Source organism: Pan paniscus, chromosome 18, assembly GCF_029289425.2.
Source record: "Pan paniscus chromosome 18, NHGRI_mPanPan1-v2.0_pri, whole genome shotgun sequence".
Lineage (NCBI taxonomy): Eukaryota > Metazoa > Chordata > Mammalia > Primates > Hominidae > Pan > Pan paniscus.
This window is the reverse complement of record NC_073267.2, coordinates 32,089,714-32,230,018: the sequence shown is the minus strand read 5'-3', so window position 1 is coordinate 32,230,018 and position 140,305 is coordinate 32,089,714. Positions and strand designations below refer to the sequence as shown.

At 49.5% G+C, this 140,305-nt stretch overlaps 5 protein-coding genes and 1 pseudogene across 26 annotated transcripts; 1 reads left to right on the top strand and 5 right to left on the bottom strand.

The window, feature by feature from the left end:
* Window positions 1-2,832: 2,832 nt before the first annotated feature.
* On the bottom strand, window positions 2,833-18,676 carry LOC129394201 (nuclear pore complex-interacting protein family member B15-like; the record flags this gene model as incomplete). The annotated part of the gene is made up of 7 exons (XM_063597533.1): window positions 2,833-4,481; window positions 5,832-5,867; window positions 5,977-6,037; window positions 10,155-10,299; window positions 10,463-10,562; window positions 14,185-14,367; window positions 18,659-18,676. Coding segments are annotated over 7 exons (1,803 nt in total), but the record flags the coding sequence as incomplete, so codon positions are not given.
* A 47,572-nt stretch (window positions 18,677-66,248) lies between these two features.
* LAT (linker for activation of T cells) lies at window positions 66,249-71,328 on the bottom strand. Of its 4 annotated transcripts, none has more exons than XM_008961649.4 (12): window positions 71,196-71,328; window positions 70,961-70,988; window positions 70,813-70,847; window positions 70,485-70,566; window positions 70,255-70,319; window positions 70,132-70,161; window positions 69,987-70,044; window positions 69,808-69,902; window positions 67,115-67,177; window positions 66,865-66,930; window positions 66,685-66,771; window positions 66,249-66,515 (listed from the first exon to the last, which is right to left on the bottom strand). In XM_008961649.4, exons 1-11 carry the CDS (start codon window positions 71,293-71,295, stop codon window positions 66,692-66,694), a joined length of 702 nt encoding a protein of 233 aa, XP_008959897.1. In that variant the 5' UTR covers window positions 71,296-71,328; the 3' UTR covers window positions 66,249-66,515; window positions 66,685-66,691. The 4 variants fall into 4 exon arrangements, with proteins under 4 accessions (XP_008959897.1, XP_008959900.1, XP_057155998.1 ...); XM_008961652.4 differs by having other exon boundaries at window positions 70,255-70,316; XM_057300015.2 differs by having other exon boundaries at window positions 69,987-70,161.
* A 246-nt stretch (window positions 71,329-71,574) lies between these two features.
* Window positions 71,575-82,610, bottom strand: SPNS1 (SPNS lysolipid transporter 1, lysophospholipid). Of its 10 annotated transcripts, none has more exons than XM_055099769.3 (13): window positions 81,855-81,947; window positions 81,327-81,618; window positions 81,162-81,227; window positions 78,676-78,812; window positions 77,415-77,566; window positions 77,250-77,316; window positions 75,097-75,242; window positions 74,654-74,809; window positions 74,166-74,355; window positions 73,790-73,855; window positions 73,422-73,520; window positions 72,755-72,926; window positions 72,169-72,507 (listed from the first exon to the last, which is right to left on the bottom strand). In XM_055099769.3, the coding sequence occupies exons 1-13, from the start codon at window positions 81,936-81,938 to the stop codon at window positions 72,413-72,415; spliced, it is 1,722 nt and encodes a 573-aa protein (XP_054955744.1). In that variant the 5' UTR covers window positions 81,939-81,947; the 3' UTR covers window positions 72,169-72,412. The 10 variants fall into 10 exon arrangements, with proteins under 10 accessions (XP_063453544.1, XP_063453543.1, XP_063453545.1 ...); XM_055099770.2 differs by having other exon boundaries at window positions 81,327-81,531; window positions 81,855-81,938; XM_063597474.1 differs by lacking the exons at window positions 72,755-72,926; window positions 81,855-81,947 and adding an exon at window positions 82,540-82,610 and having other exon boundaries at window positions 71,575-72,507.
* A 7,021-nt stretch (window positions 82,611-89,631) lies between these two features.
* NFATC2IP (nuclear factor of activated T cells 2 interacting protein) lies at window positions 89,632-105,743 on the bottom strand. Its single transcript, XM_003804597.7, has 8 exons — window positions 105,281-105,743; window positions 104,474-104,546; window positions 101,993-102,110; window positions 100,631-100,711; window positions 100,352-100,538; window positions 97,830-97,974; window positions 97,591-97,700; window positions 89,632-93,010 (listed from the first exon to the last, which is right to left on the bottom strand). The coding sequence occupies exons 1-8, from the start codon at window positions 105,665-105,667 to the stop codon at window positions 92,852-92,854; spliced, it is 1,260 nt and encodes a 419-aa protein (XP_003804645.1). The 5' UTR covers window positions 105,668-105,743; the 3' UTR covers window positions 89,632-92,851.
* A 269-nt stretch (window positions 105,744-106,012) lies between these two features.
* On the top strand, window positions 106,013-126,851 carry LOC117978918 (battenin-like). Of its 10 annotated transcripts, XR_010110247.1 has the most exons (15): window positions 106,015-106,033; window positions 114,726-114,822; window positions 115,450-115,521; window positions 116,410-116,489; window positions 116,610-116,695; window positions 117,501-117,573; window positions 117,661-117,804; window positions 120,025-120,137; window positions 121,468-121,514; window positions 121,595-121,663; window positions 121,758-121,813; window positions 121,942-122,035; window positions 126,253-126,393; window positions 126,495-126,666; window positions 126,771-126,851. XR_010110247.1 is itself a non-coding variant. In XM_063597535.1 (14 exons), the coding sequence occupies exons 2-14, from the start codon at window positions 114,763-114,765 to the stop codon at window positions 126,612-126,614; spliced, it is 1,134 nt and encodes a 377-aa protein (XP_063453605.1). In that variant the 5' UTR covers window positions 106,015-106,033; window positions 114,726-114,762; the 3' UTR covers window positions 126,615-126,851. The 10 variants fall into 10 exon arrangements, 8 of the variants coding, with proteins under 8 accessions (XP_063453605.1, XP_034808219.1, XP_063453606.1 ...); XR_010110248.1 differs by lacking the exons at window positions 126,495-126,666; window positions 126,771-126,851 and adding an exon at window positions 124,351-124,472 and having other exon boundaries at window positions 106,013-106,033; window positions 126,253-126,381; XM_063597535.1 differs by having other exon boundaries at window positions 121,779-121,813; window positions 126,495-126,851.
* Window positions 126,852-130,761: 3,910 nt separating this feature from the next.
* LOC117978919 (hsp90 co-chaperone Cdc37-like) lies at window positions 130,762-134,597 on the bottom strand (annotated as a pseudogene).
* Window positions 134,598-140,305: the final 5,708 nt, after the last annotated feature.

Here is a 140,305-nt window from a genome sequence, read left to right as displayed (position 1 = left end):
TACAGATGGGGCCCTGAGGCTCAAAAGGGCACGCCACTCACCCATTTCCACCAAGCTATAGTTAGTTAGCAGAGGGCAGAATTCGGCCGCCTCTCCCCTAGCTTGAACGCTGTGATTGACACAGAGGGTTTTTGTTGTCGTTGCTGTTGTTTGTTCCTTTTTCTTATTTTTGAGACAGGGTCTTTCTCTGTCATCCCAGCTGGAGTGCAGTGGTGCGATGTCAGCTCACTGCAAACTCTGCCTCCAAGATGCAAATGATTCTCGTGCCTCAGCCTCCCAAGTAGCTGGAATTACAGGTGTGCACTACCACGCCCAGCTGTTTTTTGTAGAGATGGGGTTAGTAGAGATTTGTTTAATAGAGACGGGGTTTCACCATGGTCTCTACTAAACCCTGTCTCTACTAAAAATACAAAAATCACCCAGGCGTGGTGGCACATGCCTGTAGTCCCAGCTACTCAAGAGGCTGAGGCAGGAGAATCACTTGAACCTGGGAGGTGGAGGTTGCAGTGACCCAAAATCATGCACTCTAGCCTGGGGTCTCGCTTTTGCCCACGTTAGAGTGCAGTGGCACAATCATAGTGGCTCACTGCAGCCTAAAACTCCTGGGCTGAAGGGAATCCTCCCACCTCAGCCTCCCAAGTAGCTAGGACTATAGGCATGTGCCATCCTGGCGAGTTAATTTTTTGTGTGTTTTTATTGTCTCGAGACAGAGTCTTGCTCTGTTGCTCAGGCTGGACTGCAATGGCATGATCTTGGCTCACCGCAACCTCCACCTCCTGGGTTCAAGCAATTCTCCTACCTCAGCCTCCCGAGTAGCTGGGATTACAGGTGCGTGCCACCATGCCTGGCTAATTTTGTATGTTTAGTAGAGACAGGGTTTCTCCATGTTGGTCAGGCTGCTCTCGAACTCCTGACCTCGTGATCCACCTGCCTCGGCCTCTCAAAGTGTTGGGATTACAGGAATGAGCCACTGAGCCTGGCCTGGTGAGCTAATTTTTAAATTTGTTATAGAGACAAGAGTCTCTCTTATGTTGCCCAGGCTGGTCTCGACCCCCTGGCCTCAAGTGATCCTCCCACCTCAGCCTCCCAAAGTGCTGGGATTACAGATGGGTGTCACCGCACCTGGCCACTGAGGAGGATTTCATTATAAACCTGCCCTGAAGGGAGGGAATCCAATTTTACAAGAGGGTGTAGCCTGGTGAGGCCTGGATGACCTCCGGAGGCAGGGGCTTGTGCCTGGGCTGAGGCCTAAGGGACAATGGGCAGACATGAAGTTGCCCCAGGCAGAGGGTACAGTGTGGGCAAAGTCAGGAAGTGGCAGGGCTTGGATCACTCCAGGAAGAGAGAGGAGTCATGTGTCACAGAAGCTCAAGACCCAGAGAGTGAGGCAGGCAGGCAGGGACCAAGCTTGGGCACAGCCAGGAAGGCAGGACAGGGCATGGTGGGGCCAATGGAATCATTATCCAAGTCGGGGATTTTCAGGGAAACAGCTTAGATAAGGCCAGGCATACAGTAGCTCCCACCTGTAATCCCAGCATTTGGGGAGGCTGAGGTAGGAGGACTGCTTGAGCCTGGGAGTTCGAGACCAGCCTAGGCAACATAGTGAGACCCCCATATCCACAAAAAATTTAAAAAAGGAGTTTGTGTTCCTGTAGTAGCATACTTGGGAGGTTGAGGTGGCAGTATCACTTGAGCCCAGGAGTTCAAGGCTAAAGTGAGCTGATTGAGCCATTGCACTCCAGCCTGAGCAACAGAGAGATACACTGTCTCAAAGGAAATACAAATTAAAAAACCAGCCGGGCATGCTGGCGTGTGCCTGTAGTCTCAGCTACTCAGGACACTGAAGTAGGAGGATCGCTTGAGCCCAGGAGTTCAAGGCTGCCGTGAGCTATGATTGTGCCTCTGCAGTCCAGCCTGGGTGACAGAGAAAGACCCTGTCTCTTAAAAAAAAAACAAAAAAAACTTAGATAAGAGGATGCTGTGCCTCCCTGGGGGTCTTCAGTCACCCATGGTCCTGGCAAGAGAGGAGGGCCAGGAGAGAGCTTCACCCACCTGCTGTCCTGCCCATGTGACATCCGCAGGTGCTGCCATGGCCACGACTGTTGTTACACTCGAGCTGAGGAGGCCGGCTGCAGCCCCAAGACAGAGCGCTACTCCTGGCAATGCGTCAATCAGAGCGTCCTGTGCGGTGAGTCCCCAGCACCACTATGCCACCCACCCCGAGTATCCCCTGGGCATCCTGGCATAGCCAGATGACTTCCGTGCCCCTGTTGCAATAACCACTGCTTCCAAGTCTCTATAGAACACCCCTTGGGTATATCTAATGTAAGTGATATTTATTTTATTTATTTTTTGAGTCAGAGTCTCGCTCTGTCACCCAGGCTAGAGTGTGCTGATGTGATCTTGGCTCACTACAACCTCTGCCTCCTGGGTTCAAGCGATTCTCATGCCTCAGCCTCCCAAGTGGCTGGGACTACAGGCATGCACCATCACGCCCAGCTAATTTTTGTATGTTTTTCAGTAGAGGTGGGGTTTCACCAAGTTGCCCGGGCTGGTCTCAAACTCCCCACCTCAAGTGCTCTGCCCGCCTTGGCCTCCCAAAGTGCTGGGATTACAGGCATGAGTCGTGGTGTCTGGCCCTAATGTGAGTGATCTTTAACAATGAGGACTTGAAAAAGAAAACCCTGAAGAAACCTAATTCTTTGATGTCTGGATGACAAGGAAGAAGATAGAAATGGCATCAGATAATAAACAGTGTAAATGTTTATCAGAAAGAGGCTGGTGGTCGGGACAAGTAGGAGGATCGCTTGAGTCCAGGAGTGCATCTCTACAAAAAAGTTAAAGGATTTTTTAACATTGGCCAGGTGTGGTGGCACACATCTGTGATCCCAGCTACTTGGGAGGCTGAGGCAGGAGGATTGCTTGAAGCCCAGGAGGTTGAGGCTGCAGTGAGCTGTGATCGAGCCACTGCACTCCTGCCTGGGTGACAGAGCAAAACCCAGTCTCAAAAAAAATAATAATAATAATAATAATATTTTACATAACCAACCACTTCTAAAGATTAAAAAAAAACCCCCACAATTAATTAAAAACCTCAGGTCCCTCAGGCAATCATACCAGATACTGAAACAAAGCAATAACATAAGGACTGCAGTATTTATTTTATTTTTATATTATTTATTTATTCTTTGTTAGTTTGTTTTTGGAGTGTGGGTTTTGTTTTATTTTTTGATTTTTTTCTTTTTTTCGACCCACGGATTTATTCTTATTGCCCAGGCTTGAGTGCAATGGCGTGTTCTCAGCTTACTCAACCTCCGCCTCTTGGGTTTGGGTAATTGTGTCTCGGCCTCCCTCTGCCTCTTGAGCTTGGGCGATTGTTCCACCTCATCCGCCCTCCGCCTCTTGGGTTTGGGTAATTGTGTCTCGGCCTCCCTCTGCCTCTTGGGCTTGGGCGATTGTTCCACCTCATCCGCCCTCCGCCTCTTGGGTTTTGGTGATTGTTCCACCTCATCCACCCTCCACCTCTTGGGTTTGGGTGGTTTTTCCGCCTCAGCCTCCTGAGTAGCTAAGGGAGGAGTCTTCAGATTATCATCCACTGAGGGTGGAAGAGGAGAGGGTGGAAGAGGAGCAAGGAGACACTCCTTCAGATTATCATCCACTGAGGGTGGAAGAGGAGAGGGTGGAAGAGGAGCAAGGAGACACTCCTTCAGATTGTCATCCACTGAGGGTGGAAGAGGAGCAAGGAGACACTCCTTCAGATTATCATCCACTGAGGGTGGAAGAGGAGCAAGGAGACACTCCTTCAGATTATCATCCACTGAGGGTGGAAGAGGAGAGGGTGGAAGAGGAGCAAGGAGACACTCCTTCAGATTATCATCCACTGAGGGTGGAAGAGGAGAGGGTGGAAGAGGAGCAAGGAGACATTCCTTCAGATTATCATCCACTGAGGGTGGAAGAGGAGTAAGGAGACACTCCTTCAGATTATCATCCACTGAGGGTGGAAGAGGAGAGGGTGGAAGAGGAGCAAGGAGACACTCCTTCAGATTATCATCCACTGAGGGTGGAAGAGGAGCAAGGAGACACTCCTTCAGATTATCATCCACTGAGGGTGGAAGAGGAGAGGGTGGAAGAGGGATAAGGAGACACTCCTTCAGATTATCATCCACTGAGGGTGGAAGAGGAGAGGGTGGAAGAGGGATAAGGAGACACTCGTTCAGATTATCATCCACTGAGGGTGGAAGAGGAGAGTGTGGAAGAGGAGCAAGAGGACACTCCTTGATATTATCATCCACTGAGGGTGGAAGGGGACGAAGGAGACATTCGGGAGGTGTCTTGAGGCTCAGGGAGTTATCCGTTATAGAACGTTGTTGAGTTGGAGGAGGTGGCTGGCGGCCCATCCTGTTTTTTAAAGTTTCAGCTGTGAGGTAGGGCCAGTAGGGCAATCCTGAAGAATGACGATGCTCCGCTGCCGCCATTCTGACCTGTAGGGCCGAAGAAGGGAATGTTTTCACACATATTCATTTGATGGACAAAATTACTGCCACCAACACGGTCTGCACCTTCTGTTGCTGGTGATAGATTTTTGCACCTTTCCATCCTCCAGGTTTCAAAATAGCAGTATCAGTGTCATAATATCACCCTTCCACTGAGTACTGCTGACAGCTGGGGGGTAAAGAAAAGTCATTGGGACACACTGTTGTCTCCACATGCCACTGTGTCTGTCTGCAAATGTAGGCAGGCTGGGGTCCTGCCCCAGGGAAGACAGAGTCATAACAGAGTAATAAAGAAGCATGTTTGAGACACAGGAGTGTCTATGTCTATCCTCATTCCTCCCTCACAGCCATCACCAGAGCATGTTTCTTGCACCAGGTCAACAGACAGTAAGAGAGGAATGAAAAGCCCATTGTCCACACATGTTGCAGCTTCTTTTTGGAGAATGTTTTCCAGGCCTTTTATGTTCTGTCTCTGATTCTCAGAACTCTGCAAGGTCAGTGTGACCACCCTGCTCCAAATCTAAGAAAACAGAGGTTTCCAGAGGAAGGAGAAATTGTGCCCAGGGTCACACAGCTTGCAAGAGGCAGAGTGGAAGTTGATTCCAGCTCTGCCTGCAGGACCCTCTCATTTCCCCTCTGTTTCCCTTCTTGACAAAGGATCTTCTTCACTCTGGAGGTGCCACCCATGAGAACAAAGAGCTCTGGAGAGATGTGGATTCCTGAAGAGCTGCAGGGGAACTGGGAGAGGGTTTTCTGACAGAACAATCTTACCTCAAGAAGTCAGTTAGGCATGGCTGTAATATTTCTTTTCACTCCCAGGTAATACCAAATTGTAAGTGCACTAGGACATAAAGAATACTTTTGTCCATGGAAAAATGAGGTGGGAATTCTAAACAAAGCAAGTTTTAAAACTGTGTTTCACTTCAAGTGTACAAGTCCCATCACGTGTAATCATAGGACTCGGCAGCTTTTGAAGGTACAGAGGCCACACAAGAACCAGCTTAGCTGAGCATCATTTAAGGCCTTCATTTGGAATTGTCCCTGTGGGTAATAAGTTACATTCACTCTTCACTAATTTACAGTCAGGGCCCATTTGCTATTACAAATATGGAACCTCTGACACTTTGAATATTAGATCAGGGGCCCCACTGGGTGGGGATGAAGGTGTTTTTGCACAACACGGTTACCAACAGGGATGGGACTGTGATGCTTGTAGGCAGCCTTTCTCTCTGCCATCTCCCTCTGCAGGGCTTGAGCACAGAGCTGTAGGGAGAAAAATGTATCCATGTCCTGACCTGGCAGACTATGTTCAAAAGCAAGGAAAACAAACAAACTTACCCGGTTGCAAAGAGGCTTTCTTGCAGGAGGGGGGATCTGAAAAAGCCAACACATGAGAAATTGAATGTTGAGAGAGTCTAAGAGCCGTGGCATCATCTGCATCAGCACTGAACTATCCTGCAACTGCGGGGAGGAAGCTCCTTACTTTGCATTTGTGGTAGTCCTCTGCCCGCCGCTGCAACTCTTGCGCACGTTGAAACATTTTCCTATGGATTACAATCACTTTCATCAGATAAAGCACCACTTTCACGATGATTTTAAATAATCTGCCATGTTTCTGTTATCCTCACAACTGTACCCTTACACAATCTATCTCTACCTAGAAAACGTATTTCAGATGGCTATAAGAGTACAATCTGAGCCGGTCGCGGTGGCTGATGCCTGTAGTCCCAGCACTCTGGGAGGGCGAGGCGGATGGATCACGAGGTCAGGAGATTGAGACCATCCTGGCTAATAAGGTGAAACCCCATCTCTACTAAAAATACAAAAGATTAGCCGGGCGTGGTGGCAGGCACCTGTAATCCCAGCTACTCGGGAGGCTGAGGCAGGGGAATCACTTGAACCTGGGAGGCGGAGGTTGCAGTGAGCCAAGATCACGTCATTGCACTCCAGCCTGGGTGACACAGCGAGACTCCATCTCAGAAAAACAAAAACAAAAACAAAAACAAAAAAACTGTATGGTCTGATCCAAACTGTTGCTATATTGATTCCTCCTCTTGCTTACTGCCTGCTGACTTCTGAGATGATAGTTTCCTTCCCCATTCTCAGTATATCCCTAATTCATCCTTCATTGAGCATCTTTTATCATAAAGCTGTATTCTCTTTGTATTAATATCCTTACCGTGTTTCACAGGGCAGAAACAGCTGGGCTTATAAACAGGCATAGTCCTTTTGAAGGATGTGGTTGATCCTACAACAACACACTTTCCTAAGGATGACAACAACTCACCCCACCCCTAGAATGGCTGGTATGAACCGAGTTTCCACACAGTCTAGCTGGCAATGGGGTCAGGAGACGTTTTGCTGCTTCACATCTTTTGGTCACTGGTAAATATTAAGGTACTTTGTTTTCTGTTTTGTGAACTCTCTCTCTCTCTCTCTCTCTCTCTCTCTCTCTCTCTCGATATGTCTTCTGACCATTTGTTTCTATTTCTGCATTTACTGGGTCTAAACACTGTACAAAGGTTAAAAACAACACTCCAATGGGCGTTTCCCAAGAGGGTGGGGTTCAGTTTCTGAACTCACTTGTAGGTGTGTATTTCTTTCATATCCAATTTCCCATTTTCCTCTGCCTCTGATACCTGCCTCTCCTTTTCTGCATGCTCACATTCTTTCATGCTTAGTTTCCTCAGATTAGAAGGGAGAGAAATGCACACACATGATCCACCAGCCCGTGTGGGATTCCCTCTGCCCTTCTGGCATCTGAAGGCTGTGATTCAAAGATCCCCCCTGCAACCTTCCCACAAATGAACCAACTGATTCTCACAACCAAAGGGAGAATGGACACCTCCCATTGAGGGACAAAAAAAAGTCACACTCTGGCCTGCTGGCAAGTCACCTGTCATTTCCAGCTCATCTTCATACTTCCATAGTTAGTCCTATTCTTTAGTAAATATAAAGACTATTAAAAGCTTCTATGAGGTGCACTATGTGTGTCTCTGGGGTCAGTCTTGTGCTTGACACAGCGAAAGCTCATTTTAGTTCAGTGTGAAAAACCAGACCTCACCAATTCATCACAACTAACTCCATCGGAAGCAGAGGATTGCTCCTCATCTGACTCCTCCTGTGTGAGCCCTGATTCTCAGTCAGAGGCTGATGCCGGAACTGAGACCATCAGCCATAGAGAGATCGTTCCAGAATATGGTGTCATTAACCCCGCAGTTCACTACTGCACTTTGCCATGATTCAGGACTGGAACTCTTGTCATCGACTTTAAAGATCCTGGTTGAGAGAAAAGGCAATCTGAATGCTGGGCGCATCTATTGAATTAGAAATGATCGGAATGGCTCCTAAGTCGGGTGTTATGTCCTGAAAATAGGTGACAATGGCAAACCATCCACCCTGGTGTTGACTGACTTTAACAAGGTTCAGTTCACAGAGATTGAGGGCAGAAAAAGGAAATGGCCTAAAAAGGGTAAGTTTGCTGTGTTGCCCTCACACCACTTGATTCATGGTCCTGATCCTAAGGATCTCACCTGATACTTGGTTTTATAGGAAGGATGTGTAAAATTCCCAGAACGCTAGGAAACAGGGACAAAAACACTTCAAAGAGAAAGTTCATGAACTTGTTTCTGACCACAGGGCATCCTTCAGCACATGCTGTCTGGAGTGGCCTCCAACAAGGAGTGTGTGGTGAGGTGCTGAGAATGCAATGGGAGCAGGGTCCTGTCCCCACGCTAAAGAAGCTCACAGTTTAATGCAAATGAGAAGCCAGTGAGGACATCACTACTCCTGCTGTGCACTTGGGAACTAGAAACACAAAACCTGACTCTGGAGGGAAGCTAAGGAAGCATTCTACTCTTGAGTTGACATAAGTGCATCTGAAGCTTCTGATCTCCGATGAGAACAATGGGGGACACCAAACAGAATATAAAACTCATGATTGAATACATCAAATTGCTAACATGGCAGTAAACAGACATGAGGTGAAGATGGAGAAGAAGGAAACCCAGGACGAAAGTCAGCCTCGCATTTGGAACCCATTTCCCTGAGTTTCATTGCTGAATTCCAGAAGGAACTACTGAGATGCAAAGAAGCACAGCAGCTTTTGCACACATGCATGGGATTAGATGGAAAACAAGTGGATTGAGGGTCTGCCAATGAAAGCGACCCATACTGAAGTCCACTGGCTCTGGTTGAGACCCAGAAGAGTCATGCATCAGAATAAAGGTGGACAGAAAATACCCTGGCCTTTGTAGGGACTGAGCCTGCACTGACGACCTCAATTGCAGCCTGTATGGAGGACCCCTGACCATCCCCCAGAAGTAGACTCCCATCTCTTCTGCAGCAAGATAACATGCTACTAGGCCTCAATTCATTGCTAAATATTTTTTAACAAGTATCTCACATTTAACAGAAAAAGATCAGTCATATGGCAGCAAAATACAATGTAATATGACCAAAACATGAAAGACTGTGAAAATGAATCTGGAGGTGACCCAAGGATTGAATTCAACAATCCAGGCTGGGTGCGGTGGCTCACACTGGGAGGCTGAGGTAGGCAGATCACCTGAGGTCAGGAGTTCAAGACTAGCCTGGCCAACATGGTGAACCCCTGTCTCTACTAAAAATACAAAAATCTGGCCGGGCACGGTGGCTCACGCCTGTAATCCCAGCACATTGGGAGGCCGAGGTGTGCGGATCATGATGTCAGGAGTTCTAGACCAGCTTGGCCAATATGGTGAAACCCCGCCTCTACTAAAAATACAAAAATTATCCGGGCATGGTGGCATATGCCTGTAGTCCCAGCTACTCAAGAGGCTGAGGGATAAGAATCGCTTGAACCTGGGAGGTGGAGGTTGCAGTGAGCCAAGATCATGCCACTGCACTCTAGCCTGGGTGACAGAGTGAGACTCTGTCTCAAAAAAAAAAAAAAAAAAAAAAAAAAATTGGCCAAATGTGCTGGCACACACCTGTAATCCAAGCTACTCGGGAAGCTGAGGCAGAATTGCTTCAAACTGGGAGCAGAGGTTGCAGTGAGCCAAGATTGCACCATAGCACTCCAGCCTGGGCGACAGAGCGAGACTCTATCTCAAAATTAAAAAAAAAAAAAAAAAAAGGCTGGCTGTGGTGGCTCACGCCTCTAATCCCAGCACTTTGGGAGGCTGAGGCAGGTGGATTACCTGAGGTCAGAAGTTCGAGACCAGCCTGGACAACATGGTGAAACCCCATCTCTAGTAAAAATACAAAAATTAGCTGGGCGTGGTGGTGGGCACCTGTAATCCCAGCTACTTGGGAGGCTGAGGCAGGAGAATTGCTTGAACCCAAAAGACAGTGAGCTGAGATTGTGCCATTGCACTACAGCCTGGGCAACAACAGCAAAGCTCCATCTCAGGAAAAAAAAAAAAAAAAAAAAAAGACAGAGAAAGGAAAACCAATGCCAGTACTAGCAACTCCTCTTCCCCCGAAAAAATGACAAACAAGAATGTAGGAAGGGAAAGGAATTATACAGCTTAAACTAATGAAGCAGAAAGGACAAACTCAATTTTGAACCCACTGAATTTGCCACAAATATTGTAGAAAATATTCTCAAGGACTTTACAGTTGTCTACTTTGATTGGCACATGGTTCATACAACAGTATTTGTGTCAAGGCACATCTTACTGTTTTCTGGCGGTCTTCCTCTTTCCATTGATTTTGTCATGATGGTTGATTTTCGTTGTCACCTTCCTCTTATGGATTTTCGCTCTAAATTTTCTTTCCACATGTCTCCATGGAGTAATGACGTCTTTCAGGCCAATTTTATTTCCTGGAAAGGAAGAAACTCTTTTCTTTGTGTGCATACAAATGGACCTCAGCCCTTGGTGAGAGTGAGGAGAAGAGAAGGTGAGAAACCTGAGGAAAAGAAGCTGTTCTTTCCCTTTCCAGGGCAAACTCATTTCCACACTATGGGGACTCCAAGAGAGCCATACCTTCCTGTCTACGTCGTTTGGACCTCCAGGCTCTCTGCTGTACATCCGTGGATCCATCATGTCCATTTCGAGACCAGAAGATAGTCTTCAGGAAATACACCTAGGAAATAATAATATAAGAATGACGGCTGGGCACGGTGGCTCATGCGTATAATCCCAGTACTTTGGGAGGCCAAGGCAGGTGGATCACGGGGTCAGGAGTTCAAGACCAGCCTGGCCAAGATGGTGAAACCCCGTCTCTACTAAAAATACAAAAATTAGCTGGGCATGGCAGCGGGCGCCTGTAATCCGAGCTACTCGGGAGGCTGAGGCAGAGAACCGTTTGAAGCTGGGAGGCGGAGGTTGCAGTGAGCCGAGATCACACCACTGCACTCCAGCCTGAGCGACAGAATGAGACTCTGTCACACACACACACACACACACACACACACACACAAGAATGACATGAGGCTGGCACGGTGGCTCACTCCTGTAATCCCAGCACTTTGGGAGGCCGAGGCAGGCGGATCACCTGAGGTCGGGAGTTTGAGACCAGCCTCACCAACATGGAGAAATGCTGTCTCTGCTAAAAATACAAAATTAGCCAGGCATGGTGGTGCATGCCTGTAATCCCAGCTAGTCAGGAGGCTGAGGCAGGAGAATCACGTGAACCCAGCAGGAAAAGGTTGTGGTGAGCTGAGATTGTGCCATTGCACTCCAACCTGGGCAACAAAATTGAAACTCTGTCTCAAAAAAAAAAAAAAAACAGGCCAGGTGCGGTAGCTCACGCCTGTAATCCCAGCACTTTGGGAGGCCGAGGCGGGTGAATCACAAGGTCAAGAGATGGAGACCATCCTGGGCAACATGGTGAAACTCCATCTCTACTAAAAATACAAAAATTAGCTGAGCATGGTGATGCACGCCTGTAGTCCCAGCTACTCGGGAGGCTGAGGCAGGAGAACTGCTTGAACCCAGGAGGCAGAGGTTGCAGTGAGCCAAGATCCCACCACTGCACTCCAGCCTGGTGACAGAGTGAGACTCCGTCTCAAAAAAAAAAAAAAAAAAAATGACATGAATATACTTCACACAACTGAACTGTACACTTCAACATGGTTAGATGGTTACTATCATCTTATAAGTATTTTACCACAGGTTAACATGTTTCACAACTTGAAAAGGAAGTAATTACCTTCAGCTCTCTGAGTTCTAGAATTTGTAACATTTCACCCCCTGCTCCTTCCTGATCTGCACTGGAGCATCTTCCTTCTGTCCCTGCTCTACTCAGAGTTCACTTTCCCTTCCCTCACATCAGCTTCATTGAGGCTGGTTTGAACTTAACGCAAAACATTCTCACTAATGACTGAATTCCCACCAAGATTTCCATATTATCACAGTATGCTTTTAATCTTCTAAGATATTAAATATTTGTTCTCATCATAGCAAAAATGCAATGCAAATCCCATCTCAGATGTGGGTCAGATACCTATGAATCTCCTGAGGTAGTCATTGAAATGACTTTTTTCTTGAGATGGAGTGTCACTCTCAACCATGCTGAAGTGCAGTGGCGCTACCTTGGCTCACGGCAACCTCCACCTCCCAGATTCAAGCGATTCTTGTGCCTTGGCCTCCCAAGTAGCTGGGATTACAGGTGCCTGCTACCATGCCTGCCTACTTTTTGTCTTTTCAGTAGAGATGGGGTTTCACCATGTTGGCCCATCTGGTCTTGAACTCCTGACCTCAAGTGATCCATCTGCCTCAGCCTCCCAAAGTGCTGGGATTACAGGCATGAGCCACCACACCTGGCCTGAAATAATATCTTTCAAATTCTTTGTAGAATTTGTTTTTTCCTGATTTCTGCACATAGGATAAAAAAAAAAAGTCATGTACTAGGATTTCGAGAGAAGCAATGGGTAATCTAAAAAGATGAAAAGAGCAACCACGTCAATCCCACAGCTACTACTAGATTTCATAGGAAAGGTAGCTGGCCCAGTTTGGAGCTAGGAGAAATGTCGAACACATGAAGAAATGACAAGCAAAGAAATGCCATCACGCATGAATGCTTCATGGCACCCATGATGTCCCTGCTTAGGAGGTAATGGTATAGATGACTAGATGACAAGGACAAAGATGAGAGGTGTGAAGTTGTCCAAGTCCAACAGCTCAACTGAACTTTCCTAAATGGAACTGTTAAAAAGTGGTAAATTTAAAAACTTCCCCTGGCTCAAGTGGTGGCTCACGCTTGTAATCCCAGCACTTTGGGAGGCTGAGGCGGGTGGATCATTTGAGGTTGGGTTTTGAGACTAGCCTGGCCAACATGGTAAAACCCCGACTCTACTAAAAATACAAAAATTAGCTGGGCATGGTGGTGGGCACCTGTAATCCCAGCTACTTGAGAGGCTGAGGCAGGGGAATCGCTTGAAGCCAGGAGGTGGAGGTTGCAGTGAGCCGAGATCACACCATTATACTCCAGCCTGGGCAACAGAGGGAGACTCGTCTCGGGGCTGAGAAAAGAAAAAAAAAAAAAAAAAAAAAAAAGCTTCCTCCAATTTATACCGAAAATTCTCTGTTCAGGACTAAGTGGCATAGAGAATGTTAAATGTGCCTAGATATCTTCATAACTCATATATTTTCTGTTTTCTACATATCTTGAAAGGCAGTGCCAAATGACGTGTAATTATCTAGGTGGTGAAACTGAAACATACTTCCTCTTCCCTTGAATATAAAAAAGCATTGTGGTATTAGTACTTTTATCTTGGATCATTGTTCAGAAGGAGGTTCAGCCCCCAGACAACCACATTTTTACTGTCATGAATGGCAAGACAAAATGTAGAGCTCAACTTACCCAAAGGAAAAAAGGCTCAAAAGACAAATTATGGCACAACTTAGCAGCCAAATTCTTACCAAGTACAGACTTTTGACATACTGATCTCTCTCCAGTTGCAAGTGGGAACATGCACTTTGAATGATGTCATTCAAAATTACCCTGCCCAGACACACTTTTCATCGATTCTCTTGGAGGGCAGTTCTAAGAGATTCTCTGGGGCTTTCTCTGCATCATGAGACGCAGTGCAGTTCTGCCCTTCACCTTCCGGCAGTTTGTCACCTCGTCCCTATGACCTCAAAGGAACTTTGTCTCAGGCCAATTGTTTGTTCCTTGGGCTCTTTCATTTCCCCTAAAAATCATTTGCTGCCCCTCTAAATGGCCTACATCTCCATCTATCTCCCTCTCCCCTCACAAGAGGGTGCTCTTTAAGCATCAACCATCCGGCCCTTCTAGCAATCTCATTTTTCAGCTGGTTCCCATGTTTATGCCTGTTCTATGTTTTTCTTTTCCTGTTAAGCTGTCTGTTGTCAGCTCATTTCTGCAGTGAATCTTCAGAGAGGAGATTGGAAGCTTTCCTTCCACCCACATGATAGAACTATAAAGCAGAAGAGTTTAGAAAGAATTTCCTATTTAAGTGACGAAACCTCATACTCCATTTGTGATAAATAGCACAAAGGTTAAAAAAACTTATTTTTGACCAAAAGCTCTGTTGACATTCTATTAAACAAACACCGACCTATTTAATTTTCATAATGTAAATGGCAGACATTTTCATAATTCTTATGCTAATAAATCATTTCCCTGATTGTTTGGGTAAAACCACATATTCATAATGAAGTCCAGAAATGTGAATTGTTTTATATAATTTATTCTTATTTGTGATTACAAGTATACCTCTACAGAAAGTTAGTATACTCACACAAAGGTAACTTGTGCAGAAGAGAATGGTAAATGTGTAAGGTCTCAGAAACCCAATAACGATAATTATCAAATTATCCAATTTTTGTGGAGATGGGGTTTTGCCATGTTGGCCAGGGTGGTCTCGAACTCCTCCACAAAAGTCAGTCTCACGATGACGATAGACAGCCAGAGTGTTGATAACCTGGAATAATAATAATTGAAATAATGAAAAGGTCAATGACACCGACAATATTTCACTCAGAAAGAATCATCCTTAGAAACCGTCAACCTCCTCCAAAAGGTAACCACATCCCTCAGATATCACCGTGGGATTCCACTGCTACAAAAAAGAACAGAAGTTACAAGTCTCATGTTTTTCAGATGGCTGGTAGTGTTTTTAGGCATCGCAAATGTGGGGTGCTGTCTTTCTTGGTATAAAGCAGGGATATCCAATCTTTTGACTTCCCTGCCTATATTAAAAGAAGCAAAGTTGTCTTGAGCCACACATAACATACACTAACACTAACAATAGCTGATGATCTAAACAAAAAATTCTTTTTTTTTTTTTTTTTAGAGACAGAGTTCCGCTCCACTCAGTCGCCCAGGCTGGAGTGCAGTGGTGCAATCTCGGCTCACTGCAACCTCCAGCTCCTGGGCTCAAGCCATTCTCCTCCCTCAGCCTCCCGAGTAGCTGAGATTACAGGTCTCTGCCACCATGCCCGACTAATTTTTGTATTTTTAGTAGAGATGAGGTTTCACCATGTTGGCCAGTCTGGCCTTGAACTCCTGACAGGCGATCTGCCTGCCTCGGCCTCCCAAAGTGCTGGGATTACAGGTGTGAGCCACCGTGCCCAGCCATTTGTTTTTGTTTTTGTTTTTGTTTTGGTGTTTTGTTTTTGAGATGGGGTCTCACTCTGTCACCCAGGCTGGAGTGCAGTGGCGTGCTCTCGGCTCACTGCAACCTCTGCCTCTCAGGTTCAAGTGATTCTCCTGCCTCAGCCTCCTGAGTAGCTGGGAGTACAGGTGCCTGACAATGCACTCAGCAAATTTTTGTATTTTTTGTGGAGATGGGGTTTTGCCATGTTGGCCAGGGTGGTCTCGAACTCCTGACCTCAGGTAATCTGCCCGCCTCAGCCTCCCAAAGTGCTGGGATTACAGGCATGAGCCACTGTACCTGGCCAAAATCTCCTAATGTTTTAAGAAAGTTTACAAATTTGTGTTGAACTGCATTCAAAACTGTCCTGGGCCACATGCAGCCCGTCACTCATGGCTAAGACAAGCTAAGTATAAAGTAAGTATCTTTTCTTTTTGTTTGGAGACAAAGTCTTGCTCTGTCACCCAGGCTAGATTGCAGTGGCATGATCTCAGCTCACTGCAACCTCCGCCTCCCGGGTTCAAGCGATTCTCCTGCCTCAGCTACTGAGTAACTGGGATTACAGGCGCCTGCCACCGCACTCAGCTAATTTTTGTATTTTTAGTACAAACAGGGTTTCACCATCTTGGCCAGGCTGGTCTCCAACTCCTGACCTCATGATCCACCTGCCTCGGCCTCCCAAAGTGCTGGGAATACAGGTGTGAGCCACTGCACCTGGCCAGTAGTTATCTTTTCTTTAAAGTTATTTACTTGTTTTTTAAATTGATGTATAACATTGGATGCATTTGTTATATATCACATGGTAAAAGAATCCCTCTAAATAATACTTCTCTCTTGGATTATATGAATCTTTGTCATTTAAAGCTCAGCATAAGTAAAAAAAAAAAAAAACACAATGAAGAGATTACTTCATTCACAAATAAGTATCAAATTTTAGTGCTTAAAAATTAACAAGGTGGGCCGGGCGTGGTGGCTCACGCCTGCAATCCCAGCACTTTGGGAAGCCGAGGTGGGTGGACCACGAGATCAGGAGATTGAGACCATCCTAGCTAACACGGTGAAACCCATCTCTACTAAAATTACAAAAAATTAGCAGGGCATGGTGGAACGCGCCTAGAGTTCCAGCTACTTGGGAGGCTGAGGCAGAAGAATCACTTGAACCTGGGAGGCAGAGGTTGCAGTGAGCCGAGATCACACCACTGCACTTCAGCCTGGGTGACAGAGTGAGACCGTCTCAAAAAAAAATTACCAAGGCGGAGATCATGAAAATGGCATGAATAGTGTGGGATTTCTCTAAGATTGTTGATATTAATTCCATTAGACTCTTATGTGAGTGAAGATGAAGACTTCCTCTGAGTAAGTTCAGACAGCTTGTGATAACATTTCTACATCGATTCCTCAGGATTTAACTATATATTCTTGAAAACATCTCAATTTTAAATGTTTCTTTCAAGATGGTGAATTAAACAGAGATAGCCCTTCATCAGGTTGAACTGAGCATATGCTGAGTCTGAAATGGAAATGATGGAGTTAGAGAACCATACAACAATGGTAATGATTTCAGAAACATGGTGTTGAGCAGAACAAAGCAGACACAAAAGAGTACCTATGGCATGGCATGCATCTGTAGACGCGAAATTCCAGAATAAGCAAGCTAACCTATGATAAGAAAGAGACTGGCTGGGAAGAGTGAGAGTTCACTTTCTGGGGTGACATAATAGTGTAGATCTTGGCTGGGCACGGTGGTTCACGCCTGTAATCCCAACGCTTTGGGAGGCTGAGGCGGGCGGATCACCTGAGGTCGGGAGTTCAAAACCAGCCTGACCAACATGGAGAAACCCTATCTCTACTAAAAATACAAAATTAGCTGGGAGTGGTGGCACATGTCTGTAATCCCAGCCACTCGGGAGGCTGAGGCAGGAGAATCGCTCGAACCTGGGAAGCAGAGGTTGCGGTGAGCTGATATTGCCCCATTGCACTCCAGCCTGGGCAACAAGGGAGGAACTGTCTCAAAAAAATAAATGAATAAATAAAATAATGTAGATCTTGAAAGGGGGTTGGTTTATGCTGGTGTATGTACTTTCCAAAGTTAGTAAACTTACACTTAAGGTTATATATTTTGACCAGTCGTGGTGGCTCACGCCTGTAATCCCAGCACTGGGAGGCCGAGGCAGGCAGATCACGAGGTCAAGAGATGGAGACCATCCTGGCGAACATGGTGAAACCCCGTCTCTACTAAAAATACAAAAATTAGCCAGGCGTGGTCGTTTACTAAAAATACAAAAATTACACAGGCGTTGTAATCTGAGCTACTCAGGAGGCTGAGGCAGGACAATTGCTTGAACCCCGGAAGCAGAGGTTGCAGTGAGCCGAGATCTTGCCACTGCACTCCAGCCTGGGTGACAGAGTGAGACTCTGTCTAAAAAAAAAAAAAGTCATCAAACCAGATGACACAAATCAAATGACATTTCACTTTGTTTTGGTCCATTTTGTTTGTTAGAGACAAGAGTGCAGCGGGGCCATCTCGGCTCACTGCAACGTCCAGCTCCTGGGCCCAAGCGATCCTCCCACCTCAGCCTCTCCAGTAACTGGGATAACAGGTACGCACCACCAGGCCCAACTAATCTCTTTTTTGGAATTTTTTGTAGAGATGGGGTTTCGCTATGATGCCCTGGCTACTCTTCAACTCCTGGACTCGAGTGATCTGCCCACACCTCGGCCCCCTAAAGTGCTGGGATTACAGGCCTGAGCTGTGTAATTTCATGCCGCGTGACACAGCCCAGTAAAAAGGAAGAAACCCCGCGGGTCCAGCGTCTACTCACAGGGGTGGGATGATGGCTGATAAATCCCAGCAGGAGCCAAAAGAGGAGCCAAAAGCGCAGCCGCATGTCCTGGTCCTTTCAGGGCGCCCTGAGGTGGCCAGGACAGAGGTGGAGGTGGCTTAGGGCAGGGGGGAGGGAAGGGGACGGGGACCAGGGCCGGATCTGAGTTGGGGAGGGGGAGGGGAGGGGGAGGGGAAGGGGAGGGGAAGGGGGGAAGTAAGGGAAGGGAAAGGAGGAGAAGGGGGCTGTTGGGCACCTGGAGGAGGTGGAGGAGGAGGACGAGGAGAAGAAGAAAGGGGTCTGGGAAAGGATCCGGTTCAAATTAAGTTCTCAAGCACTGGTGGAAGGTTTAGCTACAGGTCACGGAGAAGATCAGGGAAGCAACAGAACACGCGGGGCAAGGGAGCGTGAGGCTTAGGAGCAATTAGAGGGAGACAAAAAGGTTCTGCTATCCACCAAACCTTCTTCGGTCTGGGCCCTCCCTTGGCAACCCTGGGGCTTTATACTCCCTCTCCACCAATCCCTGATGACCCCGGTGGTGCCTCACAATGGACAACGCCAAGTAGCGCCCGCATCATTCCAATGACCCCTCCCCCATCTCAGTCTCCCACTCTCCTCCCAAAGACAGGTCCTCTCTGGAACCTTCACAAACCTGATTTCTGGTCCTCCCCAACCAGCTCCCTGTCCCTGCTTCTGGGCGCTCCTTCCTTCCTGAGCTCCCAGGGTTCCTCAAGGTCACTTTTGGCGACAAAACATAAAAAATAAATGATGGCAGGATGGCAGGAAGAACCTCATACCCAAGCAGGGTGCCAGGTTTTACAGCCTCTGCTCAGCCATTCATATCCTAAGCAACAAAACATCAGCAGGATGCGGAAGGTCCCGATAGTAAACCATCTCCATCACATCCATGTAGCCATCCGTCCATCAACCTGTATCTCAGGAACAAATGTAGATACATTCATTTTAAGCATGCATGGTACATTTATAAAAATTAACCTGACTTATTTTGTTCCAGCAAATCTCAATATATTTGAGAGGAATCAAATCACACAGCATGTTTCTGATCATATAACTGTGCTAGAAGTCAATGATTAAAAGCTAATTCAAAATTATTATTTGCTTGGAAATTCAAAGTGCCCTTATAAGACATAAACATAAGAATCCAAAATGAAACAAGATTGCCTTTCAACTCAGTGATAAGATCATAACATGGCAATAAAATGTCTCCCTCTGGCCTGGGAATTCCTCTTTGTGCCACAAGGTTGTGTGATCACAAATCACCCCTAACCCACCTAGACATTTTAACATCCGAAACCGAGTGATGATGTCCTTATCTATAATCATCTTTGTGCCACAATGTTGTGTGATCTCAAATCACCCCTAACCCACCTAGACATTTTAACATCCGAAACCGAGTGATGATGTCCGTATCTATATCATCTTACTGCCTGTGTGTGTGGACTTTAAATTCTGAACCCAAATGAGGGGGAGAAAACCAAGTTGACTTTCATGATTGACCTCTCAGGGATGTCCAAGGAATCTGTGCATTTCAAGAAACAAAGTTCATCAGCTTCTCTCCTAAGGTATTTGCCCACAATACCCAGAGGGCTTGGCAGCATCATGTGTGATGGGTGGGGAGCTCCAAGCAGGTGGGCAGGACCCAGGGGTCTGGTGACCCGGACAGACCCCCACTGTCCATCACCTTTCCTGGCCCTGTCCTCAGCTAAACTTCCCACAGGCCTTCTGCCCGATTGATCACACAGAGTGTGCCCAAACTCACTCAGGCCTCTGGCAGCTGAAAACCACTGCTTTAAATCCCTTTACCATTTACTATGACATAAGGTTATTGTAAACAGGAAATATTCTATTGATGCTACAAATGGAAAGCCAATGCCTTTACCATAAATAGAAAAACAACCCTAAGAAACAAGCAAAACAAAAACAAAACAGGGGCTGGGTGTGGTGGCTCACGCCTGTAATCCCAGCACTTTGGGAGGCCGAGGTGGGCGCATCACAAGGTCAGGAGTTCCAGACCAGCCTGGCCAATATGGTGAAACCCTGTCTCTAATAAAATACAAAAATTAGCCGGGTGTGGTGGTGGGCGCCTTAGTCCCACCTACTTGGGAGGCTGAGGCAGGAGAATAGTTTGAACCCGGGAGGCAGAGTCTGCAGTGAGCCGAGATTGCACCACTGCACTCCAGCCTAGGTGACAGAGCGAGACTCTGTCTCAAAAACAGCAACAACTACAAACAAACAAAAAACAGGGTTAACAAAACTATGGAATTCAATTCTATTTATATGCTGCAGCCATGTTCTGGCCCTAGATTTGGCTGGGCATGGTGGCTCACGCCTGTAATCCCAGCACTTTGGGAGGCTGAGGCAGGCGGATCACGAGGTTAGGAGTTCAAGACCAGCCTGACCAACATGGTGAAACCCCGTCTCTACTAAAAACACAAAAATTAGCCAGACATGGTGGCACACGCCTGTAATCCCAGCTACTCAGGAGGCTGAGGCAGGACAATCCCTTGGACCCGGGAGGCGGAGGTTGCAGTGAGCCGAGATCGTACCATTGCACTCCAGCCTGGGTGACAGAATGGAATGAGATTCTGTCTCAAAAAAAAAAAAAAAAAAAAAAAAGAAGCCCTAGATTTCAGTTGTGTTGGTTGTAAAAGGAGAGACCAAGTAAGTGGGGGTTGAAGTCAGATTAGACCAAAAGTGAATGGCAGAGAGTACTATAATGTCCATGAAGGGTTGCTAGAGTCACCGTGATCATAGCCCAAGCAGAGACAGGGAAAGGAAGATGTGAGCAGCTTTTGGGGCCTCAAACATTGGAGGTTATTCGTGCAGCCCAGGAAAGGCTCCCCAAAGCCAGGATCAACCTCCCTTGCAGGCGGTCCCTCATGGAGGCATGGCCAGGCACCTTAGATTTGAGATCAGCTGTGTTGCTGCTGACCAGCTGTGTGACCCTGGGCTGGTTTCCTTGCATACAATGGGAGTGCCAGTGGCTGCATGCATGCAAAGACCGTCTGAGGATAGGAGGAAGCAATCTGTTGAGCACCCGTGTACCTGAGTGTCATCACCTCCCAAGGACATCCTTCGTTCCAGAGCTGGCACCTTGGAAGGCCCTTGGTCACTAAATGCAGTGATGATGGTAACAGCAGTAAATCATCATTTACGGCTGATGAGGGAAGGCCAGGGGGTAGGGCTCCTAGGTCCTGGATAAGAATGAGGGTCTGGGCACTTCTGGGGACAGCTGAGTGGTAGGACTCCTGGGTCTCCAGGGGGCAGGTCCATCTTCAGTGGCATTGGGCCTAGGCTGGGATGCTGAGTTATCCACTGGAGCATCAGCAGTACAGGCAGGCACAGAGGCAGTGGATCCATCGGAGGTGGCAGGTGTAGGATCGTCTGGTGAGCAAGTAGAGTCACCAAGCCTGGCTGACCACTACCCCCACTACCCCCACTATCCCCACAGATGATGCCCTGTCCCTTGCCTCATGCTCCGGCAGGGTACAGGCTCACACCTGGGGCCTCACGGAGCATCTCTCTAAGACCTCTGTGTCCTGGTCATTGAATGGGCACTTGAGTCACCCAGGGCCATTGGAACAAAGAGGAAGAATCAGGCCCCACGATGTTTGGGGCCTATTATTATTTATCAAAAAAAATAATAATAAATACGTAATGACTGAAAGCATCCTAAATTTGATGAAAAACTAAACTACCCATCCAAAAATCTTAGCAAATATTATTATGACATGTAAACTCAACTCAGAGCTAAGCTATATAATAAATTATTATTACCTTTCCTTTCTGCACAATTTTTGTTTTCCATGGGTTAGTCATTTTCGTTTTTTTCATTTGCTTAGCATATTCGATGTGCTTATTAACTCAACCCAAATCTCTCCATCAGTTGTTTATATCATTTCTCAAGATGTTCACTTAGATTAAGTGGTTTGTGAATTTCATTTTCTTGGAAAAAAATCTCTGCTGGTGCCTCCTGCCATGCTCCAATATGAACGCACTCCTGCCCAGGCCTTCTGCACGGTGTCATCGCGGGGTCTTTCTCATCTCATCCTTTCCCCAAGGAGACCCTTCCCCTCTTTTTTTTTTTTTTTTCCTCTTTTTTGAGACAGAGTCTCAATCTGTCATCCAGGCTAGAGTGCAGTGGGGCAGTCTCGGCTCATTGCCACCTCCACCTCGCGGGTTCAAGCGATTCTTCTTCCTCAACCTCCCGAGTAGCTGGGCTCACAGGTGTGTGCCACCATGCCCGGCTAATTTTTGTATTTTTAGTAGAGATGGGGTTACACCACGTGGGCCAGGCTGGTCCCAAGCCCCTGACTTCAGGTGATCCGCCTACCTTGGCCTCCCAAAGTGCTGGGATTACAGGCGTGAGCCACCCCGCCCCACCTCCCTTCCCGTCTTCCATATGTTGAATCTCCTGTTCCTAGATGCCATTATGTTCCTCTTACTTGGCTTGTTTTCTTGTTTTGGTCGAGTGCATTCTCCTATAGTTACCCAGTTAAAGAATGCATCAGAAGTAACTTTTGGCTGCTCTGCCTATGGAGCAGCCATTCTTTTATTTCTTTACTTTCTTAATAACCTTGCTTTCAAAAAAAAAAAAAAAAAAAAACACCTGTCATCGAAGCACTTTGGGAGGCCAAGGCAGGCAGATCACTTGAGGTCAGGAGTTCAAGACCAGACTGGTCAGCATGGTAAGACCCTGTCTCTATTAAAAATACAAAAATTAGCCAGGTGTGGTGGCACACACCTGTATTCCCAGCTACTCAGGAGGCTGAGGCAGAAGAATCGCTTGAACCTGGGAGGCAGAGGTTGCAGTGAACCAAGATCATGCCACTGCACTTTAGCCTGGGTGGCAGGGTGAGACTCCATCTCTATAAATAAATAAATAAATAAATAAATAAATAAATAAATAAATAAATAAATAAATAAATGGAGTATCTTCTGAGACCTTGCAAAAAAAATTTTTTTTGTTGAATCTTATCAGACTCATTTCTAAAATGCCCACTGGGGTTTGCATTTTCACCAGCAATATATGACTATGCTTCCCCTGAAACTCCATTAGCTCTTTAATTTTTGCTTACCTGATGGGTATAAAGTGCTACCTCATTGGTCCTTCAATTTGTGTTTCCCTGGTTACTAATGAGGCTGAACATTTTTTGCTTATTTATTTGCTATTTAAATTTGCTCCTCTGTGAATTGCCTGCGCTTCCTCCTCTTGGCCGTTTTTCTTTCATACTGTTTGTCTTTTTGCTGACAGTCTGCAAGGCCTGTCTATGCACCACAGATACAGGCTGTTCATTTGCCATATTGGCAAATCCAAGTCACCCTTTAACTTTGCTTAGAATATTTTCCCATAATTTTTTCCTCCAATTTTAACAAAGATTCATCTAAAAGATTCTTGGTGACTTCTGGGCTTCTTTTATTGGTTTAAAAATTTCCCGGCTGGGCATGGTGGCTCACGCCAGTAATCCCAGCACTCTGGGAGGCCGAGGTGGGCAGACTGCCTGAGGTCAGGAGTTCAAGACCAGCCTGGCCAACATGGCAAAACCCCGTCTCTACTAAAGATACAAAAATTAGCCAGGCATGGTGGTACATGCCTGTAATCCCAGCTACTCGGGAGGCTGAGGCCAGAGAAGCACTTGAACCCAGGAGGTAGAGGTTGCAGCAAGCCAAGATCACACCACTGCACTCCAGCCTGGGCAACAGGGTAAGACTCTGTCTCAAAAACAAAAATAACAAATATTTTCCACAATTTCCACATTATATATATATATAGTTTCCTAAATTTTCTTCTGAGAATTTTTTTTTTAAGACAGAGTCTCGCTCTCATGCCCAGGCCGGAGTGCAGTGGTGCAGTCTCGGCTCACTGCAGCCTCCACCTCCCAGGATCAAGTGATTCTCCTGCCTCAGACTCCCTAGTAGATTACAGGAGCCCGCCACCATGTCTGGCTACTTTTTGTATTTTTAGCAGAGACAGGATTTCACCATGTTGTCCAGGCTGGTCTCGAATTCCTGACCTCAGGTGATCCACCCTCCTTAGCTTCCCAAAGTGCTGGGATTACAGGTGTGAGCTACTACGCCCAGCAAATCTCCCATTTTCTTATGTTAGCCTCTAACTCTTTGTCCTTGACATGTTTTTCTTCATAGAGGCCCTGCACCTTCCCTCTTCAAAGCATCCCCTAAGCAATATGTGAATGAAATAGGTTCCTTTTTCTACTTCTAGCCAATGAATTCTTACAATATCAAATTATCTCTTTTCAGTCAGGTGCAGTGGCTCATGCCTGTAATCGCAGCACTTTGGGAGGCCGAGGCGGACAGATAACTTGAGGTCAGGAGTTTGAGACCAGCCTGGCCAACACGGTGAAACCTCATCTCTACTAAAAATACAAAAATTAGCCAGCCGTGGTGGCGCATGCCTGTAATCCCAGCTACTTGGGAAGCTGAGGCAGGAGAATCACTTGAACCTAGGAGGTGGAGGCTGCAATGAAACAAAATTGCACCACTGCACTCCAGCCTGGGGGACAGAGTGAGACTCCATCTCAACACACACACACACATACACAGACACACACACAAATTCTCTCTTTTATTTCAGTAGTATTTCTTTTTGTTCTTGTTCTGGCATATGTAATAGAGCCTCCAAAACACCATTTTGTTGTGATTTTAAAGGAAATGGCTTTAGTATTTAGAGTGATTTTTTTCTGTTAAGTTTTAGCAAAGAAACTTCATGATATTTAGGTAGTTTATGTTTTTATTTTTATTTTATTTTAAGACAGGATCTTGCTCTGTCACCCAGGCTGGAGTGGTACAGTGGCACAATCACAGCTTGCTGCAGCCCCAACCACCCAGGCTCAAGTGATCCTCCCACCTCAGCCTCCCGAGTAGCTGAGACCACAGGCATGCACCACCTGCCAAGCTAATTTTTTTTTTTTGTAGTGACAGAGACTCATTATGTTGCCCAGGCTGGTCTCAAACTCTTGGGCTCAAACGATCATCCCAAAATGCTGGGATTACAGGCATGAGCTGCCTCACCCAGGCTTGGTAGTTAATTTTTATTCCCTTTTTTGAGTTTTTGGGGTTTTGTTTTTCTTTTAATTTAATTTAATTTAATTTTTTTGAGACAGAGTCTCGTTCTGTCGCCCAGGCTGGAGTGCAGTAGCGCTATCTTGGCTCACTGCAAGCTCCACCTCCTGGGTTCACACCGTTCTCCTGCCTCAGCCTCCCGAGTAGCTGGGACTACAGGCACCCGCCACCACGCCCAGCTAATTTTTTGCATTTTTAGTAGAGACGGGGTTTCACTGTGCTAGCCAGATTGAGGTCTCAATCTCCTGACCTCGTGATCCACCCGCCTTGGACTCCCAAAGTGCTGGGATTACAGGCATGAGCCACTGCGGCTGGCCTTGTTTTTCTTTTTTTAGAAAAAGCTGTTGAATTTTCCAGCTGACTTCTCAACACCAATTGATGTGATCACATTGTACTTTCCCTATGCAATTATATTGATCAATTACCGTACTTGATCATTCCTGAAGTAAACTGCTCAAGATATGTTACTCTTTGGATATATAATTGTATTTTATTAACATTTTATTTAGAATTTTTACACCCAAATAACTAATCTTCAACCTCCTCTTCTTGGCTTGTTTTTGGTTTTTTTGTTCTTGTTGTAATTTGCTTGTTGGTTTACTATGTTTGTGAGATTTTCCTTTTTTTTTTTTTTTTGAGAGGGAGTCTCACTGTCACCCAGGCTGGAGTGCAATGGCGTGATCTTGGCTCACTGCAACCTCCACCTCCTGGGTTCAAACGATTCTCCTGCCTCAGCCTCCTGAATAGCAAGTAGCTGCGATTACAGGCACCTGCCACCATGCCCGGCTAATTTTTGTATTTTTAGTAGAGACAGGGTTTTACCATGTTGGCCAGGCTGGTCTCGAACTCCTGACCTCGGGTGATCCATCCTCCTCGGCCTTCCACAGGCTAGGATTACAAGCATGAGCCACTGTGCCCGGCCTACTATGTTTATGAGATTTTTCTAGGAAGGTCATGCTGCCTTCATAAAAAAAATCCAATAGTTTCTATCTTTTTCTATAACCTAGAATAGTTTAGCTAACATTGGAATTCCCATTATTCGTTTCACTTTATCTGATGATCCGCTGGACTCATCTTTGAAACCGTCAGGGGTTGGTGCCTTTACAAACAATTTTGTGCACACAAAATGGCATGTAACATACATGTAAGTTAGGAGGCACAGAATGAAGACCCCAGAGCCGAGTTAAGGTACGTTTATAACTTACTCATAGTGTCACCAAGGTTCAGCTTGGCTAAAAGGGCAAGGAGGAGGGGACACCCACCACCTCTTCTTAACAGCTGTCTTCTGGTGTCAGCACTCAGGAGTAGGCCAGACATTGTCACCATATGTTACCTGCGAGGAGGTGAGACCCTGAAGAGCAATTGGTAATTTTCTCTGCTTTTCTCTTTTATTCTTCTTTGTAATAAAAACATGCTCACATTTAAACTCCTGCCATTTTATTGACTGGATTTGAAGCTGTGTGGGCAGGAGAGAGATGGACTCTGGGGGATGGAGAGGGACGGACAAGGGTTTGAAGCCCAGCTTTGCCCCCAGAGTGGCCCTGGGTGACTTGGACACCTGCAGGGAGCTGGCTTTCTCAGCAGTAAAATAGGTTTGTGTGGGGTTCAAATAAGCCCAGGGCCAGGTGCAGTGGCCCACATCTGTAATCCCCTCCCTTGGGAGGCCGAGGTGTGTGGATCACTTGAGGTCAGGAGTTTGAGACCAGCCTGACCAACATGGTGAAACCCTGTCTCTACTGAAAATATAAAAATAAGCCAGGCATGATGGTAGGCACCTGTAATCCCAGATACTCAGGAGGCTGAGGCAGGAGAATCACTTTAATCTGGGGGGTGGAGATTGCAGTGAGCTGAGATTGCACCATTCCACTCCAGCCTGGGCAACATAGCAAGACTCCACCCTAAAAATATATAATAAAATAAATAAATAAGCCCAAGGCCCCAGAGCAGATATTCCATAAATGTGTTTCCTCCTTGGCCCTTCTCACCACCCCTAACAGAGAAGGGCTGCATTTCGTTGTTGGGTAATGTGGAGCCAGTGCAGGTTCTTGAGGAGGGGAGTGGCCAAGAGCCAATAAAGCACAATAGGATGGACTCAGTGCTGGGATGTGGATGTGAGATGAACCTGATGCTACAGACGGGCAAACTGAGGCACAGAGAAGGGAAGTTGCTTGCCCAAGGTCACAAAGCTAACAGGGCTGGAACTGGAACCCAGATCTTTCTGACTCCAGGCCTCCCAGTCACAGAGTCTATCCCTCCGCCCCCAGAATCTGGGAGACACCACCAGCCCTCCACAGCCCACTGCACCACCAACTTCTTGGGAGGGATGCGCGTCACCCCTGTGTCCTGGCACCTTCCGTACCTGCCCCCGCATGAGTCACCCACCAGAGCAGAGTGAAAACCCACCTCCCTGGGGGAGGCCTCCATGTGAGTGCATTTCAGGTTCCCGTCTTAGTCACCACTTCTGTTGGTTCCCACCCCTCCCCCGGCTGCCGGGAGCTGCCTGCGACACCCCCAGTAGGCTCAGACCCAAGTGTGTGGCGGGGCTGGGCCCTAGGGAAGGGCCGAGGCCTGATCCCAAGGTGTTGCAGGGTGGCCGGGGGGTAACTAGCCCTGCAACTGCCACGGGCTCCCCTCCCCTTAAGGAAAGCAGAGAACTTGCTGACGGTCGCTGTCTCAGTGCTAATAAGAGCTGACACCACAGATACTTACTTCCAGGCCCTGCACTAAGCCCTCTGCATCTGCTAAGAAATCTGATCCTCACAAAAGCCCAGGAGCTGCTCTTGTCTGTTTTGTAGATGGGGCAACTGAGACTCAGAGAGGGAGAGTGACTTGCCCGAGGTCACAGAGCCAGCAAAGGACAGGGCAGGTGGCAAACTCAGGCAGCCTGTGCAGACTCGTCATGCAATCCTGCCCCTCCATGACTGGTGCTCCTGCCTCAACGCTGTCCCAAGGGCCAGGCAAGGTGGGGTCCTGCCCTGGGTCTTTTTTTTTTTTTTAAGATGGGTTCTTGCTGTGTGACCCAGGCTGGAGTGCAATGGTGCCTTCATGGCTTCCCTGCAGCCTCGGACTCCTGCCTGCCCTGAGTCCTGTCCTGCCCCCTCCGCCCAGCCCAGCCAGAGCCCCTGAGAATGGTAAGCAGGGACCACCCTCTGAGGAAGGAGTGGGTGGGCACCAGCTCTGCCCACCACCGAGGAGCCTAGACCAGGCACTGCACCAGCTCCAGCCCCACAACTACCTGCAACCCCTCCAGGGTGCCAGGCTGGTCACCTCCCGGACTTTATCGGCAGTTCCTTCTGCTTAGGACACCTTCCCCTTCTCTCAACTACCCCTTCTGTACTACTCCAGGGGGCAGTGTCACCTCCTCCAGGAAGTCCTCTGGGATGTGCCCCTATAGACCTACACTTAGAGCTCCCAGGTGTGAATCCCAAGTTTGCCATTTGCTTGCTGTGACCATAGGCAAATGACTGAACTTGTCTGAGCCTCTGTTTACTCATCTTCAAAATGAGGCCAGTGATATCTCAGGGGGTTGCTGTGAGGATGAAGAAAGAGCAGGGCAATGTGCTTATAACATGGCCTAGCCCATAGTAAACGCTCAGTAAACTCGGCTCTTTATACCATTGATCACGTTGGATCGTAATTGTTAGTGTCCATCCAGCATCTCATTTCCATGCTTGTCCTCAGAGCCCAGCCACAGGGCCTGCCCCAGAGACCATCTCAATATACATCCTATTCATTGAATGAAAGACCTGGGGCTGAGTTCATGCCTATAATCCCAGCTCTTTGGGAGGCTGAGGTGGGAGGATCCTTTGAAACCAGAAGTTCAAGACCAGCCTGGGCAACAGAGCAAGACCCCCATCTCTACAAAAGCTTTAAAAATGAGCCGAGCGTGTTGCCACACACTTGTGGTCCCAGCCTACTAAGGAGGCTGAAGCAGGAGGATGGCTTGAGCCTAGGAGCTTGAGGCTACAGTGAGCCATGATCGTGCCACTGCCCTCCAGCCTGGGTGACAGAGCAAGACTCCATCTCAAACAAACAAACACACAAACAAAAACTCCCGTGCTGATCAGTAGTGTGATTGCACCTGTGAATAGCAACTGCACTCCAGCCTGGGCAGCATAGCAAGAACTTGTCTCTAAAAAATAATTTTTTGCTGGGCACAGTGGCTCACGCCTGTAATCCCAGCACTTTGGGAGGCTGAGGTGGGCGGATCACAAGATCAGGAGTTCGAGACCAGCCTGGCCGATATGGTGAAACCGCATCTCTACTAAAAATACAAAAAAATTAGCCAAGCCTAGTGGAGCGTGCCTGTAATCTCAGCTACTCGGGAGGCTGAGGCAGGAGAATTGCTTGAAGCCGGGAGGCGGAGGTTGCAGTGAGCCAAGATCATGCCACTGCACTCCAGCCTGGGCCACAGAGCGAGACTCCATCTAAATAATAATAATAATAATAATGATAATAATAATAATAATTTTTTAATGAAAATAAAAGGGCCAGGCGCAGTAGCTCACACTTATAATTTTAGCACTTTGGGAGTCTGAGAAAGGAGGATCACTTGAGCCCAGGAGTTCAAGACGAGCCTTGGCAAGAAAGTGAGACCCCATCTCTGCAAAACAATTTTTAAAATTAGCCAGGTGGACCAGGCGCAGTGCCTCACGCCTGTAATCCTAGCACTTTGGGAGGCCAAGGCAGGCAGATCTGAGGTCAGGAGATTGAGACCATCCTTGCTAACACGGTGAGACCCCGTCCCTATTAAAAATACAGAAAATTAGCTGGGCGCGGTAGCACACACTTGTAGTCCCAGCTACTCAGGAGGCTGAGACAGGAGAATCACTTGAACCCAGGAGGCAGGGGTTGCAGTGAGCCGAAATCATGCCACTGCACTCCAGCCTGGGCAAGAGAACGAGATTCTGTCTCAAAAAAAAAAAAAAAAAATTAGCCAGGTGTGGTGGCGCATGCCTGTAGTCCTAGCTACGCAGGAGGCTTAGGCAGGTGGATCACTTGAGCCCAACAGTTCAAGACAGCAGTGAGCCATGATCACACCACTGCGCTCCAGCCTGGGTGACGAAGTAAGACTGTGTCTCTTAAAAACAAATTTGAAAATAAAGGAAAAAAATAAATAAAGTGATATTTATAAAGCAGTTAAGACAGGGCAGGCCACAGTTAATGCTGGAGAAGTGTTGGGTAAATAGGAAAAAGTGACTGTGACCCCTTCGAGTGCCAGCACTTCTTTCCACGTTCAAGCAGCTCTCACCTCCCGCTGCCAGTGACTTCAGAGTCTGCATTACAAGCAGCACTTCTCTGGGTGCCTGCCCTGGGTGTTCAGGTCCTCCTCAATGCCCTGCTCATGCCCCAGTGTCCGGGGACTGGGTGTCAGGAGCCATGCCAGGCACTCAACATGGAGCAAATAGGACAGGGCACAGGGTATTGGCGTGGAAGAAAACAGCATAACCCTATTTTATATTTTATTTTATTTTATTTATTTATTTATTTATTTATTTATTTATTTATTTTGAGATGGAGTTTCAATCTTGTTGCCCAGGCTGGAGTGCAGTGGCACAATCTCGGCTCACTGCAACCTCCACCTCCCGGGTTTAAGCGATTCTCCTGCCTCAGCCTCCTGAGTAGCTGGGACTACAGGGGCCCGCCACCACACCCAGCTAATTTTTGTATTTTTAGTACAGACAGGGTTTCACCATGTTGGCCAGGCTGGTCTCAAACTCCTGACCTCAGGTGATCCGCCTGCCTTGGCCTCCCAAAGTGCTGAGATTACAGGCATGAACCACCATGCCAAGGCTTTTCTTTTCTTTTTTGAGATAGGGTCTCCCTCTGTCACCCAGGCTGGAGTTCGGTGATGCTATCATAGTTCACTATAGCCTCCTCAACCTCCTAGGCTCAAGCGATCCTCCCACCTCAGCCCCCCGAGCAGCTGGGACTACAGGTGTGCACCACCACACCCGGCTAATTTCTGTATTTTTTGTAGAGATGGGGTCTCGCTATGCTGCCTAGGCTGGTCTTGAACCCCTGGGCTTAAGTGATCTTCCTGCCTTGACCTTCCAAAGTGCTGAGATTACAGCTGTGAGCTACTGCACCCAGCCCAAGTATAATTTTCTTGACTCCAACCTTCACCACCTCTGACAATATCATTGAGACATATTTGGGTAAATTCAGTCCAAATTGGTGATTTTTTTTTTTTTTTGTTCAGTTGCATTGAAGATTCTAAGTCCCAGCCATTCTCTGAGGACCGCCATGGTGTTCTTTCTTCTGCTTCACTTGCCCCTGGGAGAGCCTCAGCCCCCAGGCCACAGGGTGGGAGCCCGCGAATGTGGCTGGGTGACGGGGGGAGGGGAGAGAGTTTGGACAAAGCTGGGTGGCTGATGGGTTGCTCCCCCCACCTCCCACCTGCAGGAGCACTGCGGTTTCTCTTGCAGCTTGGAGGCTTTCCTCTTCGTTTTTGCTGTTGCTAAGGCTTCTCAAGCCTCCTGCTTGATGCCTGCTTGGGACCAGCCGTCAGCTACAAGGTCACATCCTCCCAGCTACCTTCTGTATCCCTATCAGAGCCTGCAGAAACTCCTGGAGCACTTCTGCACCATACACAGGCCATGCAATACCTCATCAGCACCCTCCGGCCCTGTCTTCCTCAGGCCCCCTGGGTAGGTAAGACAGATAAAACACAGGGCATTCAGTTAAATTTGAATTTCAGATAACCAACAAATAGTGTTTTAGTGACTGGGCACGGTGGCTCATGCCTGTAACCCCAACACTTTGGGAGACCAAGATGGATGATCCCTTGAGGCCAGGTATTCAAGACCGGCCTGGGCAACATAGTGAGACCTCCGTCACCGTCCCTATAAAAATTTAAAAATTAACCGGGTGTGGTGGCGCACATCTGTAGTCCCAGCTACTTGAGGGGCTGAGGCAAGAAAATTGCTAAAGCCCAGGAGGTCAAGGCTGCAATGAGCCATGTTCGTGCCACTTCACTCCAGCCTGGACAACAGAGCAAGACCCCATCTCTAAAATAATAGTAGTAATAATAATAATAATAATAATAATAATAATGTTTTAGTATAAGTATGTCCCAGCAATTGCATCCTGCATTTTTATCTGCCAAATCGGGCTGCCCAACCCATGGAGCTGGATTTGTCTGTAAAGACGCAACCCAGCAACTCCAGTTAGGGAGGAGGATGCCAATCTGCCTCTCCCTCAAATACCCCAAACTCCCCGGGGGCACCCTTCCTCTGTATTTCCTTCCTTTCCATCTACCCCTTCCCCCACCCCACCTTCCTTCCCCCATGGACTGGCCTCATGGAGGGGTAGGGAGGAAAAGTTCCACCTGCCCCCACGACCAGACCCTCCCTCGGGTTCCCTTTCCAGCTCACTACATCTTCCCTCTCGCTAGCAGGAGAAACCTCATTCTCCTGCTTGGCCCCTCCTGGGTCCTCTCTGCCTCACACCTGGCACACAGGCCTTTGAACTGGCAGTTTGGGCCCTCTGTCTCCATACCCAGCTGCTTTTGTGGGGTGGGGACGGTAGGAAACAGAACACATTGTTTGCCATTTTAAATCACTAGCCCCCTGCAAATCTCCACACCAGCCCTCGAGGCACCCATCACCTTCTTTGAGCCCTGTTACAACCTGCCCATTTCACAGAGGACACTGACCCTCAGAAGGGCGAAGGCTTTTGCCCCAGGTCCCACCGCTGGTGAGGGATGGGCTGTGGAGGTCTCTTTCCAAGGCCCCAGGGCTCCCCAGGCAGGCCACCGCCTTCTCAGAGACTTGGGGTCCCTGTAGGCCTGGCAGGGAAAGGCTGAGCTGCTGAGGATCCGGCTGCCTGAACCCAGGACGTCTTTCAATATGCAAGCTGGAGCTGCAGCCGCCTGGTGAAGCCTCATCCCACCTTCAACTAGGGGGGCCTCGTGTGACATTTCCTCTTCGGGGATCAGCCACCGCGGTGCTGGGGTGACAGAAAGGAAGGAAGAAAAGGCCCCATCTCCCCCATGAGAATTCAGAGAGATCTGACAGCTCGAAGTGGCCAGGCTTATGCACACAGGTCTCAAGAACAAGGGAAGCCTCTCTCCGAACCAGTGCCGCCACTCACCAAGTTCCTGGGCAACTCATCTCAGGGCCTCAAGCCCCAATTTCCTCATCCAAAGAATTGGGTCAACAGTCACAGGGCTGAAGGAAGTATTAAAAATGGCCTTACAGCCAGGTGTGATGGCCCACACCTGTAATCCCAGCACTTTGGGAGGCCAGAGCACTAGAACCATTTTAGGCCAGGAGTTCAAGACCAGCCTGGGCAACATAGCAAGACCTCCGTCTCTACAAAAAGAAAAAAAAAAAAGGACCCTAAATAATAAAAATAAATGACTAACATTTATTTAGTGTATATTATATGCCAGACACTGCTATAGGCACTTTGCATAGTACATTAAATTCTTGAATCAGGGCTGGGCATGGTGACTCATGCCTGTAATCCCAGCACTTTGCGAGGCCAAAGGCAGGCGAGTCACTTTAAGCTAGGAGTTTGAGACCAGCTTGACCACCATGGCAAAAAATACAAAAATTAGCCAGGTGTGGTGGCGCATACTGTGGTCCCAGATTCTCAGGAGGCTGAGGCAGGAGAATTGCTTGAACCCAGGAGGTAGATGTTGCAGTGAGCTGAGACTGCACCACTGCACTCCAGCCTGGTTGATAGGGTGAGCAAGACTCTGTCAGGAAAAAAAATTTTACGCAATCTTTCCAACAAGCCTATGAGGTGGGCACTATTATCATTTCTACTTTATTGCTGAAGAAACTGAGGCAGAGGGATGAAGTCACTTGTTAAAGTTCACACGGCCACTGAGTCAGTATTTTAATTTTTTTTTTTTTTTTTTTTTTTTGAGACAGAGTCTTGCTCTGTCACCCAGACTGGAGTGCAGTGGTGCGATCTCGGCTCATTGCAACCTCCGCATCCCGGCTCAAGCAATTCTCATGCCTCAGTTTCCCGAGTAGCTGGGGTTACAGGCACCCACCACCACGCCCGGCTGAGTTTTGTATTTTTAGTAGAGACGGGGTTTCTCCATGTTGGCCAGGCTGATCTTGAACTCCTGCCCGCTAGTGATCTGCCTGCCTCAGCCTCCCAAAGTGCTGGGATTACAGGCATGAGCCACGGAGCCCAGCCCAGTATTCTAATTGTGTTAACTACCGCAGCTTATATATAGAACACATAGCACAGAACTGCTCAATAAATTTGTGGTGCCAACTAAAATGTCCCCATGAATAGACAGCAGTTAGCAGAATAGACCAGCAAATCCAGAAACAGCTCAAGAGAATTTAGCATAGGATAAGGCACTTTTTCAGGTGAGTGGGGAAAATACGGATTATGCAATAAATTGGCTTTGGGACAAAGTTTAGCCATCTGAAAAAAAAATAATAATGCAGATTCATAGTTCACACCTTACACCAGGATAAATTACATTCATGGTTTAAATGAGGCCAGGCATGGTGGCTCACGCCTGTAACCACAGCACTTTAGGAGGCTGAGGCAGGAGGATCGCTTGAGCCCAGGAGTTTGAAACCAGCCTGGGCAACATATCAAGACCCTATGTCTACAAAAAATAATTTAAATTAGCTGAGCATGGTGTCACTGCAGTCCCAGCTACTAGGGAGGCTGAGGTGAGAGGATCACTTGAGCCAGGGAGGTCAAGGCTGCAGTGAGCTATGATAGTGCCACTGCACTCCAACCTGGGTGATAGAACAAGATCCTGTCTCAAAAAAAAAAAAAAAAAGATTTAAACATTAGCAATAAAATAGCAACAATACTAAAATAAACCATGTCAGATTTTTTTTAAAATCTCAGAATGGGAAAACCTAACACAAAACCAATATGTCATAAAACAAAAGATTGATCAACTCGGTCGGACGCAGTGGCTCATGCCTGTAATCCCAGCACTTTGGGAGACCAAGGTGGGCAGATCACCCGAGGTCAGGAGTTCCAGACCAGCCTGGCCAACATGGTGAAACCCCATCTCTACTAAAAATACAAAATTTAGCCAGGCGTGGTGGTGGGTGCTTGTAGTCCCAGCTACTCGGGAGGCTGAGGCAGGAGAATCGCTTGAACCCAGGAGGCAGAAGTTGTAGCGTGCCGAGATCACACCACTGCTGCACTCCAGCCTAGGCAACAGAGCGAAACTCTGTCTCAAAAAAAAAAAGAGATTGATAAACTCAACTCTGTAATAAGAAACGTCTCGTGTCAAAAGCCTTGATGAGTATAAACGATATTAAATGCCAAGTGTCACAGGAAGCTCCACTTTTTGAAGATCCATCAAGCTGCACGCTTCTGATTTCACACTGTGTGGAGCATGTTATACTTCAGAAACATGTTTTTTAAAAAGATCAGTGACAAACGGGAAAAATATAGCTGCTTCTCATGAAATAAGAAAAAGACTACTCAAAAAAATGTCAATGGACATGAACAGATAGATCACAGAAGAGTAAATAGAAACAATGCAAACATATGAAAAGATGCTCCGCTATTTTTCATAATAAAAGAAATGCAAATTAAGACTATAATAAGACTCTAACCTTGGCTGGGTGCGGTGGCTCACGCCTGTAATACCAGCACTTTGGGAGGCCAAGGCAGGCAGATCACCTGACGTCAGGAGTTCAAGACCAGCCTGGCCAACAGGACAAAACCCCATCTCTACTAAAAATACAAAAATTAGCTGGGTGTGGAGGCACACACCTGTAATCCCAGCTACTTGGGAGGCTGAGGCAGGAGAATTGCTTGAACCCAGGAGATGGAGGTTGCAGTGAGCCAAGATCGTGCCACTGCACTCCAGCCTGGGCGACAGAGCAAGACTCTGTTTAAATAAAAAAAGACTCATCTTTACCTAACAGTTTGGCAAAAGATTAAGGAGTTTGATAGCACTCTGAGCTGGCAAGGGTGTGGGGAAACAGCAACTGTGGGCCACCTCTTGTGGGAGTGTCAACTAATCCCTTCCCCCGAAGGGGAATTTGGCAGTATCTAGCAAAATCACACATGCATATTCACTTTGACCAAACGACTCTTCTTCAAGGGATTCATTATACAGAAGTCCTCCCACGCGGGCTAAATGACTTACACATAAGATTATTCATTGCAGCTTCTGGGGGGTAAACTATTAAAACAATCTAAATGTCCATCACGAGGTAGCTATTTAAAGTCCATCCACACAACAGCATAACCATGCAGCTATTAAAAAAGAATGCACTGGGCCGGGCACGGTGGTCCTGCCTGTAATCCCAGCACTTTGGGAGGCCAAGGCGGGCGGATCACGAGGTCAGGAGTTCGAGACCAACCTGTCCAATATGGTGAAATCCCGTCTCTACTAAAAAATACAAAAATTAGCTGGGCATGGTGGCACGTGCCTGTCATCCCAGCTACTTGGGAGGCTGAGGCAAGAAAATCTCTTGAACCTGAGAGGTGGAGATTGCAGTGAGCCAAGATCACTGCCACTGCACTCCAGCCTGGGCAACAGAGTGAGACTCCATCTCAAAAAATAGAAAAAGAATGCACTGGCCGGGTGTGATGTCTAACACCTGTAATCCCAGCACTTTGGAAGGCTGAGGCAGGAGGATGGCTTGAGCTCAGAGGTTCGAGACCAGCCTGAGAAACATGGTGAGACTCCTGCCTCTACAAAAGATACAAAAATTAGCCGGGCATGGTGGCAGGCGCCTGTAATCCCAGCTACTCAAGAAGCTAAGGTGGGAGGATCACCTGAGCCCGCAGTGGAGGTTGTAGTGGGCCAAGATCGTGCCACTGCACTCCAGCCTGGGCAACAGAGTGAAACGGAGTTCGAGACCAGCCTGGCCAACATAGCAAAACCCCATCTCTACTAAAAATACAAAAATTAGCCGGGTGTGGTGGCAGGCACCTGTAATCCCAGTTACTCAGAAGGCTGAGGCAGGAGAATGGTTTGAACCCGGGAGGCAGAGGTTGCAGTGAGCCAAGATTGTGCCAATGCACTCCAGCCTGGGTGACAGAGCAAGACTCTGTCTCAAAAACAAACAAAAACAATGCACAAGGTTGTAAGTTTTAGGGTAATGATGTCAAACAATCTCCAAGATACGGCATTACACGAAAAAGCAAAATACAAACAGTGCGTGGAATTATACCATTTATATAAAAACGAAGTGGGTGCAAATTTGCTTAAACATGCATTTGCTTATAGACGTGTGGAAAATCTTTGGGTAACTGATAAGAATGACTGTGACTTTGGACAGGAACTTGGTGGTTAGGGAACAGGTGGGAGAGAGATTTTTCTGTTAAAATCTTTAGTACCTTTGGAATTTTGAACCACAGGAATATACTGCCTTTTCTTTTTTTTTAGGCTGGTCTCAAACTCCTGGGCTGAAGGGATCCTTCTGCCTTAGCCTACCGAGTAGCTGGGATTACAGAGTACTGCCTATTAAAATATATATATCTCTATATATGTGTGTGTGTGTGTGTGTGTGTGTGTGTGTGTATGTGTGTGTAGCTGGGCACAGTGGCTCATGCCTGTAATCCCAGCACTTTGAGAAGTGGAGCCGGGTGGATAACTTGAGGCCAGGAGTTTGAGACCAGCCTGGTCTCAAACATAGCTAGATCTCATCTCTATAAAAAAAAAAATTTAAAAATCACCTTGTATCTCATAAATGTAAACAATTATGATTTGTCAATCAAAATAATATTAATTAAAAATTTTTTTAATTCTAACTGATATCACACCAAATTAAAAAAAAAATTAAAAAGGCCGGGCACATTGGCTCACACCTGTAATCCCAGCACTTTGGGAAGCTGAGGAGGGTGGATCATCTGAGGTCAGGAGTTCTAGAACAGCCTGGCCAACATGGTAAAACTCTGTCTCTATGAAAACTACAAAAATTAGCCGGGCGTGGTGGCAGGTGCCTTTAATCCCAGATACTCAGGGGGCTGAGGCAGGAGAATCACTTGAACCTGGGAGGCAGAGGTTGCAGCGAGCCGAGATCATGCCATCACACTCCAGCCTGGGGGACAAGAGAGGGACTTTGTGTCAAAAAATAAAAATAAAATAAATAAATAAATAAATAAATCGTAGGCCAGGTGAGGTGGCTCATGCCGGTAACCCCAGCACTTAGGGAGGCCAAGGCTTGTGGATCACTTGAGGTCAGGAGTTTGAGACTAGCCTGGCTAACGTGGTGAAACCCCGTCACTACTAAAAATACAAAAATTAGCCAGGCGTGGTGGCGAGCACCTGTAGTCCCAGGTACTCAGGAGGCTGAGGCAGGAGAATTGCCTGGACCCGGGAGGCGGAGGTTACATTAAGCCAAGATCAAACCACTGCACTCTAGCCTGGGTGACAGGGTGAGACCCTGTCTCAAAAAATAAAAATTAACTTTAAAAAATCTTAAGAAGTAAGAAGACTACTTCCTGATTTCAATATGTGTTACAAAGCTACAGTAATCAAAACAATGTGGTACTTGGCATAAAGACAGAGATATAGACTAATGGAATAGAATAGAGTGCCCGGAAATACATCCTTACATTTATTATTATTATTATTATTTATTTATTTATTTATTTTTTGTTACAAGATCTCACTCTGTTGCCCAGGCTGGCACACAGTGGTATGATTGTAGCTCACTGAAACTTCAAACTCCTGTGATCAAGCTATCCTCCCACCTCAGTCTCCCAAGTACCTGAGACTAGATGTGGGTGTCACCATGTCTGGCTATTTTTTTTTTTTTTTTTTTTTTTGGCAGAGACCTAGTTTCACTACATTGCCCAGGCTGGTCTCAAACTCCTGGCCTCAAAGGATCCTCTCACCTCTGCCTCCCAAAGTGCTGGGATTACAGGCGTGAGGCACCATGCCTGGCCCACCCTCACATTAATGGTTAAATAATCTTTGGCAAGGGTGCCAAGACCATTCAGTGGCAGAAAAAGCAGTATCTTCAAAAAATGGTGTTGGGAAAACTGGCTATTCACATACAAAGTAATGCAGTTAGACCCTTATCATACACCGTACACACACACAAAAAAAATTTTTTGAGACAGAATTTTGCTCTTGTCGCCCAGGCTGGAGTGCGATGGCGCGATCTTGGCTCACCACAACCTCCACCTCCAGGGCTCCAGGATGCTCCTGCCTCAGCCTCCTGAGCAGCTGGGATTACAGGCGCGCACCACCAAGCCTGGCTAATTTTGTATTTTTAGTAGAGACGGGGTTTCTCCATGTTGGTCAGGCCGGTCTCGAACTCCCGACCTCAGGTGATCTGCCCGCCTTGGCCTCCCAAAGTACTGAGATTACAGGCATGAGCCACCATGCCTGGCCATGTACAAAAATTAATTCAAAATTTAAAGACTTAAATATAAGACCTAAAACTATAAAACGCCTAGAAAAAAAATATAGGGAAAAAGCTTCATGTCACTGAACTTGACAATGATTTATTAGATATGACACCAAGAAAGGCACAGGCAGCCAGGCGCGGTGGCTCATGCCTGTATTCCCAGCACTTTAGGAGCCGAGGTGGGCAGATCACTTGAGGTGAGGAGTTCAAGACCAGCCTGGCCAACATGGCAAAACCCTGTCTGTACTAAAAATACAAAAATTAGCTGAGCGTGGTGGCACATGCCTGTAATCCCACATACTCAGGAGGCTGAGGCAGAAGGATCACTTGAACCCAGGAGGTGGAGGTTGCAGTGAGCCAAGATCGTGCCACTGCAATCCAACCTGGGCAACAAGAGTGAAACTCTGTCTCAAAAAAAAAAAAAAAGAAAGAAAGAAAGAAAAGAAAGGCACAGGCAACAATAACATAAAAAAAAGGTAAAATAGGACTACATCAAAATTAAAAACCTCTGTGCATCAGCCGGGCGCGGTGGCTCACGCCTGTAATCCCAGCATTTTGGGAAGCTGAGGCAGGTAGATCACCTGAGGTCAGGAGTTCAAGACCAGCCTGGCCAACATGACAAAACCCTGTCTCTACTAATAAAACAAAAATTAGCCGAGTATGGTGGTGAGAGCCTGTAGTCCCAGCTACTTGGGAGGCTGAGGTAGGAGAATCGCTTGAACCTGGGAGGCGGAGGTTGCAGTGAGCTGAGATCGCACCATTGCACTCCAACCTGGGCAACAAGAGTGAAACTCCATCTCAAAAACAAAACAAAACAAAACAAAACTTCTGTGCATCAAAGGACACAGTCAACCCCGTGAAAAGCAACCTATGGAATGGGAGAAAATATTTGCAAATCATGTATCTGATAACAGGTTAATACCCTAAATATTTTTTTAAAAACTCCTACAACTCAACAACAACAAAACAACCCAACTTAAAAAATGGGCAGGCTGGGCATGGTGCCTCATGCCCATAATGCCAGTACTTAGGGAGGCAGAAGCAGAAGGATTGCTTGAGCCCAGGAGTTTGAGGCCAGCCTGGGCAACGTAGCAAGACTCTAGACTCTAAAAAGATAAATAAAAATAAATTTTTAATGCGCAAAATACTTGAATAGGCATTTCTCCAAAGATGATATACAAATGGCCAACAAATGTATGAAAAGATGCTCAACACCACAAATCCTTAGGAAAATGCAAATCAAACCCACGAGATACCACTCTATACCCACTAGAATGGTTATGATCAAAAAACAGGGCCGGGTGCAGTGACTCACGCCTGTAATCTCAACACTTTGGGAGGCCAAGGCAGGAGGATCACCTGAAGTCAGGAGTTCAAGACCAGCCTGGCCAACATGGTGAAACCCCATCTGTACTAAAAATACCAAAAAAAAAAAAATTAGCTGGGCATGATGGCACATGCCTATAATCTCAGCTACTTGGGAGGCTGAGGCAGGAGAATTGTTTGAACCCGGGAGGCGGAGGTTGCAGTGAGCCGAGATCACATCATTGCACTCCAGTCTGGACAACAGAGTGAGACTCCATCAAAAAAAAAAAAAAAACAGAAAATAACAAGCGTTGGGAAGGATATAGAGAAATTGGAGCTCTTGTTCTCTGTTGGTGGGAATGCGAAATGGTGCAACCTCTATGAAAAATAAGACGGCACTTCCCCAAAATGTTAAAAACAGAACTACCATGTGATCTGGCAATCCCACTTCTGGGTATATATTGAAAAGAATTAAAAGCTAGAATTTTTTTTTTTTTTTTTAACAAAGTCTTGCTCTGTCGCCCAGGCTGGCAGGCTGCAGCTCAGTCTTCCTCCTCCCAGGTTCAAGCGATTCTCCTACCTCAGCCTCCCAAGTAGCTGGGATTATAGGTGCACACCACCACACCCAGCTAATTTTTGTATTTTTGGTAGAGACAGATTTTCACCATGTTGGCCAGGCTGGTCTTGAACTCCTGACCTCAGGTGATCCGCCCACCTTGGCTTCCCAAAGTGCTGGGATTACACGCGTGAGCCACCGTGCCTGGCCTAAAAGCTAGATCTTGAAGACGTAGCTGCACTCCCATGCTCATAGCAGCATTGCTCACAGTAGCCGGGGTGGAAGCAACCCAACTGGCCATTGAAGGATGAGGGGATAAACAAAATATGGTATATCCATATGTCTTAGTCTGTTTTGTACCACTATAACAGAACTCCACAGACAGGGTAATTAATAAGAAAGAGAATTGTATTATTATTATTTTTTAGATGGAGGCCAGCAGATCACTTGGGGGGCAGGGGATGGAGTCTTGCTCTGTCACCCAGGCTGGAGGGCAGTGGTGTGATCTCGGCTCACTGCAACCTCCGCCTCCTGGGTTCAAGCAATTCTCCTGCCTCAGCCTCCTAAGTAGCTGGGATTTCAGCTGCCCACCGTGTTTTCAGTAGAGACAGTGTTTCACCATGTTGTCCAGGCTGGTCTCGAACTCCTGACCTCAAGTGATCTGCTGGCCTCAGGCTCCCAAAGTGCTGGGATTACAGGCATGAGCCACTGTCCCTGGCCAGAAAAAGAAATTGTTAAAAATACACTTCTGGAGCCTGGGAAGTCCAAGCTTGGGGGCCTGCATCTGGCAAGGGCCTTCTTGCTGTGTCAGCCCATGGTGGAAGGCAGAAGGGCAAGAAAGCATTTGCAGGAGACAGCAAGAGAGAGAGCTGAACTTGCTTTTATAACAACCCGCTCTGGCAATAACGACATTAATCCATGCATGAGGGCAGAGTCCTCAGGGCCTAATCACCTTAACAGTCCAGCTGAGACTGGAGAATAGCAGGGGGAATTGGAGGTTGGATAGACGGTGGAATGAGTAGGAGCAGAAGCAGAATAAAGAGGTGGGTGAGCAAGAAGCAGAAGTTGAGCCAAAACAAAAGTGAGATCAAGAAGTAAGGAGCCCTTGGTTGGCAAGATCCAGACCAAACCTGTCCCTTCAGGGATTTGCAAGAGAGAAAAGGTATCCTTAAAAGGACCCCATATGGGCCAGGAGCGATGGCTCACACCTGTAATGCCAGCACTTTGGGAGGCCAAGGTAGGCGGATCACGAGGTCAGGAGTTCAAGACCAGCCTGGCCAACATGGTGAAACCCCGTCTCTACTAAAAATACAGAAATTAGTTGGGTGTGGTGGCGCACGCCTGTAATCCTAGCTACTCGGGAGGCTGAGGCAGGAGAATTGCTTGAACTCAGGAGGTGGAGGTTGCAGTGAGTTGAAATTGCGCCACTGCACTCCTGCCTGGGTGACAGAGCAAGATTCTGTTTCAGGAAAAAAAAACAACAACCACGGACCCCATATGATAATCAGGTCATTAAAGCTCACACATGTGGACTGTATATCGTGCATGTACTTAAAATTATGGGATGGAGGCAACAGACAAGCTCACAGAGGTTGAGAAATAAATTAAACAACCCCACCCATCAATCAAAAGGCAAAAGTCATCTACTTGCTAAAGATTATGCAACTCAGGAAAGAAAACATATTGAAAGACTCAAAATACACCAAGCTGGTGCCGATCTCATTTTGCAGAGGTCAGTCTGCTCTCCCCTCTCTGAGAGTGTGTTACTGTGCTTAGTAAACTTTGGCTTCTTGCTCTGTGTGTCTCCTCTGATTCTTTGTTCATAGCACCAAGAAACTGGGACTTTGGTAAGATGATCTATTTTTTTTTTTTTTTTTTTTTTTAGACAGGGTCTTGCTCTGTGGCCCTGGCTGGAGGGCAGTGGCTCAATGTCAGCTCACTGCAGTCTTGACCTCCTGGGCTCAAGCCATCCTCCCACCTCAGCCTCCCAAGTAGCTGGGACCATAGGCATGTGCCACCACACCTGACTAATTTTTTAATTTTTTGTAGAGACAGGGTCTCTCTATGTTACTCAAGCTGGTCTCAAATTTCTGGGCCCAAGCCATCCTCCCATCTTGGCCTCCCAAATGTTGGGATTACAGGCATGAGCCACTGCGCCCAGTCATTCCACCTCTTAATACCATCACGATGGCAATTAAACATGAGTTTTGGAGGGGACTTTTAATTGTAGCACCGTGCAATGGAATATTATTCAACCTTCAAAAGGAAGGAAATCCTATCGCACGCTATGGCATGGATGAATCTGGAGGACATTATGCTAATGAAATAAGCCAGTCACACACATGCAAAAGCAAGAAACAGAAAGTAGACTGGCAGTTGCCAGGAGTTGTTGTTTAATGGGTAGGGAGTTTTAGTTTTGCAAAGATGAAAAACACTTTTGCAAGATGAAAAAGTTCTAGAGATCTGTTGCACAACGATGTGAATATACTTAACACTACTGAACTGTACACTTACAAATGGTTAAGATGGTAAATGTTATCTTATGTGGTGGGGTTTTTTTTAACCATAGCATCTAAAAAAATTAAACACGTTGGTGAGCAATCAGTTTGCAGTCTCTCCTTTAGACAGTGCTTTCTCTAAGGCTGGGAACGTACCACGTGTTAGGGCTGGAAGGAACTTGTTGTTAAGGGCCTCACGTGTTTGTCTTAAGCTCTTTTTTAATTCATTTGCTCAACATGATTGTCGAACAGCTACTCTGTGCCAAGCTCTTTGCTGGGCCCTGGAGTGACAGAGATGAACAGGGAGCTCACAGTCCCAAGGAGGATAGACAAAAACACCAAATGTATAAAGAGATCAGCGTTATAGCCGGGTGCGGTGGCTCAAGCCTGTAATCCCAGCACTTTGGGAGGCCAAGGCTGGTGGATCACATGAGGACAGGAGTTCAAGACCAGCCTGGCCAACATGGTGAAACCCCATCTCTACTAAAAATACAAAAATTAGCCAGGCATGGTGGCACATGCCTGTAGTCCCAGCTACTTGGGAGGCTAGGGCAGAAGGATTGATTGCTTGAACCCAGGAGGTGGAGGTTGCAGTGAGCCAGTATCATGCCATTGCACTCCAGCCTGGGCAACAGGGCCAGACAGACTCCATCTCAAAAAAAAAAGAGATCAGCATTAGGAAGTCAATTCAATGGGGTAATGGGATGCAGGGGGACTGAGATGGGAACACACACAGTTACATGGGGTGGAGGGTGAAGGCTCCTCCTAGCAGAGGAAACTTCAGCCAGATCCACATGATGGAAGGAGGAGGCCACGTGAGGCCATGGGGGCAGAGGGAACAGCAAGTGCAAAAACCCAGAGGAAGAAAAGAGCCTGGTGGTTTTGGGGTGTCAAGGAAGCAAAAAGGCCCACATGACTGACTCAGGGAGCAAGTGGGGGAGGTGGGTGGTTGAAATACCGCCAGCAGCCCCAATATACATGGAATGGGAAAAAGGCCACCTTTACCAGCATAGACTTGTTTTGCAAATTCAAATGGATCATTATTTTCTATGGAAAAAATAATAAATTATGGCCAGACGTGGTGGCTCACACCTGTAATCCAGCACTTTGGGATGCCAAGGCAGGAGGATCACTTGAGCCCAAGAGGTTGAGGCTGCAGTGAGCCATCATTCACACCACTGCACTCCAGCCTGGGCAACAGAGCAAGACCCCATCTCTAAAAAAAATCGATCAATTAATAAATAATAACAACAAACTGATTTGTCCTAGAGAAAGGCTAGGTCAACAGAAACCCCTCAAAGCCTCATATTTGCCTCGATACATTCAATGTCTGCTGAATCCCTGAATCAGCTTCTTGGAGTGGTTTACAAGCCATGGATTTGATCTGACTCCCCTCACCCCGACGCAGCAGGTGGGTGGGAGGAGCTCCACGCAAGGCTGGTGGAACAGGAGTCAGGCCCAGAGGTAGGGCGAGGAGGCCCAGGAGAAGAGTTCCGTCACCATGGTCCTTAATTACATTGGAGAAGCCTCAATTGTGGTTTCTGGAGGGACCTGTGTCCCACTTCATTTATGGGGAGAACTCTCTCCCCAACCTCCAGGCAGCCTGGACCTGGATGTGGAGCCTGGACTAGGCCAATCACAGGTGCTGGTGAACAGAGAGGAAGGGACAGTTAGGGCCAAGCCAGTGGCCCAACACAGAGCTGGGGTGTCTGGGCAGGGCAACAGTAGTCCCTGCTATGCACAACTGTCCCCCACGTCCCATTGGTTTTCCAGGACGGCTTCCCCACTCCAATGATCCCCTGTGCCTGGCTGGCCCTCATTAATCTCCAGCATTTAACAGCTCTGGTTGGTTTCCGTTGCTTGCCACCAGGAGCTCTGAAGGATGCAGAGGGTCTCTCAGGCTCTGGTGCCTCTGCAGAGCCTGCCACGGCTACTGGGATCCCAGCCCTGCCACCCAGTGGCCTTGCGGTCTCGGACGGGTGATCGACGGTGCTGCCAGGCTGTGATTAAGAGATGGTAGAGCCAGAAAAGAGTTGTCAGCTACCAGTGGGCTTTGTGTTTCCTAAAATTTCATTCTTCTGAATCTACATTCACCATTTGTGGCTTTTACTATATCCATAACTGTCTGTTCCCACTTTATTAATTTTCTACTTTTTTTTTTTTTTTTTTGAAACCGAGTCTTGCTCTATCACCCAGGCTGGAGTGCAGTGGTGAGATCTTGCCTCACTGCAACTTCCGCCTCCCAGGTTCAAGTGATTCTCCCGCCTCAGCCTCCCCAGTACCTGGGACTACCAGTGCATGCCACCACCCCTGGCTAATTTTTGTATTTTTAGTAGAGATGGGGTTTCACCATGTTGACCAGGCTTGTCTCAAACTCCTGATCTCAAGTGATCCGCCCACCTCAGCCTCCCAAAGTGCTGGGATTACAGGTGTGAGCCACCGCGCCTGGCCCCCAGGATTTTTTTATATTTAATTTTTTAGAGTCAGCATCTCTCTCTGTTGCCCAGGCTGGAGTGCAGTGGAGTAAACGTAGCTCACTGCAGCCTCGAACTCCTGGTCTCAAGAAACCCTCCTGCCTCAGCTTTCCAAGTAGCTGGGACTACAGGCTGGAGTCACTACACCCAGCTAATTTAAAAATTTTTTATTTTATTAAGATTTTTTTTTTTTGAGAGGAGTCTTTCTCTGTTGCCCAGGCTGGAGTACAGCGGCATGACCTCAGCTCACTGAAACTTCCACCTCCCAGGTTCAAGAAATTCTCCTGCCTCAGCCTCCCCAGTAGCTGGGATTACAGGTATGTGCCATCACACATGGCTAATTTTTGTATTTTTTAGTAGAGATGAGGTTTCACCATGTTGGCCAGGCTGGTCTCAAACTCCTGGTCTCAAGAGATCCGCCTGCCTCAGCCTCCCAAAGTGCTGGAATTATAGGCATGAGCTACCACATCCGGCCTATTGTTATTTTCATCTTAATTTTTTTTCTTTTTTTTTTTTTGTAGAGACAGAGTCTCACTATATTGCCCAGGATGGTCTAGAACTCCAAGCCTCAAGCAATCTTCCTTCCTCAGCCTCTGAGAGTGCTGGGACTATAGGACTGAGCCACTGCCTGTAATCCCGGCATCTCTCCAGGATTTAAGGTGAATTACCTCTGCTTCTGTTTAAAATGGGCATGCATACAGCCAGCTCAGACTTTGACAATGACCAACCTAATTTGATCAGAGTTCTGTCATTTTGAGGGTTCCTAGCTGTGTGACCTTGGGCAGGTCACTCAACCTTTCTGTGCCTCAGTCTCCCTATCTGTAAAATTGAGTTAGTACGAACTCATAGGGTTGTTGTGAAGATTAAAGACTGTCTCAGAGCAAGTGTCTGTTAAATAAATAAGCCCACCACAGTACAGCTAGAACCACTGAGGTGCTGGGAAGGGAAGGGATGGGCTCAAGAGTCCTTGGAGGACCCCTGATGCCAGGCCAGAGCCTCCCCTCCTCTCAGCCCCTTGCCAGCCCCCACTGGCCTCACCTTCAGACATCTGCTGGAGGGCACTCTCCCTCCGCCCCTTGTTAGCCCAAGCCCCACCTCTGCCCTGGCTGCTGGATTTGCCCCTCACCCCAAGCCCGTGAGGGAGGTGGGTTCACATCTGAGGCCCACAGAGGGTACAGAACCTCCCCCATGCCACTGCCTTTGTATGTCCCAGGGCCAGGAGGAGGGCGCAGTGGATTCTGGGCTCCCACCCCCACCCCCAGCCCCCGCACACCCGCGTTATCTCTCAGCAGCAGCCACTGAGCCTCCCAATATCTCTCTGATCCCCCAAATTTCCGGTTCCCCAAAGACAACTCAGGATGTGGGGAGGGAGGGGCAGGGAGAGGAGGAGGGAGACAGAGAAGAGAGAGATCGCAGCAAGAGACAGTGAGCCACACAGAGACCAGAAGGAGAATCTCCAAGACAGAGACCAAAACTAGGGCAGAGACGCAGAGACAGATGAGAGAGACAGAGCAGTTCCCAAAGAGCGAGAAAGAGAGAGACAGACAGACAGACAGACAGAGGAAGAGCGCTGGAGAGACATGAACAGACTAGAGACAGAGTCAGAGCCAAAGGGGCGCGGTGACCCCGAGACACACAGTGACAAAGACACAGGGAGACAGGGGCAGAAGTGGAGAGACTGAGGGCCAGGTAGACACAAAAGCGGAGATGGAATAGGGAGAGGGGAGGCTTGGGGTGAGAGATGTTGGGGGGACCCGGAAACAGAAAGTAGGTTGGTGAGCTTGAGAGCCAGACGGGTGACGGGGAAACATGCACAGGGGCCTCCCAGGTACACGAGGGGGCGAGGGGGAGGGAGGCAGGGACAGAGACCCCCAGTGTGTAGGTAAGAGGCCAGAGACCCCATCCCTGTCTTTTTCTTTCTTTCTTTTTTTTTTTTTTTGAGATGGAGTCTCGCTCTGTCACCCAGGCTGGAGTGCAATGGCGCGATCTGCGCTCACTGCAACCTCCGCCTCCCAGGTTCAAGTGATTCTCCTGCCTCAGCCTCCTGAGTAGCTGGGATTACTGGTGCCGGCCACCACACCCGGCTAATTTTTGTATTTTTAGTAGAGACAGGGTTTCACCATGTTGGCCAGGCTGGTTTCAAACTCTTGACCTCAAGTGTTCTGCCCACCTCAGCCTCTCAAACTGCTGAGATTACAGGCGTGAGCCACCCACACCCGGCCTCCCTCCCTGTCTTTCTCAGGGATCCAAGGACCTTCCCAGCCCGCTCAGGGCCACAGATACTCCAAGCGTCCACCCATCAGGCTTATATAACCCTTGGCTTAAGCCCAGCCCTGGAGCACCCCCACAGCCCCAGAGCCAGCAGCCCCAGGGAGAATCCCAGCAGTGAGGTGTGCTCAGAAGGGCTGCCACTGCCCACCACGCTCCTTGTTTATGAAAGGGTGATAAGGAGAAGAACTCCCACAAGGGTCACAGTAAGAACCGAGTGTCTCTACAGCAATGGCACCTTGCCCAGCAGATCGTAGGTGCCTGGAGATGGGGCCTTGTTGATGAAGGCTGGTGCTCCCACAGCATCCTGTCTAGATGAGTCAGGATGCTTTCATCTGCAAATGACAGAAACCCAGATGAAGCTGAGCCAAGCCAAAGAAGCGTGCTTATTAACTCCTGCAGCTGAACAGTTCATGGGTGGATCCAGCTTCAGGAACAAGTGGATCCAGGACCTCTGTATTAGAGTTCACTAGTGAGACAGGACTAATAGGATAGATAAATATTTGAAGGGGAATTTATTAGGAGAATTGACTCACACGATAACAAGTGAAGTCCCACAATAGGCCATCTGCAAGCTGAGGAGCTGGGAAGCCAGTCCAAGCCCCAAAACCTCAAAATTAGGGAAGCTGACAGTGCAGCCTTCAGTCTGTGGCTGAAGGCCCAAGAACCCCTGGCAAACTACTGGTGTAAATCCAAGAGTCCAAAAGCTGAAGAACTTGGAGTTCAATATTTGGGGGCAGGAAGCACAGGGGAAAGATGAAGGCCAAAAGACTCAGCAAGTCTGCTCTTTCCAACTTCTTCTGCCTGCTTTTATTTATTTATTTATTTTGAGACAGAGTCTCGCTCTGTCACCCAGGCTGGAGTGCAATGATGCCATCTAGGCTCTGCCTCCCAGGTTCAAGCGATTATCCTGCCTCAGCCTCCCGAGTAGCTGGGATTGCAGGCGCCCACCACCACACCTGGCTGATTTTTGTATTTTTAGTAGAGACCAGGTTTCACCATGTTGGCCAGACTGGTCTCGAACGCCTGACCTCAGGTGATCCCACCCGCCTCGGCCTCCCAAAGTGCTGGGATTGCAGGCATGCACCCAGCCCTGCCTACTTTATCCTAGCCACACTGGCAGCTAATTAGATGGTGCCTACCCAGATTGAGGGTGGGTCTGTCTCTCTCAATCCACTGACTCAAATATTAATCTCCTTTGGCAACACCCTCACAGACACACCCAGGATCAATACTTTGCGTCCTTCGATCCAATCAAGGTGACACTCAATATTAACTATCATAAGTCCACCCCTTGTCAATTTGAACCCATATACATCTCCTGAAATCATACATAATTTTCAAATAAAGACAATAATAGGCTGGGCGCAGTGGCTCAGGCCTGTAATCCCAGCAATTTGGGAGGTTGAGGCGGGCAGATCACCTGAGGTCAGGAGTTCTAGACCAGCTTGGCCAACATGGTGAAATCCCGTCTCTACTAAAAATACAAAAATTTCCTGGGCATGGTGGTGTGTGCCTGTAATCCCAGCCACTTGGGAGGCTGAGGCAAGAGAATGGCTTGAACCCAGAAGGCGGAGGTTGCAGTGAGCCGAGATCACACCACTGCACTCCAGCCTGGGGGATAGAACGAGGCTCTGTCTCCAAAAAAACAAAGTTTATAATTACACCTAACATAATACAGCTATCCTTCATACAACCGGAAGCACACCAATCCTTAACCTAAATGCTATTACGTAAAGTTAACAGCACATAAATGCTGATATGAGGTCAATAAATCTTATGTCACATGATAAAGGAAATAAAATGAAGATATTTTCTTAGTGTGTACATGCACAAACATATTCTCAACAAAATAATGAGGAAATACTCATGACAATTACAGTCCTCGTTTCTGCAACTGGTCATGTGGTCATAGCTGGTATTGATGACTACCTTCTTCTACTACCCATTCTGTATTCCCTTTGTCTTTCACAAGCACCTCAGCAGGTTGCAGTTTTTTTTACCTGGTGGAGTGACCCAAACCTTCATTCCTGAAGGGTCTGGACTATTTGTAGTCCTGCCTGAATTGGGCTATTGTAGTTTCCCACTGAATTTAATCACAGATCATGGTACTATTAAGAGACGCCCTACAGGATCTCCTGTATTCCACGCATACCCTTCCTTACCTCTATTGTGGAGTAGTAGACTGATTTCATCTTGATAGTCCAGTCAATCACCCCAGCCAACATTGTAACTCCCTTCTTCTTAGCATGTTGACTCAAAGGTAGGAGAAGCCTGAAGTGTCCGGGTGGCAATCTTAACTTTCAGTTTAATGGAATCGTTGTGTCTCCTGGTGGCAGTGTTCCTCCCTCTGGAACTAAGACCTCTAGGCCAGCAGAACATAATGTCGTGGGAACAGGAAGCAAAAATTTGCTCGTGGATCACTAGGGTTGATGGTGAGTGGTGCCACTTCCACTTCCACCCCTGGATTCCTGGACTGGTGAATCCTGGCGATGGGAGAAAGAGTACCATGTATTGGATGCTGATTCAGAGCATATGTGGCCTTCTGGAGAAATTTGCCCCAGCCCTGCAAAGTATTGTCACTTAGTTGGCATTGTAATTGTGACTTCAAAGGCCATTCCACCGTTCTGTCAATCCAGCTACTTCAGGATAATGGGGAACATGGTAAGACCAGTGAATCCCATGAGCAGGAGCTCATCGCTGGAATTCTTTAGCCGTAAAGTGAGTGCCTTGGTCTGAGGCAATGCTGTGTGGAATACCATGACGGTGGATGAGGCATTCCATGAGTCCACAGATGGTAGTCTTAGCAGAAGCATCACATGCAGGACAGGCAAACCAATATCCAGAGTAAGTGTCTATTCCAGTGAAGACAAACCTCTGCCTTTTCCATGATGGAAGAACCCCAATATAATCAACCTGCCACCAAGTAGCTGACTGGTCACCCCAAGGAATGGTGCCGATCAAGGGCTCAGTGTTGGTCTCTGCTGCTGGCAAATTGGGCACTGGGCAGTGGCCGTAGCCAGGTCAGTCTTGGGGAGTGGAAGTCCATGTTGCTGAGCCCATGCGTAACCTCCATCCCTGCCACCATGGTCATTTTGTTTATGCGCCTGTTGGGAGATGACAGGGGTGGCTTGGGAAAGACGCTGAGTGGTATCCACAGAACAAGTCATCCTATTCACCTGATTATTAAAATCCTCCTCTGCTAAGCAGGAGGGTTACAAATATCTTCACAGTTTTTGACCCCTCAGAGAGGTCTATCCACATACCTCTTCCTCAAATTTCTTTATTACCAACTTTCTAATCATGCTTCTTCCAAGTCCCTGACCATCCAGTCAAACCACTGGCTACAGCCCATGAATCAGTATATAATTGCACATCTGGCCATTTCTCCTTCCATGAAAAGTGCACAACCACGTGCACTGCTCAAAGTTCTGCCCACTGGGAAGATTTCCCTTCACCGCGGTCCTCCAAGGATGTCCTCGAAAGGGGCTAGAGTGTTGCAGCTCTCCACTTTCGAGTGGTGCCTGCATATCATGCAGAACCATCTGTGAACCAGGCCCTAGTCTTCTCTTCCTCTGTCAACTGATCATAGGGAACTCATGAGGCCATCAGTGCAGGCTGGGGAAGGGAAGGCACGGTGGCAAGAGTGGAGACCATGGGCATTTGAGCCACTTCCTCATGTAACTTACTTGTGCCTTCAGGACCTGCTTGAGCCCGATCACGTAAATCCCACTTCCATTTGATGATACAATGCTGCTGTGCACGACCCATTTTATGGCTAGATGAGTCAGAAAACACCCAGTTCATGACAGGCAGTTCAGGCTGCATAGTGAATTGACGACCCATAGTCAAACATTCAGTTTCCACCAGAGCTCTGTAACAGGCCAAGAGCTGTCTCTCAAAAGGAGAGTAGTTATCTGCAGAAGATGGCGGGGCCTTGCTCCAAAATCCTAGAGGCCTCTGCTGTGATTCACCTATGGGGGCCTGCCAAAGGCTCCAAACAGCATCCCTATCTGCCACTGACACCTCAAGCACCATTGGATCTGCTGGGTCATATGGCCCAAGTGGCAGAGCAGCTTGCACAGCAACCTGGACCTGTTGCAGAGGCTTCTCCTGTTCTGGACCTCATTCAGAACTGGCAGCCTTTCAGGTCACTTGATAAATGGGCCAGAGTAACGCACCCAGATGAAGAATGTGTTGCCTCCAAAATCCAAATAGGCCAACTAGGCATTGCGCCTCTTTCTTGATTGTAGGAGGGGCCAAATGCAGCAACTTATCCTTCACCTTAGAAGGAATATCTCGACAGGCCCCACACCACTGAACCCCTAGACATTTTACTGAGGTAGAAGGTCCGTGAATTTTAGTCAGATTTATTTTCCATCCCCTGGCACACAAATTCTCACCAATAAGTTCAGTGTGTTTGCTACTTCTTGCTCACTAGATCCAATCAATGTAATGTCATCAATATAATGGAGCAGTGTGATATAATGTAGAAGGGAAAAGCGATCAAGGTCTCTCCAAATAAGACTATGACACAAAGCCAGAGAGTTGATAACCCCTGATGTATGACAGTAAAGGTATATTGCTGGCCTTGCCAGCTGAAGGCAAATTGCTTCTGGTGGGCCTTATGGACAGGAATGGGGAAAAAGGCATTTGCCAAATCAATGGCTGCATACCAGGTACCAGGAGATGTGTTAATTTGCTCAAGCAGTGAAACCACATCTGGTACAGCAGCTGCAACTGGAGTGACCACTTGCTTAAGCTTACGATGATCCACTGTCATTCTCCAAGATCCATCTGTCTTCTGCACAGGCCAAATAGGAGAGTTGAACGGGGATGTGGTGGGAATCACCACCCTTGCATCTTTCAAGTCCTTGATGGTGGTACTAATCTCTGCAGTCCCTCCAGGGATGTGATATTGTTTTTGATTTACAGTTTTTCTAGGTAGAGGCAGCTCTAATGGCTTCCCTTTGGCCTTTCTCGCCATAATAGTACTTATCTTACCAGTCAGAGAGCCAGTGTGGTGATTCTGCCAGCTGCTAAGTATGGCAAGTATGCTAAGTATAATGTCTGTGCAAATTATGCATTCTGGCACTGGGGAAATGACCACAGGATGAGTCCAGGGATCCCTGGACCCACTGTATTCAGACCTGAGCTAAAACTCCATTAATTACCTGACCTCCATTAGCCCCTACTTTAACTGCAGGCCCACAGTGATGTTCAGGGACCCCTGGAATCAACATCAGCTCAGAGCCAGTGTCCAGTAGTCCCTGAAAGATCAGTTATCCTGGTAAGAGCTCAGAGGTCTCTCTACGGAAGTGTGGGAGAAAGATTAACGGCATAAATTGTCGGTAGTGTAGTGGGGTCCTTCCTCAAGCGGACACGGCCTCCCCTCATTCAAGGGGTTCTGGGTCTGTAAACTGGCTCAAGTCTGGAAATTGACTGAGGGGCCGTGATTCTCTCTCTGTTTTTTTTTTTTTTTCTGAGACTGAGTCTCGCTCCATATCCCAGGCTGGAGTGCAGTGGTGCAATCTTGGCTCATTGCAACCTCTGCCTCCCGGGGTCAACTGATTCTCATGCCTCAGCCTCCCAAGTAGATGGGATTACAGGCGCCCACCACCATGCCGAGCTAATTTTTGTATTTTTTTGTATAGATGGGGTCTCACTACGTTACCCAGGCTGGTCTCAAACTCCTGGCCTCAGGCGATCCTCCTGTCTCAGCCTCCCAAAGTGCTGTGATTACAGGCGTGAACCATAGCGCCCAGCCTGATTCTGTTTTTATAATTCAAATTAGTCTTTTGTTGACTCGATCTGGAAGTTTTCTGCTTATACAAATTAAATAAATCTGCATTCTCAGGACCGTGGCTTCCTTCCCGTCTTGATGCTGCCCACTCCACACAGCCTTCTCTCTCAGGCGGGCAGCTCCAGGCCGTGTCCTCCGTGCTAAGTGGTCCCCGCAGAAAAAGAGAGACTCATTCCCAAGAGTTCTAGCAAAAGTTCCAGTGCAAAGCAGAAGTTGTTCTGCCTAGAATTTCTCTTTTGGTTTACCTTCTGTTCTCTCCTTTTCCACCAACTTCTATCTAGTAGATAGCCTCCTTCCGTCTACCAAGGTAGGCTACACTTCCATAAGTAACTTTGGAATTGGCTGTGTGACCTTAAGCAAGTAATTTAACCTCTATAAGCCTGAATCATTTTCCACATGATGGGGCTCCTCATACCTTATAGACAAGGATGTTGGGAGACTCAATGAAATAATGAGTGTGAGGCTGGGGACAGTAGCTCACACCTGTAATCCCAGCAGTTTGGGAGGCCAAGGCAGGTGGATGACCTGAGGCAGGAATTCGAGACCAGCCTGGCCAACATGGTGAAACCCTGTCTCTACTAAAAATACAAAAAAATTAGCTGGGTGTGGTGGAGCACACTTGTAGTCCCAGCTACTTGCTTGAACCCGGGAGGCGGAGGTTGCAGTGAGCTGAGATCATGCCACTGCACTCCAGCCTGGGCAACAGAGCGACACTCTGTCTCAAAAAAAAAAAAAAATTAATCTCTCTGAGCCTGTTTCATTTTCCACATAATGGGGCTCCTCACACCTTATAGACAAGGGTGTTGTGAGACTCAATGAAACAATAAGTGTGAGGCTGGGCACGGTAGCTCATGCCTGTAATCCCAGCACTTTGGGAAGCCAAGACAGCAGGCTCGATTGAGGCCAGGAGTTTGAGACCAGCCTGGGCAACATAGTGAGTCCCCATCTCTACAAAAAAAATAAAAAATTAGCTGGGCATTGTGGCACACACCTGTAGTCCAGCTATTTGGGAAGCTGGGGTGGGAGGATTGCTTGAGCCCAGGAGTTCAAGGCTGCAGTGAGCTGTGATCATGCCACTGCACTCCAGCCTGGGTGACAGGGCAAGACGATATATGTATATTTTTGTTTTATTTTATTTATTTTATTTTATTTTATTTTTGAGACAGATCCTCGATCTGTCACCCAGGCTGGAATGCAGAGGCGTGATTTCGGCTCACTGCAACCTCCACCTCCCAGGTTTGGGGATTCTCTTGCCTCAGCCTCCTGAGTAGCTGGAATTACAGGCGTCCGCCACCACACCCAGCTAATTTTTGTATTTTTAGTAGAGATGGGGTCTTATCATGTCTGCCAGGCTTGTCTTGAACTCCTGACCTCAGCTGATCTGCCCACCTCGGCCTCCCAAAGTGCTGGGATTACAGGTGTGAGCCACCACGCCCGGACTGAATTTGTTTTTTCTTTTTTCCTTTTCTTTTCTTTCTTTCTTTCTTTTTTTTTTTTTTTTTTTTTTTGAGACAGTGTATTGCCCTTGTCACCCAGGCTGGAGTGCAGTGGCGCAATCTTGGCTCACTGCAACCTCTGCCTCCCGGGTTCAAGTAATTCTCCTGCCTCAGCCTCCCGAGTAGCTGGGATTACAGGCGCCTGCCGCCACATGCAGCTGATTTTTTTTATTTTTAGTAGAGATGGGGTTACACTATGTTAGCCAGGCTGGTCTCAAATTCCTGACCTCAGATGATACACCCGCCTTGGCCTCCCAAAGTGCTGAGATGACAGGCATGAGCCACCATGCCCGGCCTGAATATTTTTTTTAAATTAGAATCCCTGGGCTCCCAGGGCTTACATCAGCAGCCCAAGATGCCCTGATAGTGGTTGGAATGTGGTGGAAATAAGAGTATCTATGGTTATCATTTAGGAATATTTTTCCACAAGTGACAGAAAATCTGGCTGAAATTGGTCTGGGCACCGAGAGGGACCTTTGATTGCTTCATCAAAGAGAAATGGCTCCTGGTGGGCCGGGCGCGGTGGCTCTCACCTGTAATCCCAGCACTTTGGGAGGCCGAGGTGGGTGGATCACGAGCTCAAGAGTTCGAGACCAGCCTGGCCAATATGGTGAAACCCTATCTCTACTAAAAAAAAAAAAAAATCACAAAAATTAGCCAGGCGTGGTGGCGCACCCCTGTAGTCCCAGCTACTCGGGAGGCTGAGGCAGGAGAATCGATTGAACCTGGGAGGTGGAGGTTGCCATGAGCCAAGAGCACGCCACTGACTCCAGCCTGGGCAACAAGAGTGAAACTCCAACTCAAAAAAATAAAAAATAAAAAATAACTTAAAAAAAAGATTCTGAAGTCAGATAAATTTGGTATCAGAAATACCAGATTAGGCAAAGAGAAATAAAGACATACATCACAGGATTCCTCAATGCTGTTGACTCTGTGAGGGAGTATTATGCCCAGGTGCAGTGGCTCATACCTGTAATCCCAGCACTTTGGGAGGCTGAGGCAGGAAGATTGCTTGAGCCCAGGCATTAAAGACCAGCCTGGGCAACATAGCAAGACCCCATCTGTATAAAAAATTTAAAAATAAATAAATAAAGAATGCTGCTTTTCTCAAACTCTTCTGACCCTGAAGCCTTTCTTGAGAAGCTTCTCACAGGACTCCTGGGCCACACAATGCATTTTGGGAAAAACTGCCCTCAACACCACAGTGAGCCAGAGCTATTGAAGTCACTGTGGCCGCCTTGTTGGCAGCTGCCCTCCTCACCATGTCAGAGCCCCAGCTGCCATCCTCTGCCTTCCTTTGCCTGAGAGCTTGCCCTGGCCACTAGAGCCCACTATGCCCATGTGAGTGGCAGGCCAGAAGTTTGAAGAATTAACACCCCCCACCCAACCCCAGGAGCAGCCCTCAACTAGTGACTTCTGGGAAAGGAAGTATAAATACCCCAGCTCCCTCCTCCAAGCAGGAGGACTCCACACCAGCCCCTGGTGTTCCCTGCAGCCCTGGGCTCTAGTTGCCCACAGTAATATCTGGCTTTATAATGCACTCTTTGTTGATGCCCTTCTATTTCCTGTTTCAGTTCCCCACCCCCTACCAGTGTTTTCTGGGACCACCTCCCAAATAAACCACTCGCACTAGGACCCTCATCTCAAGGTCTGCTTCTGGGAGACTGACAAATCAAGATAGCTGTTACTGCCTAATAATTTTTACCAGCATGCAGATGTCTCCCCAAAGCAATTCCAGAAAAACGCTTCCTCTCTCATCACTAAAGCTACATTTTCTATATAACACCAGAGTTAAAGAAAAATCTATATCTGGACTGCGCACAATGGCTCACACCTGTAATCCCAGCACTTTGGGAAACTGAGGCAAGAGGATCACCTAGCCCAAGAATTCGAGACCAGCCTGTGCAACATAGTGAGCACCCATCTCTATTAAAAACATTTAAAATTATCCAAGTGTGGTGGTGCTCGCCTCTAGTCCCAGCTACTCAGGAGGCTGAGGCGGGGAAATCACTTGAGCTCAGGAGTTCAAGGCTGCAGGAAGCTATGATCTTGCCACTGCACTCCAGCCTGGGTGACAGAGGGGTACCCTGTCTCAAAAAAAAAAAAGAAGAAAGGAAGGGAAGGAGGGAGGGAGGAAGGGAGGGAGAAAGAGAGAAGAAAGGGAGAAAAAAGGCAGAAAGGGAGAAAGGGAAAGGAAAAGGGAAGGGAAGGGAGATCTCTTTCTGCTCTCCAGCTTCCATCTGTAGGGAGTCTCCCCACTGACCACCCCAATGAGCCAAGAAATCCCAGCCCCAGTCCCGGAGATCTCATTGCAGTGGCTGCTCTGTTTGTCCCGCCTGGTTCATTGGCTGATGAAAGCCACATCCCCTGGCTGGGTCCAAGAAACACAGTTGGGAAGCTGCTTAGCACCTCGAAGAAACCCCCACACCCCTCCACCCAGGCAACAACCAGAGTCGCATGGGCCCTCCCCGTGTGGCACAGGCCACCATGCTCCCATGACTCCGCCTCCCAATCATCTCCTGATTCTACCACTCCTCGCCATGGCGCCTGCCTCTTCATTAGCCAGCCCACCACCTTGTCTCACTCAGATTATTCCAGCATGGATTATTCCACAGTCTCCCTGACTGTAGTCTAACTAACCGCCCTTGCGATCCATCCTCCACATGAACCAAGCCAGGGATATTTACTAGACCCAAATCTCATGTTATCCTCGCTCCAAAGCCTCCAGGGCAGCTCATGGGTCTCGGGATAGAGTTTGTTTTTTGGTTTTTGTTTTTTTGGAGACAGAGTCACTCTTTCACCCAGGCTTGGGTACAATGGCACAATCATAGCTCACTGCAGCCTTCAACTCTCAGGCTCAAGAGATCCTCCTGCCTCAGTTTCCCAAAGTGGTGAGATTACAGGCACGAGCCAGTGCCTGGACTAATTTTTTTTTTTTTTTTTTGAGTCTCACTGTGTCACCCAGGCTGGAGTGCAGTGGTGCAATCTCAGGTTCCTCCGCCTCCTTCAAGAGATCCTCCTACCTCAGCCTCCCGAGTAGCTGGGACTACAGGCCCGTGAAACCATGCCCGGTTACTTTTTGTATTTTTAGTAGAGACGGGGTGTCACAGAAAACTGTTCGTACAGAAAATACAAACAATTAAGTGGGCATGATGTTGCACGCCTGTAGTCCCTGCTACTTGGGCTGAGGTGGAAGGGTTGCTTGAGCCTGAGAGGTGGAGGTTGCACTGAGCCGAGATTGTGCCACTGCACTCCAGCCTGGGCCACAGAATGAGACCCTGTCCCAAAATAATAACAATAATAATAATAATAATAACGTGACTGGGCACAGTGGCTTCAGACGGCCAACAGGCCAGGCTGGTCTTGAACTCCTGACCTTTGGTGATCCCCCTGCCTCAGCCTCCCAAAGTGCTGAGATTACAGGTGTGAGTCACTGTGCCTGGCCTAATTTTTTAATTTATTTTTTAAAGAGACAGGGTCTTGCTATGTTGCCCAGGCTGGTCTGGAACTTGTAGCCTCAAGCCATCCTCCCACCTTGTCCTCCACACCTGGCCACAGGATAAAGTTTTTAGGCCTGCTCAGTCCCGTATTCATCCACACTCACCTCTCCATGCTTTCTCGAACCCCATAACATGGGAACTTCTCTCAATTCCTCAAACACACTGCAGGGCCTTTGCGTATGTACTTCCTAAGGCCTGGAATGCCATATGCGACGTATCCGCTTGGCACAAACCAGCTAGTGAGGCCTGGCCTACTGTTCACTGTCTCCTAAAGCTGTTTATGCCCCACCCTTCCACCCCAATTCATTCCCTCCTTGGGCCTTGATCTCACTTGGTTATTATGAAATCATTCAGATCTGCAAACAAGTAAAGAAAACTGTGTCTTGGCCAGGCTAGGTGGCTCACGCCTGTAATCCCAGCACTTTGGGAGGCCAAGGTGGGCGGATCACGAGGTCAGGAGTTTGAGACCAGCCTGGCCAACATGGTGAAACCCCGTCTCTACTACAAATACAAAAATTAGCCGGGTATGGTGGCAGGCGCCTGTAATCCCAGCTACTCGGGAGGCTGAGGCAGGAGAATCGCTTGAACTCGGGAAGCAGAGGGTGCAGTGAGCCGAGACTATGCTACTGCACTCCAGCCTGCGTGACAGAGCGAGACTCCATTTCAAAAAAAAAAAAAGAGAGAGAGAGAAGACTGTGTCTGGCCAGGCACAGTGGCTCACGCCTGGAATCCTGGCACTTTTGGAGGCCAAGGGAGGTGGATTGCTTGAGCTCAGGAGTTCAAGACCAGTCTGGGCAATATGGTGAGACCCCGCTTCTACAGAAAATACAAACAATTAAGTGGGCATGGTGGTGCATGCCTGTAGTCCCTGCTACTTGGGCCAAGGTGGAAGGATCGCTTGAGCCTGAGAGGTGGAGGTTGCAGTGAGCCAAGATTGTGCCACTGCACTCCAGCCTGGGCCACAGAATGAGACCCTGTCTCAAAATAATAATAATAATAATGCTACTGGGCACAGTGGCTTATGCCTGTAATCCCAGCATTTTGGAAGGCTGAAGCCGGCGGATCACTGGAGGCCAGGAGTTCGAGACCAGCATGGCCAACATGGCAAAACCTCATCTCTACTAAAAATGCAAAAATTAACCTGGCATGGTGGTGCACACCTGTGATCCCAGCTACTCAGGAGGCTGAGGCATGAGAATCGTTTGAACCCAGGAGGCAGAGGTTGCAGTGAGCCAAGATCGCACCACTGCACTCCAGCCTGGACGACAGAGTGAGACTCTGTCTCAAAAAAAAAAAAAAGAATAGGACATTGCACATCTCACTGAAGCCTTCTTCAAACTCCTCCCCAGTATCCTGCCTCCGCCTCCACCCAGGGTGACCACTGTCCTGAATTTGGAATTCCTCACTCCTACGCCTGTCTTGATACTTTTTTCTTTTTTTGAGACAGAGTTTTGCTCTTGTTGCCCAGGCTGGAGTGCAATGGCGCCATCTCAGCTCACTGCAACCTCCGCCTCCTGGGTTCAAGCAATTCTCCTGCCTCGGCCTCCTGAGTAGCTGGGATTACAGGCATGCACCACCACGCCTGGCTAATTTTGTATTTTTAGTACAGACGGGGTTTCTCCATGTTGGTCAGGCTGGTCTCGAACTCCCGACCCTAAGTGATCCACCTACCTCAGCCTCCCGAAGTGCTAGGATTACAGGCGTGAGCCACGGCGCCTGGCGCTGTCTTGATACTTTTACATCGATGCACATCCCTGAACAATATACAGCATTTGTACATAGGTTTGGTTTTTTTGTTTTGTTTTGTTTTGAGACAGGTCTCTGTTGCCCAGGCTGCACTGCAGTGGCGTAATCATGTACATGGTTGTGTGTGTGTGTGTATACATACATATATATATATATATGTGTGTGTGTATACATACATATATATATATGTGTGTGTGTATACATACATACATACATATATATATGTGTGTGTGTGTATGTGTGTGTATACACACACACATATATATACAACCCGCCTCGGCCTCCCAAAGTGCTGGGATTACAGGCGTGAGCCACCGTGCCCGGCCACACTGCAACTTCTCTGTCTGCTCTTAAGTGGTGGGTGTCTAAGCTGTCTCCAGCTGCAGTCATTACAATGCTGCCCTGCCGGAGTCTGCTTGTACCTGCCACTTTGGCCCATGTGCTGGAGTTGGTAAAGGTTTATAACCAGGAATTTTTTTTTTTTTTTTTTTTTGAGATGGAGTCTCACCCTGTTGCCCAGGCTGGAGTGCAGTGGTACAATCTTGGCTTACTGCAACCTCCGCCTCCTGGGTTCAACCCTATATATATATATAGGGTTTCACTATGTTGCCCAGACTGGTCTTGAACTTCTGGACTCAAATGATCCTCTCACCTTGGCCTCTCAAAATGCTGGGATTACAGGCGTGAGCCACCACGCCCTGCCTCATGTACATGTTTTTAACTTTACATGCATGACTTGCTTTGCGTGTTTTGTTTGCTGTGTGTGACATCACCACAATCTGTTGGTGCTATCCATCAGTGGTGATGGGCCTGGCTGCAGTTCCTTCTTTTTTTTTTTCCTTTTTTTTTTTTTTTTGAGACAGAGTCTCTATCACCCAGGCTGGAGTGCAGTGGCACAATCTCAGCTCACTGCAACCTTCGCCTCCCAGGTTTAAGCGATTCTTCTGCCTCAGTCACCCAAGTAGCTAGGATTACAGGCGTGCACCATCACGTCCAGCTAATTTTTGTAATTTTAGTAGAGACGGGGTTTTGCCATGTTAGTCAGGCTGGTCTCGAACTCCTGACCTCAGGTGATCCGCCCTCCTCGGCCTCCCAAAGTGCTGGGATTACAGGCGTGAGCCATTGTGCCTGGCCCGCAGTTCCCTCATTTTATCGGCTGCTGAGCAGCTGTCATCTGACTCCACTGCGATTTCTTTCTTTCTTTTTTTTTTTTTTGAGATGGAGTTTCCCTCTTGTCGCCCAGGCTGGAGTGCAAAGGCACAGTCTTGGCTCACTACAACCTCTGCCTCCCAGGTTCAAGCAATTCTCCTGCCTCAGCCTTCTGAGTAGCTGGGACTACAGGCTCTCGCCACCATGCCCAGCTAATTTTTGTATTTTTAGTAGAGACTGGGTTTCACTATGTTGGCCAGGCTGGTCTTGAACTCCTGACCTCAGGTGATCCACCCACCTCGGCCTCCCAAAGGGCTGGGATTACAGGCGTGAGCCACCGTGCCTGGCCACACTGGGACTTCTCTGTCTGCTCTTAAGCGGTGGGTGTCTAAGCTGTCTCCAGCTACAGTCATTACAATGCTGCCCTGACGGAAGTCTGGTTGTACCTGCCACTTTGACTCATGTGCTAGAGTTAACAAAGGTTTATAACCAGGAATTTTTTTTTGAGACAGAGTCTCACCCTGTCACCCAGGCTGGAGTGCAGTGGTGCAATCTTGGCTCACTGCAACCTCCGCCTCCTGGGTTCAAGCAATTCTCCTGCCTCAGCCTCCCGAGTAGCCAGGATTACAGGCACTTGCCACCAAGCCCAGCTAATTTTTGTATTTTTAGTAGAGTCAGGGTTTCACCATGTTGCCCAAACTCCTGACCTCAGGTGATCCGCCCACCTCGGCCTCCCAAAGTGCTGGGATTACAGGTGTGAACCACTGAGCCCGACCTGGAGTTGGTGAAGGTTTATACCCAGGAATTTGTTAGGTAAAGGGAGACACACGGCTTCAGCTTCACCAGATGTTGCTAGATTGGTTACACTAATAGCCCTTGTTGGTCAACTGTTCTTCATCTATCAGCCCAGGCACAAAGGTGCCTCTGCTCATGTCTATTTCTTCCAAAGAAAAGGATTTAACTCCACGTGTTGATGGCCCGACTGTCCAATCCCCTTCCCAGACCCTCCCACCATCTTCTCCACCTGGGCCTCTTCTGAGCTTCCCCATTCAGGGCAGTCAGCACTTTATACAATAATCAGAATGAGGATGGGCATGGTGGCTTACACCTGCAATCCCAACACTTTGAGAGGTCGAGGTGGGTGACCAGCCTGGCCAACATGGTGAAGCCCTGTCTCTACTAAAAATACAAAGATTAGCCGGGCGTGGTGGCGGGCGCCTATAATCCCAGCTACTTGGGAGGCTGAGGCAAGAGAATCACTTGAACCCAGGAGACGGAGGTTGCAGTGAGCCGAGATCGCACCACTGCACTCCAGCCTGGGCGACAAAGCGAGACTCCATCTCAAAAAAAAAAGAAGATTGTTTCTGGTCGGGCACAGCGGCTCACACATGGAATCGAGCACTTTTGGAGGCCAAGACAAGCAGATTGCTTGAGCTCAGGAGTTCGAGACCAGCCTGGGCAACATGGTGAGACTCCGCCTCTACAGAAAATACAATTAGGTGGGCATGGTGGTGCATGCCTGTAGTCCCCGCTGCTTGGGCTGAGGTGGAAGGATCGCTTGAGCCTGAGAGGCGGAAGTTGCTGTGAGCCGAGATTGTGCCACTGCACTTCAGCCTGGGCCACAGAATGAGACTCTGTCTCAAAATAATAATAATAATAATTTCAGCTACTTGGGAGACTGAGGCAGGAGAATCATTTGAACCCAGGAGATGGAGGTTGCAGTGAGCCGAGATTGCGTCACTGCACTCCAGCCTGGGTGACAAGAGCAAAACTCCGTCTCAAGAAAATCATCATCATCATCATCAGAATGAGGAGGCTGCCAGTCAGAGCAGCAGTGACCCGATGGGACCGACAGCCACAGATCTAATCCCAGGTGTACCTCTTCAGCTGTGTGCCCTTGGGCAAGTCACTTCACCTCTCTGAGCCTGTGTTTCCTCTCCTGCATAATGGGGACACTAAACTGTAACTGACAATAGAGGGGTCATGATGACTGCATGTAATGAGCATGGCAATGCAATGGGCGCTCCCTGAGGAGTTGCTATCACACGCATGCACCACTGCACCTGGCTGACCTTGAACAGAGCCGCTGTTATTACCTTTGGAGTCCACAGAGAACCACCACCAACTTCTCATCGCAAAACAACTTTGGCTGTAGTGACAGATACCCCAAGTAAAGCTGGTTGAAGAAAAACTGCCATTTATTGGCCCACGCAACGCTTCAGGTATGTCCAGATCCAGGAGTCTTTTTTTTTTGAGACAGAGTCTTGCTCTGTTGCTCAGGCTGGAATGCAGAGGCGTGATCTCGGCTCACTGCAACCTCCACCTCCCAGGTTCAAGCGATTCTCCTTCCTCAGCCTCCTGAGTAGCTGGGATTACAGGCGCGTGCCACCACGCCTGGCTAATTTTTGTATTTTTAGTAAAGACAAGGTTCGCCATGTTGTCCAGGCTGGTCTTGATCTCCTGACCTCAGGTGATCCACCCGCCTCGGCCTCCCAAATGCTGAGATTACAGGCGGAAGCCACCACACCCGGCCCAGTTCCAGGAATTCTAATGACACCGTTAGGAAGCTGGCTCTGTCCCTCTCTGGGCCACTCTCTCCTCCACGTTGGCTTCATTCCTAGGCAGGCTCTCCAAGTGGTGGCTCCAGGCCTGCATCTGTCCAGCTTAATCACTGCCCCGAACAGATGGAGCTTCTCCTGCCCAGCACTTCCCACCTGGATCCCAGGGCTGCTCCCCACTGGCCCAGGCCGGGTGACATGCCCATACCTGAGCCAATCGTGATGGGCAGGGAAAGGATGGTGACCTTGGCCCAGGTCTGGGTCATGTGTTCAACAATCTCCAGGCCAGATGCGATCATTCACCTTAAATCCCAGGGAGACACTGAGCACAGTGGCTCATGCTTGTGATCCCAGCACTTTGGGAGGCCAAGGCAGGAGGATCACTTGAACTCAGGAGTTCAAGACCAGCCTGGGCAACGCAGTGAGACCTCCATCTCTACAAAAAATAAAACATTAGCCGGGCATGGTGGCATGCGTCTGTAGTCTCAGCTACTCAGGAAGCTGAGCTGGGAGGATCACTTGACCCCAGGAGTTCAAGGCTGCACTGAGGCATGATTGCACTACCACATTGCAGCCCGGGCGACAGAGTGAGACCTCATTTCCAAAAAAGAAAAAACAGGCTGGGCGCAGTGGCTCACACATGTAATCCCAGCGCTTTGGGAGGCCGAGCAGGGTGGGATCACCTGAGGTCAGGAGTGTGAGACCAGCCCGGCCAACATGGTGAAACCCATCTCTACTAAAAATACAAAAATTAGCCAGGTGTGGTAGTGGGGGCCTGTAATCCCAGCTACTCAGGAGGCTGAGGCAGGAGAATTGTTTGAACCCAGGAGGCGGAGGTTGCAGTGAGCCAAGATCACGCCACTGCACTCCAGCCTGGCGACAGAGGGAGACCCCACCTCAAAAAAAGAAAAAAAAAAAGGAAAAAGAAAAAACAAACACACAATCTCTAAAACTACATGGAATGAGATTGGGAAAGGAGTGAATTGCAGAGGAAAGCCAAGGTGAAATTCCCAAAATAAGGGGAAATGGATCCCGGACAAGTAAAGGCAATAGATGCTCAGCACGCCCTTGCTCCTCAGGATGAGGTTCACAGAACAGCAGCATCAGAATCACACAGGAGAGGCTCAGAAATGCAAAGTCTCAGGCCATGTCCTAGGCGAACTGAGTCAGAACCCACCCCACAGCAAAGTCTGCCGGTGAGTCACCTACCCATCAAAGTCTCAAAAGTGCTGTGCTGCATATTAACTTTTTCAGTTACTTAGACAATTTTTTAAGTTCTGTTTTATTGAGAACCACAAAAGGTAAGAACTAAGAGAGTCCTCCCAGGTCATCAGGTCCCATCCCTTGGTCTAAGGATGGCGAAACCATTGTCACAGCCAGCAGCTGCCGTGTTCTGGGACTGTCTCATGGGGCAATGTGTCCTCACCCCCAGCAGTGCCAGCCCAGGTCAGAAGGCTTCATTCAGAAGGGGGGTGTCCCAGCCACTGTCTGCTGTCACTCACAGCACCTGGCTGAGCCCCCATGGAGGATGGAGACCCACAGATACACACACACACACAGAGACATCTCCAAATCTCTGACTCAGACTCACACACAGGCACACACAGACACACGCTCAACACAGACACACGCAGGCCTTTATTCTATTACACAGAGTAGGGCTGGGGCCAGGGCAGGTCATTCTCAGGCTGCGTCAGAAGGTGCAGAGCGTTCGGGGGACACAGGGCGAACCCCAAAGTGATAATAAGTTACGGGGGGATTTCTCAGGCTGTTGTCAGGCTGGAGCAAGGGCAGGACGCCATGTGAGGACCCCAGAGCCACTTCCAGCTGCCCAGCTCAGCCATCCCAGGCAAGCCTGGTTCCAGGACAGACTCGGCCTCCACTGAAACACACCAGGGCAGGGATGGATACGGATCAGGAGGCTGACGGGGGTCAGCAGGTACCCAGAGACAGAGGGACAAGCCAGAGGTAGGGTTGGGCAAGGGGGTCCTGGAGGGAAGGAGTAGAGCCTGTGGGCCCAGGGCAGGGTGGGGACAGGGCAGGCCTCTCACCAGGCCCTCAGTTCAGCTCCTGCAGATTCTCGTAATCTGGAGCCCCCTCTTCCTCCACTTCCTCTGCCTCCTGGGAACTCAGGGCGGCTGTAAGGGAGGGGAGGTTGGTCTCCAGCTTGCAAGCTATCCCCCCAAGCCCAAAGCAGCTACCCCAGCTCCTGCCCCTCCCGCAGAACACACCAGGCTCAGTCTTAGCCGCTCCAGGATGCAGTTCCTGGGACACATTCACATACTCCCGGCTGCCATCTGTGGGGACAGATCAGAAGGAGGGGCAGCCATGCAAAGGGGTCAGGAGGGCGAGAGAGCAAGGGGACGCCCAGACAGAGGGGGCAGAGGGTGTGGGTAGCCCCAGGGTGGGATCTGGTCACACTGAGAGCATGGTGGGGCAGCGGGGTGCAGGGGCAGGCACCGACAAGCACCGGTCACTCACCCAGAGACGCTTCTGCGCTCTCCCCGCTCTCCGGAACGTTCACGTAATCATCAATGGACTCCGCTGTGGAAAAGCCAGGCCCACCTCAGCACTGTGACCAGAGACCCTTGGCCACAGGTTCCCAGAGAACCCCCAACCTCAGCCATGCAGAGCTCCCCAACGGTAGACCCCAGAGGCTTCCCACACAGCCACCCCCATTAGCCCCACAGAATGAAGAGAGGGGACTCCAGGCTGGCAAGGATGGTGTTGGTGATGGTGATGGTGGCCTGGACAAGGGCAAGGGCTGTGGAGAGGGAGGGAGGAGGTCCACTTGACTGGGACTGAGGAGAGCTCACAAAGGGTCAGGCCCCAGCACAGCCCCTAGGCTGGGGAGCAGGGACGTAGTGCGGCTCGGAGCAGTGGGAGTTTGGTGGCGTGTGTGGAGGGGACATGACACACTCGGCCCAGCAGGCACCTCCTCCCCCCGACCCCCATCCCCGCCTGCCCCCTGCCAGCCACTGCCTATGTCTCACTCCCATGTCAGCCCTTCATGGCGCCTGTCACCATCCATGTTATTTGGGGGCTTTTTGTTTGTTTTTGTTTTTCTTGAGACAGGGTCTCGCTCTGTTACCCAGGCTGGAGTGCAGTGGCGCAATCTCGGCTCACCGCAACCTTGACCTCCTGGGCTCAGATGATCTTCCCACCTCAGCTCCTACCAGGCCAGGCTAAATTTTGGAATTTTTGTAGAGATAGGGTCTCCCTATGCTGCCCAGGCTGGTCTTGAACTCCTGGGTTCAAGTGACCCACCTGCCTCAGCCTCCCAAAGTGCTGGGATCACAGGCATCAGCTACCACGCCTGGTTATTTGGTTCTTTTATTTTGTTTATTTATTTATTTTTGAGATGGAGTCTCCCTCTGTCACCTAGAGGGCTGGAGGGCATTGGGGTGATCTTGGCCCACTGCAACCTCTGCCTCCCGGTTCTAGCAATTCTCCTGCCTCAGCCTCCTGAGTAGCTGGGATTACAGGTGCCCGCCACCACGCCCTGCTAATTTTGGTATTTTTAGTAGAGACTGGGTTTCGCCATGTTGGCCAGGTCAGTCTCGAACTCCTGACCTCAGGTGATCCCCCCACCTTGGCCTCCCAAAGTGCTGGGATTACAGGTGTGAGCCACCGTGCCCGGCCTATTTGGTTCTTTTATGTGTTTCTTGTTTGTTTTTGAAGACCGCCCCGGTTCAATCCCAGCTCCAGCACTAACCAACCACATAACCTCAGCCAAGGGACCTTACTTCTCTGTGCCTCCGTTTTCTCCTCTGTAAAATAGGGCCTGTCACACAGCAGTGCTGTTAAACAGATAAACCCTGTATCCCACAAAGGGGACAACTGGAGCACAGGAGGGCGCGGGCAGGCCCAGGAGCCCCAGGGCAGTCAGATTAGTGAGTGAACACATGTCAGACTCTTAGCAAGGCATGCAGGAGGCCCTCGGTGAATCTTAGCTATTTTATCTTTTTTTTTTTTTTAACACAAGGTCTCACTCTGTCACCCAGGCTGGAGTGCAGTGGCATGATCTCGTCTCACTGCAACTTCCGCCTGCGGGGCTCAGATGATCCGCCCATTTCAGCCTCCTGAGCAGCTGGGACTACAGGCATGTGCCACCACGCTTGGCTAATTTTTTTTTTTTTTTTTGTAAAGATGAGGTTTCGCCATGTTGCTCAGGCTGGTCTTGAACTCCTGGGCTCAAGCAATCCTCCCGCCTCGGCCTCCCAAAGTGCTAGGATTACAGGAGTGAGCCACCATGCCCAGCCAGCTATTTTATCAGGACAGTGTTCCTCCTTAACTGTTATATCCACAGCATTAGCCCAGCAGAGGCACATAGTAAATGCTGAATGAATGAATGAATGAATGAAAGAAAAGAAGTACTTGGATACAGTCTGGAGCTCAGGAGAGAGCAAACTGGGAATCTGGATGGCAAACAAAGCCAGGGTGTAGAAGTGATAGCCCAGGACAAGTATATACAGAGAGAGCAAAGCAACAGAAAACTAAAGAATCCCAGACATTGAGGAAAGCCCAGAGGATGTGACCAGGCAGGATGAGACCATGAGGAAGGGAGAAAAGCAGCTCAAAGGAAACAGGGCACTGCAGGAAGCAGAAGAAAACTGACACACACAGACACACAAGACAGCCTCTAATTAACATCCTTAGAGATGTTTCATCCATGAAACAAGAACAGGAGGCTATAAAAAAAGAACAGCCAGAGAACGAGAAAGAGCTTCTGGATAGGAGAAACAAAATTGCAGTGGAAGGGTTGAAGAATACAGACAAGGAAATCTCCCAGATGATAAAGGAAAGGACACAGAGATAGGAAAGAAGAGAGAGAAAGCTGAGAAAATCAGAAGAACAGGGCCGGGCATGGTGGCTCATGCCTATAATCCCAAGCACTTTGGGAGGCCGAGGTGGGAGGATCACTTGAGCCCAGGAGTTTAAGGCCAGCCTGGGCAACATAGTGAGACCATCTCTAAAAAAAAATTTTTTTAAATAAGCTAGGTGTGGTAGCATGCGCCTGTGGTCTCAGCTACTTGGGAGGCTGAGGCCAAGTAGCCTACTTGGGAGGATCACTGGAGCCCAGGAGTTCAAGGCTGCAGCGAGCTACAATGGCACCACTGCACTCCAGCCTATCCCTAAAAAAATTTAAAAATAAAAACAAATGCCTGACTCACTGGAGAAGGCACTGTCTCGGATGCCAGGGGTGCTGAGTGCAGGAGCTGATGGGGCAGCAGTGCTAGTGGCCGGGGTGCTGTCAGGAAGCACCACCCTGAAAGGAAGTGAAAAGGGCCGGTGAGCGAGGGGGGACGCACAGCCTCAGCCCTCGCCTCCCACCTCCCACCTGGCCACTCACAGGTAGCCCGGGTTGTGATAGTCGTCCTCATCCTCATCCGCATCCTCACAGGCTGGTTCTGGGGGTAACGACACAGGGGTCAGCCTAGTCCAGGACGGACCCCAGACTCCCCACCCAGCCTGGGCACCTCGGATCCCAGACGCACCCTCGTTCTCGTAGCTCGCCACACTGTTGGCTTCAAAGAGAGGGTGAGAGGGAGACTAAGTCAGCTCAGGCCAGGCCTATCTTCTTCCCAGGCCCCGCCGCCTGAACCCTTCCCCACACTTACCACCATCAGAATCCTGCCGGGAAGATGGCGTCCGGTGGGAGCCCCCAAGGGGCTGCGGGGATCTTCTGGGAGTCAAAGGTCAGGGGTCATGCCTGAGGTGGGGCTCAGGGGGCAACAGCAGTTGCAAAAGGGAAAGGGGCCCCCAATCCAAAAAAGTGAAGGGGTAGAGAGTGGAGTTTGGAGGGGCAGGGGCTGAGCTTTGGAGGGGCAGGGGCTGAGCAGCTACTCACGGGATGGGGAGCAGGTCTGGCTGGCTCAGGGGTGGGTAGGAGGTGACAGGCGGGTAGGCAGGTGGCCAGGGGGCAACCGTGTCTGAGGACACAGAACCAAGTTGAAAGAAGGACTCCGGACATCGTCAAGGCCTCAAAGAACAGACTAAGCCCCTGAAAGCCCCACACCCTGGACAGGCCTGGGGGAGCCATCTCCCCTCTCCCAGCTCAGGTCAAGGCCATGTGGGCAGCCCCAAGGTGGCAGGGGAAGTCTGAAGGTTCACGCTCACTCCCACACCAGGGGACCCTCTCCCTGGCACCCAAGGTAGGGGACCCTCCTTGTACTCACGAGGCCGTTTGAACTGGATGCCCCTTGGATACAAACTGGTAAAGGAGACACAGCTTGGGGATGCGGCTGGAAGATGGAGGATGGAAGCCCCAGCCCTGCCCCGCCATGGGGTGTGGAGGGAGACCCAGGGTGGCTGGGGCGGACTCACCTATCTGAGGATGTGCTGTCGTAGGAGCCTGGGAAAGAGAGGGCTGGTGAGGCAGGAACAGGGGGTGCTTAGGGCAGAAGGTGCTGGGATCCAGGGACTCTCAGAGGCGCTGGGATCAGGACGGAGGCAGGGACGGAGGCAGGGACAGAGCCAGGACAGACACAGGGGCTGGGAGTGGATGAGGATCCCATCGGTGTCCCTGGGCCCTGGGTACCCCCACCAGTTTCCCACTCACCTGGCAGTCTGTGGCAGTGCACACACAGTGCCATCAACATGGCCAGGATGGGCAGCAGCAGGAGCCCCAGCATGCAGGGGACCAGGATGGCCTCCTCCATCTGCAGGGGAGCTCGGAGCAGGCCGGCTGCACCCCTAGGCCCCTCAAGGGCAGAGTCAAGGCCAGATGAAGATGAGGTGAGGACCGGACCCGGCAGGGAGCAGGGGGCAGGTAGGCACCAGGTGGCAGGGGAGCCCGGGAGGAGGCAGCTGTGCCCTCCCCGGGGCTCCCAGGATGGGTCCCCTCTTTTACTGGGCTGAGTGTGCGTCCAGCTGACTGTGGAAAGTCCCTGCTCCCAGGGTGGTCAGACCAGGGCCTGGGCTGAAGTCGGGGGATCCAGTTACCCCTGCGTCCCAGCCCTACCTGCCCCTCCTCGGCGCCCGCCTCTCCGTGCCTGCCCTCCCGCCCGCCTGCGGCAGGAAGCTGTGGTGAGCGCCGGGCGAGGGCAGGAAATCATCAAGCTCTCAGCCGGCTGCACCCGCCCCCTTCCCACCCCACCCTGCCAGTGGGGAGGGGGCAGGAGGAGGCCCGGGAGCCACCCCAGGCACTCACCAAGGGTCTGCTGGCCCCCCCAGACGGGGACAGCCACCTGCCAGCTGGCAGCCGTGGCCTCCATATCCAGGACCCGGGGAGGCAGCGAGCAGGGAGGCCCTGACAGTGGGAATTCTGGGGTACAAAGGGCAGTGCCCACCCCCACCTCAGCCAGGCCTGTGAGGCAAGGGACAGGCTCCAGGGAAGCAGGGGCGTGACTCACGGTCACACTCAGCCAGCTCACTCGGAGAAGAGCAGTCCCCCATCTCAGTCGCCCAGCCCAGAAGGGCAGAGACTCACCCAGAGCCCCGAGGAATGACCCACAGTCTTCAGGGGCCCTGGGGTGAAGACGGGGTGCAAGATCAGAGGCCACCCAGAGAAAGACGAGAGCAGGCACCTGGGGTCTGGCTACAAATTTTATTCTGTTACAAATAGCACCGAGCCCTTGGGGCTGCCCCTGTGGAGAGGGATCCCCCTCCTGGACCCCCACCTCCTCCCCTGAGCTACCCATGTAGTGTCTGGGGGCTGGCACACGGCCCAGGGTCCCTCTGGAAGCTGGGCCAGGCCAAGGGGTTAGGCCCAGGCCCTTCGTGGGGTGGGCCCAGGGCCAGCTGTGGCAGATGTGCAGGTAGGTGAGCGGCAGCCTCTCAGATGAGCACACTGGCCACGGGCACGCGGGTGGAGCGGCCCCGCTGGGGCACCACAATCCGGTCGTCTGTGGACCCTGCTTCGTGCAGCAGGCCTGAGGGGGGAGGGTCAGAGCCAGGGTGAGCTGGATGGACAGACAGACAAAGCCAGAGAAGGGCAAACAGGCAGCGGGAAATGGATGGGGCAGCCACAGAGCCACCCCAGGGGTGGATGCAGACAGACTGGAGGCCAAACAAGGGGAGGGCTGTGGACTGAGCTGCCAGGTGCACAGGAGTGGGCAGACAGATGGACAGACAGACAGGCAGATCAAGAAGCTGGGCCGGGCACAGCTCCTAACTGACCCTGCACGTGCAGCTGCGCCCGCCGGCGGTCGGCCTCAATGAAGATGGCGGTGCCCAGGAAGGCTGCGCCGCCCAATGCCCCAACAAACGCGCAGAGCATGAGCGAGAACTGCAGAGCCCGGAACTCGGACAAGAAGGAGGGGGGCCAGTTCCGGCGCAGGCGGTCAGAGATCTGCAGGGAGAGGAGACAGGAAAGCCAGGGGAGCCAGCCTCATAGATGAGCCAGGGAGGGCACGCCCCTGAGCTCCAGGGAGAAAGACAAGTGGAGCCCAGGAAAGGGAAGGAGGTTTGAGGTAGATGCAGTGGCTCATGCCTATCATCCCAGCTACTCAGGAGGCTGAGGTGGGAGGATCGCTTGAGCCCAGGAGGTCGAGGCTTCAGTGAGCCATGATCGTGCCACTACACTGCAGCCTGGGCAACAGAGTGAGGTCTTGTCTCAGGAAGAAAAGAAAAGAGAAAAGAAAGGAGGAGTTTGGACCACCAGGGTGAGGTCCCTGGCCTTACTGGTAGAAATATTCAAAGACAAAATCTTTCTCCTCCAGTTGACAGTGGAAGGTGAGAAGTGCCCAGCACGCAGGACAGAGACACTTCACTAGGGCCAGGCCTTCTGATCCAGCCCAGGCTCAGGACACCAGCCACCCCGTGCCAGCCAAGAAATAATGCTCACCAGGCCAATGAGGTAGGGGCTCCCAGCATCACCCAGCAGGTGGGACAGCACGATCTGGAAGGCCTCGGCGGTGGAGCGTCGGGTAGGGATCACCACGTACTGTGGAGGAGTTGGTGGAGCTCAGTGGATGCTCCGGGCTCCAGAGGGCAGGAGGCAGGGGGCCAGGAGACCACCAAGGATCCGCCTAGGCCGGGGTCAGAGGTGTGCCTGGGGTTGAGGTCGCAGGGCAGGCCGGGGGTCTGCTACAGATGTTATTTATTGTAGAAGGTAGGTTGAGGCTGGGCTTTGAGGGGTAGAGGCAACACTCCTGACCCCAACTCTGCTCTCATCAGCCTCTGCACTGACCCTGGAGCTGCCCAGCAACTCACCAGCAGAATGTCGGCCACGATGGCCCAGTTCATGGACAGGAGGGTCTCTCCAATGAAGATGAAAATCTGGGGGAAGAGAGGGTCGGGGTTCATGACAGTAAGGGCTAACACATGGAAAGTTGACCGTGTTCCCAGCTCATCTATTAACTAATTTAATCCTCATCACACCCCAGTGAGACAGGTGCTACTAATATCCCCATTTTACACATGATGAAACTGAGCACAGAGAGGTTAAGTCACTTGTCCAATGTCACACAGCTGGGAAGAGCCAGAGCTATGATTCAAAACCAGGCATTCCACCTCGAGTGGCCATTACGCTGACTGCTCCTCCACCCTGGACCCACGCCATCCCCCTTGACACCTGCTGGCTACTCACATAAGTGGCCACGATGCTACCACGGGCGCAGGCAAGGGACAGGAAGAGGAAGGGTGCAGAGCCCAGGAGGCCAGTGGCACAGACCAGGGGATCAGCCCGGGGGTTGGAGTGGCGGAGCCGGCGGCTGATCTCCACACCCAGGCCCACACCCAGGACTCCGGTCAGGCAGGTGATGAGTCCAAAGATGAGACTAGGGGTGAGGGAAGGGAATGGGGGTTTGTCCCTGTGCCTGCCAAGGCCCCTACGCTGTCCATCCTAGCCACCCTCACAACCAAGGTCCCTACAGACACAGCACCCCATGGTTGGCACAGCCCTGAGTGGCAGACATCATCCCATCACTTATTTCCCAGACCAGGAAACGGAGATTCCAGGAGAGCAGGCAGCTTGTGAAGTCAGGAGTCAAACTCCCTGCCTGGGTCTGAGCCACAGATGCTCTTCACTCCAGCCCTGCCACCCGCAGGCCCCCCAGCATAGCCCCATCTGGGCACCTGTCAGAGGAAGAGCAGGAGTCTCCGGGAAGGCAGGGTGGGGTCTCCCCAAGGACCACGCGGGAACGCAGCAGGAATGCCGGAGCCCACAGAGCCAGGGAGCCCGTGACAAAGGCCACAGCAGTGAAGCCCAGGGAAGACAGGACGAAACTAGGACTGCAGATAGTTGGGAGGGAGAGAGTAAGACCCCACGGAGGTGTCGAGGCAGGAGGGGACCTCTCTTCTCCCTTCCTGGCTTATTTTAGTAAGGTCACAACACCAGGTGCAGAGGTGGTTCTGGCTCCCAGGATCTGGGCCTGTAATTCAAGCAGCTGCCACAAGGGGGCAGTAGCGACCGAATTCCTGGCCTTGGGGTGTGGCCAGGAACAGGAACATCCCCACTTAAACCTCAAACCAGACGCCAGGGGGCCTCAGATGGTGGTCTAGGGTGGGAATAAACTCACTTTCTTGCCAGAGCCCTCAGATCTGCCCACCACGAGGTGGGGTTCAGGGGTGGCAAATCTGAGTGGCGCTCCACGGCTCCCCTTGGCGGCTCCCGCACTACCAGGAACAGCAGCAGAACGGCCACCACTCCTAGACCCGGTGTCACCTGGGAGACAGAGGGCTTCAGGATAGGCACAGGGAGAGACACACTCAAGCCCTGGGCTGGAGGAGAGTGTGGGGTACAGATAACTCCAGCCTGAGACCTAAAATACCCAGTTAAGTGCCTGCTCCAAGAAGCCGAACCTGCAATTTGGGGGAAGGGGGCTGCCACTAGGGTCCACCCTATTTTTGCAAGCCTAGCTTTGCCTCCTCTTTGGTAATTTTCTTTTGGGAAACCAGTACCCCTACTTCTCTCAATCCACTTGGTTTAAATAGGATCCCAGGCTTGGCCAAGAAGAGGACTGTTAACCACCCCAGCCTCGGTGACGGATTCCGCAGAGGGCACGTGATGCATGTTCATCTAGTCAGACACTATCCTGGAAACACAGCCCCAGGGTCCAAGGTGCCAGTGTTGCTAAATGGAAAGATAATCATCTGGAGTTCTCACGTCCTTAAGAATGATGTTAACACAAAGGAAAGTAAAGCTCAGAAGAGAAGGGCAGTGTGGGAGCCCTGGATCCAGCTTTACCTGACTGAAGCTCACCTGGGACTTTCAGGAAGAAAGCCAAGACAGCCCCTTTAGGGGGCTTACGGTTTGTTTGTTTGTTTGTTTGTTTGTTTGTTTTCGAGACAGAGTCTCACTCTGTCACCCAGGCTGGAGTGCAGTGGTGCGATCTCGGCTCACTGCAACCTCCGCCTACCGGGTTCACGCCATTCTCCTGCCTCGGCCTCCTGAGTAGCTGGGACTATAGGCACCTGCCACCACGCCCAGCTAGTTTTTTTTTTGTATTTTTAGTGGAGACGGGATTTCACCGTGTTAGCCAGGGTGGTCTCGATCTCCTGACCTTGTGATCCACCCGCCTTGGCCTCCCAAAGTGCTGGGATTACAGGTGTAAGCCACCGCACCCGGCCTCTAGGGAGCTTACAGTTTTACAGTGGGCTTCTGTCACCTGCACGCAAGAATTCTGTCTAGCACATGGCTTCCAGGTGAGGGCAGCCAGTCTCCTGCAGGCTCAGCAGAATGAGTGCTGCCCCAAAAAAGGGGTATTTGGAGCCAGGCGCATGGCTCACACCCGTAAGCCCAGCACTTTAGGAGGCCAAGGCAAGAGGATTGCTTGAGGCCAGGAGTTCAAAACCAACCTGGGCAACATACAAAGACCCCATCTCTACAAAAAAAAATTTTTTTTTTTTTTTTTTGTGCAATGGCACGATCTCTGCTCACTGCAACCTCTGCCTCCCGGGTTCAAGCGATTCTCCTGCCTCAGCCTCCCGAGTAGCTGGGATTACAGGCATGCGTCACCATGCCTGGCTAATTATGTATTTTTAGTAGAGACAGGGTTTCACCATGTTGGTCAAGCTGGCCTAGAACTCCTGACCTCAGGTGATCCGCCCACCTCAGCCTCCCAAAGTGCTGGGATTATAGGCGTGAGCCATCATGCCTGGCAAAATTTTTTTTTTTTTTTGAGAAGGAGTCTCGCACTGTCGCCCAGGCTAGAGTGCAGTGGCACAATCTCAGCTTGCTGCAACCTCCGCCTCCTGGGTTCAAGTGATTCTCCTGCCTCAGCCCCCCAAGTAGCTGGGATTACAGGCATGCACCACCACGCCCAGCTAATTTTTGTATTTTTAGTAGAGATAGGGTTTCACCGTGTTGGCCAGGCTGGTCTTGAATTCCTGACCTCAAGTGATCCACCTGCCTCAGCCTCCCAAAATGCTGGGATACAGGTGTTAGGCACCACACCCAGCCTACAAAAAGAAAAAGTTTTTTTAATTAGCCAGGCATGGTGGCGGGCACCTATAGTCCCAGCTACTTCGGAGGCTGAGGTGGGAGGATCACTTGAGCTCAGGCGTTCGAGGCTACAGTGAGCTATGATTGCACCACTGCACTGCAGCCTGGGTGACACAACAAGACCCTGTCTCTTAAAAGAAAAATGGGCGGTGGGAAGGGGTCCAAAGGTAGGAAACAGGGATCAGTGAGAATGTCGCTGACCTACCCCCAGGCCAAGACCAGACTCACCCTCAGAGCCCAGTGCCAGTCTCCAGCCATATCCTTCACTTTGGAGCCTGCAATGTAGCCCAGACCACTGTGGGAGGGAGAGAGGGGAAAAAGGGGGGACAGCCAGTCAGTCCAGTCCCCCACACCAGGCCCTTCTGCCTTCCCCCAGGCCCCAGGCCCACTCACCTGCCCACCGGAATGGCAAAGTAGAAGATGCTGAGCATCCGGCTCCGCTGGTCGGCCACAAAGAGGTCGGCAATGAGAGTGGGCGCGATGGTGGAATAACTGGCCTCCCCGACCCCCACCAGGCCCCGGGTCAGGAGGAGCAGCCAGAAATGCTGGGGAGAGAGACCGGGGAGAGGTGGCACCCCAGCCTGCAACCAGCCTCCGGGCTACCTCACCAGCCCGCTCCCAAGAGGCAGCAGGGATGGCGGGAGATGCCTGGGTTTTAGAATCACACAGACCTGAGCTTGCATCCTGGCTCCACCACTTACTAGCTGCGATTTGGGGAAAATAACTTAACCTCTCTGAGCCTCAGTTTCCTCATCTGCAAAAGGAGGATAACAACAACTTTTCACAGAGCTATTGCAAGGACTAGACAATAAAAGGTCTAAATAAGACAACCCCTGCTTGCCTGGTAGGGGAAAGTTTTTTAATTTTTTTTTTTAATGAATAAATGACCTTAGATGGGAGTTTATGTGTCTACCAAAGACACCTGAAGCTAAGGACGGGTACAGTCACCCAAGGAAAGTACGCAGGTCCTGGGGCTGAGGACAGAGTTCTGGGGTGAAGTGAGAACAGACAGAGGAGGCTTCAAAGGAACAAAGAAGCAACAGTCAGGGAGGCAGGAGGAAAACCAGAAGAGTGTGGCATCGCAAAGGTAGGAGAGAGTTTCAGGAAGGAAGAGTGGGTCAACAGTGCCAGAGGCTCCTAGCATGAACAGGACCAGGAAGTTGGAGCTGTGTTTAGCAACTAGGAGGCCACTGTTGACTTTGGCAAGAGCAGGGTCCGTGGAGTGGTGGGAGCAGAAGTCAGCGGCAGCGCTCGAGGGGTGAGCAGGCGTGAGGAAGTGCAGGCAGAGTGACGGCATCTCCCCGGCTGCTCTTTTACCCACACTGGCGCCACGCTCTTGGGGCCCTTCAGGAAGTCTGATCAGGAATGAGAGGAGGGAGAGAGGGCAGGCCAGGTAGGGTTTGGAGTGTTTAGGGTTGGAGTAGAAGGAGTCAGTGGTCAGGGGAAGAGGGGATAATGGACAGAGAATGCTCTGGAAGAAAAGGGGAGGATGGGGTGGGGCAGGTTAACTCAGGCAAGGAGGGGTATAAAATGGCATGGACCAGGGAAACTGCAGGAGTCCCTGAGGCCCAGTCTGCCATGGCTCCAAGGAGCAGCAGCAGAGACTGACAGGGAGGGGGTGTGGGCAGAAACGGGAGCCAGCTTGGGGCCTCACCTCTCCGGGGATGAAGGATGACCCCAGTGTCACCAGGGACCAGAAGGCAATGCCCCCGCACATGAGATACTTCCGATTGTACCTGTCACCCAGGTAGCCAAACACAGGTGCCAACACCATGTAACTGGAGATGAACACTAGGGGGAAGCAGAGAGTCACAGCTCAGCCCAGGTACCCCTACCTCCCACTCCCACCCCAGCTGGAACCACTAAAGCACAGGAGATGCCTGCCTTCTCCTCACAGAATTCACAACACCCCCACATCCCAGCCTGAAGCCCATCAGAGCTTCCTGTCAGGCGGATGGTCCAGCTCCATCTTGAACACCTTTCCAGATTTCCCATTGTATAATGGATGGTCCCACTACTTGTCAATTCCTTCCACCTAGCCAAAACAAGCTCCAAACTCCATGCATACCATGGCTCACAATGCCCCTGTCCAATCTAGGCCCTGCCTACCTCTCCACACTCATGGCCAGCCTTTTCCCCTTCCTCTGTCTGCATCCCAGTGGCCCAATTGTCAAGGCCAATACCACTAGGGGTTTAGGCACCTGCTGTCTCCTCTATCAAGGACATTCTCTCCTCTCCCCCTGAAACTTCACAGAGCATAGTTCCTTCAGGTTCCAGCTCAGATACTTGCCCAGGGCCAAGGGTCAAGCATGCTGCCCAGGTGAGCACACATCCAGTACCTGACTCTCACATTTACTATTTTCTCTTTTTTTTTTTTTTTTTTTTAGATGAAGTCTCGCTCTGTTGTCAGGTTGGAGTGCTGTGGCGCGATCTCAGCTCACTGCAACCTCCGCCTCCCAGGTTCAAGCAATTCTGCCTCAGCCTCCCAAGCAGCTGGGACTACAGGGGCGTGCCACCACGCCCAGCTAATTTTTGTATTTTTAGTAGAGATGGGGTTTCACCATGTTAGCCAGGATGGTTTCAATCTCCTGATCTCGTGATCCACCCGCCTCGGCCTCCCAAAGTGCTGGGATTACAGGTGTGAGCCACAGCGCCTGGACTGTTTTCTGTTACATAACACTTATCCCTATGGGAAAACTGTCCCACTTTAGTTTAGCGTTTTACTGGCTGTTGCTGCCTCATGCATAGCATACTATCAGCTCCCAAGGCAAGGTCCTTGCCTGTATTGGCCATGACTGTGTTTCTTTCACTTACTTAACACACAGCCTAGTGCAAAACAGGTGCTCAATAAGCATGTGAAGAGAGTGAATAAATCCGGCTGCCTAGAAAGAGCTGCTGCTCTAACTCAACAACTCTTCAGAGGTTTGAAGACCTTGCCCTATGATCCCATTCTCATTGCTCCAGACTTCACCTCAAATACCTCCAGTTCCTCATTGGCCTGGAGTAGAGAAAAGAACACTGCAAGACCTGGTTTCGAATTCCTGTTCCGCCTCCAACTGGTGGTGTGACCCTGGGCAAGTCTTAACTCTTCTCCAAGCCTCAGTTTCTTTATAAGCTGTAGATATCACTACCTACTTCCTCTATAAAATAGGAACAATAACACCTATTTTTGACTGATAGAAGGATTAGAAGACAAGGGGCATAAAAGTTCTTAGCAAAGTCCTACAGGTGTAATCATCACTTCCTCCAGGCCTGGCACACAATGAGTACTCAGAAATGGTTGAGAAATGAATGAAGGAGGGAAGGAAGAAAAAGGGCTTGGCTCTAGCTTTGCCTCTCCCACAAGTCCCAAAGTTGTGAACAAGTAAAACACACCTCTCCCCATTCCAGACACCCTCTCCTGCCTTTACTTATTTATTTATTTATGAGATGGAGTCTCGCTCTGTCACCCAGGCTGGAGTGCAGTGGTGTGATCTCGGCTCACTGCAACCTCTGCCTCCCGGGTTCAAGTAATTCTCATGCCTCAGCCTCCCAAGTACCTGGGATTACAGGCGCCCGCTACCACGCCTGGCTAATTTTTGTATTTTTAGTACAGATGGGGTTTCGTCATGTTGACCAGGCTGGTCTTGAACTCCTAACTTCAAGTGATCCACTCATCTTGGCCTCCCAAAGTGCTGGGACTACAGGCGTGAGTCACCACACCCAACCCTCCTGCCATTATTTACTGGGTGTCTACCATGTGCCAAACACTGCACTAGGCCCTTCACTGACAATCTTTTAGTTAATCTTCACATCAGTCCTAAGAGATGATTCGTGTTATTACTTGTTCCATCTTATAGACAAGGAAAATGAGGCTTAGAGAGGTTGAGTGCCTTGCCTACCATCACACAATAAGTGGAAGAGCTGAGATTTAAACCCAGGTCTGTCTTTACCTGGGTGAAGTTATACTTAGTTATACTAAACTGACTCCCTCTTTAAATGTGGTGTCCCGCTGACCCCCGAGCGACATCAGGGCCATCACCTCCCCTAACTGGCCACAAAACCTCCATTAATGAGCCCCTAGACAGGCCAGCGCGTGGCCCCAGTTGAGACAGAACAGAAGGAGAAGCGGCTGTGTGACCAGGAGGGGTCCCCACTCACCGGTCTGGATGAGCCCAGAGCTACTGTCCCCGATGTTAAAGAACTGCTCGATGTCGGGAAGGACGCCTGAGGAGAAAATTCAGGATGGTCCGGCAAAGCAGCGCCACCCTCGGGACCCTGGCTCCCCTCTCCTAAACTATCTTCCTCCCAGAAGTGAGTCCCTACCAGCCACGGTGAAGCGGTCCATGTAGTTCAGGAGATTGATGTAGCACAGCACCGCCACTATGAGAGCCGAACGGCCGGGAGACAGGCCGGTGATGCGCTGCAGCCCCTCCTGGTCCGGGACCTCGGGCTCCTCAGACTTCGGGTTCCCCGTGGACCCTGGCAACCCCGGGGTGCCAGGCACTGGCCCGTCGTCCGGGTCATCCGCCTGGCTGAGGAAGGGCGCGGTGTCGGACCCGGCCATGGTCCCGGGGGGCCGCGCCCGCCCGCGCTCCGGTCCCACCGACGATCCCACCTGCGAGGGGAGGAGGCTGGAGAAAGAGGATGGACCGAACACAGGCGAGGGAAGTGCGCCCGGAGACGGGGAGCTTGCCCTGAAGCACAGAGCACCACTGAGAAGGGACCCGGGCCCTGTCACGCCTCCCCGTCTCAGTAGACACACAGCGCGGAGGGGACGTGCGGAATACACGTGATGTCGGGGACAGGAGCTGGCTGAAGAGGGCACGATCCCACGCGGAGGCCACCCCTCACCCGGGGTAGGAGCCCGCTGCACTTGCTGTCGCTCAGCCCGGGCGCTGCACCACGGCAGCCGCCATGTTGCTTAAAGCCGGTCATGTGACGCGGGAGCCAGGGTGGAAGGGGTCCCCGCGGGCAAGCCCTGGACACGTGACCTGCCACCCGACTACGGAAGCCTCTTGGGCGTTCCGCCCGGGCTCGCACGTCATGTGACGGCCGGCCGGTCGCCGGAGTAACCAGGAACTTTCCCAGACCCTGCGGTCCCTGGAGCGTCAAAAAGGGCGTCCCGGTGACTAGGTGGAGTCGCCTGCCCTTCCGAATCTCAGCTGTCTTATCTGGAACCCCCACGTGGCAGACTCCATCTTCATCAAACGGGATAATGGGGTCTCAAAAGGTTTTGGAAGTAGTAGATACCTCTAAAAGCCAAAGAGCAGCCCTAGTTCTTGGGAACCATCCTGTCTTCCTCCCCGGGTCTGGTTGGCGGCTTTTTACTCTCAATAAAGGATGGATGGATGGATGGATGGATGGATGGATAAATGGATGGATGGAGCTTGAGCAGCGCGATGGATGGAGGATTGGAGGGACGGAGGGATGGACGGACGGACGGATGGAGCTTGAGCAACGCCCCGCCCTTTGTTGAGATTCCCCAACCCTGCTAGCCTTGTAAATTCCTGAGCCTTCACCGTGGACACTTAAATACCTATTAAAGGAAGCGTCTCCACCCGCCGCTCCTGGAGCATGTTTTTCCTCACTCCAATCGGGATTGGAGCCCTTGCGCCCTCCGGTGGGCTTTTGTAGGGCAGGCAGGGGCTCCTAGCCTAAGGAGACTCCCAGCTGCAGGACTGGGGTCAAAGGGATAACTTGGAGTGGTTCTTTAGTGGCACCCTATAATCTCCAAGCTACATCTAATAAAGCACTCTAAGTAAAATTAGTATAGTTCTGTGCAAATACAGCTTCAAGACCCATCTTTCAACCAGCCCTTAAAGGCCCTCTACTGAAATCCTGGAATCTCGTGGGGAGAGCATCCCCCCACCCCAAAACGCCTTGTTAGAAACTATTTCGAGTCCGAATACCCATAATTGGCTTTGACCACCCCCCCCCCCCCCATATTAGGTGCCTCGTGTTTCAGAACCTTAAGCTTGGTTTCCCCTGGCGGACAGGAACTTCAGGTTGCAGCCATTTAATTCCCTCAACAAGATATTATTGAACATGTATGTGCCTGGCATTTTACCAGGTTTCAGGGAAAGGCAGACTTACTCCCTTCCCTCGTGGAGCTTATCTAGAGAGTGATACGCATTGTAAATTGCACCTCTGAAGTGAAAAGGCAAGCCACAGGTTGAATGAAAATATTTACAAAGCATCTATCTGCCAAAGGACTTGTATCCATCTAAAGAACTCTTTTTCTTTCTTTCTTTTTTTGGAGACAGACGCTTGCTCTGTCACCCAGGCTGGAGCTGGAGTGTAGTGGCGGGATCTCGGCTCACTGCAACCTCCACTTCCGGGGTCCAAGCGATTCTTGTGCCTCAGCCTCCCAAGTAGCTGGGATAACAGGCACGTGCCACCACGCCCGGCTAATTTTTTGTATTTTTGGTAGAGATGGGGTTTCAGCAGGTTGGCCAGGCTGGTCTTGAACTCCTGACCTCAAGTGATCTGCCCGCCTCAGCCTCCCACCGTGCTGGGATTACAGGGGTGAGCCACCATGCCCAGTGTCATTTTAATTTTTATATTTGTAGAGATGAGTTCTCGCTATGTTGTCCAGGCTAGTCTGGAACTCCTGAACTCAAGCAATCCTCCCACCTCATCCTCCCAAAATGCTAGGAGTACAGGTGTGAGCCACTGCACCCAGCTCTTTTGTCCATTTTAAAAATTGTGTTTTTGGCCAGGCACAGTGGCTCATGCCTGTAATCCTAGCCCTTTGGGAAGCTGAGTTGGGAGGATCACTTCAGCCCAGGAGTTCAAGATCAGCCTGGGCAACAAAGCAAGACTCATCTCTACAAAAAAACTAAATAAATAAAAATTAAATATACACTTCCCATATGACCCAGCAATTCCACTCCTAGGTAACCACCAATGAGAAATGAAAACGTGTCCAAACAAAAACCTGTATATGAATGTTCATAAATGCATTATTCATAATAGCCCAAAAATGAAAAGAATCCACATGTCCATCAACAGGGGCATAATCTATTCATACAACGGGAATAGCTTAACAAGAAAAAGGAATGAACTGTCAGAGACATTCGGACCAGAGTGACTCCATCTTGAGTGAGGGCTAGGAAAATAAGGCTGGGACTTGCTGGACTGAATTACAGGAAGTAAGGCATTCCTAGACTCGACATGTTTATGGTTAAGGAAACAATAACGTTTACTAGGCCGGGCGCAGTGGCTCACGCCTGTAATCCCAACACTTTGGGAGGGCGAGGCGGGTGGATCACAAGGTCAGGAGTTCAAGACCAGCCTGGCCAAGATGGTGAAAACCCATCTCTACTAAAAACACACAAAAAATTAGCCAGACATGGTGGTGGGTGTCTGTAATCCCAGCTACTCGGGAGGTTGAGGCAAAGAACTGCTTGAACCCAGGGGGCAGAGGCTGCAGTGAGCTGAGATTGTGCCACCGCACTCCAGCCTGGGCAACCGTGTGAGACACCGTCTCAAAAAAAAAAAAAAAAAAAAATTAGCTGGGCATGGTAGCACACACCTTTAATCCCAACTACTCAGGAGGCTGAGGCAGAAGAATCACTTGAACCTGGGAGGCAGAGGCTGCAGTGAGTTGAGAGAGCACCACTGCACTCCCACTCAGGCAACAAGAGCAAAACTCCATCTCAAATAATAATAATATAATGTTTACTAAACAGACCCAGACTTGGGAGTGTCCAGATATCCCAATATATGGAGAACAAAGCATTCCTAATTTTGCTTTAAAGATAACAATATTGATTCTTGCTAAATATAGTAATTAAGAAAATTAGCCGGGCACAGTGGCTTATGCCTGTAATCCCAGCACTTTGGGAGGTCAAGGCAGGCGGATCACGAGGTCAGGAGTTCAAGGCCAGCCTGGCAAACATGGTGAAACCCCATCTCTACTAAAAATACAAAAATTAGCTGGGCATAGTGGCGTGTTCCTGTAATCCCAGCTACTCAGGAGGCTGAGGCAGGAGAATTGCTTAAATCGGGACCCAGGAGGCGGAGGTTGCAGTGAGCCAAGATCGTGCCACAGCACTCCAGCCTGGGCAACAGAGCGAGACTCCATCTCAAAAAAAAAAAAAAAAATCCTTTATCACAAACCCTTGTAGCAGAGCACATCTCCCCATATATATGAGTCTTGTACATAAGGTGGATGCCTTCCCCTTCTTACTTTCAGGAATGTCCTACTCTGTCTATGGAGTAGCTGTACTTTCACCAGTTTACTTTTTTTTTTTTTTTTTGAGACGGAGTCTCACTCTGTAGCCCAGGCTGGAGTGCAATGGCATGATCTCAGCTCACTGTAACCTCTGCCTCCCAGGTTCAAGTGAGTCTCCTGCCTCAGCCTCCTGAGTAGCTGACATTATAGGTCCCAACCACCTCGCCCAGCTAATTTTTGTATTTTTAGTAAAGATAGGGTTTCGCCATGCTGGCCAGGCTGGTCTTGAACTCCTGACCTCAGGTGATCCGCCCACCTCGGCCTCCCAAAGTGCTAGGATTACAGGTGTGAACCACTGCGCCCGGCCCAGTTTACTTTCTTAATAAACTTGCTTTTACTTCACACTGTGGACTCACCCTGAATTCTTTCTTGCACGAGATCCAAGAACCTTCACTTGGGGTCTGGATCGGGACCCCTGTCCTGTAACAGAACTACTGATACAAACTCAGAAACATTGTGTTAAGTAAAAGAAGCCAGACACAAAACACTGCATACTGTGTTATTCCATTTATATGAACATCCAGAGAAGGCAAAAGTAAGATGACAGAAAGCAGATTAGTGGTTGCCTGGGGTCATGGGCAAGAGAAGGAAACTTTTGCACAACCGTGTACATCTACCAAAACTCACTGAAGGCCAGGCATGGTGGCTCATGCCTGTAATTCCAGCACTTAGGGAGGCTGAAATGGGAAGATGTTTGAGGCCAGGAGTTTGAGGCTGCAGTGAACTATGATTGCGCCACTGCACTCCAGCCTGGGTGACAGAGCAAGACCCTGTCTCTACATAAATAATTTTTTGAAAAAATTCACTTAACTGTATGCTTAAAATGAGTCAATGTTTAGGCATATTAATTAAACTACAATAGGTCAGGAGTGGTGGTTCACGCCTGTAATCCCAGCACTTTGGCAGGAGGGTCACTTGAGTTCAGGAGTTTGAGACCAGCCTGGCCAACATGGGGAAACCCTGTCTCTACTAAAAATACAAAGATTAGCCAGGCGTGGTGGTGAACACCTGTAATCCTAACTACTTGGGAGGCTGAGGCAGGAGAATCACTTGAACCTCACTGCAGAGGTTGCAGTGAGCCAAGATCGCGCCACTGCACTCCAGCCTGGACAACAGACTGAGACTCCGTCTCAAAAAAAAAAAAAAAAAAAAACCAAAGAAAATATCATTCTGGCTGCAGCATGGAAGATGGATTTGAGAGGCCAGAGGGGAAACAGCCACCCATGAAGTGGCTGTGGCACTAGCCTAGGCTGCAGGCAGTGGTGGCTTGGCCTAGGACAGCATGGAGAGGGGCAGAGGGAGCTGATTTGGGAGGGAGCTGGGGCTATTAAGTTGAACGGGTGATGCAGTGGGTGTGGGGGATGAAAAGAGATCAAGAGTGAAGCTTTTCTGGCTCATGCAGAGATGGATGATGCTGGGATTCTTTGAGACAGGAGTTTAATCATTCAACAAACATTTGTTAGGATACTACTGTGTCAAGGTGTCAGACACCAAGCAAGAGACTTTTTTGAGATGGGGTCTTGCTCTGTTGCCCAGGCTGGTGTGCAGTGGCACAATCACAGCTCACTACAGTCTCGAACTCCTGGGCTCAAGCAATCCTCCCACCTCAGCCTCCTTCCTGAGTAGCTGGGACTACAGGCATGCACCACACACTTGGCTAATTTTTTTTATGTTTGTAGAGATGGGGTCTCACTAGATTGCCCAGGCTGGTCTGGAACTCCTGGCCTCAAGTGATCCTCCCACCTCAGCCCCCTGAAGTGCTGGGATTACAGGCATGAGCCACTGCGGCCCAGCCAAGAGATTTTTAAGAAGAGTTTATTTTCAAGGAACTTACAGTCCCATAGGGAAGCAAAACCTGGATGCGTGGATGGGTGTACCAAGCCAGACTCCAAGCAGAGGTGGGACACACAAAAGACAATGTGACCAGTCCTACGAGGAGCCTTATGGAAGAACTGACCCTGAGTTGGAGGGGGTGACAGGGGTAGGGAGGTGGGAGACAGTGAAGGCATAGAGAAAAAAAGGCAAAATGGTATGTTGCTACTTCAAGTGTGATCAGCTGCATTGCCATCACTTGGGACCTTGCTGGAAATGCAGCATCTCACGCCCCACCTGAGCTGCTGATCCAGCATCTGCACACTAACAAGGTCCCCAGACAACCTGTGTGCACACTGACGAGAGTCTCTGGTCTCCTTGAGAATTTTGAGCCATACATCAGACCCACCTGCATCTACACCGGGCTGTGCAATGGGAGGCCCTGTGGTCTAGAGCACGTTCATTCATCTTTCTAAGCTTCTGTCTTTCTTTTTTTCTTTTTTTTTTTTTTGAGACAGCGTCTCACTCTCTCGCCCACGCTGGAGTGCAGTGGTGCGATCTCAGCTCACTGCAACCTCTGCCTCCCAGGTCCAAGCAATTATCCTGCCTCAGCCTCCCAAGTAGCTGGGACTACAGGCGTGCATCACCATACCTGGTTTTTTTTTCTTTTTGTAGAGATAGGGTCTCACCATGTTGGCCAGGGTGGTCTCGAACTTCTGACCTCAAATGATCCATCCGTTTAGGCCTCCCAAAGTGCTGGGATTACAGGTGTGAGCCACTGTGCCCAGCCCTAAGCTTCTGTTTTTCTTCTGTAAAATGGGAATAAGAACACCTACCTCACAGGATTGCTCTGAGGATGAATAAGGTTATGAAAAGAGCCAAGGTTGGTATGTGGCACTGAGTAAAGGTGCATTAAAGTTTCAAGGGTCTCTAATCATGAGAGTTTGAGGAAGATTATCCAGAGCCAGCTGCAGTGGTTCACACCTGTAATCCCAGCACTTTGGGAGGCCAAGGCAGGAAAATTGCTTGAGGCCAGGAGTTCCAGACCAGCTTGGGAAACCTAGGGAGATTCCATCTCTACACAAAAGTTTAACAATTAGCAGGTGTGTTGTCATTCACCTGTAGTCCCAGCTACTCAGGAGACTCGGGAGGATTGCTTGAGTCCACAAGATCGAGGCTGCAGTGAGCTATGATAGCACCACTACACTCCAGCCTGGGTGACAGAGAAGACCCTATCTCAAGAAAACAAAACAAGGCTGGGAACGATGGCTCACACCTATAATCCCAGCACTTTGGGAGGCAGAGGCAGGCAGACTGCTTGAGCTCAGCAGTTCAAGATGAGCCTGGGCAACATAGTGAGATCCTACCTCTACAAAAGATACAAAAAAATTATGTGGGCATGCTGCCATGCACCTGTGGTCCCAGCTAATCAGGAGGCTGAGGTGGGAGGATCACTTGAGCCCCGGCGGCAGAGGTTGCAGTGAGCCGAGATCACACCACTGCACTCCAGCCTGGGTGATAGAACAAGACCCTATTAAAAAAAAAAAGAAGAAAAGAAAAAGAAAAAGAAAGATCACCCTAGATATTCTTTTAGACATGTGAAAGGATGAACAATCTCATCATAAAAGATAAAGAAATGCAGTCTTTCCCATACCCTTCCCAGATTAAGTCAGGGGAAGGTATGAGGAAACTAGAACCTTCCAGCACTTGCTAGGGGACATGTAAAAATGTACAGGCACTTTGGTTAGCAATCTAACAGTATTCAAGAATTAGTGACCAGTGATTCCACTCTCAGATGGAAGCCCCCGAGAAAAATCCCACACAGGTACCCCAAAAGGAACACTACATTGCTTGCAATAGCAACATCCTGGAATTTGAACTGGGTTTGGTTTTAAGTGGTAGAAACCCTAAAATAAGTGATTTAAAGAGGGGCAGCAGTCCCTCCTTCACGTGAAAGCCGAGGTCAGCACTGCCAGGCCAATGAGGTGCTACATGGATGCTGTGATCCAGGTGCCTTCCCTCACCATCCTGGCCCATGTGGTTTCTGTTCCAGAGGTCACCTTAAGTCAGTAGGGCTGCTCCACTTCCAGTAAGCAGGCAGGAGGCAAGTGAAAGAGAGGGGACAAGCTGCCCGCTATGCACACTTCTGGGAAGTGATATCCCATTCCACTTACACCCCAGGAGCCTGTATTGGCACTTGGCTACATCTAGCTACAATGGAAGCCAGGAAGTACTGTCTTAATTTTTTTTTTTTTTTGAGACAGGGTCTTGATTGTTGCCCAGGCTGGAGTGGGTTGGCACAACCATAGCTCACTGCAACCTCAACCTCCTGGGTTCAAGCGATCCTCCCACGTCAGCCTCCCAGGGTGCTAGGTAGATTCCAGGTGTGCGCCCCCACGCCTGGCCACTGTTTTTATTCTGAGTGTCTCTGTGCCTCGCTAAAAACCATGGGTTCTAGTACCACAGAAGGAGGAAGAATGGATGTGAAGGAATAAGGATCTTATTCCTGTCTCTGTCACAAGGATCTTAGTGGGGGTCACATGAGGGCCACAAAGACAAAAATCCTCCAGTATACACAAGTTGAACATATTGCCATTTATTTTGTTGAGGTTAAACATATAATTTTAACGTATTCAAACTTATTAATGGACATTTAAAAAGCTGAAAAAGTGAAGAGCTGTACCATGTCGTGGATTATTTTAATGTCATAAAATTCAAAGGAATGCCACATTTCAATAAAACATTTTAAGAAGTTGACATACTTTTGTTAGAATCATGCAAATATTAGAGAAAGGTTAATGGCTTTTTTTTTAGTAGACATTACTGAGAAAACTGGCTCATTATATCACAAAAAGTGAAACTTGGATCTCATATATAAAGGTGTATTTCACTGAATTTTTTTTTTTTTTTTTTTTTTTTTGAGACAGAGTTTCACTCTTGTCGCCCAGGCTGGAGTGCAATGGCGCGATCTTGGCTCACTGCAACCTCTGCCTCCTGGGTTCAAGCGATTCTCCTGCCTCAGCCTCCCAAAGTAACTGGGATTACAGGCGCCTGCCACCACACCTAGCTTTTTTTTTTTTTTTTTTCTGTATTTTCAGTAGAGACAAGGTTTCAGTCTTGAATTCCTAACCTCCGGTGATCCACCTGCCTCAGCCTCCCAAAGTTCTGGGATTACAGGCATGAGAAACCATGCCCAGCCGATTTCTCTCATTTTTTTTTTTTTTTTTAAGAGACAAGGTCACGCTGTGTTGCCCAGGCTGGTCTCAAACTCCTGGGCTCAAGCAATCCTCCCGCCTCGGCCTCCTGAGTACAAAAGTGCATCTCAAATAGTTTTAAAATGATGTGCAATATTTAGCAACCAGTACAGCCCAGCATCAACCAATTAGAAGAAGTGTCTGACTGTTGAGAACAGATGCAGCCAAGGTGTCACCCCGGTGTGTACCAGCTGGACTTCAGCACTGTGTAGTGTTCTCAATATGAAAGGAAAAGCTGAACAGCTAACAGGAGAATATCTTAACAACTCTATTAAATAAGCAATCAAAAAGCAACCAACTGCAGAACAAGATAATTCATACTGTCTACATTAAAATTAAAATTTTCTTTTTTTTTTTTTTGAGACAAAGTCTCTCTGTCACTCAGGTTGATGTGCAGTGGCACTGTCTCTGTTCACTACAGCCTCCACCTCCCGGGTTCAAGTGATTCTCCTGCCTCTGCCTCCCGAGTAGCTGGGATTACAAGCATGCGCCACTGCACCCAGCTAATTTTTGTATTTTTAGTAGAGATGGGATTTCACCAAGTTGGTCAGGGTGGTCTTGAACTCCTGGCCTCAAGTGATCCACCACCCCGGCCACCGAAAGTGCTGGGATTACAGACCTGAGCCATCACGCCTAGCCAAAATTACGAATTTCTGTTCAGTGACGGATACCCCTAGATACAAAGAAAATTTCAATTTTTTCCCCTTTAAATTTTTTTTTTGAGTGGAGCCTTGCTCTGTCGCCAGGCTGGAGTGCAGTGGTGGAACCTTGGCTCACTGCAATCTCCGCCTCCTGGGTTTAAGCGATTCCCCTGCCTCAGCCTCCAGAGTAGCTGGGACTACAGGTGTGCGCCACCATGCCCAGCTAATTTTTTGTATTTTAGTAGAGACGGGGTTTCACCATGTTGGCCAGGAGGGTCTCAATCTCCTGCCCTCATGATCCGCCCGCCTTGGCCTCCCAAAGCCCCCTTTTTAATTTTTTTTGTAGAGACGAGGTCTCGCTATGTTGCCCAGGCTGGTCTCGAACTCCTGGGCTGCAGCGATCCTTCTGCCTGGGCCTCCTAAAGTGCTGGGATTACCAGTGAACCTCCATACCCAGCCCAAATATGCACTCTGGGAATTATTTGCAATTGCCCAAGAATGTACAAGCAACTCCTGAGAATAAACCAAAAAAGATAAGAAACTCCATGAGAAAATGGGCAATGCACAGGAAGGGAAACCAGAAAGGCTAAGTGAAAAAATTCCCCAAATTAATGCTGATCAGATGAATGTATGTTAAAGCACCGCACCACTATCTACCCATGAGACTGGCAAAAATTAGGTAGTCTGGCAATACAAGTGCTGACAAGGATAAGGAGAAAAGGGCGGCCTCAAGTAGGAGGGTCAGTCACCGTTCTAAAGAAAATTTGGAAAACCATAGAGAAACTGACCTCTGTGACCTATAGGCCCATCCTGGGTACACATGCCACACAAGCACAGAAGGGAACACACGAAAGGATGTTTATCGTGGCCTGTATCCGGTGCCAAGGGGTCAGGGGCACCCAGGTGTCCCCCACTTTAGGCAATGTGTGTAAACTGCAATTGACATTGTGGAGTGCCACCGGCAGGTCAAAGCAATACTGCATTTCTAGAAGAGTCAATGGGGCTAGATCTTAGCACACATTGAGTGAAAACAGCATAAGACCTATTGCACAATAGCACTATGTACAGTAAAAGCACATATTCACACATGAAACGTGGTATTTTACAAATACATTCATATTCAAAGACATGGGTGCTTATGGGAGAGGATGGTGTAAAGAAAGGGAAAAAAGCCATAAAACCAGAGAATCTTTGCATGGGACTATATTCCTGAGATCCCAAACCAAAGGGATGAATGTGCTGTTATGCCTTAAATGTGTGCACCAGGAAATGTAAACTAGAAAGGGTGGCTCTGAAGGGTCCTCAGGTGAGGAAGAGCCCCAGGGCTGAGAATCCACCACCTTCATCCTTCAAAAGAGTACCTCAGTTGTCTGCTTACGCTTCAGCCAGCATGTGTGAGCTTGGTCATTTCCTGCAAGCCAGGCAACCACACCAGTGTATAAGCCTCAAGCAAATGTCACTCCCAAGCCCCAAATGGGACTAAGGCCTCTGCTGGGCTAGGCGTGGTGTAAATCCCAGGCCTGGAAGCTCCTACCCAACCCTCATTTGTTTCAACTCACTTTCAATATGTGCATAGTTTCATAAAGCAGACATTTCCATGAGGAAAAGAGGATGGTGGTGAAAGGGGAGGGGTGAAGGGACATCCCCAAGTCACAGAGGCTGCAAAACTCAGCATGACTTGTGGACGGAGCCACAGGCCACCCAGGGCAACAACACCCACATAACTCACCAAGTGGTTAACGGCTCTAAACCAGGGTCAACAGGAGAGGGGACAAAAGTCACTCCTTGATTTTGCTGCAGCTTAAAGATAAGTTCTACCTCAGCTTATGCTAGCCCTTATGGGGCAAAAAAGGGAAAGTTATTCTCCCCAAGTCCAGGCTGGGCCGTCAAACAGGGAGTGGGGTGTCAGCCCCAGACCTCAATGAGGTCCCCAGATTCCATGCCCAGGTCAGCTGGCAGCTCCCTGCCTGAAAGCTTTGTCCCATCAAAGAAGAAGGAGAGCTTCCGTCCCGACAGTCCCATGGCCTCCTCATAGTGGGACATGAGGGTCTTTAGAGGGGAATCCTGGATGGAGAGAAAAGAAAATGGACGTCAGAACATGAAAGGGGGCGGGGATCCCGTAGGGATAGACAAGGAACTTGGGACAGGGAGGATGGCGGCAGGGGCGGAAACAATAAAGTCAGGGCCCCATGCGGGGAAAGGAGAGAGGACAAAGAAGCCAGCCCAGCCAGGCTCCTCTCTGGGAGCTGGGACGAATCCTGTCATCCCTCTGGGCTCCAAGTTGCTCAGGTAGAGGACGGGGGCCACGAGCCCAAGGCTTAGGGGTATAGGCTCTAAGTCAGGCAAGTCCTCCTAGCCTCAGCCTCCTTCCCTATGAAACGGAAGTGTGTACCAATGACTAAGAGAGCCCAGATTCTAGAGTGAGGATGAGCCGAGCTGGAGGCCAGGCTCTCCCACCTATTAGATATGTGACCTTAGAAAAATGTTACAGGTTATGTTCCCCAGAGAAGACACCTTGTGGTCTTAACCCCTGTTAAGTGTGAATGTGATGTGATTTGGAGATGGGGCCTTTGCAGATGCAATCAAGTTGAGGTTGTACTGGATTAGGACGAGTGCTAATGCCGTGGGACTGGTAGACAACTCACTGCAACCTCTGCCTCCTGGGTTCAAGCAATTCTCCTGCCTCAGCCTCCTGAGTAGCTGCAACTACAGGCACAGACCACCACACCCAGCTAAGTTTTTGTATTTTTGGTAGAGACAGTTTCTCTGTTGCCCAAGCTGGTCTCAAACTTCCTGAGTTCAGATAAGCCACCCACTTTGGCCTCCCAAAGTGCTGGGATGACAGGCGTGAGCCCCCGCACCCAGCCTGGGACTGGTATGCTTATGGAACAGACACAGAAACAGACATGAGGGGAGAGCACACGTGATGACAGAGGCAGAATGGAGTGCACCTGCAAGCCAAGAATGCCAAGGACTGTGGGCCGCCAGCAGGAGCCAGGAGACAGGGCAGATTCCACGAAGAGACCCTGAGGGACTGCGTGATGTTGTCAAATATATATTTGGTCTTTGTATGTTTCCTGGTATAAAATTCCTAAAATCCTTGGGAAAGAGTTAAGTATCTTTTTGCATGCTAATGAGTTGACTGGTGGCTGGCAGCCCCTAGAGAGCTTCAGGAATGGTGCTGGTCACTAGAAAGACCAAGGTAGGATAAGACAGTTGGGACTTTTTCCCCACCCCTCAACCTCCAAGAAGGAGGGAGAGAGTGAAGGTTGAGTCACCACCAATAGCCCATGGTTTAATCAGTCATGCCTATATAACAAAGCTTCCATAAAAATCCAGAGGACAGGGTTTGGAGAACTTCCCAATAGTTGAACATGTGGTGATTCCTGGAGAATGGTGCCCAGGGAAGGTATGGAAGCTCTGCGCCCTTTTCCCATGCTGTGCCCTACACATCTCTTCATCTGTATCCTTTGTAACATCCTTTATAATAAACCAGTAAATGAAAGTAAGTGTCTCCCTGAGTTCTGTAAGCTGCTCTAGCAAATTAAACCCAAGGAGGGGGCCAGGTGCAGTGGCTCATGCCTGTAATCCCAACACTCTGGGAGGCAGAGGTGGGAGGATCAGTTGAGCCCAGGAGTTTGAGTCCAGCCTGGGCAACATAGTGAGACCCCGTCTACACAAAAAAAATTAAAAAATTAGCCAAGGGTAGTGGCACACACCTGTAGTCCCAGCTACTCAGGAGGCTGAGGTAGAAGGATCGCTTGAGCCCAGGAGTTTGAGGCTGTGGTAAGCCAAGATCGCACCACTGCACTCCAGCCCAGGCAACAGAGCAAGACCCTGTCTTTTTTTTTTTTTTTTTTTTTTGAGACGAAGTCTAGCTCTGTCGCCCAGGCTGGAGTGCAGTGGCTTGATCTTGGCTCACTGCAACCTCCGCCTCCCAGGTTCAAGCGATTCTTCTGCCTCAGCCTCCTGAGTAGCTGGGACTACAGGCGCATGCCACCATGCCCAGCTAATTTTTTGTATTTTTAGTAGAGACAGGGTTTCACCATGTTGATCAGACTGGTCTTGAACTCCTGACCTCGTGATCCACCCACCTCAGCCTCCCAAAGTGCTGGGATTACAGGCGTGAGCCACCACGTCTGGCCCTGTCTCTTTTGTGTTTTTTTCAAAAGAAAAGAAAAAATCCTGAGTTTGTTTTCTTCCCCCATATCTTCAGAGACCCTGGCTCTGCTAACACCTTGATTTCAGACTTCTACCCTCCAGAACAATGAGAGAATAAATTTATGTTGTTTTAAGCCACCCAATTTGTGGTACTTTGTTACAACAGCCAAAATACAAAAGTGGGGTGCTGCTGGAATAAATGGTTAAATGTAACAGTGGCTTTGAAATTGGATCAGGGCTGGAAGAATTTTTTTTTTTTTTTTCAGATAGGGTCTTGCTGTCTCCCAGGCTGGAGTGCAGTGGCCCAATCTCAGCTCACTGCAGCCTCAATCTCCTAGGCACAAGTGATCCTCACACCTCAGCCTCCTGGGTAGCTGGAACTATAGGCCTGCGCCAGCATGCTGGGCTAATTTTTGTATTTTTTGTAGAGGCAGGGTTTCACTATGTTGCCCGGGCTGGTCTTGAACTCCTGAGCTCAAGCAATCTGTCCGTGTTGGCCTCTCAAAGTGTTAGAATTACAGATGTGAGGCACTGTGCCTGGCCAAAGCTGCAAGAATTTTGAGGTGTATGTTAGGAAAAACCTAGACTGCCTTGAAGAGACTGCTGGTAGAAATATGGACATTAAAGGGAATGTCCCTGCAGGCTCACAAAGAGGAGAGGTGCAGAGAAATCTCCTATCATCTTAAGAGGATGCATATATTGTTATGAACAGAAGGCTGCTAGAAATATGAATATTAAAGGTGTTTCTGGTGAGGTCTCTGGAGGAAATGAGGAATGTGTTATTGGTAACTGGAATAAAAGTTTCCAATAAAGGTGGCGCAATCATGGCTCACTACAACCTTGATCTCCCAGGCTCAAGCAATCCTCCTGCCTCAGCCGCCTGGGGAGCTAGGATTACAGGTGCTGGGATTACAGGTGTGAGCCACTGCACCTGGCCCAATTTCTCACTTTTGAAATGGGAATGTCTATCCTATGTCTGTCCCATCACTGTATTTTAGAAGCAAATAACTTATTTTCTAGATTTCACGGGTCCGCAGAGAGAGAGAGAGAGGAATTTTGTCCCAGAATGGACCATACCAAGTCTCATCCAAAACTGATTTAATGATTTAGAAAATAAGATTGGGACTTCTTGAGTTGATTATATTTAAATGAGATTTTGGGCTTAAGAGTTGATGCTGGGATGGGTTAAGACTTGTAGGGATATTGGAATGGGATGTATATATTTTGCAGATGGGAAGGCCATGAATTTGGTGGGGGCTAGAGAACAGTGTGTTAAGGGTTGAACTGTATTCCCCTGAAAAGGCACTTTGTGGTCCTAACCCCTAGTAAATGTGAATGTAACCTTATTTGAAAGTAGGGACTTTGCAGATATAATCAAGTTGAGATGAGGTTGTGCTTGGTTAGGGTGGGGCTAGCCCAACATGACCTATGTCTTTCCAAGAAGAGAGACGAACACAGACAGAGACACATGGAGAACACCGTGTGATCACAGAGGGAGAGACTGGAGTGACACAGCTGCAAGCCAAGGAACTCTGGCCACCAGCAGAAGCTAGAAAGAGGTAAGGAAGGTTTCCACTCAGATTCTCAGACGGAACCAGGCCCTGCCAACACCTTCAATTCAGACTTCTAGGCTCCAGAAGTGTACAGGAATAGGTTTCTATTGTTTTAAGCCACCCAATTTGTGTATTTCGTTAACAGTAGACTTAAGAAATGAATGCAGCAGGCCAGGCGCGGTGGCTCACACCTGTAATCCCAACACTTTGGGAGGCCAAGGTGGGTGGCTCACTTGAGGTCAGGAGTTTGAGACCAGCCTGGCCAACATGGTGAAACCCTGTCTCTACTAAAAATACAAAAATTAGCCCAGCACGTGCACCTGTAATCCCAGCTACACGGGAGGCTGAGGAAGGAGAATCACTTGAAACTCGGAAGGCAGAGGCTGCAGTGAACCAAGATCATGCCAGACTTCAGCCTGGGCAACAGGGCGAGACTCTATCTCAAAAAAAAAAAAAAAAAAACTGCACCAAGTTGCTTATTCCACCTCTCTAGAACTCAATCTTCTTATTGCCAAATGAGGATAACGACAGTGCTTTGTGGCCCACATCAGATTGTTGGGAAATTAAATAAGATCCTGAATGTGAGGAAATTATCCTCAGCACGGGGACTAGCACTTAGCCATGTGGCCTTCATTGTTATTTTGATGGGTTTTATTGATTACCGTCTAAGAGTCCTTTCTGTTTTAATCAGAAGGAGTCAGGAGACCGAGGGAGCACCCAGAATACGGCAAAGGGTACCAGTAGAAGCAGGGAGGGAAGTTGAACGATGGGTTTTCCCACTACCTAGGATGGCTGGGAACCCAAGAACATGGAGGGCAGTGTCTCCTGCAAGTCAAGATTAGGGGAATCCATCCTCCATTAACTGACAAGAGAGACAAGAGGCAGCAGAGGACAGGGTGAGGGGCGTGGAGAGCCATCTCTCCCACTCACTCGAGACAGTGAGACTTCCAGTGTCTGGTGTTTCTCCTTTCCCTGCACCCGAAGCTGGAGCTGTTGGGACGTCTCTGTGGCCTCTGGAGAACTTGCTAGTACCACACAGTCTGTGGGAGGCAGAATCAAGAAGCCAGGGCTAAGTGGGGGCTTGGAAGCAGGGCCCGTGCTGAACCTCTCCCCATATCCCCTTCCCCTGGCAAATGCCTCAAGGCCCCACCTCCCTGCCTTCCTCTCACCAATGATGTCAGCCACTCCGAGCTTTAGGGTCCTGGGAGTGGCAGCAGGTGATAGCTCTGTCTCTCCAAAAAGCAAAAGGATCCTGCTTGGGGACACCCCAAGGTGGGTGGCCATGTGGTCCACCACACTCTGCAGGGGCTCCGACTAGGGATGGGGACAACAAGCAAAAGAGGTCTTCCTGCCTTGAAATCCATGCCCCCAGCCACACCACCCAAACACAAGCTCTGGCCTTAGCTACTTGCTAAGCTCCTCAGCTGTGAGTTTCATCATATTTACCTGGCAAGGTATAGAATAAAATCGTGTCAGCAAGGGGTACAGGCGAGGAGCACAAAGAAATATAGCAGCCATGGGTTAGAACAAAGAAAGGGGTGGTGGGGATTGCAGCAAACTGGAATTCACATGCCACCTAGACAGGCTGGCTGTTACGCAGCTCCAGCTGATTGGCACTGTTTGGGAACGTGGGCCAGTATGACATCTTCCTATATTTTTCTTTTTTTTTTTTTGAGACGGAGTTTCGCTCTTGTTAACCAGGCTGGAGTGTAGTGGCGCAATCTCAGCTCACTGCAACCTCCGCCTCCCCGGTTCAAGTGATTCTCCTACCCGGCTGGTCTCGAACTCTTGAATTCGGGTGATCCACCTGCCTCGGCCTCCCAAGGGATTACAGGTGTGAGCCACTGCACCTGGCCACATTTTCCTATTTTTTAAGAGAAGCCAGAAATCTGGACCTTTTTTTTTTCTTTCTATTTTTAGTAGAGGCAGGCTTCACCATATTGGCCAGGCTGGTCTTGAACTCCTGATCTCAAGTGAGATCTGAGGCAGAGTCTCGCTCTTTCACCCAGGCTGGAAGGCAGTGGCACCATGCCCAGCTAATTTTTGTATTTTTAGTAGAGATGGGGTTTCACCATGTTGGCTAGGCTGGTCTCGAACTCCTGACCTCAGGTGATCTGCCTGCCTTCACCTCCCAAAAGTGCTGGGATTACAGGCGTGAGGCACTGCACCCGGCCAGAAATCTGGACCTTTGTATGAAATCACCCATCACAAAGGTGACAACAAGCTCGTATATTTTTAAAGCACTTGGTCAGGCATGATGGCTCACACCTATAATCCCAGCATTTTGAGAGGCCGAGGCGGGAGGTTTGCTTGAGGTCAGGAGTTCAAGATCAGCCTGAGCAACAAAGCAAGATCCCATCTCCATTTTTTTTTTTTTTTTTTTTAAGAGACAGGGTCTTGCTCTCTCACCCAGGCTGCAGTGCAGTGGCACGATCACAGCTGACTGCAGCCCCCAACTCCTGGACTCAGAAGATCCTCTTGCATCAGCCTCCCAAGTCGCTGGGACTACAGGTATGTGCCACCATGCCTGGTTAATTTTTTTATTTTTAGTAGAGACAAGGTCTCACTATTTTGCCCAGGCTGGTCTCGAACTCCTGGCCTCAAGTGATCCTCTCACCTTGGCCTCCCAAAGTGCTGGGATTACAGGAATGAGCCACCATGCCTGGCCCCCATCTCTATGTTTAAAAAATAAAATAGGCCAGGCACTGTGGCTCATGCCTGTAATCCCAACACTTTGGGAAGCTGAGACAGGGGATCACTTGAGATCAGGAGTTCAAGACCAGCCTGGCCAATATGGTGAAGCCCTGCCTCCACTAAAAATACAAAAATTAGTCGGGCATGGTGGCGGGCACCTGTAGTCCAAGCTACTCGGGAGGCTGAGGTGGGAGAATCGCCTGAACCTGGGAGGCGGAGGTTTCAGTTAGCAGAGATCGTGCCACTGCACTCCAGCCTAGGCGACAGAGTAAGACTCCGTCTCAAAAAATAAAAATAATAAAAAATAATAAAATAAAATAAAATAAGTCTACAAAGAAAGCAGACACACTGTTGGAAAAGCCATGGGCTGCCAGTTTGCAGCCTCTGCCTTAGCTGCTTGACTGATGCACTGTGCATCAGTAACGGTAATGTCTGTTGTCATTCCTGGTGTTGAAACAGGGTCATCCCTACAAAAATATCAGGCTTCGCCAGGAAGCTGGTGGAGCTCAGGGTGACTGAGTGACATCTGCTGTGTCCAGGGCAGTGAGAGCAAGCCCAGGAGGGAAGCCCAGGTTCCTAGGGAGGAAAGCAAGAGAGACTACCAAAAAAAGCTTCTTAGAAGACAGGATGCTTCACACCTGGAATCCCAGCACTTTGGGAGGTCAATGAGGGACGATCACTTGAGCCCAGGAGTTCGGAACCAGCCTGGACACAGTAAGACCACTTTTTGAAGGAAAAAAAAAGACACAGGATGCTTATGAGGAGCCTTGAAGAATGGGTAGAAAGTTTGCCAGAAAGAGAGGGGAGCATTGGGAAAATGCAGACAGAGGAAACAAAAAGTGTGAAGGCAGGACAGACTGAAAAGAATGATGGGCAGCTCTAGAGAGCAGGATGGGAAAAGGATGACAGTCCCTTCTGCCAGGACACCCCTGCTGGACACCACCATCTCTCCAGAAGCAGCTCCTGGGTCCTTCTCCCATGGGCCTCAGGCACTCACCATCCTGAGGGGCAATCTGACCAGGTCAGCCCGGCAACGGATTTTGAGTGGGAAGAGTCGGGGGGTCTCTGGGAGGGTGGGCCCTTCCACCAAGACCACTTCATCCTCTTGGCCCTGTTGCTCTTGACCCTGAGGTGGCTTGGGGCTCAGACAGGAACGGAGATCCTGGAGGCGCTTGTTCACCTCACTGCAGTGCAGACAGGACTCTGGGTCAACTGGAGTCAGCCACCCTCCCGGATTGCCCTCTTCCATCCCAGCCAGAGCCCCTGCACTTGGCACCTTAACTTCTTGAGTGCCCGAGTATGCGTTCTGCTTTTGGTCCTTGGTGAAGGTGGGGACAGAGGAGAGTTGTCCAGATCCCTGTAGAAGCAAGAGACAGCAGGACGGAGGCAATGGAGAGAGACTGGCCCCACAAATCCTAGAAATCAGATCCTTGGACAATCAAGCATAGTTGGACGCAATGGCTCACACCTGTAATCCCAGCACTTTTGGAGGCTGAGCCAGGAGGATTGCTCGAGCCCAGGAGTCCAAGACCAGGCTGGGCAAGATGGGGAGACCCTATTTCTACATAATTAGCCAGGCATAGTAGAACACAGCTGTAGTCCCAGCTACTCAGGAGGCTGAGGTGGGAGGGTCGCTTGAACCCAGGAATTTGAGGCTGCAGTAAGCTATGATCACGCCACTGCACTCCAGCCTGGGCAATGGAGTGAGGCCCTATCTCTAAAAATGTAAAAATAAAGAGGAAGCAGCTTCCAATAACCCCCATTTCACTGGAAGGCAGGGGTAGGGGAGAGGGAAAGCCTGAGGCATCATTTTTATATTTACATGACCTGAATATTAGGGAAGAAAATGCCTCATTTTTGAGACTGTCACTTCCCAGGAAAATGTCCAATAATATCCGACAGACGGCAAGCACTTACCATATGTCCAGTGTTGCCCAGGCTGGTCTTGAACTCCTGGGCTCAAGTGATTCACTCCCCTTGGCCTCCCAAAGTGCTGGGATTACAGGCAAGAGCCATTGTGCCTAGCCAAGTGTTAACTCTTGATTGACTCAGCAATTCATTGACACAAATGCCACTATTATCCCCAGGTTTGGGGGGATTTTTTGTCTGTCTGTTTGTTTGCTTTTTAGAGACAGGGTCTCACTCTGTCACCCAGGCTGGAGTATAGTGGCACGATCATGGCTTACTGCAGCCTCTAACTCCTGGGATCAAGCGATTTTCCCATCTCAGCCTCCCGAGCAGCTGGGATCACAGGCATGCGCCACCACGCCAGGCTACTTTTTTTTTATTTTTTGTAGAGACAGGGTCTCTCTATGTTTCCCAGGCTATAAAACGGGGTTTTATAGATGAAGAAAGAGAAGCACAGAGAGGACAGGGAAGCTGGATTGGAACCATACCTTAAGCTCACATTACTAGGGTCTCAGAATCCACTCCCAAGGGTGATCCTGAAGGGTTCACTGTCACCCCCCGGGGTAAGCCACCTCTTTTCCCAAGCGATTCATTCCCCACATGAACCTCAACAGTCCTTCTATCCCTTCTTCTTAACCTTTCAGGAGCCACCCAAGAGTCCTGCCTGCCTCCGCTTACCCCTCCAACTCACTTCCTGCTCCCAGGGCCCAAGGGCCCTGGCCTCACTCACAGAAACTCTGTCTTTTTCTTCTCTTCTTTATCCTTAGTCCTCAGCTTTGTCTTCCAGGGAGAGCCTGGTGATGGGGAGCCCTCATGGTAGAGACCACTCGAATCTGCCAGCTCTGCCTCTGGGGGCAGAGGAAGAGAAGGTAGAAGGGGGTTATCCAAGGGAGGCCAGCAAAGGCCAAGAAGAAACAAGTCAGAGGCTTCAAGAAGGTCCTAGGAAAGGAGGAGACCACGGAGCCCCTGGCACACACAGGGCCACATGATAATATTGGGAAAGGAGGCAGGGGATGAGACTGCTATTTAGTATAAAGATAGCTCATATTAACTTAAAATTAACTCAAATTTCTCATGAAAGGAAACCAGGTATTATTTTCTATAATATAGAAATTTCTATTTGCCTGCTGTCAATAAAAGATCTTCACAAACCACAAAAATAAATACTGTGAAAATTAAAAAATGATAAGAAACCCTAGATCAGTGGCTCTGAACCAGGGACAATTTTGCCTCTGCGGGGACATATAGCAATGTTTAGAGACAATATTGGTTATCAAAATGTGGAGGGCGAGGGGGCTGAGGTATAATACTTCCCAGGGATGGAAGTCAGGATGCCGCTAAACTTTCTACAATGCACAGGACAGTTTCCAACACCAAAGAATTTTCCAGTCCAAAAAATGCCAGTAATGCTGAAGTCATGAAATCCTGTCCTAACTAACTATGGCAGCTGCGAGAGGCCTATGATTCTGCATTTCGTTTTTCTTTTTTTTTTTGAGACCGGGTCCTACTGTGTCACCCAGGTTGGAGTGCAGTGGCATGATCATGGCTCACTGCAGCCTCGACTTCCTGGGCTCAGGTGTTTCTCCCACCTCAGCCTCCTGAGTAGCTAGGACTACAAGTACACATCACCATGCCTGGTTAATTTTTTATTTTTCTGTAGAAACAGGGTCTCATCATGTTGCACAGGCTGGTCTCGAACTCCTGGGCTCAAGCAATCCTCCCATCTCAGCCTCCCAAAGTGCTGGGATTACAGCACTTTGAGCCACTGTGCCCAGCCGATCCTGCATTTCTAGCAAGCTTCCAACGGATGCTATATATGGCTGGGCCCACGTTTTGAGTATCAGGGATAGAGATACCTTTTACGTAGCACTTCTATGTCCTAGGTACTGTCCTAAAGCATATATCTAGCCAAGAGGCAGCTCTCTCTAATTCCCTTTCATTAATTCTCACCAAAATCTGCACCAAAATGGGGTCTACTATTATCCCCACTTTGATAATGAGGAAATTGAAGCACTGAGAAATTAAGAAACTTGCCCAGGCTGGGCGTGGTGGCTCATGCCTGTAATCCCAGCACTTTGGGAGGCCAAGGCAGACAGATCACCTAAGGTCAGGAGTTCGAGATCAGCCTGGCCAACATGATGAAACCCCATCTCTACTAAAAATACAAAAAAGCCAGACATGGTGGCGGGCGCCTGTAATCCCTGCTACTCGGGAGGCTGAGGCAGGAGAATGGCTTGAACCTGGGAGATGGAGGTTGCAGTGAGCTAAGATTGCGCCACTACACTCCACCCTGGGTGACAGAGTGAGACTCTGTCTCAAAACAAGAAAAAAGAAAAAAGAAACTCGCCTAAGATCACACAGCTATTAAGAGATAGAGCTGAGGCCGGGCACAGTGGCTCACGCCTGTAATCCCAGCAATTTGGGAAGCTAAGATGGGCGGATCACCTGAGGTCAGGAGTTCAAGACCAGCCAGGCCAACATGGTGAAACCCCATCTCTATTAAAAATACAAAAAATCAGCCAGGCGTGGTGGGAATTAGTCAGCTACTGGGAAGGCTGAGGCAGGAGAATCGCTTGAACCCAGGAGGCGGAGGTTGCAGCGAGCCGAGATCGCACCATTGCACTCCAGCTTGGGCAACAAGAGCGAAACTCTGTCTAAAAAAAAAAAAAAAGAAAGAGAACTGAGATTCAAACCCAGGCCAGATGGCTCCTGTTTGCTTTTAATCACCCCACCGTACTCCCTCATGGTACAAGAGTCTTGGTCCAAGGTCTCCATTTGCCCACTGGATTATTTCCTTATTAGACTAGATTCCTATTCCCCGCCCTTGAGTTGTTTGCAAAAAATGCATCAGTGGGGGAGGACAAAGACAGGGCATCCCTGATAAGATTCAGAGAACACCCTGCTGGCTCCAGTGTTCCCAAAGAACTTGCTGCAGATGTAACAAGATGTCACAGATTCTCAACACCTTACCGCCTCCTGCCCCGCCCAGGACTACAGAATCAGCATCTCTTCAGGTGGCACCAGAAATGTATACATTAATACATTCTATGCTTGTTAACAATCCAGCTCCTGTGGCTAGGATGCAGGAGTCCCCTCTCCCACGCTCTTCCCTTGAGCCTCAGGAGACAACTGACTGCAGGAATATAAACCCCAGGAAGTCTCTTAAGAGAAGCCAGCGGCTGCGTGCCTCTCCCTGGAGGCCCTCCCTTACCTTCCTCATCCCCTGGAGGATAGAGTTTCAGGAGGGACAGATCATCTGGGATAAGGCGAAGGCTGCTTTTAACCTGCAAAGACAAGAAGGGAGAGGGGTCAGGCCCAAGTCCTTCCCCTACCGAAAGAAAAAATTGGGGGTAATTCTTCCCTGACACCCAGCTCCCAAATCCTCCCTAAGATCGTGGACACCTTGGCCCTCTCCTGGCAACCTAGAAGTCCAGCTTCCCCAGGATTCAGAATGGAAGTACCCTTCACCCTTTTCCTCCATCTGCCTAAGACACTCTGAAATGTATGCTTCCTTATCCTTTTTAACTAGGTTACTAGCCGCCCCTCTACCCCTGACTCTTAGGGACTCTCAGCCCATTGCTCACACGACCATCGGGGGACCCCAGCCTCCTGGAGCCGCCCAGTCCTCTCTGAACCCGCATGGACCCCAACCCCCAATACTGCAGCTCCCTGGCTTCATTTGCCATGGGCCCCAACCTCAAAATCCAACGGCCCCAGGTCCTTCCAGTCCCTCTCCAAAATCTCAGGAATCCCAGCTCTTCAGCCTCCCTGTGCCCCCAAGACTCCAGCTCCTAGGAATCCTAAACTTCCAACGCATCCCACCCTCCTTCACCACCCCAGTCTGCAGAAAGTCCCGGAGCCCTGCCTCTCCCTGCCTCCAACACCCTAGCGCCCGAGGACCAGCCCCAGAACCCCAGCCTCAACACCCCTATAGCCCTACCCTCCCCGAACGCCGGCCCCTCCCTGGAGGCCAAGCCCTTGGCCCTTCCGCCGGTCCCCTCCCCGGGACCGGGCGCACCTTCCCCGAGTACACCGGAACCAGCGGCGCCTCCCCCGGATCCAGCACCAGCCGCCGCCGCCGCCTGACCGGCTCCCGCGGGGGTCCTGCGGGCCGCCCGTTCTCCCCTTCGCTGTCACTGTCGCTGTTATCCCGGGACGCGACCGGCCCCGGGGGCTCCGGGGGCGCAACCTCAACCTCGTCCGCGGCACCGCGAGCGGTGGCGACCTCCAGAATTTCCTCATCGCTGTCGGTGACCAAGTCCACAGACACCACGTCCAGCGTGCCCCGGGATGGAGACCGCTGGGCCCGAGGACGCCGGCCCCGACCGCCCCAGCCGCCCCGACCCCCTCGGCCGGCACCGCTACCTCCAGACCAGCGGCCCCGCTTCCCCACAGGCTCCGCCATGGCACACTTTCCTCCACAACACACGCCCGCCTCCTCTCGCCTCGCCCCGCCCCCTTCAGCGACTTTCGCCTTGCATTGGACAAACAGCCTGCTCGTCAGCACCTCTTCGCGCCCCACGCGCGGGATCCGCCTTCCCGCCTTTTCATTGGTCTCTGTACCCCCTCATCATGCGCCCACCTCTGAAACGAAGGCGCCAAAGATTCCAATCACCTCGGCACAATCACCGTAGCTTTCGATTCAGTCGGCCTCACCCATTGGCTGGGCCACCTCTCCACAGACGAGCCTCTCCCGGACCCGCCCAACCAAGACAACCGTCTTCCGGCTTGGTTAGTCGCAGGGCATCCTGGGAAATGTAGTCCTCGAGCGGTAAGCTTTCCGGGAGAAGGAGGGCGGGCCTGGAATTCCCTGTGGAAACCGCGGATTTAACCAGGCGCGGTGCCTCACGCCCGTAATCCTGGCACTTTGAAAGGCTGAGGGGGGCAGATTGGTTGAGCTCAGGAGTTTGAGACCAGCCTGGCCAATGTGGCGAAACCGCGTCTCTACTAAGAATGCAAAAATTACCCGGGCGTGGTGGCACCCCTCTGTGGTCCCAACTACTCAGGAGGCTGAGGTGGGAGTTTCGCTGGAGCCCGGGAGGCGGAGATCGCACCACTGCACCCCAGCCTGGGTGACAGGGCGAGACCCTGTCTCAAAAATGCTTTAAAGAAATAATAAGGCTGGCCGCGCGCGGTGGCTCACGCCTGTAATCCCAGCACTTTGGGAGGCCAAGGCAGGCGAATCACGAGGTCAGAAGTTCAAGACCAGCCTGGCCAACATGGTGAAACCCCGTCTCTACTAAAAATACAAAAATTAGGCGGGCGTGGTGGCGTGCGCCTGTAATCCCAGCTACTCAGGAGGCTGAGGCAGGAGAATTGCTTGAGCCCGGGAGGCAGAGGTTACAGTGAGCCAGATCCTGCCGCTGCACTCCAGCCTAGCCGACAGAGCGAGACTGTCTCTCAAAAAAAGAAAGAAAGAAAGATAGAAATAATAAGGCTGAGCGTGGTGGCTCACGCCTATAATCCAGCACTTTGGGAGGCCGAGGTGGGCGGATCACCTGAGGTCAGGAGTTCGAGACCAGCCTGACCAACATGGTAAAACCCTGTCTCTACTAAAATACAAAAATTAGACGGGCGTAGTGGCAGGCGCCTATAATCTCAGCTACTCGGGAGGTTGAGGCAGGAGAATCGCTGGAACCCAGGAGGCAGAGGTTGCACTGAGCCAAGATTGTACCACTGCACTCCAGCCTGGGCAACAGAGTGAGACTCCATCTCAAAAAAAATCTTATGTATTTATTTATTTTTAAATTTTATTTTATTCATTTATTTAATTTTATTTATTTATTTATTTTGAGATGGAGTTTCGCTCTTATTGCCCAGGCTGGAGTGCAATGGCTCGATCTCGGTTCACTGCAACCTCTGCCTCCCAGATTCAAGCAATTCTCGTGCCTCAGTCTCCAAGTAGCTGGGATTAATTACAGGCGTGCACTACCATGCCCAGCTAATTTTGTATTTTTAGTGGAGATGGGGTCTCACCATGTTGGTCAGGCTGGTCTTGAACTCCTGACCTCGGGTGATCCACCCCCCCTCCGCCCCCGCCTTGGCCTCCCAAAGTGCTGGGATTACAGGCGTGAGCCACTGCGCCCGACTATTTATTTTATTTTTTTCTTTTTCTTGATTCGGAGTTTCGCTCTGTTGCCCAGGCTGGAGTGCAATGGTGCGATCTCAGCTCATTGCAACCTCCACCTTCAGGGTTCAAAGGATTCTCTTGCCTCAGCTTCCTGAGTAGCTGGGATTACTGTTGCCTGCCACCTTGCCCAGCTAATTTTTGTATTTTTAGTAGAGACGGGGTTTCACCATGTTTCCCAGGCCGGTCTTGAACTCCTGACCTCAAGTGATCCACCTGGCTCGGCCTCCCAAAGTGCAGGGATTACAGGTGTGAGCCACAGCACCCAGCCTGGCATATGTAAATCTTCATGATGGCTACATAAGCCACTTGCCAGTCTCCAAATTCAGGAATTCAAGGACCTGGGAGCCCTGACGAAATGCCATCGTCAAGGCAGTTAGCTCTCCTGTCTCCCATTTCCCCTAGGAGGGAAAAGCTTGGCTTCAGTCTTGCTCCAAGATGCAGGCTACCTCCTGTCCTAAAGATATGAAAAGTTTGTGTCTACTCACCCCTACCATACAAGCCAATTCGATAACACAGGTGGTCACCCCACTTACCATCATAAAGTTAGACTGGGGCCAGGCGTGGTGGCTCACCCCTGTAATCCCAGCACTTTGGGAGGCCGAGGCGGGTGGATCACTTGAGGTCAGGAGTTCGAGACCAGCCTGGCCAACATGGTGAAACCCCATCTCCACTAAAATACAAAAAAAAATTAGCTGGGCATGGTGGTGCGCGCCTGTATTCCTAGCTACTTGGGAGGCTGAGGCAGGAGGATCACTTGAACCCAGGAGGTGGAGGTTGCAGTGACCCGAGATCGAGCCATTGCCCTCCAGCCTGGGAGACAGAGCCAGACTCTGTTGCAAAAGAAAAAAAAAAAAAAGCCAGGCGCGATGGCCCACACCTGTAATCCCAGCACTTTGGGAGGCCAAGGCGGGCGGATGACAAGGTCCAGAGATTGAGACCATCCTGGCTAACACAGTGAAACCCCGTCTCTACTAAAAAATACAAAAAATTAGCTGGGCGTGGTGGCGGGCGCCTGTAGTCCCAGCTACTCGGGAGGCTGAGGCAGGAGAATGGCATGAACCCAGGAGGCGCAGGTTGCAGTGAGCCGAGATTGCACCACTGCACTCCAGCCTGGGCGACAGAGCGAGACTCCGTCTCAAAAAAAAAAAAAAAAAAAAGGCTGAACTATGTTTGACTAAAGGTGTTGTCATGTCCTCTTACGTGAGGACTAGTCATTGTTTATCTTGAAAACATGGTATTGCAACCACCCCTATAAACTTGAGAAGAAGGGAGAGGGAGAAATGAAAAGAAACCAAACTTGCGGTGCACTCAGCATTGATCTCAGGGCAGCTGCTCCCTGACCTGCTTCCCCAAAGCCATCTGGTGCCTGTTGCCCCACAGTCACATAGCCCCTGTCAGAAGATTATAGTTCCCCCTAACTGCTCTTGAATCACAGCTTGGACATTACATTAGGTGTTCCCTTTGAGATATTCCTTCAGGTCTTGATGGAACTACTGACTCAGCTGACCTGAAGGACCCCACAAGGAGCTGACTCCCCGCAAAATGCAGCTTCTACACCCTGACAATTTCATCCCCCTTCCCAACCAATCAATGACCCCAATTTTCCAGCCCATCACTCCCCACAAACCCCTTAAAAGCCCAGCCCAGAACTCCCTGGAGAGAGATTTGAGGGTCTCCTCCCATCACCTCGCTCGGCACCCTGCGATCATTAAACTCTCTCTGCTGCGTCCCCACTGTCTCAGAGTCACAGAGCTGTGACTGCACAGTGGGCATATGAACCTGCAGCTCCTGTAACAATATGGAATTTGAAATTTTATCTTGAAAACAGGATAATGGTTTACACCTGCTTGGCTGTAACGAAGGATGAGATATTTCTTTTTGCCTTTGCAATCTTTTACCAGATTTCCAGTGATGTGCATCACATTCTAACTTAATGCTTATTCAAGCCGGGTGCAGTGGCTCACGCCTCTAATCCCAGTACTTTGGGAGGCTGAGGTGGTTGGATTGCCTGAGGTCAGGAGTTCGAGACCAGCCTGGCCAATATGGTGGTGTATTTTTCTACTAAAAATACAAAAAATTAGCCAGGCATTGTGGTGGGCACCTGTAATCCCAACTACTCCGGAGCCTGAGGCAGGAGGATCACTTGAACCCGGGAGGCAGAGGTTCCAGTGAGCTGAGATTGTGCCATTGCACTCCAGCATGGGCAACAAGAGTGAAACTCCATGTCAAAAAAGAAAGAAAAAATATGCTTATTCAATAATAAAACCAGCCCGGGCACGTTGGCTTATGCCTGTAATCCCAGCACTGGGAGCCTGAGGTGGGAGGATCACTTGAGGTCTAGGGTTCAAGGCCAGCCTGGGCAATATAGCAAGATCCTGTCTCTACAAAAAGTAATAATAATTAGTGGGTGTGGTGATGCACACCTGTAGTCCTAGCTACTTGGGAGGCTGATTGAGCCCAGGAGTTCAAGGCTGCAGTGAGCTATGATCTCACCGCTGCACTCGAGCCTGGGCAACAGAGCAAGACCCTCTCTCTAAAAATAAATAAATACATACAATTTAAGGCCAGGAACAGTGGTTCACGTCTGTAATCCCAGCACTTTGTGAGGCCAAGGTGGGAGGATCACTTCAGGCTGAGCGTTAAGACCCGCCTGGGCAATATAGTAAAACCCCCAACTCTACGAAAAATAATAATACATTTTAAAACTTTTTTTTTTTTTGAGATGGAGTTCCACTCTTGTTGCCCAGGCTGGAGTGCAGTGGCACAATCTTGGATCACTGCAACCTCCACCTCCCGGGTTCAAGCGATTCTCCTGCCTCAGCCTCCTGAGTAGCTGGGATTACAGACATGCGCCACCAGACCTGGCTAATTTTTTGTGCTTTTAGTAGAGATGGGGTTTCACCATGTTGGTCAGGCTGGTCTCGAACTCCCAACCTCAGGTGATCCGCCCGCCTCAGCCACCCAAAGTGCTGGGATTACAGGCGTGAGCCATCACGCCGGGCCCATTTTACAACTTTTTAACCAAAAATAATAATAAAACTGTTTTCTGTCTCTACTACCTTTGTGGAGAAGTTTGTTGGGTTTAGATATTTTGTTTCTTAATTATATTTCCCAAACACACTCGCCAACACCTCCTACCAACAATATTGTGCACCTCAGAGACTACATGACCTCCACACATCCACAGCGTTGGCAACTCCTGCACAACATATATCCCAACACAACACAAACACGCCCCTTCAACACTTCACTCTTCCCACTTTGCCTCCAACCGTATAACCCCCTGCCGCCTCACACTTACGTCCCACGCCACACGTCGCGCAGGATACCCACACGGCACACACCCAATACCACATGCTGCTCACACACCCACGGTGCTCACAAAACTCGCGCCTCATACGTCCACGCAGAACGGCATGTCCACCTCTGCCCTAGTCTCATCCCATACGCCTCCATCCCAACCGCGGCACCAATGTCCCCTGCAGGCGCCCCCCGCTGGACCAGCATGCATTTCCCTTCCCCGTGCAGACTCGGCCAAGGTCAGGACTGCAGGCGCACAACAGCCAGCAGGTGGAGCTGTTTTCCAGGAAACGGAGGCTCCTGGACTCCACCGACTTCCCAGCCCCAGGAAGCCTTCAGCCTCTCTCTGTAGCCAGGCGGCAGGCCAGCCTTGGGCGCTCCCGGGAAGCCACTGCAAACCGCAAGCAGGAGGTGGCCCTGAGAGTCTAAAATTTTCAAGTCTCCTTTCCCCAAACCTTGCTCAAGAGCTGAAAGTGCACCTGTAAGTCCCAGCTACTAGGAATGCTTGAGATGGGAAGATTGCTTGAGTCCAGGAGCTCAAGGCTAGCCTGGGCAAACATAGCGAGACCTCATCTCTGTTTTTTGTTTTTGTTTTTCTTTGAGACGGAGTCTCGCTCTGTTGCCAGGCTGGAGTGCAGTGGCGTGATCTCGGCTCACTGCAACCTCCGCCTCCTGGGTTCAAGCGATTCTCCTGCTCAGCCTCTCAAGTAGCTGGGACTACAGGCGTGTGCCACCAGGCCCAGCTAATTTCTGTATTTCTAGTAGAGGCGGGGTTTCACCATGTTGGCCAGGATGGTCTCAATCTCTTGACCTAGTGATCCACCCGCCTCAGCCTCCAGAAGTGCTGAGATTACAGGTGTGAGCCACCGTGCCCAGCCAAGACCTCATCTCTTAAAAAAAAAAAAAATTATTTTTTGGCCAGGCGCAGTGGCTCACGACTGTAATCCTAGCCCTTTGGGAGGCCGAGGTGGGAGGATCACTTGAGGCCAGGAGCTCGAGTCTAGCCTGGGCAACATGGCAAAACCCCTCCTCTACCAAAAAATACAGAAGTTAGCCAGCCAGGTGTGGTGGTGCACGCCTATAGTCCCAGCTACTAGGGAGGCTGAGGTGAGAGAACTACTCAAATCCAGGAGTTCAAAGTTACGGTGGGCTATGATTGTGCCATTACCCTCTAACCTGGCCTAGCCTAGCCTAGTGAGACCCTGTCTCAAAACAAATAAATAAATAAATAAGATGTCAAATAATAAGAGCTCATGCTTGAGTCCTTGCTAAGCCACTGTTGGATGCTTTACGTGTCATTTAAGACTCATTGATAATGTCCTCATTTTCTGAATTACTATTTCATGGTCTATTTTACAGACCAGGAAATTGCAGTTCAGAGAGCTTAAGTCATGTAGCTGGAAAGGGGTGGAGCCAGGATTCACATAAACCCAGCTAGTCTGGGCCAGGCACAGTGGCTCATGCCTGTAAACCCACCACTTTGGGAGGCTGAGGCAGGCGGATCATCTGAGGTCAGGTGTTCAAGACCAGCCTGGCCAACATGATGAAACCCTGTCTCTACTAAAAATACAAACAAAAAAAAAAATCTAGCTGGGCTTGGTGGTGTGTGCCTGTAGTCCCAGCTACTCAAGAGGCTGAGGCAGGAGAATTGCTTGAACCTGGGAAGTGGAGGTTGCAGTGAGCCAAGATTGCACCACTGCACTCCAACCTGGGTGACAGAACCAGACTCCATCAAAACAAACAAACAAACAAACAAAAAAACAGCTAGTCTGATTCCAGGGCACTTGGTGGGAGGCAGCACACCTCTGTCCCAACCTCAACTTCCTGGGAGACTCCCCAAAGTGGCAGAGCCCACAAGGGTGTCTCCTTCCTCTGCACCCCGAATGCGTAAAGTACCCATCACAGCACTTCCCACAGCCCTTCATTCACTCTTCCTCCTCCTTCCCCACTCATTCCTTGACCCTTCTCATCCCCCAGCTGGGGAGCAGGGGCACACCCAAGCTAGAGTGCAATGGCGCGATCTTGGCTCACTGCAACCTCCGCCTCCTGGGTTCGAGCAATTGTCATGCCTCAGCCTCCCAAGTAGCTGAGACTACAGGCACAAGCCACCATGCCTGGCTAATTTTTGTATTTTTAGTAGAGACAGGGTTTCACCATGTTGGCCAGGCTGATCTCGAACTCCTGACCTCATGATCCACCCGCTTCGGCCTCCTAAAGTGCTGGGATCACAGGTGTGAGCCACCAAGCCTGGCCAGCAGGATATTTTCACCAGGAGTCACAGGCTCAGGTGCTTCAGACAGGCAGGAAACCAAGATGAATGAGGCAGGCTGGGAAAAAGGTAATAGGGAACGGCAAGGATTACAGCCATGTGAGAGCTTATTTTAGCTGAAGCTTAAGGTAGGGGATTATGGCAATGCGAACAGCTGGTGGGGAGCAGACAAATGCTGCACCCAATGATCTGGATTTTTTTTGGAGTCTCAGAGACTTGTGTTCAAGATGCAAGCATAAAGAAGTACTAGAGGTTTGTATTCCAAATGCATGCATACACTAAGCAAAATATAATGAGGAGTGCTGCTTTTTTTTTTTTTTAATAGGTAGCTAAGCTCAAAGGGAAGACAGAATCTTCTTGGTTCCAGAATAAGGAGGAAAATCAAAGCCACAGTGGTGGGGGCAGTGGGGACGGTGAAGTCAAGCAGCCTATGGGAATGCAGGAATCCCCTACGATTGGCATTTTAACACCCACATGGGGGCCGGGCAAGGTGGCTCACGCCTGTAATCCCAGCACTTTGGGAGGCCGAGGCGGGTGGATCAGGAGGTCGGGAGTTCAAGACCAGCCTGGCCAACATAGAGAACCCCCCCCACCCCCACGACCCGCCACCGTCTCTACTAAAAATATAAAAAATTAGCCAGGCATGGTGGCAGGCACCTGTAATCCAAGCTACTCAGGAGGCTGAGGCAGGAGAATCGCTTAAAGCCAAGAGGCAGAAGTTGCAGTGAGCCAAGATCACACCATTACACTCCAGCCTGGGCTGTAATCCCAGCACTTTGGGCTTTGGGAGGCTGAGGTGGGTGGATCACTTAAGGCCAAGAGTTCGAGACCAGCCTGACCAACATGGAGAAACCCCGTCTCTACCAAAAATACAAAAATTAGCCGGTATAGTGGCACGTGCCTATAGTCCAAGCTACTCAGGAGGCTGAGGCAGGAGAATCACTTGAACCCAGGAGGCGGAGATTGCAGTGAGCTGAGATCGCACCTCTGCACTCTGTTCAGAGAGCTTTGGGATCACAGACTTGGATTCACTTCCAGCCTCCAAGGCCTCTCCCAGAAACTCTCTGTGACCACTCTCCTTTTTTTTTTTTTTGAGATAGAGTCTCGCTCTTGTAGCCCAGGCTGGAGTGCAATGGCACAATCTCGGCTTACTGCAACCTCTGCCTTTCGGGTTCAAGTGGTTCTCCTGCCTCAGCCTCCTGAGTAGCTAGGATTACAGGCATGTGCAACTTCGCCCAGCTAATTTTGTATTTTTTAGTAGAGATGGGGTTTCTCCATATTGGTCAGGCTGGTCTCGAACTCCTGACCTCAGGCGATCCGCCTGCCTCGGCCCCTCAAAGTGCTGGAATTACAGGTGTGAGCCACTGCACTCGGCCTCTTCCTTTTTATTTTTTATTTTTGTGACAGGGTCTTGCTCTGTCACCCAGGCTAGAGTGCAGTGGCATGATCACAGTTCACTGCAGCCTCTGACTCCTGGACTCAAGCAATCCTCCCACCTCAGCCTCCCAAGTAGCTGGGACTATAGTGCAAGCCACCACACCTGGCTAATTTTTAAATTTTTTGTAGAGATGGGGGTCTCACTATCTTGCCCAAGCACCAAAGCCTGTATTTTTGACCCCAACATTGAATGAGGATGGGATCTGGTGATGGAGGGAAAAAAAAGAGGGGGCTGATTGAAGGGCACAGGTAAGGGAAGGTTTGGCACAAAGGCTACAGATGGCTGCAGGATGAGGAGGGAGTTGAGACCTGTCCTGCTCCTTCCAGGCTGCTGGGCCTTTGCAACAACTTCTCTTATGTGGTGATGCTGAGTGCCGCCCACGACATCCTTAGCCACAAGAGGACATCGGGAAACCAGAGCCATGTAAGTGACTCTCTACCACCACCACCATGGTTAGTCCCTGTGGGAAGATGAGGGGGTGGGACAAGGTGGGGTAAAGTTTCCAGTCTCTGGCTGGGCGCAGTGGCTCACACCTGTAATCCCAGCAGTTTGGGAGGCTGAGGCGGGCGGATCACTTGAAGTCAGGAGTTCAAGACCAGCCTGGCCAACATGGTGAAACTCCAACTCTACTAAAAATACAAAAACTAGCTGGGTGTGGTGGCACACACCTGTAGTCTGAGCTATTCAGGAGGCTGAGGCAGGAGAATTGCTTGAAGCCAGGAGGTGGAAGTTGCAATGAGCCAAGATCACACCACTGCACTCTAGCTTGGGCAACAGAGTGAGACTCCATCTCAAAAAAAAGAAAGCTCTTGAATGTGTTATCTAAACAAAGTCCATTTACAGGGCCATCTGTGGCCTGTGGTCTAGTAGTGTGAGACTCATATGGAAACCCCCTCTTCATTGTGCATGCAGAGACGCTGAGGTCCTGAGAAGTCAGTCACTGCTGACCCAAAGCCATCCTTCAAGTGAAGGCAGAGCTGGGACGGGAGCCAGGCTCTGTGTGTCTATCCCTCTGCCTCCAGGGTGAAAGACATGCTTTTCTCCCATTAGGTGGACCCAGGCCCAACGCCGATGCCCCACAACAGCTCATCACGATTTGACTGCAACTCTGTCTCTACGGCTGCGCGTACTCATCTCACCTGGTCCTTGCCTGACCCAGGGCCCCTGGGTCTATAGACCCCACTCCCAGCCCTTCACTACCCAGCTGGGACTGTCATGATTAAAACAGTTGAGACCTGGGCTGGGCGCACTGGCTCACACTTGTAATCCCAGCACTTTGGGAGAATCACTTGAGCCTAGGAGTTTGAGACCAGCCTGGGCAGTATAGTGAGACCCCCATCTTAAGGAAAAAAATTAAAAAAAAATATATATATACATATAATAATTGAGACCTTAATATAATTTCTGAGGCTGAGGCGGATGGATCACTTGAGACCAGGAGTTCAAGACCAGCCTGGCCAACATGGTGAAACCCCATCTGTACTAAAAATACAAAAATTAGCCAGGCATGGTGGTGCATGCCTGTAATCCCAGCTACTCGGGAGGCTGAGGCAGGAGAATCACTTGAACCCAGGAGGTGGAGGTTGTAGTGAGCCAAGATCGAGCCACTACACTCCAGCCTGGGTGGCAGAATGAGACTCACTCTCAAAAAAAAAAAAAAAAAAAAAAAAAAAAAAATATATATATATATATATATATATATATATATATAGTTTCTGAGTCCTTTCTGTCTGTAGCATATATTAGCTCGTTTAAGCCACACAGCAGTCCTGTGAGCTAGGCGCTATGATATTCCCATTTTCCAGATGAGGAAACTGAAGCTCAGAGAGTATAAACTCTTGACACACAACTAAGGAGTGGCAGAGCTGAGACTTGAACCCAGGCGTGCCTGACTCCAGAGCCTGTGTTTGTAGCAGGCCTGTTTGGCCAGCTCCTGCCTCTCCTTGGCCACGTGGTTGGGAGGGTTGTCCCCTGGAAGCTCTGCGGTCTCACTCTATTCTCCTGTCCCAGGCTGTGCTCCTGGCGGACATCCTCCCCACACTCGTCATCAAATTGTTGGCTCCTCTTGGCCTTCACCTGCTGCCCTACAGGTCTGGGTGAGGGTAGTGGGAGGCAGGGTGGGCAGGAGCTGAGAAAGGGGAGGCCGGGATGGCTGAGATGCTGAGAGTAGAGACCGACCTTCCCCCTCCCTTCCCTTCTCACCCCCTCAGCCCCCGGGTTCTCGTCAGTGGGATTTGTGCTGCTGGAAGCTTCGTCCTGGTTGCCTTTTCTCATTCTGTGGGGACCAGCCTGTGTGGTGAGTGTGTGGTTCTGTGTCAGATGGGGAGCCCCGAGGAACCGCATCAGAGCATTTGTGGGAAGAGTCTCCCCAGCCTCCCAGAGGAAAGGGATTCATTCTGTCACCCTTAGAAGCCTGCTAGGGCTATCAGCAGTAGGAGATGGGAGACTGAGACAATTTGGAGGGGTAGGCAGTGGAGGAGATGGGAGAAAATGGATGAATTAGATGGAGATTGAGGTGAACAAAGTCAAGACTCTGTGATGGACCAGGCACAGTGACTCATGCCTATAATCCCAGCACTTTGGAAAGCCAAGGCAGGCAGATCACCTGAGGTCAGGAGTTCGAAACCAGCCTGGCCAACATGGAGAAACCCCGTCTCTACCAAAAATACAAAAATTAGCTGGGTGTGGTGGCAGGAGCCTGTAATCCCAGCTACTCGGGAGGCTGAGGCAGGAGAATCTCTTGAACCTGAGAGGCAGAGGTTGCAGTGAGCAGAGATCACGCCACTGTACTCCAGCCTGGGTGACAGGGCGAGACTCCATCTCCAAAAAGAAAAGAAAAGAAAAAGACTGATGAAGGGGCAGAGACATCAAGGGTGCATGTCTGCCCCTGGTCTGATAACTGGGTGGATGGAGGTGCCACTCTCCATGAAGGGACACGCAGGGGAGTGGGGCTCTGCTTCAGACCTGGAACCTGGCCTATGCATGGGATCTATTGGAGCCTCTATGAGCTGATACTGAGGAGGCCATGGCCAGACACATTAGAGGCCTGGGCAGTGTGGCAAGGTGAGGTGTGACCATCCCAGTGCTTGTCCTCCCCCCAGGTGTGGTCTTCGCTAGCATCTCATCAGGCCTTGGGGAGGTCACCTTCCTCTCCCTCACTGCCTTCTACCCCAGGTAAGCAGGTGGAGCAGGGAGTGTGGGGAGAGGCTGTCCCATGGTCAGCCTAGGTCCTCCTGAATGTTCCTGTGTTCTCCTTCCCAGGGCCGTGATCTCCTGGTGGTCCTCAGGGACTGGGGGAGCTGGGCTGCTGGGGGCCCTGTCCTACCTGGGCCTCACCCAGGCCGGCCTCTCCCCTCAGCAGACCCTGCTGTCCATGCTGGGTATCCCTGCCCTGCTGCTGGCCAGGTGAGCTACCCTGAGCCGGGAGGGAGAGGGGTCCAAGGAGAGAAAACTTGGCCATGGCTGGGTGTGGTGGCTCACGCCTGTAATCCCAGCACTTTGGGAGGCCAAGGAGGGCGGATCGCCTAAGGTCAGGAAACCAGCCTGGCCAACATGGTGAAACCCCGTCTCTACTAAAAATACAACGATTAGCCAGGTGTGGTGGCGGGTGCCTGTAGTCCCAACTACTCAGGAGGCTGAGGCAGGAGAATCGCTTGAACCCCGGAGGCAGTGGTGGCAGTGAGCCGAGATCGTGCCATTGCACTCCAGCCCGGGCGACAGAGTGAGACTCTGTCTCAGGAAGAAAAAAAAAAAAAAAGAAAGAAAAGAAAACTTGATTATGATTGCAATCTTCAAGTCCCTACCTTGCTGTGAAGGGAGGCGGAATCTGGATTCTGATAGCCCCAGGTGTGAGTCCTGGAGCTGCCACTTTTTAGCTTTGTAGCGTTGAACAAGTTACTCCACCTCTCTGAACCCTCAGTTTCCCCATATCTCAAATGGCAGTTGTTCTTGCTTTCCTTGGAGGTGATGAGGGTAATGCATTCAGCACAGTGTGGTTCCCAAGGTGATTAGAAGTAGGATGAGGGTGGACTTTATTTGATTAGTTCCTTTTTTTTTTTTTTTTTTTAATCAGTGTTGACCAGGTTGGCCTTGAATGTGTAGCCTTGCCTGCCTGAGTGCCAGGGCAACCGGCCTGAACCATGGTGACTCCCTTTTTTTTTTTTTTTTTTTTGAGACGGAGTCTCATTGTGTCACTCAGGCTGGAGTGCAGTGACTGGTGTGATCTCAGCTCACTGCAGCCTCGGCCTCCCGGGCTCTAGTGATTCTCCTGCCTCAGCCTCCTGAGTAGCTGGGACTACAGGCCCATGCCACCATGCCTGGCTAATTTTTTATATTTTTAGTAGAGACGGGGTTTCACTGTGTTGGCCAGGCTGGTCTCAAACTCCTGACCTCAAGTGATCCACCTGCCTTGGCCTCCCATAATGCCAGGAATACAGGCGTGAGCCACCGTGCCCGGCCTGATTAGTTCTGTGTATTTTCATGCATATTACAAAACACTTTGGCCGGGCATGGTGGCTCACACCTGTAATCCCAGCACTTTGGGAGGCCGAGGCGGGCGCACCACGAGGTCAGGAGTTTGAGACCAGCCTGGCCAATATGGTGAAACCCCGTCTCTACTAAAAATACAAAAATTAGCCAGGCTTGGTGGCGCTTGCCTGTAGTCCCAGCTACTTGGGAGGCTGAGGAGAAGAATCGCTTGAACCCAGGAGGCAGAGGTTGCAGTGAGCCGTGATTGTGCCACTGCACTCCAGGCTGGGCAACAGAGCGAGACTCCGTCTAAAAAAAAAAAAAAACACACACTTTGAACTAGCCAGACACACCTGGCCCTTCACAAGATTAGTGCTTAGGACAAGTCTAAGTAGAAAAAGTGAGTCCATTTAAAGAAAAATATTAAGTAAAAATATATATATACAGGAGGAATATGGATATGGCAAATAACATGAAGCCAGAACCTAAGTGACTAAAATCGAGGAAGTTCTGGCCTAGCACAGAGTGAACGTATAATTAATGGGAGCTAGAGCAACCATTAGAATAATAATGGCCAGAAAACAGAACTGACTCGCTAGGTATGAGCCAGCAGTCCGAACAAGGGCCTGCTGAGCACAGTGGCTCACAGCTGTAATCCCAGTGCTTTAGGAGGCTGAGGCTGGAGGACCACTAGAGGCTAGAAATTTGAGACCAGCCTGGGCAACATAGCGAGACTCCATTTATACAAAAAATGGAAAATATGAGGCGGGCTTGGTGGCACATGCCTGTAGTCCCCGCTACTTGGGAGGCTGAGGCGGGAGGATTGCTTGAGCCTGGGAGGTCGCGGCTGCAGTGAGCTATGATTGCACCACTGCATTCCAGCCTGGATGCTGGAGAAAGACCCTGTCTCTGAAAAAAATCAAAACAAAATGAAGGCCCATGAATAGGAACAAGGAGATAAATTCAGCTCCAAAGAAGGAAGCCTTTGTCCACAATTGGAGCTCTCCCGCACAGCGTAGAAGCCTTAGAGGCAGTGAGCTACCCATCTTTGGAAGTGTTCAAAGGTAGAGGTGTTCCCTGGGAAAAGTGGCCTAGATGGTCCCTGGGGACCTTCCCAGCCAGTAGGGTTTTCTGACCCTGCCTTCATCCTACTCCTAGCTATTTCTTGTTGCTCACATCTCCTGAGGCCCAGGACCCTGGAGGGGAAGAAGAGGCAGAGAGCGCAGCCCGGCAGCCCCTCATAAGAACCGAGGCCCCGGAGTCGAAGCCAGGTAGGAGACACAGACCCTCAGAGAGGTCACTTTCTTTCTCTCTGGGTTTGGCCTTTTCCTCTCTGCAATAGGCAAAGTTAAGAGGGGAAAGAGAGTGAGTGTACTGGTTATGGGAAAAGCCTTTGTCTATTTGAGAAATACTTGTTGAGGACGAGCACAGTGGCTCATGCCTGTAATATCCCAGCACTTTGGGAGGCTGAGGCAGGAGGACCGCTTGAGCTCAGAAGTCTGAGTCCAGCCTGGGCAACAGAGCAAGACCTTGTCGCAAAAAAAAAAAAGAAAAGAAAAGAAAAGAAAGGAAGGAAGGGAGGGAGAGAAGGAGGGATATTAATTGAGTACTTACCATGTACCAGGCATTCCAATCACAAGTGCTGAGGCCCTGCGGTGGGGATAAGCTGGGATGTTCTAGAACCAGAGAATGGCCAGTGAGACTGGGCAGGGTGGGCCAATGGCCATCTGTGGAGCTGTACAAGAGACATTGGCCGGGTGTGGTGGTTCACACCTGTAATCCCAGCACTTTGGGAGGCTGAGGCAGATGGATCATCTGAGATCAAGAGTTTGAGACCAGTCTGGCCAACATGGTAAAACCCCGTCTCTACTAAAAATAAAAAAATTAGCCAGGTGTGGTGGTGCATGCCTGTAGTCCCAGCCACTTGGGAAGCTGAGGCACGAGAATCACTTGAACCCAGGAGGCAGAGGCTGCAGTGAGCTGAGATTGCACCACTGCACTGCAGCCTGGGCAACTGAGTGAGACTCTGTCTCAAAAAATAAAAAAAAATTAAAAATCAAAGAGACGTGAAGAGGTCTCACCTGGTTAGCTTTTATTTTCATCATGATAAAGTATGTATATTACTCGAAGTTTACCATTTTATTATTTTTTATCTTACTTTATTTTTTTGAGGCGGAGTTTCGCTCTTGTTGCCCAGGCTGGAGTGCAATGGCGCAATCTCAGCTCACTACAACCTCTGCCTCCCGGGTTCAAGTGATTCTCCTGCCTCAGCCACCCGAGTAGCTGGGACTACAGGCACCTGCCACCACACATGGCTAATTTTTGTATTTTTAGTAGAGATGGGGTTTCTCCATGTTGGCCAGGGTGGTCTTGAACTCCTGACCTCAGGTGATCCGCCCACCTCAGTCTCCCAAGGTGCTGGGATTACAAGCATGAGCCACTGCGCCCAGCCATTTTAACCATTTTTAAGTGTCCAATCCAGTGGCACGTAAGTGAGTTCCCACTGTTGCGTGGTCTGGTTAATTCTGTCATACCGGTGCCTCTTTGCCGAGTCTTCAGTGTGAAAACTTCATCTGCCCTTCTCTCTCTGTTCCCCTGCAGGCTCCAGCTCCAGCCTCTCCCTTCGGGAAAGGTGGACAGTGTTCAAGGTTCGGATGATGGCTGGGGTATGTCCCTGTGGGGCTTGCTCACCTCCAGGCCCCCCGCTTATATCTTCTGCCTTTTCCAGGGTCTGCTATGGTACATTGTTCCCTTGGTCGTAGTTTACTTTGCCAAGTATTTCATTAACCAGGGACTTGTAAGTGAGGGGTGCTAGGAGGGGTGTGGAGGTGGTGATTGGGGCTGGGACCCACACGGCTCCGTCCATCTCCCCTGTCTGGTATTTGTTGCAGTTTGAACTCCTCTTTTTCCAGAACACTTCCCTGAGTCACGCTCAGCAATACCGCTGGTAAGAGGAGCGAGGGCAGTGGGCTGGGAGGGTGCCGTGGTGATGCAGCTGCGCTGCCCAGTAGGCACTGGGGGGAGCGGGATGGTCCCTGGAGGAGCCTCCTCTCCTACCCTCAACCCTAACCTCAGGTACCAGATGCTGTACCAGGCTGGCGTCTTTGCCTCCCGCTCTTCTCTCCGCTGCTGTCGCATCCGTTTCACCTGGGCCCTGGCCCTGCTGCAGGTACCAAACCCCTGCCCCTCACTTCACTCCCACCTTGGCTCCCAGCTTGGCTCCCAGCTTCCCCAAACCCCCTGCTTCCCACTATCAGTGGGAAGTGTAAATTTTTTTTTTTTTTTTTTGAGACAGAGTCTCGCTCTGTCGTCCAGGCTGGAGTGCAGTAGCGCAATCTTGGCTTACTGCAACCTCTGCCTCCCGGGTTCAAGTGACTCTCCTGCCTCAGTCTCCTGAGTAGCTGGGATTACAGGCGCCTACCACCATACCTGGCTAATTTTTGTATTTTTAGTAGAGATGGGATTTTGCCATATTGGCTGGTCTTGAACTCCTGACCTCAGGTGATCTGCCGGCCTCAGCCTCCCAAAGTGCTGGGATTACAGGGAAGTGTAAATTGTACACTATCATTTCTTAGCACAGGGAACCAAAGTCCAGCAGAGCTCCATGTAAAATGTATAGTCTCAGGAGCCAAGCAAAACTGAGCTTCAGTACTCAGCCACTGTGTGACTTAGGGCAGGTCTCAGAACCTCTCTGAGCCTCAATTTCCTCATGTATAAATTGGGTGTGGCCAATACCTATTTTTCAGGGTAGTTGTAAGAAATAGAGATGAGAGAAAGAATCGAAGAACAAGATTTTGTAGTGTGTGTGTGTGTGTGTGTGTGTGTGTGTGTTTTAAGCATTGGGATTGGGCCGGGCCAGGTGGCTCATGCCTGTAATCCCAGCACTATGGGAGGCTGAGGCAGGTGGATCATTTGAGCTTGGTAGTTCAAGTCCAGCCTGGGCAACATGGCGCAATCACATCTCTACAAAAATTAGCCAGGTGCAGTGGCGCACACCTGTAGTCTTAGCTACTGGGAAGCTGAGGTGGGAGGATCACTTGAACCCATGAGGTCAAGGCTGCAGTAACCAAGGTCATGCCACTGCACTCCAGCCTAGGCAATAGAGCGAGACCCTGTCTCCCAGAAAAAGAAAAAAGAAAGGAAAAGTCGGAACCTTCCTCTGTCGCCTAGGCTGGAGTACAGTGGCATGATCATAGGTCATTTACCTCAGGCAAAGAGACAGGCTTTCAAATAATGTTTCTAACTATAAGAAAATATACAGTTCTTTTATTCTAGATAGTTAATTATAATAGAATTGGTGACTTTGAAGTCAGTGGGTTATTTATCTTGAGGGTGGTGAGCAAATTCAACTGCCCTTGGCAAACAGTAGTTTACAGCTTTAAGGGTGCAAACACCCTTCCTTACAACAGTCTAATAAAAGGAGTTTCATATAACCAGCATTCATTGTTTCAAGGTTACAAATCCACAGCCCCTGCAGGTAACTGTTACAATAAACTGTCAACTGTGACAGGAAAGTCCTCTGCCTTTGAAATTTAGGAACTTGGCCAGTCCTGGTGGCTCACACCTGTAATCCCAGCACTTTGGGAGGCCAAGGCAGGTGAATCACCTGAGGTCAGGATCAGGAGTTTGAGACCAGTCTGGCCAACACAGTGAAACCCCGTCTCTACTAAAAATACAAAAATTAGTTGGGCGTGGTGGCACCTGCCTGTCATCTCAGCTACTCACTAGGCTGAGGCAGGAGAATTGCTTGAACCCCGGATATGGAGGTTGCAGTGAGCCGAGATTGCAGTACTGTACTCCAGCCTGGGCCACAGAGCAAGACTCCATCTCCAAAAAAAAAAGACTTAGGAACTCAATTCTGTGATAGCAAAATACAGAAATAGAGATTATACTTTAGGCTAGGTGTTGTGGTTCACACCTGTAATCCCAATGCTTTTGGAGGCTAGGGTGGGAGGATCACTTGAAGCCAGGAGCTTGAGACCAGACTGGGCAACATAGTGAGACCTCCCACCTCTACAAAAAATTTAAAAAAAAAATAAGCCAGGTGGGAGAATTGCTTGAGCCCAGAAGTTTGAGAGAGCAGCCTGGGTAACATCACGAGACCTCATCTCTACAAAAAACAACAACAGGGTGTGGTGACATTCACCTGTAATCCCAGCTACTTGGGAGGCTGAGGCAGGAGGATCGCTTTAGCCCAGGAGTTCCAGGCTGCAGTGAGCCATAATCATGCCACTGTACCCCAGCCTGGGTGAGACCCTATCTCAAAAAAAAAGATTACACTTTCGTATTATGGCAAAAGCATGTAAATATCCTCCAGCCTCCTTCCTTATTTATCTGAGCAGTGCTGCAAGCCCAGGGTTTGTACCCACAAAACCCCAAATTTATAACTCAGGGTGCTTGTAGATACCACTGAAACATGTAGCTTATGGTTTTAAGCTACATGTTTTTAGCTATAATGTTTTTTGTTTTGTTTTGTTTTTTGAGATGGAGTCTCGCTCTGTTGCCCAGGCTGGAATGTAGCGGTGCAATCTTGGCTCACTGCAACCCCTGCCTCCCAGATTCAAGCGATTCTCAAGCCTCAGCCTTCCGAGTAGCTGGGATTACAGGTGCGCACCACCAAGCCCAGCAAATTTTTTGTTTTGTTTTGTTTTGTTTTGTTTTTTAGAGACAGAGTTTCGCTCTTGTAGCTCAGGCTAGAGTACAATGGCGTGATCTTGGCTCACTGCAACCTCCGCCTCCCAGGTTCAGGCGATTCTTCTGCCTCAGCCTCCTGCGTAGCTGGGATTACAGGCACGTGCCACCACACCTGGCTAATTTTTGTATTTTTTAGTAGAGATGGGGTTTCGCCATGTTGGCCAGGCTGGTCTTGAACTCCTGACCTCAGGTGATCCACCCGCCTTGGCCTTCCAAAGTGCTGGGATTACAGGTGTGAGCCACCACACCTGGCTAGAGGTGTGTCCTTTTTAATGCTCATCTTTAAGTCCACCTCAGATTTAATGAATTAGGACCTCTAGGGTAAGCCCCGCTTGGGGCATTTGTACCTAGATCCCCAGGCGATTCTTACATATACGAAAAGTATGAACCGCCAGGAGGAGGCCTACACACTGCACAAGAGGCAATGTGGTGTGGTCAGGGCTGGGAGGATGGCACCTCCTTGAGAGACTGGGGCACAGAGGTGGGACCTACACCCTGGGGTGGGGATCAAAGAGGCTTCCTGGCCAGGTGCGGTGGCTCCTGCCTATAATCCCAGCACTTTGGGAGGCTGAGGCAGGGGGGCAGCGACTGCTTGAGACCAGGAGTTCGAGCCCAGCTGAATAGGATGCCCGGCTACTCCCACCTTGTTTTACCATCGTGAACCAACGGTTTTTCAAACAGGGGCAATTTTGCTGCCCAGAGGATATTTGGCAACGTCTGCAGGCATGCTTTGGTTGTCACAACTGAGGGATGCTATGGGCATCTAGCGGGCAGAGGCCAGGGATCCTGCTAAATGCACTGCCATATACAGGACAGCCCTCACCATGCAGAACAACCAGCACCAAATGCCAAGAGTGCTGCAATTGAGAAATCCTGGTTTCGATGGTCCCACTTCCTTTAAGAAGCCTCCATTTTTTTTTATTTATTTTTATTTTTATTTTTATTTTTATGAGACAGGATCTTGCTCTGTCACCCAGGCTGGAGTGCAGTGGCACAATCATAGCTTACTGCAGCCTCCACCTCCTGGGTTCAAGCAATCCTCCTGGCTCAGACTCCCGAGTAGCTGGGACTGCAGGTGCGTGCCACCATGCTCAACTAATTTTTAAATTTTTTGTAGAGACGGAGTTTTGTTATGTTGCCCAGGCTGGTCTCGAACTCCTGGCCTCAAGTGATCATCCCACCTTGGTCTCCCAATGTGCTGGTATTACCTGCATGAGCCACTGCACCAGGCTGAGGTTGAGAATTTTTTTTTTTTTTTTTTTTTTGGGATGGAGTCTCTCTCTGTTGCCCAGGCTGGAGTGCAGTGCTGCGATCTTGGCTCACTGCAGCCTCTGCCTCCCAGGTTCAAGTGATTCTCCTGCCTCAGCCTTCCAAGTAGCTGGGACTACAGGACCACTACACCCAGATAATTTTTGTATTTTTAGTTGAGATGGGGTTTTACCATGTTTAGTAGAGACCAGGCCAGGCTGGTCTCGAAATCCTGACCTCAGGTGATCTGCCCACCTCAGCCTCCCAAAGTGCTGGGATTACAGGTGTGAGCCACCGCACCGGGCTGGTGTTGAGATTTTATCTAGACCTGGCAGCCCTCTCCTTCACCAGTAACTCCTAAAACCAGGGGCCCCTGGAGGGGAGGCCACCTCTCCTTCCCTGCCCCGCCCTGGTCCCAGGCTTAGCCTCTCCCTCTGTTCACAGTGCCTCAACCTGGTGTTCCTGCTGGCAGACGTGTGGTTCGGCTTTCTGCCAAGCATCTACCTCGTCTTCCTGATCATTCTGTATGAGGGGCTCCTGGGAGGCGCAGCCTACGTGAACACCTTCCACAACATCGCCCTGGAGGTCAGCATTGGCCGGGCAAGGGCTGGGGGTGGCCTGTCCAGGGACACCCAGGGCAGGGATGTCTGGGACTGAAGCCTCACCCCTGCTCTCTGCCCTCCCAGACCAGTGATGAGCACCGGGAGTTTGCAATGGCGGCCACCTGCATCTCTGACACACTGGGGATCTCCCTGTCGGGGCTCCTGGCTTTGCCTCTGCATGACTTCCTCTGCCAGCTCTCCTGATACTCGGGATCCTCAGGACGCAGGTCACATTCACCTGTGGGCAGAGGGACAGGTCAGACACCCAGGCCCACCCCAGAGACCCTCCATGAACTGTGCTCCCAGCCTTCCCGGCAGGTCTGGGAGTAGGGAAGGGCTGAAGCCTTGTTTCCCTTGCAGGGGGGCCAGCCATTGTCTCCCACTTGGGGAGTTTCTTCCTGGCATCATGCCTTCTGAATAAATGCCGATTTTATCCATGGACTTCTTATATCGTTTTTGTCTCTAAAAAGAAAGTTTTATTATGAAAGTAATACATGCCCACTTTCCTATATATAGACAGCATAAAGAAGGTATGTCAGCAGATTTCTCCCTTTTTTGTTTGTTTGTTTGTTTGTTTTGACAGAGTCTCGCTCTGTCACCTAGGCTGGAGTGCAATGGCGTGATCTTGGCTCACTGCAACCTCCACTTCCCGGTTCAAGCAATTCTCCTGCCTCAGCCTCCCGAGTAGCTGGGATTACAGGTGGGCACTACCATGTCTGGCTAATTTTTATATTTTTAGTACAGACGGCATTTTGCCATGTTGGCCAGGCTGGTCTCAAACTCATGACCTCAGGTGATCCGCACACCTTGGCCTCCCAAAGTGCTGAGATTACAGGTGTGAGCCACTGTACCTGGCCTCTGCCGTCTTTGAGGCCTTACGTACTCATTCATTCATGCATTCATTGTTTGGGACAATCTGTAAACAATCATGTTGGACATTCTTTCCAGCATGCAAGTTTTCAGAGAAGTGGAAAGAATTGTGCAGTGAATCATTCTGAGTATGCGCCACCCTGTTCTATGTTAACATTTTGTTACAGTTGCTTTATCATGTGGTCCAGCCCCCATCAAATCTATGTATTCACTGTTCCATCAGTGAGTAGATAGAGCTAATGAATGGCAGGGTTGGCACCTGAGGCATTTTATTTTATTATTATTTTTTATTTTTAGAGACAGGGTTGCACTCTGTCACCCAGGCTGAAGTGCAGTGGCACAGTCATGGCTCACTGTAGCCTTGACCTCCTAGACTCAAACAATCCTCACACCTTGGCCTCCCAAGCAGCTGGGACTGCAAGTGCATGCCACCAAGCCCAGCTCATTTTTTTTTTTTTTTTTTGTAGAGACGCGATCTTCCTATGTTACCCAGGCTGGTCTTGAACTCTTGAGCTCAAGCAGTCCTGCCTCGGCCTCCCAAAGTACTGAGATTACAAGCATGAGCCACTGCTCCTGGCCTCCTGTTATTTAGGTACAGTTTGTATACACAGTAAAATGTATAAATTGTTACATATTTTTACAGTAAACTGAGTCTGGGCCAGGCACTGTGGCTCACACCTGTAATCCCAGCACTTTGGGAGGCTGAGGCGGGCAGATCACCTGAGGTCAGGAGTTTGAGACCAGCCTGCACAACGTGACAAAACCCCGTCTCTACGAAAAATATAAAAAATTAGCCAGGTGTGGTGGCTTGCACCTGTAGTCCCAGCTACTTGGAAGGCTGAGGCGCAAGAATTGCTTGAACCCAGGAGGCGGAGGTTGTGGTGAGCTGAAATTGCACCACTGCACTCCAGCCTGGGCAACAGAGCAAGACTCTGTCTCAAAAAAAAAAAAAAAAAACTGAGTCTGACTTAGTGTTTCTCATACTTCATTGTTACCCTTTCTACTATATTTGCCATATCTGAACCTAACAGTACTTTTATTTACTTAATATTTTCATTAAAGCAACTAACCTTTAATATACATTCAGTTATTTTAAAGGGAAATATTATTAAAATCATGAGTTTGAGGTGATATATATGTATTTTCTACTTTACTTTAAATAGTTATGTAACTATTGGAGTTTAAAATGAACATGCAAGTTCCCCCTGAGACTACTCCATTACGACCAGTGATGTTTGTGGACCCAGATCTAGGAAATGCTGACCCACTGGTTAATAGCATGGGCTTTGGGGGCAGAAGGAACTGACTTTCAGGTGCCAACCCTGCCATTCACTAGCTCTATTACCTTGGGCAAGTCACTTCACCTCTCTGCACCTCAGTTTCCTGATCTGTCCAATGGGATAATAATAGCACCAGAATTTCATAAGTTGCTTTTGGAAACTACATGAGATCATGTCAACACTCAATAAACATCAGCTCTGATCATGCTATGATATGACTCCTGCCTCTCACCTTTGCATTGCATTATACCCGTGTTTCTCAAATCTTAGTGTGTACTGGAGGCCTTGTTTTTTGTTTTTGTTTTCTTGGAGACCAAGAGTCTTGCCCTGTCACCCAGGCTGGAGTACAGTGGCATGATCATAGCTCACTGCAGTCTCAACCTCCTGGGCTCAAGGGGTCCTCCTGCCTCAGCCTCCTGAGTATCTAAGACTGCAGGCACGCACCACCATACCTGGCTAATTTTTATATTTTTGGTAGAGATGGGGTTTCACCATGTTGTCCAGGATAGTCTTGTACTCCAGAGCTCAAGTGATCCACCCACCTTGGCCTCCCAAAGTGCCAGGATCACAAGTGTGAGCCACTGCACCTGGCCCTGCCTGGCTAATTTTTATTTTTTTTCTGTAGAGACGAGGTCTTGCTTTGTTGCTCAGGCTGGACTGGAACTCCTGGCCTCAAGTGATCCACCTGCTTCAGCCTCCCAAAGGGCTGGGATTATTACCCATGAGCCACCACACCCAGCCACAATATTTTATTTATCCATTTGTTAGTTGATGGATATTGGGGTTTCAATTTTTTGACATAACTATGAATCATGCTGCTATAAATGTTTGAGTAAAGTTTTTGTGTGGACACATGTTTTCCATTTCTCTTGGATAATATCAAGGAGTGGAATTGCTGGGTTGATGGTAATTTTGTTTGATCCTTTGAGGAACTACCCGACTGTTTCCCAAAGTGGCTGCAATTTTACATTCCACTGGCAGTGTACGAGGACTCCACGTCCCCACCAATACTTGCTCTTTTCCATTCTTTTTCCACCGCAACCTCCGTCTCCCCGGTTCAAGTGATTCTCCTGCCTCAGCCTCCCTCTTTTTTTTTTTATTTTTGAGACAGTCTCGCTCTGTTGCCCAGGATGGAGTGCAGTGGTGCTATCTCGGCTCACTGCAATCTCAGTCTCCTGAGTTCAAGTGATTCTCCCACCTCAGCCTCCCAAGTAGCTGGGATTACAGGCATGCGCCACTACACCTGGCTAATTCTTTTTTGTTGTTGTTTTTTGTTTTTGTTTTGTTTTGTTTTGTTTTTTCAGATGGAGTCCTGCTCTGTCACCAGGCTGGAGTGCAGTGACACAGTCTCTGCTCACTGCAGCCTCCGCTTCCTGGGTTCAAGCTATTCTTCTGCCTCAGCCTCCCAAGTAGCTGGGATTACAGGCACCCACCACCACACCTGGCTAATTTTTGTATTTGTTATGGAGACGAGGTTTCGCCATGTTGGCCAGGCTGGTCTCCAACTTCTAAACTCAGGTGATCCACCGGCCTTGGCCTCCCAGAGTGCTGGGATTACAGGCATGAGCCACCGTGCCCAGCCTCTTTTCCGTTTTTTTTTTTTTTTTCCTTTGGTTGTCTGGTTTGGTTTTTATTATAGCCTTTCTAGTGAGTGTGAAGTGGTATCTCATTGTGGTTTTGATTTGCATGTCCCTGGTGACTAATGATGCTGAGCATCTTTTCATGTCCTTATTGACCGTACATATAGTTCTTTGAGAAATGTCTTCTCAGATCCTTTGCCCATTTTTAAATGGGATTGTCTTTTTTTATTAAAGAGCCAGAGATCTGAAGTCTTTTTGAGTTGTAAGATTTCTTCATATATTCTAGACAGAAGTCCCTTATAAGATACATGGTTTGCAAATATTTTCTCCCATTCTGTGTTGTCTTTTTACTTTTTTGATATTGTCTTTTGGTACGGAAAGACACTTATTTTGATGAAGTCCAATTTATCTATTTTTTGTTTGGTTGCTTGTGCTTCTGGTAACATATCTAAGTGGGAGCCATGTGCAGTGGCTCATGCCTGTAATCCCAGCACTTTGGGAGGCCAAGGCGGGAGGTTTGCTTGAGACCAGGAGTTCAAGACCAGCATGAGCAACATTGCAAGGTTCTATCTCTATAAAAAATTAAAATAATGATAAAAGGAGGCCGGGCGTGGTGGCTCATGCCTATAATCCCAGCATTCTGGGAGGCAGGAGGACAACTTGGGCCAGGAGTTCAAGACCAGTCTGGGCATCATGGCAAAAAAAGAAAAAAGAAAAAATAATTATCCTGGCAAGGTATGCCTGTAGTCCCAGCTACTTGGGAGGCTGAGGCGGGAGAATTGCTTGAGCCCGAGAGGTGGAGGTTGTAGTGAGCTGAGATTGAACCATTGCACTCCAGCCTGGGTGACAGGAATGAAACCCTGTCTCAAAAAATAAAAATAAAATAAGCCAGGTGTAGTGCTGCGTGCCTGTACTCCCAGCTACTCTGGAGGCTGAAGTGGGAGGATCACTTGAGCCTAGGAATTCGAGGCTGCAGTGAGCTATGATCATACCACTGCACCCCAATGTGGGCACAGAGCAAGACCCTATCTCTTAAAAAACAAACAAAGAGGGGCAGGGTGCAGTGGCTCACGCCTGTAATCCCAGCACTTTGGGAGGGTGAGGCGGGCAGATCACGAGGTCAGGAGATCGAGACCATCCTGGCTAACACGGTGAAACCCCATCTCTTTTTTTTTTTTTGAAACAGAGTTTCATTCTTTTTGCCCAGACTCCCGGGTTCAAGCGATTCTCCTGCCTCAGCCTCCTGAGTAGCGGGGATTACAAGGGTGTGCCACCACACCCAGCTAATTTTTTATATTTTTAATAGAGGCGGGGTTTCACTGTGTTGGCCAGGCTGGTCTCAAACTCCTGACCTCAAGTGATCCGCCCACCTCGGCCTCCCAAAGTGCTGGGATTACAGGCGTGAACCAGCGCGCCCAGCCTCCTACATTTTCTTCTAAGAGTTTTATAGTTTTAGCTCTTACATTTAGATCTTGTTTTCATTTTGAATTAACTTTTTTGCAGGTGGTGTGATACAGCAGTCTGTGCAGAAAAAAGTTAACATAGTAGACCCTAACTGCTAACTTTATTTTTACTTTTATTTTTTATTTTGTTTGGAGACAGGGTTTTTGTCACCCAGGATGGAGTGAAGTGGCGTGATCATAGCTCACCGTAACCTTGAACTCCTGGGCTCCTCTGCCTCAGCCTCCCAATTAGCCACCACACCCAGCTACCTTTTGTACATTTTTTTGGTAGAGACGGTGTCTCACTATGTTGCCCAGTCTGGTCTCAAACTCCTCAGCTCAAATGATCTGCCCACCTTGACCTCCAGAGATACTGGGATTACAGGCGTGGGCCACTGCACCAGACCCAGGTTTATTCTTACACCAATACAACACTGTCTTAATTACTATAGCTTTGTAGTGAGCTTTTGAAAATAGGAAATGTGAATCCTCCAACTTTTTTTTTTGGAGACGGAGTCTCGCTCTGTTGCTCAGACTGGAGTGCAGTGGCACTATCTCAGCTCACTGCAAACTCCATCTTCCAGGTTCAAGTGATTCTCCTGCCTCAGCCTACCAAGTATCTGGGACTACAGGCAGGTGCCACCATGCCCGGCTAATTTTTGTATTTTTAGTAGAGATGCGGTTTCACCATGTTGGCCAGGCTGGTCTTCAACTTCTGACCTCAAGTGATCCACCCTCCTCAGCCTCCCAGCGTGCTGGGATTACGGGTGTGAGCCATCTCATCCAGCCTTTTTTTTTTTTCTTTTAATATCTAAAATCCTTTTTAGAACATCATTGCTGTTTGCCAAATAGAAGACACAGACAGCAGATGAACAGTGGAAACAGAACCCGGTGACCTGAGCCACCTAGTGGCTGGGGACCCTCCCCTCTACCTGGTGGACCAGCCTGGCGACCTCTGCCCCTCCCCGGGCCCCTGGGCCTTTGGCATGATGCTGATGGGGCGCTGTGGGCAGTGAAGTCCCTTGACTCAAAGCAGAGACTTGAATGGGTGCTGGAGAGTGGGGACAGTGGAGAGGGCGGGGAGGGGGAGAGGGCAGGGAAGGCCTGGCAGGCCCCCAGGGCTAGGGGGAGCAGCGGAAGTGGAGGAAGCCAGGAGCTGGGGAGATGGTGTCTATTTTTGTTTTCTGAAAAGGGGCGCCTAGGGGCTTGCACACAGGTGGCAGCTGCAGCTGGGGTGGGTCACGCACTGACGTCCCCGCCTGTCTTGGGAACAGCTTCCAGCAGCCGGTCCCTGAACACTCCTCCTCTCCCTCCTTGGCCTCGCTGACCTCAGAGTTGGGGACCCGGAGGCCGGCGTCGATACACTGCTGCATGGGGAACTTGGCCTTGGTGGGGTCCATCTTGCTGCATTTGCGCGTCCTTCGCATTGAAGCCCTTTTGGAGTTCCTCAGGGGGGGACTCGTCACCTCCACGGGTTCCAGGCCACCAGGGCCAAGCTGCTTCTTGAGCTCCTCCTCCTAGTACTCCTGCACCACCTGCTTTCTAGATGCGCAGCTTGGCGCAGCCCCGCACAGGCTCCGTGGAGGCTTCCAGCTCGTCCTTGAAGCTCTCCATGCACTAGCAGTCAGCCGTCTGAATCTCAGTGAAGAACTGCCAGAAGCAGGCCCGGGGGACCCCTTCCGGCTCCTGACCAACACCAGGTTGAACTGCGTGACAATTGCCTAGTGGACCACCTGCTCCGTGAGGGCGCATTTCTCCCGCACCTCTAGATCAGCACACCAGATGACCAGGTAGTTGACCATCTTCTCATCAGGCTTGGTGTTCACCATGCTCCTGCTAAAGCCGTCTTTTCTTTTTTTTTTTTTTTGAGACGGAGTCTTGCTCTGTCGCCCAGGCTGGTGTGCAATGGCATGATCTTGGCTCACTGCAGCCTCCGCCTCCCGGGTTCAAGCGATTCTCCTGCCTCAGCCTCCCGAGCAGCTGGGATTACAGGCGCCCACCACCACGCTCAGCTACTTTTTGTATTTTTGTAGAGACGAGGTTTCGCCATGTTGGTCAGGCTGGTCTCAAACTCCTGACCTCAAGTGATCGCCCCGCATCAGCCTCCCAAAGTGCTGGGATTACAGGTGCGAGCCACCGCACCCAGCCTGAAACTGCTTTTGCTGAGCGTGTCCACGTTCCAGGTCATGCTCTTCTTCTTGGGCATCTCCTCCAGCTTCTGCTCACAGCTCAGCTCCTCATGTAGCCACTCCACCTCCACCCTGGCACCCTCTGACACCTCCAGCTCCTTCAGCTTCCTCTGGCACTCGGCCATCTTGCACTTGTACTCCCAGCAGCCCCTGTCCAGTTCCTCCTTCTCCTTCTGGAACTGCTCCATGAGCTCCACCCGGGCTTGGTGCTGCCAGCGGAAGAGGTTAGCCCAGTGGGTGTTGGGATGCCTCTCCTCTTCATCATCGCTCAGTGTGGCCCCACACGCTGTAGTCCAACATTTTGCCTCTGCGACCCAGCTAACTCCCTGAACAGTGGTTCTCAGTGAGGTAGTACTGCCCCCTAGGGCCATTTTGGAAGCTTGTTTGTGGGGGCTTTGATCTCACTGTGAATGTGACAATGTCCTTAGAGGGAGAGAGCAAAGTCATCCTGCCATGCACAGTATGGTCCTGGATGAAGAGAGATTCTTCTACGTTTGAGTGGTTTTTTTAATATCCCCGCCAGACATCCAACAATATGTGCTAAGAATCTAACTTCATTTTACATATGAACCCAAAGTTGCTTGTTTTGTTTTGTTTTAGATATAGAGTCTTGCTTGGTCACTCAAGCTGGAGTGCAGTGGCGCGATCTCAGCTCACTGCAACCTCCGCCTCCCAGGTTCAAGCGATTCTCCTGCCTCTGCCTCTTGAATAGCTGGGATTACAGGCATGCACCACCAAACCTAGCTAATTTTTGTATTTTTAGTAGAGACAGGGTTTCGCCATGTTGGCCAGGCTGGTCTCGAACTCCTGACCTCAGGTAATCTGCCCGCCTCAGCCTCCCAAAGTGCTGGGATTACAGGCATGAGCCACTGCGCCCAGCCTAAACCCAAAGTATTTCTTGCTTGGTTTTAATATACACTGAATTTTTCAAGAATTCAACTATCGTGTATTAGTATGAACTGAATGTTTGTGTTCTCCTGCCAAATGCATATGTTGAAGCCCTAATCCCCAATGTCATAGCATTTGAAGGTGAGAAGGTGAGGACCTTGGAAGGTAATTGGGGCTAGATTACGTCATGAGGGTGGGAGACTTCATGATGGTATTAATGCCCTCGCAGAAAGAGAACGAGACAAGCAATCTCTTTCTCCACCAAGTGGGGATACAGCAAGAAGGCAGCTGTGAGCAAACCAGAAACAGAGCCCTCACCAGACACCAAATCGGTTTGGCCAGCACCTTAATCTTGGACTTCCCAGCCTCCAGAACTGTGAAAAATAAATATTGTTTTTTAAGCCACCCTGTTTATGGTATTTTGTTATAGCAGCCTGAGCTGACTAAAATCTCAGGTCATTGAAGGAAGATGTATTTTGCTTCGTTGGGATCTTTACCAAGAGCTGTACTTGGACAATTCCTTTACTGAAGGCAACACACACATTAAAATCCATTGCTTACCAGCTGCACTGCAGTGCCTCAGTCACCATGATTCTAAGTATAAAAATGCTAAGTATAGGCCAGGTACAGTATCTCACGCCTGTAATTTCACCACTTTGGGAGGCTGAGGCACTCAGATCACTTGAGCTCAGGAGTTCGATTCCAGCCTGGCCAACATGGTGAAACCCTGTCTCTACTAAAGATACAAAAATTAGCTTAGCATGATGGTGTGTGCCTGTAATCCCAGCTACTTGGGAGGCTGAGGCAGGAGAATCGCTTGAACCTGGGAGGCAAAGGTTGCAGCGAGCTGCACCATTGCACTCCAGCCTGGGCAACAAGAGTGAAACTCCATCTCAAAAAAAAAAAAAAAAAAAAAAAACTAACTGCTAGCTATATGCTATTTCAAGATGTATATAAATATCATTATTATACAGAAATATTGAAAAGCAATTAATAAAAAAAACATCAGGCCAAAACCAACTAAAATGAAGTTGGAAAGCTATATTAGTATCAGAAAAAATAGACTCACAAAAAGTATTACTGCAGATAAAGAGTGTCATCTCATAATAATAAAATAGTCCCAGCCTGGCCAACATGGTGAAACCCTGTCTCTACTAAAAAATACAAAAATTAGCTGGGTGTGTTGCCACGTTCCTGTAATCCAAGCTACTTGGAAGGCTGAGGCAGGAGAATCGCTTGAACCTTGGAGGTGGAGGTTACAGTGAGCTGAGATTGTGACAGTGCACTCCAGCCTGGGTGACAGAGTGAGACTCCATCTCAAAAAATAAATAAAAAATAAAATAAAATATTCAATTTAACAGGGATGTATAACAAAAACTACTCTGTACCTAATAATAAAAATTTAAAACATATGATATAAATATTGAAAAAAATGTTGATACAAGCTTTATTTATAATATGGCCAGGTATGGTGGCTCACACCTGTAATCCTAGCACTTTGGGAGGCCAAGGTGGGAGGATCACCTGAGGTCAGGATTTCCAGACCAGCCTGGCCTGGTCTCTACTAAACATGGTGAAACCCCATCTCTACTAAAAATACAAAAATTAGCCAGGTGTGATAATGCATGCCTGTAATCTAAGCTAATTGGGAGGCTGAGGCACGAGAACCTCTTGAACCTGGGAGGTGGAGGTTGCAGTGAGCCAAGATCATGCCACTGCCCTTCATCATGGAGGACACAGTGCGACTCCATCAAAAAAAAAAAAAAATCTACAGGAGAATGAATACATTGTGGTATCGATCGTCATTCAATTGAAAACCATTCAGGAATTTAAAAAGAATGACTGGGCTGGGCACGGTGACTTACGCCTGTAATTCCAGCACTTTGGGAGGCCAAGGTGGGCAGATCACCGGAGGTCAGTAGTTCGAGACCAACCTGACCAACATGGAGAAAACCAGTCTCTACTAAAATTGTAAAATTAGCTAGGTGTGGTGGTGCATGCCTGTAATCCCAGCTACTCATGAGGCTGAGGCAGGAGAATCGCTTAAACCCGGGAGGCAGAGGTTGCGGTGAGCCAAGATTGCGCCATTGCACTCCAGCCTGGACAACAAAAGCAAAACTCCATCTCAAAAAACAAACAAACAAACAAAAAAGAATGTCCTACCATACTGATGCACTTAACACGGATGAATCTCATAAGTATTATGGTCAACAATAGAAGTCAGGTACAAAAGAGGATATGCCTTATGATTCTATTTATATGAAGCTCAAGAACCGGCAAAACTGGCCAGGCGTGGTGGCTCACGCTTGTAATCCCATGCTTTGGGAGGCTGAGGCAGGATGATTGCTTGAGGCCAGGAGTTCGAGACCAGCCTGGGAACATAGTGAGGCCCCCCATCTCTACAAAAAACAAAAACCCCACAAAAAACATTAGCTGAACTTAGTGGTGTACACCTGTGGTCCCGGCTACTTGGGAGGCTGAGACAGGAGGATCCCTTAAACCCAGGAGTTCAAGGCTGCTGCAGTGAGCTGGGATCTTGCAATTGCACACCAGCCTGGGCAAGAGAGTGAGATCTTGTCTCTAGTAAAAAAAAAATCAAAAAACAGGCAAAACTAATAGATGATGATAGACACCAAACCAGTGATTGATTAGTGCAGCTGATTCATTTAGCTATATGTATGTTGTCTTTTAATAATTACAATAATAGGCAGAGTGTGGTGGCTTATGCCTGTAATCCCAGCATCCTGGGAGGCCGAGGCAGGCAGATCACTTGAGGCTAGGGGTTTGAGACCAGCATGGCCAACATGGTGAAACCCTGTCTCTACTAAAAATATAAAAATTAGTTGGGTGTGGTGGTGCATGCCTGTAATCCCAGCTACTCCAGTGGCTGAGACAGGAAAATTGCTTGAGCCTTGGAGGCGGAGGTTGCAGTGAGCAGAAATCGTGCCACTGCACTCACACCTGGGCGACACAGCAAGGCTCTGTTTCCAAACGAAAAATTTATAATAATAATAAAAACATATCATTGAACATGTACTATGTGAAATGCACTGAGGGGATACTAAGACATTCCTGTCTTCAAGGTACCTGAGGTCTATTTGAGAAAATTAAACACAAAGCAAAATACGATAAAATTGTGTGTATCAGAAAGTTATATTATCTGTGAATTTCATAGTCTTGTCTTTTCTTTTCTTTTTTTTTTTTTTTTGAGATGGAGTCTCGCTCTGTCGCCAGGCTGGAGTGTAGTGGCGTGATCTCGGCTCACTGCAACCTCCGCCTCCCAGGTTCAAGCGATTCTCCTGCCTCAGCCTCCCGAGTAGCTGAGACTACAGGCACGCGCTACCATTCCCAGCTAATTTTTGTATTTTTAGTAGAGTTGGGGTTTCACCATGTTGGCCAGGATGGTCTCTATCTCTTGACCTTGTGATCCTCCCACCTCGGCCTCCCAAAGTGCTGGGATTACAGGCATGAGCCACTATGCCCAGCCTGAATTTCATAGTCTTTTGAGACATTTATTTTAGAAAGGGGATATTGAAGCCAGGCACATTGGCTCACACCTGTAATTCCAACACTTTGAGAGGCCAAGGCAGGAGGATCACTTGAGCCCAGGAGTTTGAGACCAGCCTGGACAACATAGCGAGAATCCATCTCTAAAAAAATTTTAAAAATGAATCTCAGCCAGGCACGGTGGCTCACGCCTGTAATCCCAGCACTTTGGGAGGCCAAGGTGGGTGGATCACTTGAGGTCAGGAGTTCAAGACCAGCCTGACCAACATGGTGAAACTCTGTCTCTACTAAAAATGCAAAAATTAGTTGGATGTGGTGGTGCATGCCTGTAATTCCAGCTACTCACAAGGCTGAGGCAGGAGAATCGTTTGAACCCAGGAGTTGGAGGGTGCAGTGAGCCGAGATCACACCACTGCACTCCAGCCTGGGCAACAGAGCAAAACTCTATCTCAAAAAATAAAAAATAAAAATAAATAAGTCTCGTGTGGTGACGGGCGCCTGTAGTTCCAGGACAATGATTGTATCACTGCACTCCAGCCTGGGTGAAAGAGCAAGACCCTGTCTCAAAATAAATACATAAATAACAGTCCAACGTGGTGGCATGCACCTGTAGTCCCAGCTCGGGAGGCTGATATGGGAGGATCACTTGAGCTCAGGAGTTTGATGCTGCAGTGACCTATGATCACACCACTGCACTCCAGTCTGGGTGACAGAGTGACACCCTCTCTCAAATAGTAATAATAATTTTTAAGATTAAAAAAAGAAAGAAAAGGAAAAAATAAAAGAAAAAGGGGGGATATCAGTGGCTGGAGTTGCGTGAGTGAGGGGGAGTGTGGTACCCAGCATTTTGTCCCACAGAGGGGTTCCCGTGGCACTCCCTCCCCTTTTCCCACGCTCTGTCCTCTCCTTCCGCTCAGTTCATTCCCCTTCCGCAATAAAATAATATACTTGGAAGCATCTTCTGTGACCTGCGAGTTAGAGGACCTGGTTTCAGAATCTCATGCTGTCACAACAGAGCCCTCCCCCGCACTGCAGAGTCCTGCTATTCTCATTTGTAAAATGAGGTTAGTAATAGCTGCTTTTCCTGCCCAACTTTTCATAAAAGTTTTCATGAGTTTCAAGCACCTCTATGCATTTGAAATTGTTATTCAAATGCCAATTATGGTTATCATCTTCCTGCTTGCTGGCTGTGTTATTACAGGCACATGAAGAGAGTCAATCTGCTGTGAGAAATACGTACGCCCACATGAACTGGAGACACCAGACTGATCAAAGCTCTTTCAGGGTGTGGTTCCCACTCTGGGACCATTAAGGACCCCATCAGAATCTGGGTATTAACAAAATTCACCTATTAAATACACCCATGTTACGTTTGTCTCCAGTCACAGAGCCTACTACACTCATAAAGGAAGAAATTATTAGGTAAATTACTAGGTTTTCTTTCCCTTTTTTTTTTTTTTTTTTTTTTTTTTTTTTTTTTGGCGACAAGGTCTTGCTCTGTCGCCCAGGCTGGAGTGCAGTGGCAAGATCTTGGCTCACTGCAACCTCTGCCTCCCGGGTTCAAGCGATTCCCCTGCCTCAGCCTCCCAAGTAGCTGGGATTACAGGCATGCACCACCATGCCCGGCTAATTTTTGCATTTTTAGTAGAGGTGGGGTTTCACTGTGTCAACCAGGCTGGTCTCGAGCTCCTGATCTCAGGTGATCCACCCGCCTTGGCCTCCCAAAGTGCTGGGATTACAGGTGTGAGTCACCATGCCCGACCTAGGATTTCTTTAAGTCAGCTGCCTTCATTCCCATTTTTCCTATTTACAAGACGAAGTTGAGGCCAAGCACAGTGGCTTAGTCTTGTAATCTCAGAGCTTTGGGAGGCCAATGCTAGAGAATTGCTTGAGGCCAGGAGTTCAAGATCAGCCTGGGCAATATAGTGAGACTCCATCTCTACAAAAAGTAAAAATATTAATTGGATGTAGTGGTGTGTGCCTGTTGTCTCAGCTACTCAGGAGGCTGAAGTGGGAGGATCGCTTGAGGCCAGGAGTTTGAGGCTGCAGTGAGCCGTAATCACACCACTGCACTTCAGCCTGGGCAGCAGAAATTGCAAAAAAAAAAAAAAAAGAAAAAAAAAAAAAGGCCGGGCGCGG

Excerpts from the sequence above, each read along its gene's own strand:
- NFATC2IP (XM_003804597.7), bottom strand. The coding sequence starts at position 105,667 with ATGGCGGAGCCTGTGGGGAAGCGGGGCCGCTGGTCTGGAGGTAGCGGT. Across the intron at positions 100,539-100,630 it reads CGGGCACTCAAGAAGTTAAG|TGAGGTGAACAAGCGCCTCC; the intron begins GTGCCAAGTGCA and ends TCTGCACTGCAG. Across the intron at positions 97,701-97,829 it reads CGGAGTGGCTGACATCATTG|ACTGTGTGGTACTAGCAAGT; the intron begins GTGAGAGGAAGG and ends TGCCTCCCACAG.
- SPNS1 (XM_063597473.1), bottom strand. The coding sequence starts at position 81,938 with ATGACCGGCTTTAAGCAACATGGCGGCTGCCGTGGTGCAGCGCCCGGG. Across the intron at positions 75,243-77,249 it reads ACTGGCACTGGGCTCTGAGG|GTGACACCGGGTCTAGGAGT; the intron begins GTGAGTCTGGTC and ends TCTGTCTCCCAG. Across the intron at positions 73,856-74,165 it reads GTAGCATCGTGGCCACTTAT|ATTTTCATCTTCATTGGAGA; the intron begins GTGAGTAGCCAG and ends CTCTTCCCCCAG.
- LAT (XM_057300015.2), bottom strand. The coding sequence starts at position 71,295 with ATGGAGGAGGCCATCCTGGTCCCCTGCATGCTGGGGCTCCTGCTGCTG. Across the intron at positions 70,848-70,960 it reads GACAGCACATCCTCAGATAG|TTTGTATCCAAGGGGCATCC; the intron begins GTGAGTCCGCCC and ends CTCCTTTACCAG. Across the intron at positions 66,772-66,864 it reads AGCGGCTAAGACTGAGCCTG|CCGCCCTGAGTTCCCAGGAG; the intron begins GTGTGTTCTGCG and ends CCTCCCTTACAG.
- LOC117978918 (XM_034952328.3), top strand. The coding sequence starts at position 114,763 with ATGCTGAGTGCCGCCCACGACATCCTTAGCCACAAGAGGACATCGGGA. Across the intron at positions 115,522-116,409 it reads GCAACTCTGTCTCTACGGCT|GCTGTGCTCCTGGCGGACAT; the intron begins GCGCGTACTCAT and ends CTCCTGTCCCAG. Across the intron at positions 120,138-121,467 it reads GGCCCCGGAGTCGAAGCCAG|GCTCCAGCTCCAGCCTCTCC; the intron begins GTAGGAGACACA and ends GTTCCCCTGCAG.